Source organism: Salvelinus fontinalis, chromosome 27 (genome assembly GCF_029448725.1).
Source record: "Salvelinus fontinalis isolate EN_2023a chromosome 27, ASM2944872v1, whole genome shotgun sequence".
Lineage (NCBI taxonomy): Eukaryota > Metazoa > Chordata > Actinopteri > Salmoniformes > Salmonidae > Salvelinus > Salvelinus fontinalis.
Window position 1 is genome coordinate 18,384,120 of NC_074691.1, and position 129,536 is coordinate 18,513,655.

Sequence of the window (129,536 nt, forward strand, 5' to 3'; positions counted from 1 at the left end):
CTGTGTGCGAGAGAAGATGGAAGAGACTAGGAGAAACAGAAGAACGGAAAGAGAATGAGAGAGAATGGTGGAAGAAGAGGAAAACTGAAAAGCAGATAGTGGAGAAGTGATTGAGAGGAGAGGGGAGAAGAAGCAGATAGGAAGAGGAGGAGGGAGGGTTGGCAGGGTGGCCCTTAAGGTCTCATCCGTTACACAGATGTGCTGTTTGTTTAGAGGAAATGACACGTTCGCGTGCCGAGGAAATGTCTCCTTGGCCTGTGAGATCCTCCCTGGCATGGAGAAGGCTGCACTCAACCCTTTTCCTCCTTTCTCTTTTTTCTCTCCTTCCCTTCATCTGCCCCACGCTCTATCCATCGCTCGTCTGTCACGGCGGGGGTGCAGCCAATCTATCACAGGTCGGAGCCAGGCGAGGCGTCAGTGTGTGTGTGTGTGTGTGTGCATGTTTGTTTGTGTGTCTGAGAGTGTGTATATGGCACATTCAACCCCTCCCCACCAGTTAGTGTACACTGACTTTATGTATCTGTGTGTGTGTGTGTGTGTGTGTGTGTGTGTGTGTGTGTGTGTGTGTGTGTGTGTGTGTGTGTGTGTGTGTGTGTGTGTGTGTGTGTGTGTGTGTGTGTGTGTGTGTGTGTGTGTGTGTGTGTGTGTGTGTGTGTGTGTGTGTGTGTGTGTGTGTTTCCTCCTCACCTGTGTTTAGGCTTTAATAAACACTCCCCTCTATGTGGTGTGACATGCAGGAAGGAAATAGATGTGCTATAGATTGGCTCTGGGTGCTGTTTGCATTCTGATGGATCGCTGTGCCGTCCAGGCCTGGAATCAAATGATGAAATAATAGCACTGCGTTGTGTGTAAGAGAAAGAGAGATGCAAGGGGTTTTGTAGAAAACTGGGAGGCATTGGTTCCTTCTATTCCTCCACTATATACTGTCTTGGAATAATCCCCATACAAACTGCTCAACTAACCATCTGCTTATCCTAATCCTGATCCTAACCCTAACCCTAAACCTAGCCCTAACCTTAACCCTAACCCTAACCCTAACCCTAGCACAGTATTGCGTATAACAGAGTTGCAGTTGATCATTTGTTGATACAGTAACATTCTATACCATTTATATGGAACTTATACCCAAATATAATGCTGTCAAATGTGGTTATTATACAGTGTGTGTGTGTTATCTGACTAATATCCCATACGCCCCGATCTTTATCTGTGTGATAGACCTACCCCAGTCTGGGTGCTAAACGTATGCATGGCAATCCACTACTCATCCCTACTCAAACTATTCCTCTATTACACTGACACTGTCCTATTGAGCTATTAGCCCTTCGAGCCGAAGCCTGGGAAAGCCTGCACAACTGATGGGCTGCTGTTTAATTTACAGAATAATTCTCCTTTAGGGCGTTTATTTGTGTTGTAATAACCTTCTGGATTCATGAGCCTATTTTCACAGTTATTACTGGAGTGTGTGTGTGTGCGTGGGTGCGTGTGTGTGTGTGCATGCGTGTGTATGTGCGTGCGTGCATAAGTGCGTGCGTGCGTGCGTGCGTGCGTGTGTGTCCTCCCTGTGTGTTATACTGGCAGATGTATCACAGACACTCCCAGTATGCTGTCTGTCATTGAGGTTTTCTGTTGAAGATAAGAGGTGGTAATATACTTGTCACCATCTCACTCCATCATTAAACATGAAGTGGTATAACATTTTATAGGTGTTTTGGTACCTTTTCACTTCAACTATAATCAGAAGTCAGAGAAAAAGCTATCATTCCTCTATCTAACTCTATTCCAAAGACAAAAAACAGATCCACCTCAAGAATGTATGACAACAATTGAATTGACAACAATAGTTTCTGTGATTATTGTTGTGTGTTTGACAGTTATGCAGCAAACTCACACACAGCAGAAGCAGTTTCTCTCTCTCTCGCTCTCTCTCTCTCTCTCTCTCTCTCTCTCTCTCTCTCTCTCTCTCTCTCTCTCTCTCTCTCTCTCTGTTGTTTACAAACCAATAAAATGCTCCTGTGTAGTCAGTAGACTGTGTATGCGTGCGTGCGTGCGCGTGCGTGTGTGTGTGTGCGTGCGTGTGTGCATGCGTGCGTGCGTGCGTGCGTGCGTGCGTGCGTGTGTGTGTGTGTGTGTGTGTGTGTGTGTGTGTGTGTGTGTGATGTATTTACGGATAGCCAGCAGCACACTCCAACACTTAGACAATCATTTATAAACAGAGCATTTTGTGTTTAGTGAGTCTGCCAGATCAGAGGCAGTAGGATGACCATGTGTTCTCTTGACAAGTGCGTGAATTGGACCATTCTGTAACGAGTACTTTTGGGTGTCAGGGGAAATGTATAGAGTAAAAAGCACATTATTGTCTTCAGGAATGTAGTGAAGTAAAAGTAAAAGTTGTCAAAAATAGAAATATTAAAGTATGTTACAGATACCCAAAAAAACTACTTAAGTAGTACTTTAAAGTATTTTTACATAAGTACTTTTCACCACTGTGTGTGTGTGTGTGTGTGTGTGTGTGTGTGTGTGTGTGTGTGTGTGTGTGTGTGTGTGTGTGTGTGTGTGTGTGTGTGTGTGTGTGTGTGTGTGTGTGTGTGTGTGTGTGTGTGTGTGTGTTTATGAACCCAGCAGCAGGTGGTCAAACGAACCCTCCCTCCCTCCCTCTCATTCTCTCTCTCTCTCATTCTCTCTCTCCATCCCTCTCTCTCTTGTCACACCCCTCCCAGAGGAAATTGAATCAGAAGGATTTGTTGTGTTAACCCTACCTGACATGTGGCAAGCATCGTAGATTTTTATTGAAACACAAGCAATCGATGCAAAAATTTGATTTGGTTCATGGTCTGTGTGAATGTGTGTTTTCCTGCTCTTACTAAATGCAGCCTGTACCATTTATTCTTACTTTAATCTTTAAGTATTTCTCAAGTGTAATGTTTTAAATTGATACAGTAAGATTTGTTGTAGAATTTAGCTTGCTTGGACTTTTTTATTGAAAACTAACAGCTGGTCAATTCATGATGCCCTTTGTTTATCCAAGTGGTCATTAATAATAAATAAATGTTTTGTTATTATAATCATGAATAAACACATACAATGTTTATACATGATATAATTTGCATGTTATGGATAATAACATTTTGTTCATATTTTAGTCCATAGACAGAGGCAATATGGGCAATAACCCTTTAACGCTGACCATTGGCTGCAGCCATGACACTGATCACAGTGTGTCACTCCAGTTACTCCAACCTTGACCGTGACTATGACCACACACCGTTAGGCATTAATGAGCAGTGGACACACACACACACACACACACACACACACACACACACACACACACACACACACACACACACACACACACACACACACACACACACACACACACACACACACAGTCCATCGACTCGGGCCCTCACCATAAACACACACCACTGATGAGCTCAGCAGGGGGTGGTGGCGGTGCATACTGATGCCCCACTCAGAGCTCCCTGCTGGGCTACGGAGGACCCAGTCTAGACCCTGACTATCTCTGGAACTCTGGAGACCTGGTCTCTCGTTAACCCCACAGCCGTCTCATACTCTCACCTGGGCAGAGCTGTGTGTATGGGGGGTAGAGCTGTGTGTATTAGGGGTAGAGCTGTGTGTATGGGGGGTAGAGCTGTGTGTATGGGGGCTAGAGCTGTGTGTATGGGGGCTAGAGCTGTGTGTATATAGGGTAGAGCTGTGTGTATGGGGAGGTAAAACAGTGTGTATGGAAGGGGTAGAGCTGTGTGCATGGGGGTAGAGCTGTGTGTATGGGGTAGAGCTGTGTGTATGGGAGGGGTAGAGCTGTGTGCATGGGGGTAGAGCTGTGTGTATGGGATGGGTAGAGCTGTGTGCATGGGGGTAGAGCTGTGTGCATGGGAGGTAGAGCTGTGTGTATGGGGTAGAGCTGTGTGTATGGGGGGTAGAGCTGTGTGTATGGGGTAGAGCTGTGTGTATGGGGGGTAGAGCTGTGTGGGGAGGTAGAGCTGTGTGTAAGGGAGGGGTAGAGCTGTGTGCATGGGGGTAGAGCTGTGTGCATGGGAGGTAGAGCTGTGTGTATGGGGTAGAGCTGTGTGTATGGGGAGGTAGAGCTGTGTGTATGGGGTAGAGCTGTGTGTATGGGGGGTAGAGCTGTGTGGGGAGGTAGAGCTGTGTGTAAGGGAGGGGTAGAGCTGTGTGCATGGGGGTAGAGCTGTGTGCATGGGAGGTAGAGCTGTGTGTATGGGGTAGAGCTGTGTGTATGGGAGGGGTAGAGCTGTGTGTGTATCAAATCAAATCAAGTTTATTTTATATAGCCCTTCGTACATCAGCTAATATCTCGAAGTGCTGTACAGAAACCCAGCCTAAAACCCCAAACAGCAAGCAATGCAGGTGTAGAAGCACGGCGGCTAGGAAAAACTCCCTAGAAAGGCCAAAAACTAGGAAGAAACCTAGAGAGGAACCAGGCTATGAGGGGTGGCCAGTCCTCTTCTGGCTGTGCCGGGTGGAGATTATAACAGAACATGGCCAAGATGTTCAAAATGTTCATAAGTGACAAGCATGGTCAAATAATAATCAGGAATAAATGTCAGTTGGCTTTTCATAGCCGATCATTAAGAGTTGAAAACAGCAGGTCTGGGACAGGTAGGGGTTCCATATCCGCAGGCAGAACAGTTGAAACTGGAATAGCAGCAAGGCCAGGTGGACTGGGGACAGCAAGGAGTCATCATGCCCGGTAGTCCTGACGTATGGTCCTAGGGCTCAGGTCCTCCGAGAGAGAGAAAGAAAGAGAGAAGGAGAGAATTAGAGAGAGCATACTTAAATTCACACCGGACACTGGATAAGACAGGAGAAGTACTCCAGATATAACCAACTGATCCTAGCCCCCCGACACATAAACTACTGCAGCATAAATACTGGAGGCTGAGACAGGAGGGGTCAGGAGACACTGTGGCCCCATCCGATGATACCCCCGGACAGGGCCAAACAGGAAGGATATAACCCCACCCACTTTGCCAAAGCACAGACCCCGCACCACTAGAGGGATATCTTCAACCACAAACTTACAATCCTGAGACAAGGCCGAGTATAGCCCACAAAGATCTCCACCACAGCACAAACCAAGGGGGGGGGCGCCAACCCAGACAGGAAGATCACGTCAGTAACTCAACCCACTCAAGTGACGCACCCCTCCTAGGGGTGGGGGTAGAGCTGTGTGTATGGGGTAGAGCTGTGTGTATGGGGTAGAGCTGTGTGTATGGGGGGGTAGAGCTGTGTGGGGAGGTAGAGCTGTGTGTATGGGAGGGGTAGAGCTGTGTGCATGGGAGGTAGAGCTGTGTGTATGGGGTAGAGCTGTGTGTATGGGGGGTAGAGCTGTGTGGGGAGGTAGAGCTGTGTGTATGGGAGGGGTAGAGCTGTGTGCATGGGAGGTAGAGCTGTGTGTATGGGGTAGAGCTGTGTGTATGAGAGGGGTAGAGCTGTGTGCATGGGAGGTAGAGCTGTGTGAATGGGGTAGAGCTGTGTGTATGAGAGGGGTAGAGCTGTGTGCATGGGGGTAGAGTTGTGTGCATGGGAGGTAGAGCTGTGTGCATGGGAGGTAGAGCTGTGTGTATGGGGGGGTAGAGCTGTGTGTATGGGGGGGTAGAGCTGTGTCTATGGGGAGGTAGAGCTGTGTGTATGGGGGGTAGAGTTGTGTGAATGGGGGTGTAGAGCTGTGTGTATGGGTTTAAAGTTGTGTATATGGGGGGGTAGAGTTGTGTATAGGGGGGGTAGAGTTGTGTATAGGGGGGGGTAGACTTGTGTGTATGGGGTAGAGATGTGTGTATGGGGGTAGAGTTGTGTGTATAGGGGGTAGAGTTGTGTGTATAGGGGGTAGAGTTGTCTGTATAGGGGGTAGAGTTGTGTGTATAGGGGGTAGAGTTGTGTGTATAGGGGGTAGAGTTGTGTGTATGGGGTAGAGATGTGTGTATGGGGGTAGAGTTGTGTGTATGGGGTAGAGATGTGTGTATGGGGTAGAGTTGTGTGTATAGGGGGTAGAGTTGTCTGTATAGGGGGTAGAGTTGTGTGTATAGGGGGTAGAGTTGTGTGTATGGGGTAGAGATTTGTGTATGGGGTAGAGTTGTGTGTATGGGGGGTAGAGTTGTGTGTATGGGGAGGTAGAGCTGTGTGTATGGGGGGTAGAGCTGTTTATGGAGAGGTAGAGCTGTGTGTATGGGGGGAGAGCTGTGTGTATGAGGGTAGAGTTGTGTATAGGGGGGATTGAGCTGTGTGTATGGGGGTGCAGAATTGTGTGTATGGGGGGGTAGAGCTGTGTGTATGCGGAGGTAGAGCTGTGTGAATGGGGGGTAGAGCTGTGTGAATGGGGGTGTAGAGCTGTGTGTATGGGTTTAAAGTTGTGTGTATGGGGGGGTAGAGTTGTGTATAGGGGGGGTAGAGCTGTGTGTATGGGTGGTAGAGCTGTGTGTATAGGGAGTTAGAGCTGTGTGTGTGTGTGTGTGTGTGTGTGTGTGTGTGTGTGTGTGTGTGTGTGTGTGTGTGTGTGTGTGTGTGTGTGTGTGTGTGTGTGTGTGTGTGTGTGTGTGTGTGTGTGTGTGTGTGTGTGTGTGTGTGTGTGTGTGTGTGTGTGTGTGTGTGTGTACTTTCAGAATAATACAGACTATGCATACAGACCCATGCACAAATATTGTTTGGTTTGCTGGGTAGGACATGTTCCAGTTTTTTCTGAGAATACTGCCTCATCTGTGGGGGAACTCCAGCAGTGGAGGACGCTGTGCATTACAGCTCCCCCAGATAGGGTGAAATTAAATGAAAATAAAATTAAATGAGATGCTATTCTCTCTGATCCTGGTCTCAGCCCTGTCCTCTGCTAAATCTCATCCCTCCCTCCTCCTCTACCTCTTTCTCTCTCTCATCCCTCCCTCCCTTGCTTCCCAGCTCCCCTCCCCCACCCACCCCTGGGTAATCAGTGAGCTCTCTCAATCCGTGACACATGGAGACACATTGATTTGGCTCGCGTACACACACACAAACAAACACACATACACACACACATTGATCTGGCCCGCAGGTCAAGTTCAATACGAACCGCCAAGCAGCAGAGTTTTTTTTAGACTGGCTCTGCATTGCACCGCAAGGAGCTCACACACACACACTCTTACTCTTTCGCGCATACACAGAGCAATACACACATAGCCGTGCACACTCTCCCACACACTCAATAACAAAAGTGTGTCTCATAGGCTCCAGCCCTGACCTGGAAACACACTCCAAACACACGCTGTCCCTCTGAGATATACATGAAACATCTACCAAATCAGAACAAAATGTTTTTATTTCACTACACACCAACACACCATTTCTGAGTGTGTGTGTGTGTGTGTGTGTGTGTGTGTGTGTGTGTGTGTGTGTGTGTGTGTGTGTGTGTGTGTGTGTGCGTGCGTGCGTGTGTGCGTGCGTGCGTGCGTGCGTCCGTGCGTGCGTGCGTGCGTGCGTGTGCATTTGAGGGTGTGTGTGTATGTGTGTTTGTGCCACACTTGAGACACCAACACACATGCATACACACACACATACACACGTAATTAAATCTCAGGGTGAGGGTGTGAGTATGCGAAGAGACAGAACATTCTGTTCTGTCTCTTCCCTCTCTGTAATTTTTATTCTGTTATGATTCTCGAGTAATTTATCCCACTGAAAAAGAGGAAGAGAAAAAGGAGGAGGAGAAAGGGAAAAGGTGGAGAGAGAGAAAAAGAGAGAGGGAGAGGATGAGGAAAAAGAGAGAGAGCGGTATGGGTAGAGAAAGATAGAGAGAAATAAAGTAAGACATAAAAGATTGAGGCAGAGAGATTGAGTGTGTGAGAGAGGGGGGGAGTGAGTGAGAGAGAGAGAGAGAGAGGGGGTATGAGTGTGTGAGAGAGAGAGGTGAGTGAGGGAGAGAGAGAGAGAGAGAGAGAGAGAGGGGGGTGAGAGAGTAAGGCAGGATCCAGAATCCAGAATGCCACGCTTTGATTTAGCAAAGCAAATTAAATGTTGTTTGCTTCATGCAAAAAGCAATGTTGGCCTCGACCAGTTTGATTTCACTGGAGGCGGATTACCGCTAATGGGAACTAGTTCCCGCAACTGCGTGCTACAGCGCTACAGCTAACGGAATTAGCCTCATGCATATATTTAATACAGATGGGATATGCTACATGAATTAGCTTAGCGCTATGTAGCCAAGCACCTCTCCTCCAACCCTTTGAGATCACAGGCCCAAATTAATTGGCTAGGTTGCTGGAGTTGTTTTTTGTCTTTCTTTTTATTCTTACGGAATAATTTTTTACACCATCCTCCAAAAAGCTTACTTGATATGCATGGAAAGAACATGTTTGCTATTGTGTCTTAAAAAAAGTTATCTCCTCTTTTCTTTCTTTACTTATTTGTTTCTTTCTTTTTGTGGCTCAGCCATTCTCTTATGGAGTGAAAAAGGTTGGTAGGGTTGGGATATAAGAACATGATCCTGAACACACATTTCTACATCGTGGAACACACTACAACCTATACACTACAACCCTACTCCTACACACACACACATAGTCAGTCTGTCTGTCTACTGGCCCATTACAGCTCAGCATAGATTCCGCATGCTTAGTGACACTTTAATGAGCACATGACTATCTCTGTGTCCAGGGGTAACCAGGGCTAATCATAACCAGGAAGTATGGAGATGGTGAGCTGAAACTGGGTTAGAACCTAGGAAACTGTCAGAACAGAAGTAACTGTATTCAGGAGTAAAAGAGAAAAGCATGTCAACAGTCCCTGGGAGACATAACTCAGAAAAAAGACAACAATAAATAAAATAATTGCATGGTGTGTCACGTTCGTCATAAGGAATGGACCAAGGTGCAGCGTGGTAGGCGTACATTTTCCTTTAATAAATTAACACCGAACAAAAACAACAAACTACCAAACGAAACGTCAAGCTAACAATAGTGCTGACATGCAAATATCCATAGACAAGATCCCACAAAACACAAAGGGGAAATTGCTGCCTAAATATGATCCCCAATCAGAAACAACGACAAACAGCTGCCTCTGAATGGGAACCATAACAGGCCAACATAGACACACAAACACCTAGATGACCCACCCTAGTCGCACCCCGACCCAACCAACATAGAGAATAAAAAGCTCTCTATGGTCAGGGCGTGACATGGTGTTGTGTGCTGCATGTGTGTATGGGGTGTGTAGAGAGAGAAAGAGTGAGAGAGTGAGAGAGTGAGAGAGTAGAGTCCCCTTAGCCAGTAGGTCCTGAGGCTCAATTCACTAACCACTACCAACCCAACAAAGTCTCAGGACAACACTCAGAAAATCTGGCCCAACCAAATTATCACAAAGCAAAAATGTTAATATATCACCTATTGGAAAGACACCACAAGAAAATCTAACTAAACTTCAATGCTATTTCACTCTAAACAGACAGTACATGGTGGCAGATTATCTGACCACTGACTGATAGAAAATGGAGAGATAAAAACATAGAGACCTGTGGTCACAGGCAAACATGGCTGTCCAGAGAGGTCAGTGTAACGCTCCTCCTCTTCGTCTGATGATGAGGAATAGGAATCATCGGACCAACACGCAGCGTGGTAAGTGTTCATAGTAAATTTATTCAAATAAACTGAACACTGAATGACAAAAAACAACAAAGAGAGTGAACGACACGAAACAGTCCTGTAAGGTGAAAAAACACAAAACAGGAAACAACTGCCCACAAACACAGGTGGGAACAGGGTACCTAAGTATGGTTCTCAATCAGAGACAACGATAGACAGCTGCCTCTGATTGAGAACCACACACGGCCAAACACAAAGAAATAAACAACATAGAACACCAGACATAGAATGCCCACCCCAACTCACGCCCTGACCAAACCAAAATAGAGACATAAAAAAGGAACTAAGGTCAGGGCGTGACAGTCAGGCTGTGCTCATTCTGCCCCCAGGAAGAGATAGAGACAGAGCTGCATTTTATATCAATTTCTGACAGATATTCTGACATAAAAAAATACATTCTTCCCCCAAAATTATAAAACAATACGAAGAATTTGAAAACCTAAATGATAAAGACAAACTTAAATACATACAGAAAATGCTGTGTTTTGGCAGCCAAATTTGTGGCCTCCTGTCACAACCTGAGTGAAAAATAGTGTGGTTATTCATATTGGTCTATTCTTTATTATTATTTCCTGTAATTCCTGTTAATATGATTACCACTATCATTAGTATTGCTTAATTACAAACAGTCTAGTATATTCCTGTCTTTGACCATTTATGTTAAATGCTTACATTGACAATGGAAGGGTTTTACTTTCCATGTCAATAAAGTATATTGAATTGAGAGAGCAAGAGAGAGTGAGAGTGAGAGAGAGAGAGAGAGAGAGACAGAGAGAGTGAGAGAGAGAGAGAGAGAGACAGAGGGAGTGAGTGAGAGAGAGAGAGAAAGAGAGAGAGAGAGAGACAGAGAGAGAGAGACAGAGAGAGAGAGAGACAGAGAAAGAGAGGGAAGCCATGGATTTTATCGTCGTATTGAGAACAACCATTATTGCTCCCCGAGGTCTTGGCTCAATCCATTCCAGGTCTATCTGAGTTTCCATTTTGGCCCTGTTTCAGGATGGGATCTTTAAATGCAGTAGTAGTAGAGTCCTCCACCCTCCCTCCCGGCCCATTAGACATAACACTTACTGCGGTAGACATTAAGGTGCAGAGGGAGAGGGGCGAAGACACATGACAGGTAACCTAAACAAGACCAGGACGGATGGCCACCAGAGAAACTTGACCTTAGAAAAGGTTAAAGACAGCTTCAACACCACAGTAATAAATGACTGGAGTCACACTAAGATGGAAGAAAGGAAAGGAGGGACATGTTTATTAGGAGGAGCAAATAGGGGTAAAATGTTTTAAGAAGAAAATGAGTGTTCTTTTTGGATACGTTTAGGTAGTACTGTTTCTCCTCAGTTGAAAACTTTGACTTTTCTTCAATTTAATTGAATAAATGGACATTAACTGAAATACTAACCACTGCTGATCAAGGGAAGGGGTGAAGATGTGGAGGTGGGGCGGGAGGGGGGGGGGGGGGGGTTACACTATCCATGCAGTGTAAGAGGGGGACACACACACAAGTAAAAGGGCCTCTGGTCACCCCTCTATACCTCCCCCATCTCTAAAAGCCCCAGAAAGACAGATTGAGACAGGGAAAGAGGGAACAGTACAGAGAGTAATATAGTGTCAGCTAGCAGTCTCTTCAGCAGCACCATCATCTACTGCATGGTGATCAACAACCCGTAGTCTCTGGTAGCTACATGGTGTGTAGGCTTTTGTTCCAACCCAGCAATAATTGGTTAGTGAAATCAGGTATGTTACTGCTGGGCTGGAATTAAAACCTGCACTTCTCATAGCTCTCCAGGATGACCACTATATCACAGATGATCATGTAAAGGCAATTCCATGTTAACGAAATCACGCTGAGACTGAGATGTTTTCCTTTAAAATGTATACCAAACAAAAACCATTGATTTTAAAGTTTAACAAACTGTAGAACTTTACAAAAACACATTTAAAGGAAGAACTGAGAAGATACAAAGTTTGATAACAGAATAAAACTGAGGGAGGTTTTATTGCAATTATGTTACTAAACTTTGCATCTACACAGTTTTCCAGTAATTGTTTTGCTTGTTTACTGTGTAAATTGTTCAAAGACATTGTGCATAGAGTTGTGCAGTTTGTTTAACTTTGAAATCAATGGTTTTTGTTTGGCATACATTTTAAAGTGAAAAATGTGAGTCTCAGCATCATTTCGTTGCCATAGAAATGATGTAAGCTTCCCTGTTTTGAAATTCTGATCATCACTCATCATTGATTGATCAGTATTGGTCATTGACACTTGCACATGTGTTTGCTGGATCAATTTGGCCAGTCCTGCTGTCCAGCGTATGTCTCTTATGCCTAGTCTGAAAAAGGTCAATCATGAATCTTGCTTTTTCTCTCTTACTCTCCCGTACTGTCTGTTACAATATCAGAGACACACACACACACACCAACCACATCATATCTCACCCACTCCCATCCAATGCAGATTTACCTACGCCATGCCCATCTCCATTGACAAGTGAAGATTGTCTGTCTAACTTTTCAATTCTACGACGTACCTATCCAAGTTGATACATCTAGATTTACCACTGTTCCAGCCCATAGCGGGAGTCATCCATACTGAATACGTGTAGATGTTAACCTGTAGCGTCCATGGCTGTAGATTTATCTGCCTGGATGGATCTGCTGAGAATGACTCGTGTTTTAACCCCTGGGTTGGCCATCAGTATTGATTAGAGTGGACTTAACCTGGGTTTAATCCGTGCTTGGCCCGTCACTATCGATTGGGAGGAGCTTTCAAGTGGGTTTAACAACCCCTCCTCCCTCTCTTTCTACACGCTTTCATTATTGCTCTTCTTCCATTACTCATCCGAGTGGAGGAGAAGAGAAGTGGAGGAGAAGAGGAGCAGAGGAGAAGAGGAGTGGAGGAGAAGAGAGAAGAGGAGTGGAGGAGAGGAGAGGAGAGGGGCTAAAAGTACAGAAGCAGATGTGACACACAAACACACACACACACATCTCTCCAGGATATGACACCGTGTTACACTGCTCCTTCTGTAAAACTGTTAAATATGACTACACGTACAGCTCCTCTACCCTGGCTTTGTTCAGGACATTAGACAGCATTTCAGATGGTCATATGCTACATTCTATGGATCCATCCGTGTGTGTGTGTGTGTGTGTGTGTGTGTGTGTGTGTGTGTGTGTGTGTGTGTGTGTGTGTGTGTGTGTGTGTGTGTGTGTGTGTGTGTGTGTGTGTGTGTGTGTGTGTGTGTGTGTGTGTGTGTGTGTGGCTGGGTGTGAATTTGCACCATGCTGATGTTCCTGCTGTATCTGTGTGATTGGCAGAATATGGGTATAAGTGTGTGTGCGTGTGCTGCATATATGTGCGCTGCATGTGTGTGGTGTATGTGGAGTGTGTGTACCATACCACGTAGTGTAGGAGATGGAGAGTGTGCTTGGCGTTTCTCCTCCATTCGTCCTTCCAGAGGCAGATCAGGCGGAGGGGAAATAAATTGGAGAAAGAGAATAAATCAATGCTAAACTGAGCGCCAGCGAGACCTCCTAACCCTGACTCACACACAGGCACACACACACACACACACACACACACACACACTCACACACACACACATTCACACTGTGTCCAGAGAGAGGGAGGGAAGGCGAGAGGGAGAGAGAACAAGGGAGGAAGATGGAGAAAAGAGTGAGAGAGAGAGACAGAGAGAGAGAGGGAGAGAAAAAGAGAGAGAGAAAAAGAGAGGGAGAGAAAAAAGAGAGAGAGAGAAAGAGAGAGAGACCTCACAACACTGACTCAAGCACACTGCATTATAGGGGGAACAATATGACCAAGACTGGGTGTATTTGCACTTGGATAGAGAAGGCTCAAAAATGCACACACACAGCACATGCACATGCACATATCATATCCTCTCCAGAAAACAGAGTATAGAGTATTAAATAGCCCCCCAAAACAATCTTACAATCTCAAACATTATGCTATTACACATTTGTTTTCTCAATGGGAATATGATTACGAAGCATAAGCTTGTGTAAGTGTAAGCTGGAGCGTACACGTTTTCAAAGGAGAGCTATGGTGATATGAGTGGGGGGGTTGGGGTATAGAGATTGAGGTTGAGGTTGGGGCATAGGAGCAATGCTCTTCAGTCTTTTCCATTTTCCTGCAGTCCTCCAAACCCTCCTCTTCTCTCCTGAGTGAGAGCTGATCTAATGCCGAGTGCCACATGTGTTGGAGACAGGGAGCTTTGAAGAGAAACCCACTGGGGGAGCGGTGTGTGTGTGTGTGTGTGTGTGTGTGTGTGTGTGTGTGTGTGTGTGTGTGTGTGTGTGTGTGTGTGTGTGTGTGTGTGTGTGTGTGTGTGTGTGTGTGTGTGTGTGTGTGTGTGTGTGTGTTTCTCCTGCTCTATCTGAAGGGTTGTTTGGGGTATTCTGCACAGGTTGAGATGGGGGGAGGTGGGTTCTTGGGGTCTTGCATTCAGATGTAATTAGTTGACACAAAGGCCTGGTTAAAGCTGGAATCCTCAGAGCCAGTCTCTCTTTGATTGTGTGGGCCAGCTGTGGAGGAATGGCCATTATCTCTCTGAGTCCGGCAGCATAAAGGAACCCCCCAGCCTCACTCACCCCTGCTTTAGGGTTCCCACAGGGGGAGGGCCATGCTGTGGTCACCCCGGTATACACACACACACACAATTGCGTGCTGAGTGTGTTTCTGTATTATAAATATCATAAAGCAGAAGCTCACTGCACATGGGGACACTTAGCCCATTATAGTTGGAGAAATTGAATCTTTACAGCATGCAGGCCATATAATTACTGTTAATTTAACGCTCAGATTCTCTGTCATTAACTCTCAGTGTTTTGAATACAGAGTTGACTGAGGCTCCTGAAACAGAGAGACAGAGCCTATCTAACTGGCTTGTGTTGACAGTCGCTCCAGTCCTTTGACTGAATTAACACAGAGTCTGTCCTTCCTAAGAACAGGACTCACATCATTTATGCGTTATTAAGTCTTGTAATTGGGCGGCCAGTAGTTTGCATATTACACCATTAGGGTAATATGTTTTGCTCCTCTCTGCACACGACTGTTGGAGGCCCTGGTGGCACGTTCGGTAATTCTCGGAATTACAACCTAATCATCACAAATGTTCTTTCAATCCTGGTGATTCAGTATAGGATAGACTGATCCCTAGACCTGCTACTTTATTTGATTCTTTATCCATTGATTTATCTATTATACATATATGAAAAAGTGCATGACTTTTAACCAATTATTTATGCTATGGTAAATAAGTAACTTAATCTAAAAAGTATCCTAAAGTTGCATGTAAACTTTTCACATGCAAATAGCCCTGTCAATGATGTATCTGTAATAGGCATATAAACGAGGGAATCCAATTCCTTAAGAGTGTTTTTATAGTAGGCATATCCAGTTTCTTGCACCATCTTGCTGATTCTCCTCTGGTTCTTTTTCTTGGAGGTTGAAAACATTGAACAAAATATAGGCCTAATAATAATTAACATCCCTCCAAAGAATTGGTTTTGGGTGGAAAGTAACTTCTAAGCAATTTCATATTTTGAAGTCCCCCCCCCTCATAAACAATGGTAGGCTATATTTCAATATTTGCTGTTTTTTTTATATTTATTTAACCTTTATTTAACTAGGAAAGTCAGTTGAGAACAAATTCTCATTTACAATGACGGCCTACCGGGGAACAGTAGGTTAACTGCCTTGTTCAGAATGACAGATTTTTACCTTGTCAGCTCTGGGATTCGATCCAGCAACCTTTTAGTTACTGGCCCAACGCTCTAGGCTACCTGTCACCCCTGTTATTGATATAGATGGCACCTATAGCCAACAGATAGAGTTTATTGCAAGTGTCCCATGATATCGAACATTATTGTGCTTCTCTCTCATGTTATGAATACAAACTATATGTATTATTAGTCCTACTATCACAAAGCAAATCCATACTGTGTTCTAGACCAGTGGTTCTCAAACTGTGGGGTGGCACGAGGAGTCGGTACTCAGTCCGGCTTTAAACTTACTCTTGAAAGTTGTAATAGTAGAATACACAAGGTGTAATTTTGAAATTGGGTTGTGCATCATCAGTTCCTCTTGTCATGTCAGTCATTGTATGCTTATATATTTAGAGATATTTATAACTTGTCAGAAATGTCCAGATCAACTAGTCCATGTCACATAAGTTTATTTTTATTTATGTTTTTTAGCCCATATTGTTGTAGTTTTTTTGTCACTGAAATATCACATGAATACACATTAGACATGGCAAAATGTATAGAATTGAAAGAAAATAAGCTTTAAACCTGGGGGGGGGGGGGGCACGAGATGTTCCCCAATGCTGGAAGGGGAGGCCCGAGTGAAAAAGTTTGGGAACCCCTGTATAAACTACACTACCCCCTTGTGTTCATGAAAACTATGGAGCACAGGTGTTTGCCTTTCATTCTTTGTAATTATTCGTTTTCATCTTATTGAACTAATAGGCTACTGTGTTTGGGGTGTGCAGCCTATTGGCAGGCCTACTTTGAAATGTATTCCCACCACAAAACGCCCGCGTGCCAATGTGGGCGCATGAATTCCGAAGTTTACCAAACAGGCACGGAAGATAGGGACACCGTGGGCGAGCGAGTGGGTTAGAGAGGCTATTCATTCACCCCTCGCTCCTTGGCCCCGATGTGCCCTTTTCGCTTGCCTCCTTTTATTTGTCCCGTCGGCAGAGCGAGCCGCTCGAATGGGTCCTTTGGAATGGAACGAAAAGAAGAGGCGAATGCAGCTGTGACGTGGGCGTTGTTGTTCCATTCACTGCGCTCGCTATGGCAACGGGGCAGAGGCCAGGGAAAAATGCGCCCCTTCTCTTTGGACAGCGTCGCGAGGAGAGAGGCAGCTGGAGGGGCCGTGACAGTTAATATCCCACTGCTCTGAGCGCAAGCCACCATAAATATACACAAAACAATGGTTTTCTCAAAATGTAACGCTATAAAGACATTCTTTTTGGTATTAATTTCAAGGTGAAAAGATTATAGCCTGGTGAATATGAATATATTTGAACAAAAAAATAATAAACATTCGCACAAATGACATAGGCCTAGGCCATGGCTCTAATGCATGTATGCATAGTATGCATCGAGTTTGTGGATGTTTCTCATAAATAGATCAATACTATTCAGAATAAATGACCTCAATCGAATAAATGTTTATTGACTTGTTTTTTTCCACTGAAATAGGCCTAAGAGGCTATCCACTCTTTCTCAGTCAACACCAGCTTTTCACTCTGCTCTGTTAGTCTGCAGCGGGACTGCCAGTATTGCTGGGGAGAGTGATAGGGGCTTCTATAGAATCTCCCGTGACCAATGAGCGGGGTGCTGTCAGGGGTAACAACATCTGTCAACCGTTCTTGGCCAATAAAGAGCTGAGCGAGGCGGACCTCAGGTGTGCGCCTCTACGTCCCCTTGGCACCGCGCCCGGGAGATCGAGAGCAAAACCTAGCTAGCTGCCCGGTGGCGGAAAATAGTAACTGTCAAAGGCAGCTCCTTTAACGACAGAGCTATCACTCCGGCTCCGAGAGTTATGGCGACCGCAGCGTCCAACCACTACAGTGTCCTGACTACCGCCAGCAGCGCGCAGCGGCAGCACTCGGAGTCCGGGAGCATGCAGCAGGCAGCGGTGTACAGGGACGCGCACACCCTGCTCCAGAACGACTACACTCTACCGGGCAGCGGTCATCCGCTTAGCCACGCTCACCAGTGGATCACGGCTCTGTCGCACGGGGACGGGGCTCCGTGGCCGTCGAGTCTCCTCGGAGAGCAGGACGTGAAGCCCATTCTGCAAAGCGACCGAGAGGAGCTCCAGAATTCCGCCAGTCTGCAGCAACAGCAACAGCGACACCCTCACCTAGCGCACCAGGCACATCACGACGCCAGGGCATGGCGAACAAGCACGGCCTCCACGCACATTCCCGGTATGGCTACATCTGATGGCCAGAGCCTGGTGTACTCCCAGTCTGGGTTCGGCCTGGGAGGACCAGAGCAGATGCACCACCACTCTCTGCAGGAGGAAGACCACCACAGCCACAGCCCACATCTGAGCGAGCATGGAGGCGGGGTACAGTCGTCCCTCTCACACCACCAGCACGGGGGACACCCGGAAAACTCGGACGAGGACACGCCGACCTCGGACGACCTGGAGCAGTTTGCCAAGCAGTTCAAGCAGCGGCGCATCAAACTGGGCTTTACCCAAGCTGACGTGGGGCTGGCGCTGGGGACCCTTTATGGAAATGTATTTTCTCAAACCACTATCTGCAGATTCGAGGCGCTTCAGCTGAGCTTCAAAAACATGTGTAAACTCAAACCACTGCTTAACAAATGGCTGGAGGAGGCGGATTCCACCTCGGGGAGCCCCACCAGCCTGGATAAGATCGCGGCGCAGGGGAGGAAGAGGAAAAAGAGGACCTCCATCGAGGTGGGCATAAAGGGGGCTTTGGAGAGCCATTTTCTCAAAAGTCCCAAACCAGGCGGCGCAGAGATCACCTCCATAGCGGACAGCCTGCAGCTGGAGAAGGAGGTGGTGAGGGTTTGGTTTTGTAACAGGCGGCAGAAGGAGAAGAGGATGACGCCCATTGGAGGACAGTTACCGGGAACGGAGGACATGTATGGGGACACACCACCTCACCACGGCGCTCAAACCCCGGTACAATGACCTTAAACCCGTTATAACACATGGACCCCTAAAGGATATGAATGTCCCCCTGTGTTTCTCTGTGCCTGACCAGTTAGCATTGGACCGTAGCCAGCCCAGTGCTAATGTTGGACCTATTTGGAACACAGTGGGGATACCGAGTGTAAGAACTCGAGCACTACACCCCAGACACACAGAAATCGAGAGCTATGGGGAGTTTTCATGCAGTGGAGATGCGACACGCAATTTCTGGCTACATGGACCGTGGTTGGTGTGTGCTAACCAAAAAAGGTTCAATATCATTGACATCAAATCGATTTTATAGTCAAGGCGCCAATATGTCGTAATGTGTAAAAATAAAGACAGTATAGGCTGTGTGCACGAACCTACCCGCGGGAAACAGGCATAGAGATCGCAGCCGACAGTCGGTAAATAAACGCCATCTTTCCTTAATAACAAAAGCAACAGGGGTTTAACACGGTCGAAGCTCAATACACCTGCTGCACCATTAAATAAAAGCCAATACTATCACCAGCATATTATTATTAGGCCTATTGTTATTATCATGGTAGGTATTATTATAATAAACATTATTAGTCATGTTTCTATGACAAAGGCAAAGCATAGGCCTATAGGCTATAGGCTAATGTTTATTTACATAGAACAGGGTCATAACGTATGCCTGCATGGACACATGGGGACATGGGATATATTGACATGTATTTTGAGATATATTGAATCAAGTTCATTTCAATTCAACATGTCATGATTAGTTTCAGTTTTACTAACTATATTTGAATTGCAGTTTGTTAATTGCCATACAATAGTAAACACAGCATATCCTGTACTGTAGACAACATATTTACCAAGGCACAATGTGTCAGTTATAGTCTATAATGTGGTCAGATTGTATCCCAATAATAAATAAATAAATATCCCCAAAATTAAAGTATCCATAATTTTTAATATATCATAAAATAGGCCTACATAATAATAATAATAATAATAATACAGTAATAATAATTGTGTCTTGTGCATACCTTGCGAGGCACAGACCATGTATTAAGTCAAAATTAATTTAATTTTCTCTTGACACCTCATGTCGTGTCCATCATGTGTACATTTCTGCGCGCCTGTTTACAGTAGCCTATGTGTCGTGTTTGTATATTTATTTGTGTTTCCAAAATGCTGTGATCAGAAAGACCGAGAGACTGTAAGGACCATACCATATCACTGAAGCCTGCCTCTGCCTTCGTTTCGTAAGAAGATAATCACGGAATATATCTGTACCAGCTCTGTCTTCAGTGGCTCCAATTAATCTAGACAATGATTCATTCACCAAGAAGAATTGTTCGTGGGATGTAACTTACATTTGTTTTTGTATCGCTTTGTATGTTTGTTTGTTGAATTTTCTCTTGTCAGACCAGTGCCAAAGCACAAACACGTACGTGCACGTGCTCTTGTGCCGCTCAACTCGTGATATACATCTGACAGCTGCAGGGTTGGGGTCAACTTTGGCAATTCCTGGAGTCAAAATTGGTTCATTATTTCAAGAATTTCGATTAAAAATTGAATGGAATCAGGAGGAGGCTGATTCCGAATTTGAAATGGAATGGCAGGAAATATAATTCAATTAATGGGAAATTCTCAACACACTGACATAAATTAGATAACTTGTATAGCTAATACTTGTGAACCAAATTGGTTTGAATAGCATTACATATTCTCGTTATTTACCTCAAAGTATAGGCATAACATCAACTTATATTATGTAGACCAAGGCACTTCAGTGAGATAATAGCTATCAATATCACTTATACTCACCTGGCCTAGTGGCACTGATATACAAAACAACTATTTCACTCATCATTGCATGGAAAATGTAGCCTATAGGCTTAGCCTATTTATTGGCACCTGACTCATCTAACGCCTATGCGTATGAATTGTAAGCCTAATTGAAAAGGCTCCCTGGGAAAATTCAAATTGAGTAGGCCTGCACATTTAATACATTTAAGAATAGCTGAAATTAAATTTGTTTGAATTGTTTTTCCTGTCATTCAAATGTAAATTATTATTTTTCTTGACCATTCAAATTCAAACTCAAAATGCTGTATTGGATTTGAGTTTATCTAAGCATTCTGAATTGACCCCAACCCTGTGACTGATCAAATGAATGGGGAAAAGAAATCAATAATTGCACAATTTCTATATTATGTTTTTTTGTCATTAAAATGTATTTGTTTTTTTTATAATCCTTTTGTATTCTTCTCATGTTCTTTTAGCTTGACGAATGGATCACTACTGTCACGCACAACGCTGTACCAATAGTCTTGGCCGCGCGAGCCTGCATTACAATTATGGATTTTATAAATCTGTCTAGGTTGCACAAAATGTCCTTGAGCGGTTTCCGATAACTGTATATTATCGCTGATTTGCACACATTGTCTTGTGAAAATAAATCGTGTCATTACAGAAGTAGCCAGTCAATAACATGTAGGCCTATACTAAGAATAACAGTGTTTTTTAGCGTCATTTCTGTCTCCACAATTCCAGTCACCGTTTTTCTCATGTTGCACAGATGTAGGCCTACACATTAAACAATTGCGACAATTATAAAAACAATTCGCTTTTAGACGAAATATTGGTCTTTATGTAAAATAGATTATTAAAATATTTAAAGAAATATCCAAATAGCTTACCTGAAATGTTATTAGATTTCAGAAAAACAATACGCTATTACATAATGTAGACAAAGGAACCAAACTTTTGTGACCAGGGCTCAACAGACGGTCGGATAGCCTACACACGTTAGAACGTAGACCCCTATTATTCTCACATTCAGCCGATAAAAATGTCATACTCGACAACCAATACATTAATACGTTATTGAATATTGTGGTTGGTAAGGTATCACTTTCTGTAACTTTTACTTTCAAGAAGACTTGCCTAGTCAAATAAAGGTAAAATAAATACAGACTATTACATTTTGGGGGAAAAGTATAAATAAATTATAAGTGACTATACAAGTTTACTCTGACCGTCGGTGGGATTTCCCCAGTCACATTTTAATATTTGGGCTAATGCATTAAATATCATTCCACATTTTGAGAAGGCTATATGATCAGCTTATGCGCATATTATTATTTTGTGGTGTGATGTAGGCTAGTTATTAGTTGTAAAGGAGTTTTTCTCGTCGAAAACATTCCTGATTCCTTTACTGCTTCAGGGTGTCTTATCCTTTTACTCTCAATGGTCCTGCTGCCTCTGAGCAAAACACAGTGGGGTGCTGCTCTGTCAATCTCTGAAGCAGTCTCACAGTGCCATCTAGTGGACTGTACTGTGTGCTGCGCTAGGTTGGGGTTCTAGGTAGCTGATTTTTTTTTATCACTGAGCAAGTACATCTCTGTGAGAGATGATCTCACCTTCTGACTCGCCCCTCTTTTTATTTCCTTGTAAAAGTCTGGAGTTCTGCAGTTGAGAGAAAGAGAGAGAGAGCATGCCCTCATAGGATAAGAATATATATTAATATTTTTTTTTTACCTTAATTTAACTAGGCAAGTCAGTTAATAAGAACAAATTCTTATTTACAATGACGGCCTACACCGGCCAAACCCGGACGACGCTGGGCCAATTGTGCGCCTCCCTATGGGACTCCCAATCACGGCCGGATGTGATACAGCCTAGATTCGAACCAGGTACTATAGTGATGCCTCTTGCACTGAGATGCAGTGCCTTAGACCGCTGCGCCACTCAGGAACCCAATATCCTAGATATTGGCAATAGGAAATGTATGTCCACACATAGCACAATAAATTAACAAATATACAGTTTTTAAAATGTGAAGAATATGGCTCTAATGTTTGTATGCATGTGTTCACGAGAGAGAGAGTGAAAAGAGAAGAGAAGTGTGCTTGTGTTTGTGTGTGTTTAAAGGAGAGAGACACAGAGGGAAATAAAAACATAGAGAAAAGAGGATGGGAGTGTGAATGTGTTTGTGGGAGAGCAGGAAAATGAAAGAGAGAGAGTGTGTGTGTGTGTATAAACCCATCTCTCTGGAGGAGCCTGCTGCCTGGATTCTGCATATCAGCAGGCGACCATCTGCCCTGCTCCAGGCCCTCACGCTCCTACAGGCATCCTCTGCATTATTCATATCACACACACACACACACACACACACACACACACAGGATCGTTCCGCACCTCCGGCACACACACACACACACACACACACACACACACACACACACACACACACACACACACACACACACACACACACACACACACACACACACACACACACACACACACACACACACACACACACACACACACACACACACACACACACAGGCACGTTCCGCTCCTCCGGCACACACATACACAGAAGCACGTCCGTCCCCCCACACACACATATGTGTGCTCCTAGGCACGTGCCTCACACGCACACACTTGCACACATCACAAACACACTTACACACTCTGAGAGTCCTCTGCCGCTGGCTCCAGCACTGTAGTATGCCATCTGACTCACCAGGGCTTTAGAGTAATAGGGATTCTGCACCAATGCCATTGTATGAACTGGATTTCCCATTCCAAAAGTGAGGCGAGACATGAGAGGAGAGCTACCCACCATCTATGTGGAGAGACCCTCAATGGATTTCAACACAATATGGCTACAGACTGAAAATGAGCCCAAATCCTCCAAATCTTATTTTCCAGCGCTTATTCTTTGGCTTTCTTTTTTTGTTTGTCTGTCTCTCTGTCTATTTTCCATTATCCCCTGCTCTGTCTTTCCATTATCCCCTGCTCTGTCTTTCCATTATCCCCTGCTCTGTCTTTCCATTATCCACTGCTCTGTCTTTCCATTAACCCCTGCTCTGTCTTTCCATTAACCCCTGCTCTGTCTTTCCATTATCCCCTGCTCTGTCTTTCCATTATCCCCTGCTCTGTCTTTCCATTATCCCCTGTTCTGTCTTTCCATTATCCACTGCTATGTCTTTCCATTATCCCCTGCTCTGTCTTTCCATTATCCACTGCTCTGTCTTTCCATTATCCACTGCTCTGTCTTTCCATTATCCACTGCTCTGTCTTTCCATTATTCCCTGCTCTGTCTTTACATTATCCCCTGCTCTGTCTTTCCATTTTCCCCTGCTCTGTCTTCCATTATCCTATGCTCTGTCTTTCCATTATCCCCCGCTCTGTCTTTCCATTATCCCCTGCTCTCTCTTTCCATTATCCCCTGCTCTGTCTTTCCATTATCCCCTGCTCTGTCTTTACCCTCTCTCTTGCACCCTCCACCCCTCACACACACAAACAGACACAAACAAAAGAGCAAAAAAGGCTAATCCTCTCTTATTGTTTGTTTGGCTTAGTATTGTCTTAGCACATTGAGAGGGACAGAGACAGATGTGTGTGTGGGTGATAACACACATTGATAGATAAAACTGTAAGTGATGATAAGATATGTCTACGGGACCTATGGAGTTGTACGATGTTGATCCCTAGATGCTGATTGAGAGATACAGAAATACAGAGAGCGAGAGAGAGAGATTGACAGAGTGACAGAGAGACACAGAGAGACACAGAGAGAGTGAGATGCAGAGACAGAGAGCGAGAGAGAGATAGAGAACGACAGAGAGACATAATGACAGAGAGAGACAGAGATACAGAGACAGAAATTGACAGAGAGACAGAGACAGAGAGAGGGAGACAGCGATAAAGAGAGACAGAGATAGAAAGAGAGAGACAGAGAGAGATTGACAGAGAGACAGAGACAGAGAGACAGGGAGAGAGAGACTGACAGAGAGAGAGAGAGTCTGACAGAGAGAGACAGAGATACAGAGACAGAGAGACAGAGAGAGAGATAGACAGAGAGACAGAGACAGAGACAGAGAGAGAGATTGACAGAGACAGAGAGAGAGAGATTGACAGAGAGAGAGACAGAGATCCAGAGAGAGTGAGAGAGACAGAGATACAGAGACAGAGAGAAAGAGAGAGAGATAGAGAGACAGAGACAGAGAGAGAGATTGACAGAGACAGAGAGAGTGAGAGAGACAGAGACAGAGAGACAGATAGACAGAGAGACAGAGATACAGAGACAGAGAGATATAGAGAGAGAGCGAGATACAGAGAAATAGAGAGAGAGTGAGATACAGAGAAATATAGAGAGAGAGAGAGAGAGAGAGAGAGAGAGAGAGAGAGAGATACAGAGGGATTGACAGAGATACAGAGACAGAGAGAGAGATAGATTGACAGAGAGACAGAGATAACGAAAGTCAGACAGTACGGTACAGATAGACACTCAGGGAGAGTAAGCAATCCTATATATGATGCCACACAGACGTAAAACACAATAAAAACAAAAACAGGGTAAAATTTTCACAGCTGTTTTTTATGAAATATTATGAATAACAGATTTTCACACAGCCACCCACCTCTAGTTATCATACGTTCATAGGAAGTTATTATCTATTATGTTACAGAGTTTTTATTGTAGCTCATGTACATGTTTTGTTTTTATTTCTCGCTCACCTATTACATTACCCAGTATACAGTCTGGGTGCAAGTGTTTCAGCCAATGATCTATATATACACTAGAACACTAAAATACACAAGATGACTGTGTTGACACCACACTGCCTTCATCTTGGCACTCCCCTACCGTTGTAAAAATATTTTGGGAGCTAGAAATGCATTTCTTAATGTCATTTGTTTTTGCCACATCTATTCTATTAAAGACACCTTGATGCATACTTTTACATTATATTATGTGAGCTACACATAAAAATGTTAGATAAAAAAATACATAAAACATATTCATTAAATTATCATTTGTAGAGATTACTAATGTTACTCTCCCCACTACAACATCAAAATACTTAAATACATGCAATTTTGTCCTTCAAACATTTAATTGAAATATTGTAGAATTTAATTCGCTACTATGGAGGACTGCTTCTACTGGGGAGTACCAATATGGCCGACCAGTGTCTTTAAAGCCTCAAAATGGCCAATACATAGCATCTCCAATCCAGGGTATATATACATCATTGGTTTAAGCACACAACACAGACTGACTATGTAAGAGATGGCTGGGTTGTTAAGCAACAAAACCGATGAGGGTGCAACTCTGGGGCAAAACAACTGTCAACTCCAAAGGATTATTGACAACATGTAAACTATATTTAGTCTCCAAATGTTTATTGAAAACATACATTTGCACAATAAGCACTTGTTGTTTATCAAATATATTGTTACAGTTGTTGGTTAGCTACTTAGCAAAATTGAGCCATATTAGCTTAGATGTGACATAAGTCAAAACACCTCAAAACAAGACATGGTATCAAGAACAAGATACAACTATCTGAAACAATCTGCCTACGATTGCCCACATGGCAGCTTCTTGTCATTGTTGCTACAGTAGGTATCTGACCATTCAGAATCAGGCAACCTGTCTATATGGCTCTAGTGGTCTAATAGCACAGATCTCATCAAGGAAGTGACACAATAGAGCTGAACTCTGACCCCTTACCTTGACTATCTAGAATGGAGAAGGACAAAGTTGCCCATAGACACTGTCAAGGTTGTGTTCCCATCCATCATGGTTAAGGTTAGAATTGGAGAAGAGACAAGCTGATCCTAGATCTATGCCTATGGGCAACTTCTACCTTAAGAGTTATCTGTAGGGGCTTTCCGAGTGGCGCAGCAGTCTAAGGCACTGCAGTGTTGCGGTGTCACCAAAGCCTGGGGTTTGATCCCATGCTGTGCCGCAACCAGCCGTGACCGGGAGTCCCATACGGGGGCACACAATTGGCCCAGCGTGGTCCGGGATAGAGGAGGGTTTGGCTGGGGGAGCCTTACTTGGCTCATTTATTGACTCCTTGTGGTGTGCCGGGCACCTGCAGGGTGATTTGGTGTTTCCTTCGACTCATTGGGGAAGCTGGCTTCCGGGTTAAGCGAGCGGGTGTTAAGAAACGTGGCTTGGCAGGTCATGTTTCAGACCTTCGCCTGTCCTGAGCCCGTTGGGGAGTTGCAGCGATGAGACAAGTTTGGAATCATGAAATTGGGGAGAAAAAGGTGGTAAAAAATGTTCTTTTTTTAAAAAGGTTTATTAAAAAGCTAGCAGTTGAAAAATAAAAGTTTTTACTGCATTATTTGAGCTTAGAATGTACATTGAGGGGAATTTTGCAAGGGAAAATATTTGTTTAGGGAATTTTCAAAATACTTTCAATATTGTTAATTTCCATGAGGACTATGCCTGGAAATGCCCTTGTCCGGAGCAAATTCTTCAAATTTCAAACGTTCCAAAAAAGTGGTTAAAATAAAAAATGGCAATAATGGATAATAACTGAAAAATGATATTATGTAGTTTCTTTCAATAGCCCTCTGTGACTTTAAATAATATTTCTCTGTGATTCCTAAAACTGTGAACTGTGATTCCTAAAAGATGTGTACGGAGATTTGGTGTACTCAGTCAGATTTGTCTAAAATCCTAAATTAATCAGGAAAGAGCAGGGTCAGCTATACCCTTAAGGACCCCTTATTCATGTTCTCATTACATGTAGTGCAACAGGACCACTCATGGTCTGTAAAGTTCTCTACAAACAATATTGTTAACTCTGTCAAAGTGTTGAAATATCTTATAGAATAGTTGTGTTTTTATTGGGCATTTTCAAATAAATTATTTTCCATATTTTACAAATGTTTGTATTGAGCTTTTATATCTAAAGACAAAAATGTGTCTGTTTTGAGTATCTGTTCTCAACTCAGTCAGTGGTCTGTCAACTCCGTCATTGACGGAGTCAATATGATTATTTGATCAATATTCTGGAAGAATATTTGTATCATTGTTCTGCAACATATGCTTAAACAATTGATGTATCTGCTGTGCTGGACCTAAGGGATAATATTTGCTTTATAAATGTTGTTTTATGTTCTAAATCTAGAAAAACATGCCAAAATGCTAATGAAATTAGCCAAGCATTTAATAGTGCTATAAAACTAAACAGTTTGGAGGTTGGTATGACATATTTGAATAATCTAATGTTAGAATTAAACAATCAAGGCCATTAAACACTAAAAAGATAAGAGGATCAAGGCACTTTTCATATAATTCATTAAAATACCTTTATTTGTATGGCATGTTTAATGGAAACAAAGATTCAAAACTTCAAAGATACGATAATACAATGTCCTCTTTTGAACAGCATTTTCCAATCAACCCTGATTTGCAGAGGGAGTGCTAACACAATTCATTGGACAACACCCAGTAAGCAATACTATACACATTAAAAAGATCACCTAATGTACTATAAATTAGATGGCTCATATTCAAGGTTAGAACCACTTTTCTAGGGGTTCTGATGCTTCTAGCCTTGATTTGCATTTTGATTGGACTTTTTAATGGTTATAGTATTGCTTACTAGTTGTTGTCCAATGAATTATGTAATCACTCCCTCTTCAAAACAGGGTTGATTGGAAAATGCTGTTCAAAAAATGACATTGTATTATCATATCTTTGTACTCCCTGACAAACGGCTATGCAGCCGAAACGCGTCAGAGTTTTTAATCTTTGTTTCCATTGAACATGCCATACAAATGAAGGCATTTTAATTAATTATATGAAGAGTGCCTTGGTCCTCCTTTCTTTTTGATGACCAATTTACCCCTTTTACCAAAGAGCACCTTCTGTCTGCCAAAATGTACTATTGTGTACCTTAGCAGCGCTTCCCTTCCTTATTTTTTTCTAGAAATGAAACACTTGTTGGACAATAGTTGCAAAAATGAAATGCCTTTTATGGTGTCTGACAGAGTTGACATACACTGAGCATACAAACCATTAAGAACCCCTGCTCTTTCCATCATACAGACTGACCCGTGCATCAATCTAAGTCACATTATCAAAACATCCCCATCAAAATGTGTCAGTTTAAGATAGATATCAGGTTTCCTGCATGGGTTACGTCTCAATCCACCACATCTGCCTATGTCGGCCTTCCGCATCTGCAATGGAAGGTGGCCGAGGTACAGCCATCTTTATCAGATCATGAAACATCTTAAAAATCGGTCTTCTCACGAAAACCTCTGTAGCCTCCGAATGGTTACAAACTCTTATGACCAATCTATGGAAAGGGGAGACTCTCACGAACACGACAGTGTCTCAGTTTTGCTCTAGGACCATCACTCATCTGACTGTAACCCAAACAAATGCATGGAAGTATGAAGGTAGTTTTGTGCCTCAAAAAATAAGGGGTTAAATATGTGAAGAAAATAAAATATATATATATTTCCAGAGCGTTCTTATATCTCCTAGATGTAGGACAGACACCTCAAATCCTTATTATTTATATTTTTACTGACATTTTTTGCCATTTATAAAGGTGTTATTTAATGTGTTTCAATGGGCTATGGTAGAAAAGGCCAAATTCAACATTTTATAAAATAATATTTTTTATAATGATCCATGGTATGACCATCTTAAAACAATTCCATATGTTAGATTAGTACCCCCAAAAAGAATAATTTGCAGGGGGGGATTGGGGACCCACAAAGCTGCGGGTGTGTTTGCTACGCCAGTGTACTAGATAATGGACATAAGCATGCCCCAATGAAACTCACAGGTCATTTGGTAGTTGGGTTTAGACTCAAGCCTAAACCCAACTACCAAAGTTCAGCATTCATCAAACAGTTCAGCATTGTTAGTTCAGCATTCATCAAACATTACTTGAACATGTCACGATTCTGTCAACCATTAAGAGAGGTTTGCTTCAGGTCTAGATTTAGATTATAACACAGTTCTGACAAACCAATGGCAACCCAGTTCCAGTAGAATAAGAGGACTGCACACAACAGAGACGTACAATCACACTCCGCTCTTTACCGTGTTCAAATAGGAGAGAATCTGAACAAACACCTCATTGGCAGCAATAGAACAAAAGTACAAAAATATAAGAAAATAAATAGCTACATTACTAATAGTGTCAAATAATGCCTCATTATAACATCCCCTCCAAATGTAAACCAACAGAATCAATAAACATGAATACACAAAACAAATAGAAAACAAATCATTAGAAAACAAATAAATAGAAAATAAATCATGTACATGTAAATACATAAATAATATGCTTTCACTGGCTTAAAAGGTAAAAACCAAGGACTTACAGTAAATCCATAAGGCTGTGTCTCTCACATGGCTCTAATAAGTGAAGGCAAGAAACATGCAGACAGGGTATAGGGACACAGACAGTGACAGACTGATGCATCATCACACAAAGGCTTATGTATCACTGTGTAAATTCACACCGTTTTACCCCATATAGAGGACTCTGTTTTGTAGTAAGATGTGGTCTGAGCACTTTAGCCTTTCAGGAGAGTAAACTTCTTAATAAGGTTTGCAGAGGATCTTCATCATATCATCATAAACATCACCATCATAACCATTACAATCATCATCTTTTCCATACTAACGTCTACACCTGCCCTGAAGACAACCCAATACTTCACTACTCATTCATTACTATTCTCTGCTGCGACCGAACAGATGAGAGTCCTGTCTCTGTGTGTTCTACTGTGGCCATGTATCTCTATCTGTGTCTGTATCTTTATATGTGTCTGTGCCTGTGTCTGTGTCTGTGTCTATATCTGTATCTATATCTGTATCTGTATCTGTGTCTGTATCTATGTCTATATCTGTATCTGTGTCTGTGTCTATATCTGTGTCTGTGTCTGTGTCTGTGTCTATATCTGTGTCTGTATCTATATCTATATCTGTATCTGTGTCTGTGTCTATATCTGTGTCTGTATCTATATCTATATCTATATCTATATCTGTATCTGTGTCTGAATCTGTATCTGTGTCTGAATCTGTATCTGTGTCTGTATCTGTATGTGTGTCTGTATCTGTATCTGTATCTGCGTCTGTATCTGCGTCGGTATCTGCGTCGGTATCTGTATGTGTGTCTGTGTCTGTATCTGCGTCTGTATATGTGTCTGTATGTGTGTCTGTATATGTGTCGGTATCTGTATCTATCTGTATGTATATGTGTTTGTATGTATCTGTGTATGTATCTGTCTGTATCTGTATGTATATGTGTCTGTATCTGTATGTATCTGTGTATGTATATGTGTATGTATCTGTACGTGTCTGTATCTGCGTCTGTATCTGGGTATGTATCTGTATGTGTGTCTGTGTCTGTACCTGTGTCTGTATGTGTGTCTGTATTTGTGTCTGTATCTGTATCGGCATCTGTATCTGCGTCTGTATCTGTGTCTGTATCTGTGTCTGTATCTGTATGTACAGTATATCACAAAAGTGAGTACACCCCTCACATTTTTGTAAATATTTGGGTATATCTTTTCATGTGACAACACTGAAGAAATGACACTTTGCTACAATGTAAAGTAGTGAGTGTACAGCTTGTATAACAGTGTACATTTGCTGTCCCCTCAAAATAACTCAACACACAGCCATTAATGTCTAAACCGCTGGCAACAAAAGTGAGTACACCCCTAAGTGAAAATGTCCAAATTGGTCCCAAAGTGTCAATATTTTGTGTGGCCACCATCATTTTCCAGCACTGCCTTAACCTTCTTGGGCATGGAGTTCACCAGAGCTTCACAGGTTGACACTTGAGTCCTCTTCCACTCCTCCATGACGACATCACGGAGCTGGTGGATGTTAGAGAGCTTGCACTCCTCCACCTTCCGTTTGAGGATGCCCCACAGATGCTCAATAGGGTTTAGGTCTGGAGACATGCTTGGCCAGTCCATCACCTTTACCCTCAGCTTCTTTAGCAAGGCAGTGGTCGTCTTGGAGGTGTGTTTGGGGTCGTTATCATGTTGGAATACTGCCCTGCGGCCCAGTCTCCGAAGGGAGGGGATCATGATCTGCTTCAGTATGTCACAGTACATGTTGGTATTCACAGTTCCCTCAATGAACTGTAGCTCCCCAGTGCCGGCAGCACTCATGCAGCCCCAGACCATGACATTCCCACCACCATGCTTGACTGTAGGCAAGACACACTTGTCTTTGTACTCCTCACCTGGTTGCCGCCAGACACGCTTGACACCATCTGAACCAAATACGTTTATCTTGGTCTCATCAGACCACAGGACATGGTTCCAGTAATCCATGTCCTTAGTCTGCTTGTCTTCAGCAAACTGTTTGCGGGCTTTCTTGTGCATCATCTTTAGAAGAGGCTTCCACCTGGGACGACAGCCATGCAGACCAATTTGATGCAGTGTACGGCGTATGGTCTGAGCACTGACAGGCTGACCCCCCACCCCTTCAACCTCTGCAGCAATGCTGGCAGCACTCATACGTCTATTTCCCAAAGACAACCTCTGGATATGACGCCAAGCACGTGCACTCAACTTCTTTGGTCGACCATGGCGAGGCCTGTTCTGAGTGGAACCTGTCCAGTTAAACCTCTGTATGGTCTTGGCCACCGTGCTGCAGCTCAGTGTCAGGGTCTTGGCAATCTTCTTATAGCCCAGGCCATCTTTATGTAGATCAACAAATATTTTTTTCAGATCCTCAGAGAGTTCTTTGCCATGAGGTGCCATGTTGAACTTCCAGTGACCAGTCAGTATGAGGGAGTGTGAGAGCGATGACACCAAATTTAACACACCTGCTCCCCATTCACACCTGAGACCTTGTAACACTAAAGAGTCACATGACACCGGGGAGGGAAAATGGCTAATTGGGCCCAATTTGGACATTTTCACTTAGGGGTGTACTCACTTTTGTTGCCAGCGGTTTAGACATTAATGGCTGTGTGTTGAGTTATTTTGAGGGGACAGCAAATGTACACTGCTATACAAGCTGTACACTCACTACTTTACAATGTAGCAAAGTGTCATTTCTTCAGTGTTGTCACATGAAAAGATATACTCAAATATTTACAAAAATGTGAGGGGCGTACTCACTTTTGTGATATACTGTATATGTGTCTGTCTGTATCTGTGTATGTATCTGTCTGTATCTGTCTGTATATGTGTCTGTGTCTGTATGTATCTGTGTATGTATATGTGTATGTATCTGTGTATGTATCTGTGTCTGTATCGGTATGTATCTGTGTCTGTATCTGTATAGGGTCAGCTGTTAGCACCCAGCCTGAATAAATGGTGTACGCCTCAAAATCAACTCATGAGGTACGATGACTCATTGATGCACCATATGGACAGAATTCTACACCCTCTGTTACACGCACACACGCACACAGGACCCACAAGCGTCTGCTGAATGACAAACACTTGTAATGTCCACATCTCACCATCATACACCATACATCAGTGATGCACTAGAAATAGAAAGATTAGAGTAGACTGTTTCACTATTCCACATACTGTAGCCTACTATTAAATAAGACTGGCAATCAACACTGTGGATTATAGTAGTTGTTTCATGCATAGCACAGAGTGAATTGATGCTATAAGTAACAATGGCCATTCTATTCCTTCTATTTCTAGAATCAATTCATTCTAAAAGGGGAGTAGACACGCCATGTATTTGATGAGAACAGAGAGGCTGAGCAAAGGCCTAACAGTTATTTTCAATCTATTGCATCATTGTGCGCTTTCTCTGGCCTGAGGCACACACACACACACACTGCATCACAATAAACATTAAAACAGGCCAGCGTAGAAACGTAGATAACAGATAACCAGCAGGGTAGTGTGATTTTCATTGGCACCTATTAGCCATGCACCTCCAAGTATATCTAGTCTATTTAGTCTATTTCTACATGGGTGTTTCATCCGCTCTCAATGGCTGAATGTACATACACACAACTAAAGATCTCAAGTAGCCTCCTCTCCTCCTCTTCTTCATCTGAGGTGAAATAATTGGATAAGTGGAATAAAGTTCCAGTAAGCATCCACCATATTGCTTTCACCAATCCAATGTTTTCAGATCTGTGCAGATGAAGGAGAGGAGACGAGGAAAGGAAGCCACTTTAGATTATTGAGGTGTCCCCTCAATCCACAGTATCTGAAGCTCGCCCTCAACATCAATGACCATTCTACAAAGGACTGAGGAAATACTCAATGATGGGTTAAGACCTGACTGCAGATGCAAAGTGTCAGTCATCTGGGTAGAAATAGATGCATTAGAATTCCTAAAACCTAGACCAGCACAAGGGGTTAGTTGAAGGTCACCAGGAAGTTTGGTCATATCAAACAAGCACTGAGAGGTTGTACAGAAGAACCACACAGAGTATTTACATTATATGACATTGGGATAATATATATAATTTGCAGGCTATCTATACTATTTATACTCATATTGAACTGTACTCATTCACATCTTGCCTGAACAGTTCCCCACATATCATATATAATATCAATTTAATGACTCATATTTTGCAAGGATGCAAGTCAGGGGGTCAGTATGTCAAACACACATGGTTGGGGCAATGCAGCTCAATTGGGGAACACAGGTAACACACACACGGTTGCCATGGTAAGAGCAACTCGACAACAAGAAACTGGGCGACAGGTGTTGACGTCACCCAGGCGGAGGAGTTTCTCAGTGATTGCGTCATTAACTCCTGATCTCTCTTTCGCAACTCTTTTCTCCATCCCTCTCGCTTTCCCTTTTATCTCTTTCGGGTTGATCTTTTCCTCTCTATCCCTCTTGGGCTCTTTCTCTATTGCTATATTACCCTTATTTTCTCTATTTTGCTGTTCCTTTATCTCGATATTCAGTATTTTGTTCCTCTAGCACATTGTGTGTAGAAGCTCTGATACCATCCCTCATTAGCACAGGCAACAACAGCCACTGGCAACAGAAATGCCCCCCAGTAGTTATTCCCTCCTCAACAGGTAGAGGGCACTGTATGGGGGCGGCGTGTGTGTGTTGTGTGTGAGTCATATGGCGGTCAACACTTGAGCTGCTCCATCTCGGAGCACTCCGTGTCCATGTCCGAGTCGTAGAGTGAGTGGCCCGTGCGGTCACTGTCTGGGGAGATTGTGTGTGTGTGTGTGTGTGTGTGAGGAGGACTGGCCTCATCCTGGAAGGTGTCTGTGCGGGAGTACAGCCCCAGGTCCTGGAGTTTGGACAGGGAGTCATCGTCCTCTGTGGTGTCATCATAACAGAAGTCCTCCAGATCAACGAACCACTCGGGCCAGAAGCGCCGGCGGATCCTCTCACAGTACATGGCCAGGTTGATCAGCTCGCCTGGAGTGGACAGGGTGGTTCAAAGGTTAACACAGAGGCAAAGGTCAACAAGATCAGCTGAGAATGGGTAAAAAATATTTATTTTAATAATTAAAGGTGGAGTCTCTTCTAGAGTCTGATTTCTCTCAAGGTTTCTTCCTCATCGCTGTAACAAGATATAAAAAAAATTGCCTGGGATGTTCTTTCTGGGGAGTGATGCTAACCATGACAGGCAATGTGGTTGGTGGTTAGCTCACCTTTGATGAGCTGCTCTGGCCGTGTGCCCGGCAGGGTCCACATGGCAGGGGCTAGATGGCTGAACACAGTGGCGTCCACCATGGACAGCTTAGGACCCATCAGGTACTTCTTATCACCTACCCAGAGAAACACATCAAGAATCAGTGAGCGAAAAGAATGCTGTATGGAAACAAGAGCCATGGAGTAAAATGTGTACCGGAAATTAGTCCACATGGTGTAGTATCCATCTTTCACCAGAAGAGGACAGAGTTGTACAAGGCTGTTCCATCTAGCACTTGAAACTGGCCATAGTACTATATACCTGACAGAGGAGGCTGGTGGAAGGAGCTATAGGAAGACGGGCTCATTGTAATGGCTGGAATGGAATACATTGAACAGAGTCAAACCTGTGGTTTCCATATGTTTGATACCATTCCATCTTTACAATGAGCCTGTCCTCCTATAGCTCCTCTCACCAGCCTCCTCTGATACCCGAATAATCTATAAAACAACAAAGGAACCTACAGCTGGCTTTAGGCCTGGCCTAGATATGAAATGAAGCATGCTTCTAAGGCTGCAGATGGTACCTTGTGAAATGAGACGGGGATGATGATCTTTAGGACTAAGTGTGATCTTAATGATTATCTACAGTGTGCTCTACATACCGAGCAGGGTGGCCAGCGTCCGCATGTCTTTCTCCATCAGAGTGTAGACCTCCTCCTTGGTGAACCGTCCAATCCCGTGGCCGTACATCTCTCTCTTCACGATGCCGCCGGTCAGGTGACTCAGGATCCACTTGAGTAGGTCACTCAGCGGGCCGCTCACCGCCAGCATCTTCTGGGTCTCCTCCAGGTTGTCCACCCACTGACAGTACGCTATGGTCCTGTCATCACACACAGACCAGCAGAGATTTTCATTTGGCCTACAGCAGGGATCATCAACTAGATTCAGCCGCGGCCCGATTTGTTCTTGAGTGGATGGCTAGGGGGCCAGAACATAAATACTAATCATTTGTAGACTACAAATTGACAACAAGAAGCCCAAACAGATATAATATTTGAATAAAACATAATCGTTTCAAACCTTGCTTTCATTTGTATACGATCACATACAGTATATCTCTCTATCATGCTTGAGATTTTTGGAACAGATTTCCAAAATTAAAATCACTTGGAGCTGATTTGCTTGTGTTTTTTCAGTCTTTTATGTCCAACAATGATTCTTTTTTATATAAACTTTGTTTTGTTGGGCTCTGGAGACTTGGAGGGAGGGATAATAAAATTGCCAAATTCTCCACTGGGGGAGCCCTAGACCACAGTATCTCAAATCTATTTGCTGATATAATGTGTGCTCCCGACGGCACAGTTGGTTGGAGCATGCTGCTTGCAACACCAGGGTTTCAAGGTTTCATTCAAGGAACAGATTAGATATTATGGTTTGTGACACAATCACATTCACCAGTGTATCATATATCCTTCCCCAGTATCTAGTGGATGTCCTTCGGTAGTGTATGGAAGTGTCTCACCAGTAGAAGTGTTCCTCCACCATCTTAGTGACAGCCCGGGACACAGCATTCTCCTGCGAACTGAGGTTCTTGTTGAGGCTCACGCCCAGCTTCTCCTCCAGGAAGTCGATGATGAACTCTGTACCAGACACCTGCTCCTGGTTGTACTCTATCCATGGCATCTTCCCCTGGGGAGAAAGCTTCCCATCAAAGTAGTTCTGCAGTAGAGCGAGAGAGAGAGAGAGAAAGAGAGAGAGAGGGGAAAGAGGGAAAAGGAATTTCAATGGTCAATTCCTCTTCAATAGAAAATGACACAACCATTACATCAAAATCACTCATTCAAACACGCACCAACCCAAACATCTCTCTCTCTCTCACACACACACACACACACACACACACACACACACACACACACACACACACACACACACACACACACACACACACACACACACACACACACACACACACACACACACACACACACACACACACACACACACACAGACACACACACACCCACACACACACACACACACACACACACCTGGTAGGGCAGGTCTACCATCCGTAGGTAGGTTTCTATCTTGAGGCAGAAGGGGGAGAGGGAAGGGACACCACTCTTTGGCCTGGAGAACTGGTGAAGGATGATGGCATCTTTAGAGTTGAGCTCCTGTTCTTTCCTATGGACCAGCCAGGACAAGGCAGTGTGAGCTCCACATTCTAATTACTCCTGTTTAGACATTTTATTCAAAGCAACTTACAGTTAGGGCATAATTATATGCATGAATTGTGTGTGGGAAACAAACCATCAACTCTGATGTAGTAAGGCCATCCTCATGTAAGGCCATCCTCATATTGGATAAGTGGAAATTAAGTCCCAATTCAAATACACTGTAGACTATTTTACTATCTCTCGATATATGCATCCCCTGGTAGGCTGTAGTTCACACGTTCATGACACATTCACCTGCAGGCGATTATAGGCTAATGATCAAATTGTAAAAACAATTTTTTTAAAGTAAATATTCTTAGATCTGATACATAAATCCCATGTGCAATAGTATGTCACGTTTTACAGCTATCTAGCACAGGGAGCATTGCACAAGACCCAGGCTGAAGCTCACTTCGGGCAAGGGCGCCATTGCCAACGGGACACTACAATGTCAAAACAATTAGGACACAACCGGATGAAATATTGCAAGACATTAACATGGCCACTGTAGCAGATAATATTACACGTTTGTACTGACCAACGTGGTCACAAGTTAAGTCGATTTGTAAGGAAGTTGTTAACTTCATGAAGGTGCTTAAACGCGAGGTCAACGTCATTGCTGAAATTCCGAGGAGCTGTCCAGTTAGATGTGGTGCTGAAATGCCCACATGCCAACAACAAAAAAGCGTTTTGATCCCATTATCTATAGTGCAAATTGCTTCGGTATAATGACATACAGGAAGAGTAAATCGTTACAAAGTAACTACTTAGAGATCGATGTAGAATGGATCTTCATGACAGTTTTTTTTAAGTATGAAAGAGCACAGGCTGAACAAAAACAAACGCTACGTCATTGCTGAGTAGGCCTTGGGCTATTGTTGCTGCAGGTAACCCGATATGTTTTTGGAAGGACAGCAGCGACCGAAGTCAATACGTTATTTCAATAAAAATCTAGGGATTCTATAGCGAAGCTGCAGTTTCCCAGGTTATCAGATCGCCAATTTCTGTTAGCTCATGTCTATTTGGGCCTGGCTTCTCTCTTAATAATTATCTCACGAGCGAGGTTAGTAAAGGTCATTTTATCACAACCGCAGTGTTTTTCTACTGCAAGAGAGACAGAAAACGAGGAGACATCTTTGGCTTGGGTAAAGCCATATAACCAATATCACACATGTACTATCATCCCATGCCCTTGAGAAATTGTAAGGAAATGAAAGACAACCTTTGCAGCAATAAATATGATCTTCTTATTATTGTAATTACAATGAACAATCGCTAATAACATGCGTCTAATAGGTACATCACTAGAATACGAAGAGCCATAACGGCCGCATGACTCATTGGTTTATTTTTCCATAACGCGACTGAACATGGAATCTCATTCAAGAGGGCGGTTACATCACATTCACAATCCACCCACTCACGAATCTTTATTATCAACCTATTCCGCTCGTGCAGCGCTCAACTCGCCCAGATTAAGTAATATCATACATTGAAAATACAACAATAATATAGACATGTGATGTTCCTAAATAATGCCCAGGCACTACGGCAACCATTCATATTGATATCAATGCCACGAGTAATTGACTGTAGACAAGCGTGTTCTGCATCTACAGTGTTATTGACAGGGCTCTGTTTTTTTGGTAGGCCTACCTGATGGCGAGCAGCTCGTGCAATAGATAGGCAGCGGTGGCGAGCAGAGCGCCCCCGGCCAGATAAAGCGTTTTCCGCCACCACGAGTCAGACCCAAGGGCCGACATGATCCCGCCGTAGTCCTGCAGAGGGTAGGCGATGATGTACCCATAAAACGAGAGCTGCTCATCGGAGCCGCCCAGACCGAAAGAGAAGCTCTGGTTCCGGCCAAGATCAACCACACACGAGCGCGTCCAGGCGAACCCGACGCGCCAGTACATTCTCTCGCTCAGTGGCCTCTTTCCGCCTTGCTTTGGCCGGTTTTGGCTTCATCAACGGGGGCTTCATGGGTGCCGAGGGGTCGTCGCGGTGCGGGATGTGACGAGGAAGAAAGTAACGGCCATCTCGCCTGGCGGTTATCCCCGCAGCGGGGTAGGCATCCTCCGCAGCGGATCGCCGCCGCTCTCTCTCTCTGCCGCGGATGAGGAGTGACGTCACGAAGGCTGTACCTTTGTGTATCAGCTCCTAGAGGCGGAGGGCAAAAACATCAATAAATACACCATGTTACTCCAACAACAAACTCTGTTTTTGCAATAAGCTGGATAATACTACATTTCATACCAATGTCAATGCAGTTGTCTAGGCTACGTTTATTTTTTTTACAGTAGTCCCAGTATAATGGACAGGTCTGCTTTGCAAGAATATATGTAACTAATCTGCATTACCTCTGCTTACCACTAGATGTCGCACTACAGCCACATACCTATTTCCTCAGAATGGTGGTGTAGCCTGTGACTTTGGCAGACCGACATATTTTTATGCAAGATGTTCAGTGCAGTGTGATAGAAACTTCCAGACCATTACACATTTCAAACAAGTCCAAACTAAACTCTCAATCATCTCAAAACTGTCTTCCTCTCCTTCATCTGTAATGATTTGCAAACAGCCAGTAGGTGAAAGTAATAGAGAGGATGACCACCAAGTCTGACTTCATCTTGACTTTCTTTTCAAATCGGGGTATATGAAGCAAAATATAGGAGGAATTCACTATTGGGATGCCCCCAAAGAGAGGGGACTATTAGAATGAACACCCCCCAAAACATTACATTTCCATGCAATAGGACACAGTTGTGCTCCGAAGTCCCCTGACAAGCAGCTTTATTGTGTAAGGCATTCAAGCACCCGGTTCTGGACAGACATAACAAGAGAAACTCAACCCAAAACACTAATCACTCCCACTGTATTATTTACGGCACAGATAATATCAATATCCACAAGTAAATATGCACAAAGGTATTGTGACACTTAAATTTGATGTAATTCATGACGGGTGCACACAGAAAGTAACACTGGACCTGGCAAATGTAGGACTGATTCAATATGCAATAAAGAACACAAGGCTAAAATACAACCTTCCCTCCCCACCAAAAACAAATAAATGTGGTCCTCAGACAATGTTTTTTTTAATTTTTTTTATCATGATAGTAAACACATTTGAGCACTTTTACTTGAAGCAGACTTAGCTAATACAGTTCATGATTTCTACCCATGCAAATTTGCTCATCAAGCGAAACACAAAAGATTAAAATAAAGGAATAAAGACATGAGTAAGGCTCTTTGCAAAGGCTGGAGATGGGCTGGGCAGGAGATATAACAGTAAATGAAGACATCTGAATCTAGTGTGTACCCCTGGAAATGACATTCTCGCCCATGACTTCACCTGCTAAACTCTGCAACCAATCAATGTAGACCTCAGATAGCAGGACATCCAATCGGGTAACATTCAAAAAGCCTTACATCCTATCAGATCGCATCTAAAACAGTACAGGGTACAATCATCTTACAGATACCAGTATAAAGGACTACTATTATCCCTGAGGAATGAAGCAACTATCAAAATGGGCCACTCAATCACGCAGGCGCGCACACACTCACTAATGGTCAAGTTCTCTGGTCCCACGGAGCTCCATATTACATGACTGATCCCTGAGAGAGTTCAAGGATGTCAGGATAATCACAACTCAAAGTCCCCCCTCCCTGCCTACATCCTGTTTCTTGCAGTTTGGTTTAGGTCCATAAAGTTAACTGTTGAGAGACGGAGTAACGTGGCAACACATGACTGCTGGCACCGATTGACTGATGACAGCATTCCTGTGGCCATCTCTCTGATGAGTTATCGTATGAGCAAAGGCGGACTGAGCGTGTGCAGACTTGGTCTTCTGGTTGGGATAACCATATCAGAAAAGAGGGTTTGGGCTTTTTTGGTACCCTGTTTTCTCTGCTATTCTATCAGTTAAAATACATATGATACGTCTCTGATGTCACATCACGGTTTTGTGCGACATAAGTTTCCCCCAGCACCCTGTCCATGGATACCATCTTGTTGCCTATGACTGGCTGTAGGAGTTGTTCTGGTTCCCATTAGAGCTCTGGTCATTCTCACTGGTACACAAACAAACAGGAAACAGTTAGTTGAGGCAGGAAGTGGATGTGTCATGTAAACAGCCAATAACTGGGACATTGAGGTGAGATTAGGAAAGATCTCAGTACCTGTTGGGAGGAGGCTTGGGTTTAGGCATCTTGTTGATCACAGCAGCCATCTCCTTCCTTTCATCAAAGTTCTTCCACTGGTCATAAAGCTTTAGGATGACTCGGATAATCTCCAGAATCTGAGCAGGGAATAAACGTCACCGCACAGTACTCTATTATCCCTAAGGCAACTGGATCTATATACATACAATCAGCTTTCCCCTCTGATTGAGAAATATGCAATTTGTATGGTGTTGCCTTACCTTCTCCATGTCTACAGATAGCTCAGCGAACCATTGCCTGGCGTCCTTCTGCTGCACCACACAGGCAACATGCAGACAGGCTGTGGATGCAGGAGGAAGACATTTAGTGTAACACCTCAACTATATTTTATTGAGCTGAATATCTAGCAGTAGTAAAGGTGAGGGGTCCGATGGGGAGTCTTACCTAGCGCAATCATGAAGGGAGGGTAGAGTAGACAGAGGTCTGTCCTATACGTGTCATTCACTATTCTCCTTTAGAACGAAGAAAGGGGAAACCATGAGTGTTTCAACAGTTCATATCAAATCAATACATGCTCCCACAAAGAATAACTCATACCAGGCCAACGGCAGTAGCATGTCCTCCTGCCCCATGTCCTGCACATACTGCAGCAAGGGTCTGTAGGGGTGGTACACTATCAAACAGCAGTCCTGGAACACACAAGATCAGTTAACCCATCCATCCATCCAACAAATGGATGACATGATCCATCATGGAGTGTATTGTGAGAGACAAAGCATTCTATACTCACCATGAGCTCCAGTAGGTAGAACTCACATTCTAATATCTGTCATGAGGAAAGCAGATGAAGTTTAGTAAATATATCAGTTTCATAGTCACAATTTAGAAGCCTCCTTCTCTCTATTGGCCTCTATTGTTTTGAAAAACAGTATCTGGTACTAGCAGCATCCTGCTTACTGAATCTCTACCGTGTGAATCACCATCATCTCCTCGCTCACTCCACACCAAATCAATAATAGTCTACACAGCTTTTGAACAGGCAAGGTGTTAGGACAGCTCCAACGGGCTCCTGGTAACTCTGTGGAGACGTACATAAATTACCGGCGCCGCCACCGGTGTTGCCTTACCTTCTCCACTTAGCACCGCAGGGAGAAATGTGCCCCGGCGAGAACACACGCCACCAACCAGTCAAAAAAAACTCCCACGGTGATGGGAGTTTCACCATAGGCATGTGACTGCTAGTGGAATGTGGCATCAACATACTGATACCTAACTACAACACACACCGTAATGGACTCATAGTGGTGGATAAATATTCCACAATATAGTGAGTGTATGTTGCGTAAGAGATTGGTCCCACCACCCTGCAACATGATCGTAACATCTAGTTACAACAATGAATGATATCCTATCTAATAACTGTATAATAAATACTACATTATTACACCTAAGAACTGTTTATATAGCACATCCTAATTGAATAGTAAGGTTAGGTAAGACTTACATGGTTCATTCTATAAGGGAACTCCTTTGGGAAGGCATAGGAAAATCTGGTTTTTACTGCACAAAACAAAAAACACTTGTTAGATTTGGAATCACATGAACACAACCCATCAGAATGAATGTAGCCTTTCTACCACAGGACTAGTGTATTTGTCATTTTCAAAATAAGCTAATATCTAAATGGAAACACTTGAGCGTGTCTCCTGACTTACACACGGACGTAGCTGCAGAGATCAGACGAGTGTTTGAAACAACACCAAATTCCTGGAAGAGAGAGAGGCTTTGATGATGCTGTCATAGAGCAGTTAACCCCATCCTACTCTGTGGAAGTAGGGGTGGGGTTAACTGCTCTGTAACATAACCCCATCCCTACTCCCACACAGATTATGTTACAGAGCAGTTAACCCTACTTCCACACAGATTATGTTACAGAGCAGTTAACCCCACCCCTACTTCCACAGACTAGGAAATGTGGAACGGAAAGAACGGGAAATCAGGCCATATACCTCCACTTTAGAAGCCAAGAACACACATGTAGGAGCCATGAGCACTGGGTCTATACTCTTCAGGGAGTACCTGCATATTAGGAAGAGGCAATTAGCTTTTATAAAACAGTTAGAATTTTTTTATTTAACTTTTTTTAACTAGGTAAGTCGGTTAAGATCAAATTCTTATTTACAATGACGGCCTACACCGGCCCAACCCGGACGATGCTGGGCCAATTGTGTGCCACCCTATGGGACTCTCAATCACAGCCGGTTGTGATACAGCCTGGATTCGAACCAGGGTGTCTGTAGTGACACCTCTAGCACTGAGATGCAGTATTTTAGACCGCTGCGCCACTCAGGAGCCTGATGCTCCCCTAATGACATTTAGAATTCCATAAAGAATAGAACATAGTGTTCTTGCCATGAAAACGGCATAAGCACCTGGCATAGAAACGTTTGAAGTAGACGATTGCTGTAGCGATGACCTGCTGACGGAGCTTCAGGTGTTCACCCAGGGCCTGGATGACTAGAACAGAATAAGTCAAACTCAGCGCACATCTAAAGTCAAACATATCAAAAAGCAACCATAAAAGACAATAGATCATTTAGAATATAAAATATATGTAAACAAGATCATTATTGCTGGTTATTGAACAGAGACAAGACCTTAGGGTGATAAATGTGATATTGTACCAACGGTAGGCTAATTCTCACATCACAAAAAACCGTTCCCACCACACTGATGTATCATAATAGGTGGAATCAAAGAAATACAGAGTTAAATATAGCCTTCTTTAGATACCATTGGCAAAGAAGATCTGCAGTTTCCAGTACTCCTCCTCATTCATAAACTTCATATCCTTCTGACGCTCCTTCAGTAGGTCCTGTTTGTCCAGGACCCACTGCAAACTAATGACAGAAAGGAGACAATGAATTACACAACGAGCGATCACATACACACAGTATCATAACAACAAAACGCTGCAGATGGGAAATCTGATAGCGGTGCGTCAGAAAGAATCAACACAAAATGCCTTGACGACCAGTGGCTAGACTGTCACAGAGGCACAATAAATAATTAGCTGGCTCAATAAAGAAATCTTAACATTCATAACTAGCTTATTACCCCTTGGAATTGCATTGATAGCTACTGAACATGTTTATCCGCTACACTAATATTGACCTAACATGAGTGGGCGAACACAATAACGTTAGCTAGCTGTTAGCCAGCTAAAAGCGGGCTAAGCTAGCAAGCTTGCCAACTACTTAGTCCTCAAAACAAAGGAGTTTCTTTGCCATGCACAGTCCTTATACATCACGTTTGGCCAGAACACTTACTAATGCGAGCTCTGCCAGAAGTTCCCCGCCATGGCTTAATAGTTGAGGTAGAAAACGCAACTTTAAATTGTGTTCATTTGTCTTGAAAAATTTGTCAAACGAAGACCAAATGGGGGATGTCACTAGGTACCACACCCACAAAGTCAGAAGGCCCGCCTACTCGACCAATCAGATGACTGAGTGAGATGATGCGTATGCCAGTTTATGGTTAATGACCAATCAGACGAGGGAGTGTGATGACGCATGTGTGCCGACGGGCTTGCAGGAGAAAACGAGAGATGCATTTCTTTTATCTAGTGATCCATCAATGATTTGGCTATTTATTAGTCTAAAGCCAACCGTTCTAAATGCAAATGGTAATCAGATGTCTTCATCGAACTCAGCTTGCAAGTGTATCATGTTTGCCCTTACTCATAGTTACTTGTCAAAATCAAATCAAATTGTATTTGTCACATACACATGGTTAGCAGATGTTAATGCGAGTGTAGCGAAATGCTTGTGCGTCTCGTTTCGACCATGCAGTAATATCTAACAAGTAAACTAACAATTTCACAACTACCTTATACACACAAGTGTAAAGGAATGAATAAGAATATGTACATAAAAATATATATGGATGAGAGATGGCCGAACGGCATAGGCGAGATGCAGTAGATAGAGTACAGTATATATATATGAGATGAGTAATGTAGGGTATGATAACATTATATAAAGTGGCATAGTTTAAAGTGACTAGTGATACATTTATTATATCCAATAGGTTTACTTCAATATCTGCATTGTTTTTAAAATGGCATCTAAAAAACATTTTGCATTCCACATTGTGACAAAACAAAGAAATTAAAGGAAATGGGGAATGGGAAAAAATTTAATTGCACCACCAACTAACCCTGCACCTATACATCCCACAACTTGAGCCCTAAACGATCCAACACCACGTCGTCGGCCTGGGAGAATGGAACCCCTTCTCTCAAAACTTCCTGTAGATCTTCTGCACTAAAATCTCTCACACCCAAATATTTATCTGCTGCTGCAACTACCACATCTATCTTCTGTGATTTTTGCTCCATCAGTGCAATGCAGTTGATCACCATGGCTATAAATGCAAGAACTCTAACCTTACTGGCTCTCTCTTCAGGCCTACTCACTGGGTGGTTCCCAGTCGACTATCCTCTACTCTCTTCACTGCATCAGCATAGGACACTTTCTGCCCCACTTGAACTCTGGCAATCTCAGCCGGTCTTGCTCTATCCCAGTGCACTTCAGATCCCCAGTTGCATGGACACCCCCATTGTTGACACACAGTGCTTTCTCTATCCAAACTGTACACTCCCTCGGACTATGCCCTCCTGCACATTTCTCACATCATGGGATCTCCCTTCTAGTCTGCTGCAACATGTCCGAATCCTTGGGACCTAAAGCACCAAAGCAGGTTCAGAGCATAGGCCCTCACAGAAACGTAAATTTAACCTAACCTTATCAGGAATAAACTCGGTGTCAAAGCTCAATTGCCATTGCCACCGGGTCCACGTCTCACCAAACGGTGGGCGTCAGAAACACTAGAAATATTCCTTTTTATTTGATCTACCTCTACACTCAACGCTATCCCTCTGATCACCACTTTTAACGGCACCCTGCAAAGCACATCACAGGTTGAGCCCCGAGCCGCGTAATGAAGCACCCACAAAAAATATAAACAATTCCACTTCTCAAAACCTTCGCAGTTGTAACCATCCCAAATGTGTCCTTTACCCAGCCCGACGCAATGTATGGGTAGGCCAAAAAGCAGGAATCCACTCCGCAGGTAGGCCCACTTCATCCTGGACTGGCTCAAACCCAGAGCACTCACCACTGCAGTCTGACTCCATTTCAATATAATCAAGGTTCTCAACCGAGAATTAAGACCTGTAAATCACATTACTTGGTTTGTAATGAGCAGACGTAGGCATGTACACATTATTGCCCAAAAAGGTTTATACCATGTATTGTGCTGCTACCATGTTGTTGTCATGTTGTGTTGCCGCCAATGTTATGTTGTTGTTTTAGGTCTCTCTTGTCGTGATGTGTTTTGTCCTATTTTTTAAAATCCCAACCCCGTTCCCGCAGGTTGCCTTTTGGTAGGCTGTCATTGTAAATAAGAATTTGTTCTCAACTGACTTGTCTAGTTAAATCAAAAAATACATCTCAACGAAGGTGTATACTCAGGAAACTAATCTATGATTTTAAAAGCGCCATTCTTACGCTTCTTCGTCATTGCACCTCCTCTGTCGATCTCTCTATTTGGTCCTCAAATTTAAACTCAAGACATGCCATTTCGAAAATGAGTATTTTCTCGCAAACCAGAATACCGGTCTTCACACTTCCTCATTTGATTGGTCGGATAGGTGGGCCTTCTGAGCTGGCATACGCGTCATCACACTCCCTCGTCTGATTGGTCGATTAGGCGGGCCTTCTGACTTTGTGGCTGTGGTAACAACTACCAATAGAAAATTGACAGCCAATAGAAAATTGTCAGCTAATCAATTTGCAGTGGCATCACTCAATGCTGTTCTGACGGTGACTGGGCGTGCTATGCCTGTGTTCCGCGAAGAGGTTGCGGGGTAGTAAATAGTGGGGAAAGGCACATCTCCTGTCGTCTATGAAATTAGCTAGTAGAGATAATATTGTTACTGAACCGAAGTATCCTAACAATGGAAATATATTATATTTCTATGAGCCTAAGAGATAGTTAAAGGACGCAACATTGTGTTTGTCCCATATGGAAAACAACTTTCACAGCAGTGCACTTGGCACCTCAGAACCCGTATGACCTTAGAAGTGACGTCAAAAAATGTTGTCCCATTAGTGAAGAAGGTGAAGAGGGGGTGGGAAAGTGAGGCGGGCTAATTTCGCAGTTCATTCACCCCATCCACTAATGGTCCACTAATTTAGGAGAGTAGGCTAGTCTAGATTATTATTGTCTGACCCAGTGTAATAAAATACATTGTATAAATAATTAATACTCATTCAACCCTTTATTTTTATCTACTAACGAAGTCTGTGATTAGTTTCCAGCGGTGAGTTAAGGTGAAAACACTTAAAGGCAATCATCATGAGTCGCAGCCCAGAAAGGATGTATTCTTACTGCCGCCACTTCAAGGGCCCCCTCGCCGCCTCCTCTTCCTACCAGGTGCGGATCTCGAGCCCCTCGCCAACACGCAAGGATTTCTGTCACCGCTCTGCCAGCTACAGCCGCAGTGGGGGAAGCATAGGGAGGAGGAACATCTCCAGCTTCCGCAAATCCCGCATGACCAAGTAATACAACTGGACTTCTCCTGAAGTTTTATTCTCTGTGGATATGACCATTTTTGTAAAATTGTATTTAACCTTTTTTTTAACTATTAAGGCATTCTAGGCCACAGTTTTGCTTTTCATTTCATATCTGTTTTTTATTTCACTGGAATAGTGCCCCATTTATAATTGTAGGCATAGCATAATAATCACTGTTTACAAAATAACAATTTATTCAGATGGGACACTCATTTCTCTTGATAAGATATTTTTCACTTTGAGTATTAGACCTATTCCTATGCTTTCATTACATGAACAGATTAAAAGTGTTACAAAGTTAAATGTAGTGGATGGTTGATGGCTGGCCTTGTCCCCTCCTGTCCTGGCCATAGCAGTGTGAGTATGGGGGCCCTGTGCTTTGGCATGGGTCTGGGGCCCAGCCTGGATCTGGATGTAGCTGCAGCGGAGAACCAGAAATTCCTGAGCACACGCACCGGTGAGAGGCAGGAGATGGTGGCCCTCAACGACCGCCTGGCTATCTACATTGAGAAGGCAAGACCACACCTCATCTCACACACTAATGTTCTCCTCCTCTCTCTCAAACTGTCTGCGTCGAGCTTTCCTCTCTAACTTCTGTCTATCACACACCCTGTACCTCTTCACAGTCATGCCAGCCTGTCTTTCTCTGAGCTGTCTCTCACTCACAAATCCATGATCCATCCCAGATGCGTACTCTGGAGGGGCAGAACAAGCTGCTGGAGGCTGAGATTGATGTTCTGCAGAACCGCTATGTGAAGCCGTCTGGGCTGAGACAGCTCTACAAGGGCCAGCTGAGAGAGCTCCACAGGATCGCTGAGCAGATGAGAGTGTAGATTTATGACCACCAATATGGCCCACCTAGTATAGCCTATGCATGATATTTACTCTTACAACTGGGATGGGAGTCACATGTATTGGGTTTGACTGTGTTTCCCCCACTCTAAGGACCTGGCTAGCAGACAAGGGGGCCATGGCAGGACAGGTGGAGGTGCTCAAGGTCAAATATGAGGAGGCTCTGGAGGCCAGGAAGAAGCCCGAGTTGGAGATCGAAGCCTTCCGCCCCGTGAGTCAAACACCGATGCAGACATAACCATTAAACAATATCTACATGACAAACTCAAATTGTACACACACAGAATCACCTACTTCAATTACCAGGCTTTCATGAAATCATTTTCTATCTTCCCAGTTATTCTTGTGTACACACTCAAAAATAACTTGATCCCCTAACCTTGCTATCTGGCAGGATGTGGATAGAGCTACCTCGGCACGTATCGGCTTGGAGAAACAGCTGCAGAACCTAGATGTGGCCTTCCCTACCAGAGTTCACAAAGAGGTAACATTTCTGTGTCTATATCTATATTTATATCTGTTCATAATGAGGAAGGTAGGTGTGTCTATCTGTATTCACACTGTAAGTGTCTTTAACTGCCTTGAGTCACAAAGGGGCAACACCTCTGTCTATCTATTTTCACATTGAGTTAGTAACTGTCTGTCCACAAAGGTGGACTGTCCACATATACCTGTGTCTATTAGCAGCATCTGTTTAGAGGCAATTCCATAGTAACAGAATTATGCAGAGACTCAGATTTCTCCATTTAAAATGTATGCCAACCAAAAACCATTGATTTCAATGTTGAACAAATAATACAACTCTGAACAATTTACACAGTAAAAAAAAAAATACTGGAAAAATTGTGCAGATGCAAAGTTTGGTAACAATAACAGTAAAATCTCCCTCAGTTTAATTCTGCTGTCAAACTTTATCTGCACAGTTCTTCCTGTAAATGTGTTTTTGTACAAAATTCAGTGGGAATTGATAAAAGTAGTCCTTGTGCATAGAGTTTTATGGTTTCTTAAACTTTGAAATCAATGGTTTTTGTTTGGTATATATTTTAAAGGGAAAAATCTGAGTCTCTGCATAATTCTGTTACCATGGAACTGCCCTTAGTGTGGCTTCTGGTCATCACAGGCATGCATTTGGTTTACACGACTGCTGTAATGACCTGCTAATTACTTTTTATGACAGGTTATGATTTACAAGGGGAGTGTGGAGAGTGTGGATTGGCAGACTGATGGGCAACCATTTAGTGACTTACTGTGAAAACTGCATGGGAGGCTTACACAGAAAGGAATGAAAGCAAATTCATAGAAGGAACGAGTAGGCTCCATTTTGTTTGCCCCTCTCAGGAAATCGAGTAGCTGATGCAGCAGATGTACAAGACAGTTGCCAAGGTAGACATGACCTTTGCCCTCCCTGACCTCTCCTCCGCCCTCAAACAAATCCAGTCGCAGTATGACAGCATTGCCGTTAGAAACCTACAGGTACCAATTACACATTGTTAATTATATACTGTATAACATATGTAATTACACATTATTACATATATAATGTATTACATATGTAACTTTACATATTACATATATACTGTATCACATATGTAACTACATATATTATTACATAGAAAACGGAATCCATTTTGTTTCTGTTGTTCGTCAGGAGATTGACGCTTGGTACAAGTCAAAGTTTCAGGACATGAACAATGTGACGACCAAACGTGCTCCAAGAGTTCAAAGGGTGAGAGAGGAAGTCTGAGGTTACAAGAAAGATGTAAGTGCAAACTTATTTTCTTATCATCATTGATCCTGTTATTGACACCGCCGGTCAACAGATTAAAAACATGGGTGTGCTTCTGTGTGTGTGTAGATCCTAAACCTAGAGCGTGAGTTGGAGTCCATGAAGACGAGGAATGAGTCACTGGAGAATCATATTTGTGATGCTGTGGCGAGACGCATGAAAGAAGAGACACATCTGGTGAGTAGTGTTACTCCCACAACACATCTTTACTGTAGAAAGAAGCACGGCAGGTCAGGGCTCTTTTAAAAGTGGGCAACAAGTGAGTTCTTTAAAATGGACTCTAACAGCCGCTTAGAGTTGGATCCCTATGACCTATACGCTTGTGTGTGTTTCCCACAGTAGCGTATTGAGGGGCTGAAGGTGATGAAGGAGAAGATGGCTCTGCTGCTGAGGGAGTACCAGGAGCTGCTCAACGTCAAGATGGCCCTGGAGATTGAGATCACCACCTACAGGTGACATCACACCTTCCCCAATAGTCTAAACAGGCTTCTGCTCTTCTCGCGTCTTATCTCCTTCTTGAATAGACAGTGGACAGGTGAAAGCAAATTGACAGTAGGAATCTCCTGGGTTTGTCAGATCTGTGGAGGAGATTAAACAGAGAAGACAAGGAAAAGCAGCAACACAAGTCTTTTGATATGGTTATTCTTTTGATATGTTAGTAAGTGTATGTGTGTTTTGTCCTTGCTTCTCTGTGGTTGTATATTTGTCAGGGCGCTGATCAAGGGCAGGACAGTCTCAGTACCATGGTACGGAGCATGTCTCTGGGTGGAGGAAGAGGAGGCATGGCTATCAGTGCTAGCAGGAGTGCTTGCTCCGCCTCTGCCTCCGTTAGCGGGTATGGTGCTGGGCTGGGGCAGAGTCCCCAGTAATGGACATAACGGAAACACCAAAGAGGCCCCTGACAGGGTAGTGGAGGTGAAATCAACAGAGAGCTATGAGGAACAGTCAGTGGAGATGACTGAGCGTCAGACTCTTCTCATCAGGTAGAGCAAGCCTGTGGCAATAACTCAATCATAACCTATTTACATTTACATTTAAGACATTTAGCAGACGCTCTTATCCAGAGCGACTTACAAATTGGAAAGTTCATACATATTCATCCTGGGCCCCCCGTGGGGAATGAACCCACAACCCTGGCGTTGCAAGCGCCATGCTCTACCAACTGAGCCACACGGGACCACCTATGATCTATCGATAAAATATGAAATACCGATAATCTGTTTTGTCATCTGAAAATATGCTAATTGTGTACATTTGTGTCACCCAGTATCATTTTTAACACTCTTGTCCTGGCATTTTTATCTCAGAACAGTTAAGACAAGACACGTATGAGTGACAAACAGGAAAGCACCATCACCGGACCTGCTGACGACACAGACGAGGATTAGAATGTTAGACCAATACCCTTTGGACCTAAGCCCTTCCACCCACAAATGTATCCTACACCAACCCCCTAGCATAATGGTCTTCAGGATCAGGACGCCTATGGTCCTCTTCTGTGTGTCTCTGGCTGCACTAAACTCTGAGCCTCACACTTCCTTTCTGTTAGCCTTTAACTCCCTGTGTCTTAGAACCATCTCTCTCTATAAGCAACAAATAAAAAACACCAAAGCAATTACCATATTTTCTCTTGATGTGGTCATTTCAGAGAGTATACCTGCATTTGGGTTATTCTGTTACGTATTAAGTCTATGTACTAATGCATGCCATTTATTCCATGTAACTAGAGGGTTTTTGAGAGGATACGAACTAAAAAGAAATGCAGAACAAGTTTGATGTCAGTTTCACTTTCATATCTTTACTCTTGGTGTTGAACAATTACATAGCAGCAGTCTTTCCAGTTGATCTGTTCATAGTAGTGCAGATACTCAGATATGCTAAATTGATCTACAATAATAACTGGTAATGTAAACACTTATAATTACATGGGAAAAGTACAAAACAAATACATTGACAGGATTAAGGTTGGGTAAGAAGGGGGATTAAAATGTTTACCTTATTTAGCATATGCTCCCTTCACATTGACTGAAATCAATCACATTTTTCAGACTCATAGAAAAGTAGCAATAATACAGTATTAAATGCTGTATACCGTATAAATGATTTGGCACCTGATAAAAAGGCTACAAAATGGGACTGGGTTCAGGAAGTGTGGTCCATCTTCAGGAGATTCATGGATTTTTCAATAGACTTAAATTGCATAGTGTGTGTGTGTTTTATAACGATTTAGGCTCCTCTCCTACTCCTCCAGCGAGGCGGTATACTGCCAGGCTAACTTCATGTGCCAGGGCATCGGCACTCTCCTGAAACACACAAACACATTACCATCACCACCATCATCCCCATCAGACAGTGAGAGACAGAAAAAGAAAGTTAAAAGGCATAGTGAGTGAACATGGAAGGTGAATTGAGTGGCTCACTATCACTCCATGTCTCAGCCTCTCAGTCCCACCTGTGTGTCTGCCTCAGCGTACACTCGGACCACATCCTCTGTGCCAGAGGGACGGACAAAGGAGCGTGCCTGTCTGTACTTCTTCACCAGGCTGTCTATGGCCTCCTGCAGACCTGCTGGACTCACTGTTCTCCTCTCTGCATCTGTAGTGTCAATCACCCGCCGGTCTGCCACCTATTGGCCGTACAACAACTGCAACTGAGGCACTGGGATGAACTGTGTTAAAACGTATGTACTAGTTTCCTTTAATATACAGTAATTTATAGTAACATACGATGCAACTCCCTGAGTGCACATACGCAAACCTTGACTTTGAGCTGTCTGTTGGGCAGGTCTGTGTAGATTGCGTCCCATTGTTGTACTGTCATCCCTCTGATGGCTAACACAGCCTCAATCAGCAGCATGTCAGAAATAGCATCTCCTACAGTCTACAGAGAGAAACGTAAGTAATGCAAACAGGATTTGACCCTTCATTGCAATGACCCTTGTGTAGTCCCTGAATTGCTAAAATGGTTGACTGGGTGTTTCGCAATATGCATATTACCGTGCTGCACACTCATGTGCCGAGTGCATTCTCAGAGGACGTTCTCTTGAGTATGTTCTTGTGAGGACGAGTGTGGAGAATACATAAAACATTACATTTGAGAAGCACTCGCACTTCCCCTACCATATTACCTCACACCGCCCCTCTCCCCCATTCACTGAACCTTCTTCCAGCCAGGACAATGGCAACAATAGATGAAACAAGATATACACAAAGCAAACGTTTTACTTCATAACTATCAGCTAGCTATATGTCAACAGCAATAATCTAGCTAACTAGATAGTTTATTCGCGTGAAAAATGTCAGCAGTCAGACGTCTACAGCGGGTGGTCCCTAAAACACTGTGTGCTGAACGATCGGTAGACAAACGCTAGATCCACATTCGGTACGATGTGGGCAAGCCTTAAGAACTGAAATGTCAGCCTGTTTTGGTGGGATGGAGTTTTGGCCTGCCGGGTGACATCACCAGAAAATGTGAACAGACCAATAATAAAGGCAATTCCAAACCTCTCTGCCAATAGATGGGTTGGTTGTTTAGCAACAAAACCGATGAGTGCGCAAATATGGGGCAAAAAAGACAGGGTTGGCTTAGATTGTTGACAACATGTAAACTATATTTTGCCTCCAATGTTTATTGAATAAATTGCACATGAGCACTTGTTGTCTATGAAATACATTGTTACAGTTGTTGGTTAGCTAGCTAGCGACTTTTTAAAATATTAGCATAGAGGTGACGTCAATCAAAACAAGTCAAGGTATCAAGACAAGATAAAACACTTACGATCCCCACATGGCAGTTTCTTGTCATTGTTGCTAGCCATCTGCTCATCCAGAATCACAACACAAGGACTTCTGTCCCATTTAAAAAAAAATGTATTTAACCTTTATTTAACTAGGCAAGTCCGTGAAGAAATAATAACGCAACCGCTGGTGGACATTATTTGGGCTGATGCAAGAGAAAATAAACTGACTTCAGAATGAAATATTGCCTATTCACATCTCATATGTTGTCTGACTACAATATTTTATCTTGATATGTTAAAGTTCCAATGCAGCCGTTTTTATCTCAATATCAAATCATTTCTGGGTAACAATGAAGTACCTTACTGTGATTGTTTTCAATGAAAATGGTCAAAAAGAAACAAAAACAGTTTCTTAGCTAAGCTAAATTCTCAAGAACAAATTTTCCTATGACTGTTTGGGAGTGGTTTGATTGGGGAGGGGAAAACTGAAAACTAGCTGTTATAGACGGCTTAGCTGAGACCGTCACAGAAAATGATACGCATGCTTCAATGGGGCGGCAGGTAGCCTAGTGGTTAGAGCGTTGTGCCAGTAACTGAAAGGTTGCTTGATCGAATCCCCGAGCTGACAAGGTAAAAATCTGTCGGTCTGCCCCTGAACAAGGCAGTTAACCCACTGTTCCTAGGCCGTCATTGTAAATAAGAATTTGTTCTTGACTGACTTGCCGTGTTAAATAAAGGTTAAATGCTTAGAAATGTGTACAAGCGGATTACGCATCCAAAAAGTGCCTTCTGTGCTTTTATTTGGACTCCAACTAATGCATGCTCCAATTTCCGTGCTCGGACCACGGTACTGTAGTATGCATATTGAGAAACACCCTGTGTTGACCTGACAATGTGTGGCCATACCTGGTTGATGAGGTTAACCGTGTTCTGCAGTAGAAGTGCAGCTCTCCTCCTCTCAGCGTTGGTGTTGGAGTCCTGGGCTAGCTTCTGAATCTTCTCCTCTGCTGCTTTACTGAACAGAACCTGAGACAGGACCACAACATAACCATAGTCAGACGGGCGGCCATTGATTGCGTGCTTTCAGTGTGAGTGTGTATTTGTATGTTGTTTGCTCACAGTCCCATGGCCGTTAGCCTCAAAGTAAACACCAATGTCAAACTCCTGAGCTGCATGGTGAAGGTGTTTCACTCCTGTCTTGGTACACCTCACTATTACCTGGGAAGAGGGAGGAGAGGTCAGCACTGATCACATGTGTGTGTTGGAAAGACTGAGTGTGTGTGTCCACACCTTCATGGTATCTTCCAGGTATTGTGTAGAGCTGCCGTTAGCGTACGCTGTCTGCACCACGGCTATCTGCAGGTCAAGACCAGCCTGCACAAACCAAACACACACAGGGGGAACACAGGTTAGTGTGCTCACTTCTGAATGAGGATGGTACTGAGTCGGTGTGTGTTACGTAGGGGCGTGTTTAAGCATCATTCATCTTGGTTAACCCAGAACTAAAGTCTTGCGTAATTGGTCAGCTGCTTGATTAAGTTCTGAGTCCATACATGTTAAGAGAAGCAATGAAGAAATGCTAGAACGAGGAGCAGAACGAGTAGCTCCACCCTCTGTCTTCACAAGCTATGGGCCGAATGTCAGCTCCCCTTCCGAATTTCAAAAGATGCTATACACCTGCGAAATCGTGATTTGTGCAAATAACCAGTGATGAAAACCCCAAGCCCCGGAACTATTGCTACTCGTTAGCTAACAGTGCTTATAGTAGAGACAGATCGAAGGTACCACTTATGTTTACTGCAGTCTGCCCACCAGAGATTAAAGCATCCGAGGTAAGTATAGCGAGTGTGTGTGCATATACTTGTGTGAGCAGTTCTTTGAGGTAGGTGCTGATGAGAGTGGCAATCTTGTCTCCATCAAGCAGATGGAATCTCCCTGCAGAGCCGCTGTAGTAATAAACTATACGATCAGCATCGCCATCATAGGAACAGCAACGCTCCCCAGCAGTCATCTCCACCCCTAGAGAGAGAGGAAAAAAGAGAGAAGAAGAAGGGTCAGAGCCTTCCACTTCAGGAGTCTGGCTGTAGCCTACAGTATTTATTAAATGTAACTCATTGAGATGTCTTCCCTCTGGTTGCCAAACATGGAAACTATAATATAACAATCCTGACTGTCCTGTGTTTCATAATGAGATATAGCAGGTCTGTTTATCAGTCACCTGTAGTCTGAGAGACACACCCATGAGTCAAAGTTCGGTTTCGACCTTACTGTACATTAAGACACACCAAGAGGTGAGCCCTACATCAATAACAGTGGTCCCGTGTAGCTCAGTTGGTACAGCATGGAGCTTGCAATGCCAGGTTTGTGGGTTCAATTCCCACGGGGGACAGTATGGGGAAAAAGTATTAAATTGTATGCACTTGCTACTCTGGATAAGAGCGTCTGCTAAATGACTAACGTAAATAATCTTAAGTAGCTTCCTCTCCTTGTTTCTTTTTCTTTCCCTATACAGATCTGAAATGTAAAATGACAGTTGCAAGTGGATATTCTCCATATAGCTTCCACTTGACTTACCCCATCTCTTCACAGCAATACAGATGCAGTGCAAATAAAATACAGAAAACTGGGCGAGGATGCTATTTGTGGTCTATTGAGATGCACACATGGAAAGAAAAGAGACAAGGAGCGGTCTACTGAACTGCAGTCGCACCTTTGGGAGCTCTCTGCTGTACTTTGACGTAGTCGGCTCCACACAGGTGGTTGAGTTTTCCGCTGGAGCCGTCGTTGAAGAGGGACAACTGCAGCTCATTCTTCAGGTAGGTCTCCATCTCACACACCTTCAGAGCCCCGATACCATTAGCGCCGTCCACCAGCAGGGCCTTCTGATCATCTGTACGGTTAGGCACCTGGAGAGAGGGGGTAACATTATTTTTCATGAACAATCATTTTTAACTGCTTGAAAATGTGTATACATGATTTATAAAATAATATACATGCTTATAACTGCTTACAAATGTGTGTACATGATTATAAATGATTAAATAAAACATTTGTATTCTTAGTCATGCTTATTAAATGGAGGTTACTATAGTGTTACAGACAGACAGAGGTAATGTAGTCTTACATTCTTAGTGAGCTGGATGAAAGCCTGGGAGAGTTTCCGGTAGTAACCTTTGACAGTGGCTTCACCGTAGCGACCCTGGGTGTTCTGACAGCATACCATGTAGTGCAGCTGGGGTGTGGTCACCAAGCCATAGTCTGATAGACAGGGAAAGACACCAATCAGTGATTTACAAAAAATAAAAATAACCGAACACACAACACCAAGGAGTAGTCGAAAAAGAAAGACAGAAGGATTGACATAATAGACAGCTAAGGAAACCTAAGAGTTAACGCACCTTTACTGTGGCCTCCCAGGGCGTGGACTCCATCCAGTACTGCCTGTGATAGGCTGTCACTACTGGGCCTGAAGTAACACAAACAATCAGATTAAACGTCTAAGGAGATATCGGAGTTGCCTGACGACTCAAACTGAATTCCTCCTCTGCTGTATGTTCGCTACATAGTTCAGTCTGAGAATTCCATCTTTGAAGTTGTTTGTGGTGACGTCAAAATGTTGTACAAAGCAAAGTCATCAGTGACTGGATCATATCTAACCAATCAGAGTATCAAAGCCAATGACGCCGCTTTACCCACGTGTGTTCTGGCCCAATCCATTGGTTTCTGGGACCAATCAGAATGGTTGCATTAATTTGCATCACCAGGTGCCTCAGGTGGAAAGAGTTTACGTATTTAAGACCATTCCATTGGTCCTAAAGTTAAATCTCCACCCACCCAGGGCACTGGGTGATGCAAAAGGAACTCACCCCGTTATATTGTTATTCATGGTTATAGTTCAGTTTCTAGAGAATGCTAACAACCCAGTACCTGGTGTCTTTGCCCACGAACACGCTGGCCTCTTGGGCCATGCTGATGGCCTCTCTCTCTATGACGTCTTTCAGAGCAGTGAGGAGCTCCTCCTGCTCCGCGTTGGCCAGCTGGGTGGCATAGACCTCCCACGTAGGGGTCACCATCTCCCCCATGGGGTCCACCAGCTTCACCCCGTTATCCTCCTGGAGAGGGGGTGATATAGTGGATAGGAAGGGAGAGGTGGAGGGACGGAAAGAAGGGGTATGATGAGAGGAATAGGAAGGGGTCGTTGTAGTATATTGGATAGTAAAGGTGAGGTAAATGGAGGGGGAGAGAGAGAGATAAAGATGGATATTGTGTAAGTCAGAAAAGCAATAGTTTACCTGAAACCAAATCAATACTAGACAACCTTCCTCTAATAATATCTGAAAATCAGCCCTGAGAGCACACCAGAATAGAACACCAGAGACTATCAGTTAAAGAGAAACTGAAGCCACACAGACACAGTGAATGATTAATAGGCTACTGAATGCACTTCATGTTTAGTTCACCTCAGGGTTGTGTGACGCAGTGACCATGACTCCGATGGTGGCCTTAGTCTTCTTGGAGCGGAGTGTAGCCAGTAAACCCATTCGGAACATGACGTGGTCTAACTGCTTAGAGTTGGTGCGGAACCCAGCAGTACCATACTGTAGGACCAACCCTACAGGTTTAGGGTGGATAGCAGATTTCTGGGATACTTCCTCAAACTGGGCCATTCCTGAAACACATAACAGGGAAACAAAGGGGATGTCCTGATAGTCTGAAGTTGGTTCCTCTCTTCAACTCCTCTCCTTCATAACATGTAGTTTATAGTCTTCAAGGGGCTAAACATGTTAGGAACCCCAAATAATCATCATGATCTGATATTCATTCAGAACACCTTACAATAATAACGACGACAGCCATACACCTTTGTAAACACTATTAAAATATTTGATCTGTCAATTAAATTTTTTATTTAACCTTTATTTAACCAGGTAGGCAAGTTGAGAACAAGTTCTCATTTACAACTGCGACCTGGCCAAGATAAAGCAAAGCAGTTCGACACATAACAACACAGAGTTAACGTTACACATGGAGTAAAACAAGCATACTGTCAATAGTACAATGAGGTGACTGAGAAAACATGTTCATCATGCATTCGTTGTTAATCCTCCATAAACCTAGGCCCTACTAGGACATACTTTACGGGGCAAAGGTGTAACGTTATCTGTGCTGAACATTAATGTCAACCAGCTAGCTACTGCAGAAACATGATTGAGCTCCTCTGACAGACTGATATGGAACATACGTGCAGCGTATTTTACTTGTTAAACGATCAATAGAATACAGGCTATTCATTTCGAAATACTTACTTAACTGATTTTTTTTTTTTATCTTTCACTTACTTGCAGTTGTTGAAGAAGAAGCTACCAAGGAAGTGGAGTGAATGGAAAGCTTCCTGATTCTTCTGGCGACGTGGCTGCGGTTCAGGGTACGTCACGTGACCACGCCCTTCAAATGTGGTGCGCTGCTACTTGGCACGAACCCAATAATCTGAGCACATGAATTGGGCGGATTACACGTTCTGTTTTGATGCATTTATTCAGTGGCCACCGTTTTAGACGACGATTTCCAACAAGAACAATTAGTGGAACAATTAGTGGGTTTGTTTTTCCGATGTTTTTTTCCCACCCAAGACAAATAAATGCTGTATGTATAAAATGTACAGAACACACGTAATAAAATGCCTAGAATAAATGTGTCTTTAATAAAATGCAGTTATTGTCTATTATATGATATTGCTCTGTATAGCCTTTGCAACAAACGGCAGATAACGCTACGTTATTTATAAGGGGTCTAGGCAATACAATTATGGTAATTATATGGCTTTATAGGCTACAGTGTGCGGTAAAATGTCAACGACCAGGCAAGGCTACAGTAATGATTGAGAGAGTAGTTTAATTGAGAAAGGACCGTCATGAGGGCACCTGCCATTTGGAAAATATAGGCTAATCCCTTTGCGCAGTGTGTTCGAACCTGGCTTCTAATATTGTGCACCCTTGCAGCAGTGCACACTCGTAAATTAACCCTTTGTCATATTAGCAATATGAGTTCTATACTGTAGGCCTACAGGAATACTCCCCTTTAAGAACGCACGACCGTGAGCGTGGTAGACGTGGGCGTGTGTCGGTTTGTTAATAAAGCGTCACCTGACCCTGGCCTAACACTAACTGCATTGAGGGAAGAGAGGATAGAAAGGCAGACAGATAGACACTCTAAATAAATAAACGAACGAGTGAATTAAATACACAGTTATTTCCAACATCTCCATCTTCATATAGTAGCCTATTCCGCGTTCTTGGATTGGTGCGCCGGTCAGTGTTTGCTAATGCCACAGGGGAAGAGGCGCATCTGCTGTAGACAAAGAGAGAAGGGCAACGCGCCTATCAGACATTCCTGATCAGAAAAAAAGATCCGGTAGGAATATTTTAACCCACGAGCCGACAAGGACACTGTGCGTCAATACTACAAAAAGCTCTACATCCTACCCGTGCATTTACCTCTTTTTTTTTTACCGTTTTGCGTGCGTCGTGGGGAGTGGAAACACTTGACCGTCAATCCGATGTTCCTGCAAAAAGGATAAGGGAATATTCTGTGGATTTTTGATGAAGTTTGGACATTTGGCCAAATCCATTCATTCCGAGGACAAGAAGCGCTGCGCGGTTGCAACGTTTTCGATCTCCTGATTGTTTCTTTGTTAGGCCTATTGCTTTATTGCTGTGGTGCGAGGAAATATATTATATTGCCAGCGTAGTGTTACGTAAGAGTGGCGTTATCCAAGGTGCTGAACTGGACGTTATAACGGGACACAAGGCAAGGGAAGAGAGCAATCTTGCGTAAGTCTAACCATGTCAGAACACACATATAAACGTGACCTAATGATTTAATTTCAAATTGTGTCTTTATTTATTTACTTGAGCTAATTTTGAAAATGTGTTACCCATCCAGAAGGTCACAGGCCTATCCGTGAGGGATTTGGAGAGGACCGCACTGCACTGGCATCGTTGATACCCGTATTCCTGTAGGAAGACCGCCTTTTCATATTTTTTTTTCTCATTAGTGAAATAAGTTCTTGAGGTGGTCGACTACACGGGGAGAAAATGTCGGGGCAGACGCTCACGGATCGTATTGCCGCTGCGCAGTACCAGTTAACGGGATCAGAGGTATCTCGCGCCGTCTGCAAAGCCACCACTCATGAGGTGATGGCGCCCAAGAAAAAGCACCTGGAATGTAAGAGCACTCCCATCCCCACCCTTTTGCGCATATATTGATATTATGTTCTTTAGGCCTACTCTCCAACTTGATCGGGATAGACAATTGTTTATTCAGAACACACAGAAACACACACACACACATACACACACACACACACACACACACACACACACACACACACACACACACACACACACACACACACACACACACACACACACACACACACACACACACACACACACACACACACACACACACACACACACACACACACAGGCAATATCAAGTGTAGAACACATGTCACTGTAAACTGCATCATTTGTATTAGATATCTGTGGACAATTTGTTTGACATTCATTAGAATGTCACTTGAGATGTTAAGCAAGTCTTCAACCAATGCATTACATTTCTTTGTTCCTGCCCAGCATGTGGGCAGAGTGGTAACATTAATTGATGTTTCCATGGAGATGACCCCAATGGTGACCCCTAGTCATCTTACATGTGCAGCCCTAGTGATTGGAGAGAGAGGTGGTCATAATTCAAGACAGGCTGACACACACAGAGGCCGATAGTTATAATACACAATGCTCTTGTTCACTTGCCCTTGCACACTGCCCCTCCCAAACTTCCCTTAACAGATCCATATGGCAGGAGCGCATGTCTTCAAGTCTTCACGGGCTGCAGTGTCTGCTAGTTTTGTTATTGATTAGCTAAAGAGCTCCCTTACTTGGTTTCACAGGTATAGCCTACACACTATGCCGTACATCAACTGACAATGCACGGGCAACAACTAGAAAACAGATATATGTAGCCCGACTATAGGTAGATAGGCCTTTACATCCAAGTTGGCTTATTAACCAGTAGCCAATTTTTCCTGCATCACCACAGAATTGCAACTTCATACCAAACAGATCTGTTTCTAAAAAGACACAGGGTCTGCCTCATGACAAGACATTATCAATCACTGTCATTCGGCCTTGCAGCCTGAGTCAGACTAAACCAGTCATCCTCCGTTGCGTGGATGGGTGGTGTTCCACCTGTCTATGTGTGTGTGGTCAGGTAGCTGGCCTAGTCTTAGGCTAGGTCTAGCAGGACTCATGCCTTGTACTGTATGATCCCGCTCTCCACTGAATAATGCATTAATCAGCCAATGTCTGGCCTGCATTATTTACACAGCCTAAGGTGGCAATGCTAATGGTAGAGTAGGCAGGAGACTGCTAGGGATTAGTTTAGCATAGCAGACAGAGAGAGACAATTCACAGAACCCTTTTCAAGGGAAAGACCTGAGCTCTTTAGCCAACAAAATATATTTTAATGTTTACTGTACAGTTATAGGATCTTCATTTGATCACCCTGTTACAGGAGAACTTTCCTGCAATGTATTTCCTGATTTGTCCTTGTTTTGAAGATTGCTCATTAAGAAATGCTAGCTGCCATGACTGATGCCAAAAACGAGAGTTGTCTTGGGAAGTGTGGTTTGATGTGGGTGTGTTATGTTCACATATCGTACCTTGGCACTGTAGCAACTACATGGCCACTTCCTCAAAATAGTCACTTCCTTAAAATAGTCACAATTAATCTAAGATAAATTAAGAAATCTTTAATTAATTTAGACGTTTTTGCAGAGGAAGTCTTAGTCATGCAATTGTACATAGCTAAGCTGTTTGGTGCAGTATTTCTCAAGTAAAATTAGCATGAGGCCTCCCGAGTGGCACAGCAGTCAAAGGCACTGCATCGCAGTGCTAGAGGCATTACTACAGACCCGAGTTCGATCCCAGGCTGTGTTGCAGCCGGCCACGACTGTGAGACCCATGAGGCGGCACACAATTGGCCCAGCGTCGTCTGGGTTAGGGGAGGGTTTGGCTGGCCGGGATGTCCTTGTCCCATCGTGCTCTAGAGTCTCCTGTGGCGGGCCGGGCGTATGCACGCTGACTTCCGTCACCAGTTGTACAGTGTTTCCTCCGACAGATTGGTGCGGCTGGCTTCCGGGTTAAGCGGGCAGTGTGTCAAGAAGCAGTGCGACTTAGCAGGGTCGTCTTTTGGAGAACGCATGGCTCTCGACCTTCGTCTCTCTGAGTCTGTACGGGAGTTGCAGCGATGGGACAAAACTGTAACTAACAATTGGATATCATTAAAAAGGGGTAAAAAGTACAACAAAAAATAACAAAATAAAACGTGCATGAAAAACTAGTCAGTGCCCTGAAAACAGTCTATGGAGTTAGGAAAGTCTGGCTTCTCGCTCAGGACTGATTTCTGAGAACAATAACATGTCGACAACTTCATCATCTGCAAGCTGTCAAACTATCGTAAATAAAGCGCAAGCTACACACTGTTTATCAGTGTACAAAATAATTTGCTAGCTAGCTAAGTTCCAACTCTGTGTTTGTCAATTAAGCTATCAAGCAGTAGCTAGCAGGCACAATGAGCAGCCAGGCCACAATCAGCTTATTAAGTCACTGGCGAGTGGCGACTAGTGGCTTTGGTGCCGCTTAGTTTTTTTCACAACTTTATCACTATCTATTACCAGAGTGTGTGTCTGTCTGTGTTTCATAGGGCCTCATGTTACAAAACAGGTCGTGGGGACACATGACGCTTGCAAAAGGGTTTTGGAATATTGACAAGTTGCAGTTTGGATACAAGTGTTGTCTGATCGTCTCAATTGATTGACACAACGGGTCGCCAAACGAACTATGGGAATTGGTTCCCCTTCACGTGATGTGATTAAGATGCTTAATATCAAAGATGTTTACAGTCACGCCACACCCTTACTGTACCCATGTGACATGTCACTATAAAAGGCGATATGGTGTGACATACTGTCTTTTCTTCACGATCACGTTTGTGTTTTACAATGCAAGATTGCTATTAATCCCCTTTGGATTACTTTCTTACAATTCTTCTATGACTTGAGGTGCCCGAGTAGTTATTTTATCTAATCTACTCCTCCTCTCTCTCTCTCATTATTGTGCCTGCCCATACTAGCTAACTTTTATTACTTTTTGTAGGGCAAAAAACATCACCCAGATAGGCTAGTCTTGTGAGAGACTCGTCATCATGCAAGCGGCCAGACAAGTGAAAATTATTGTCAGTAGGGAAGATTTTAAGCTCGTCACTCAATTCATAAAAAATATGTCAATACTTTTCCCCTTGATAACCAGCGCGCTTCTGTATGTTGTAAAAGCGTTACATGGTCGCTGCCCATATCATTGCATAGTGCCGAAAATACACGAGAGTTCAGGGGCCTTACTAAACGTCTTTCAAGCTGTCAGGCATTCCCTTGGCAGCAAGAGCCTCTCGGTGGATGCTGCAGTGTACCCAAGTGGCGTCTGAAGTAATGAGCAGCTGCTTGCACGCGCATTACCACTCCACTATGTCTCCCTGTCATGGCTTTACCGCAATCATTACAGATACCAACACATCTTGACCACCAAAGTCCATTTGATGTCACAAAGCGGTACAGAGTCAATGTGCGGGGGCACTGGTTAGTTGAGGTAATATGTACATGTAGGTAGAGTTATTGAAGTGACTATGCATAGATGATAACAACAGAGAGTAGGAGGAATGTAAAGGGGGGGCGGGGGCAATGCAAATAGTCTGGGTAGCCATTTGATTAGATGTTCAGGAGTCTTATGGCTTGGGGGTAGAAGCTGTTTAGAAGCCTCTTGGACCTAGACTTGGCACCGCTTGCCGTGCAGTAGCAGAGAGATCAGTCTATGACTAGAGTGGCTGGAGTCTTTGTCAATTTTTAGGGCCTTCCTCTGACACCGCCTGCTATAGAGGTCCTGGATGGCAGGAAGATTGGCCACAGGGATGTACTGGACCATACGCACTACCCTCTGTAGTGCCTTGCATTTGGAGGCTGAGCAGTTGCCATACCAGGCGATGATGCAACCAGTCAGGATGCTCTTGATGGTGCAGCTGTAGAACCTTTTGAGGATGTGAGGACCCAAGACAAATCTTTTCAGTCTCCTGAGGGGGAATAGGTTTTGTCGTGCCCTCTTCACAACTGTCTTGGTGTGCTTGAACCATGTTAGTTTGTTGATGATGTGGACACCAAGGAATTTGAAGCTCTCAACCTGCTCCACTACACCCCCATCCTCTTTTTCCTGTAGTCCACAATCATCTCCTTTCTCTTGATCACGTTGAGGGAGAAGTAGTTATCCTGGCACCACACGGCCAGGTCTCGGATCTCCTCCCCATAGGCTGTGTCGTCGTTGTCAGTGATCAGGCCTACCACTGTTGTGTCATCGACAAACTTAATGATGGTGTTGGAGTCGTCCCTGACCGTGCAGTCATGAGTGAACAGGGAGTACAGGAGGGGACTGAGCACGCACCCCTGAGGGGCCCCTGTGTTGAGGATCAGCGTGGCAGATGTGTTGTTACCTACCTGGGGACAGCCCATCAGGAAGTCCAGGACACAGTTGCAGAGGGATGAGTTTAGTCCCAAGGTCGCTAGCTTATTGATGAGCTTTGAGTGCACTATGGCGTTGAACGCTGAGATGTACACAATCACCCAACCTTAACACACACATTGTGTTTGTGGTTACAGTAGGCTTCCATATGTCAATGGCTTTAGGAACAGCAGTAACATCAGGCAGGATTTAGGCTACCAACTGCCTAGCCAGTCGTAGCTCAATCTTGGGTGCAATGATCACGTTCCCGCACTGACTGACTGTGTGGAGGCTCATTGATTTAACATTACGTTAGCCAACATGGTACACTTGCAAAGTTATGAATGATATAGCTGTCGGCTATATATTAGAACTTACCGGTCTTTGTGCAGCTTCAAAAGTCGAACAAAGTTGGAAGTTGTTGCGCCTCCGTCTGTCATTTTCTTCCCACATGTTTTGCAAGTTGCATCCGTTTTTTGTTGATGCATCGTAGTCTTTATATCCGAAAATAATAATATTTGGTATCATCTTTCCAAGGGCTTCATCTGAATTCACCCGCTTACGTTCCTCTCCACTGCCATGCGCAACTTTTTGTCAGCTGGCACAATTTGATTGGATGCTGTCCGATTCAAACTGTAATCCGTTAAATTAAGAGTTGATGGGCTGCACACTTTTTTAAATAGCATCATTTTTTATATTTGGGCTTGGGGAGGGTATCAAGTCAGTTCGAGTCAAAAGGCTCAAGTCCAAGTTAAGTCACCAGTCATTGGTGTTAAAGTCGAGTTGCAAGTCATCATATTTGTGTGACTCGAGTCCACACCTCTGGGTGTTCCTTTTGTCCAGGTGGGAAAGGGCAGTGTGGAGTGCAATAGAGATTGCTTCATCTGTGGATCTGTTATGGCGGCATGCAAAGTGGAGTGGGTCTAGGGTTTCTGGGATAATAGTGTTGATGTGAGCCATGACCAGCTTTTCAAAGCACTTCATCCATCAATCAATCAATCACCCACTCACTCAATCAATCAATCAGCTGATGTCACAAAGTGCTGTACAGAAACTCAGCCTAAAACCCCAAATAGCAAGCAATGCAGGTATAGAAGCACGGTGGCTTGGAAAAACTCCCTAGAAAGGCCGGGAGAGAGAGAGGAGTGGTCTGGAGACACTGTGGCCCCGGCCGACGATACCCCCGGACATGGCCAAATAGGCAGGATATAACCCCACCCACTTTGCCAAAGCACAGCCCCCACACCACTAGAGGGATATCTTCAACCACCAATTTACCATCCTGAGACAAGGCGGAGTTTTGCCCACGAAGATCTCCCCCACGGCACAACCCAAGGGGGGGCGCCAACCCGGAAAGGAAGATCACGTCAGTGACTCAAGTGACGCACCCCTCCTAGGGACGGCATGAAAGAGCACAAGTAAGCTTGTGACTCAGCCCCTGTAATAGGGTTTGAGGCAGAGAATCCCAGTGGAGAGAGGGGAACAGGCCAGGCAGAGACAGCAAGGGCGGTTTGCTGTGCCAGTGCCTTTCTGTTCACCTTCACACTCCTGGGACAGACTACACTCAATCATAGGACCTACTGAAGAGATGAGTCTTCAATGAAGACTTAAAGGTCGAGACCGAGTCTACGTCTCTTACATGGATAGGCAGACCATTCCATAAAAATTGAGCTCTATAGGAGAAAGCCCTGCCTCCAGATGTTCGCTTAGAAATTGTAGGGACAGTACGGAGGCCTGCGTCTTGGGACCGTAGTGTACGTGTAGGTATTTATGGCAGGACCAAATCGGAAAGATCGGTAGGAGCAAGCTCATGTAATGCTTTGTAGGTTAGCAGTAAAACCTTGAAATCAGCCCTTGCCTTAACAGGAATCCAGTGTAGAGAGGCTAGCACTGGAGTAATATGATCAAATTTTTTGGTTATAGTCAAGATTCTAGCAGCCGTGTTTAGCACTAATTGAAGTTGTTTTAGTGCTTTATCCGGGTAGCCGGAAAGTAGAGCATTGCAGTAGTCTAACCTAGAAGTGACAAAAGCATGGATAAATTTTTCTGCCTCATTTTTGGACAGGATGTTTCTGATTTTTGCAATGTTATGTAGATGGAAAAAAGCTGTCCTTGAAACAGTCTTGATATGATCGTCAAAAGCGAGATCAGGGTCTAGAGTAACGCAGAGGTCCTTCACAGTTTTTTTGTGTGACAACTGTACAACTACCAAGATTAGTTGTCAGATTCAACAGACGATCACTTTGTTTCTTGGGACCTAGAGCTAGCGTCTCTGTTTTGTCCGAGTTTAAAAATAGAACATTTGCCGCAATCCACTTCCTTATGTCTGACACACAGGCTTCCAGGGAGGGCAATTTTTGTGCTTCACCATGTTTCATTGAAATGTACAGCTGTCTGTCATCCACATAGCAGTGAAAGTTAACATTATGTTTTCGAATGACATCCCCAAGAGGTAAAATATATATAGTGAAAACAATAGTAATCTTAAAACGGAGCCTTGAGGAACACCGAAATTTACAGTTGATTTGTCAGAGGACAAACCATCCACAGAGACAAACTGATATCTTTCCGACAGATAAGATCTAAACCAGACCAGAACTTGTCTGTGTCGACCAATTTCGGTTTCCAATCTCTCCAAAATAATGTGGTGATCAATGGTATCAAAAGCAGTACTAAGGTCTAGGAGCACAAGGACAGATGCAGAGCCTTGGTCTGACACCATTAAAAGGTCATTTACCACCTTCAGTCTCAGTGCTGTGATGGGGTCTAAAACCAGACTGAAGCATTTTGTTTGCATTGTTTGTCTTCAGGAAGGCAGTGAGTTGCTGCGCAACAGCTTTTTCAAAATGTTTTGAGTGGAATGGGAGATTCGATATAGGCCAATCGTTTTTTATATTTTCTGGGTCAAGGTTAGGCTTTTTCAAGAGAGGCTTTATTACTGCCACTTTTAGTGAGTTTGGTACACATCTGGTGGATAGTGAGACGTGTATTATGTTCAACATAGGAGGGCAAAGCACAGGAAGCAGCTCTTTCAGTAGTTTAGTTGGAATAGGGTCCAGTGTGCAGCTTGAAGATTTAGAGGCCATCATTATTTTCATCAATGTGCCAAGAGATATAGTATTAAAAAACGTGAGTGTCTCCCTTGATCCTAGGTCCTGGCAGAGTTGTGCAAACTCAGGACAACTGAGCTTTGGAGGAACACGCAGATTTAAAGAGGAGTCCGAAATTTGCTTTCTAATGATCTCTTTGTCAAAGAAGTTAATGCATTTATCACTGCTGAAGTGAAAGCCATCCTCTCTTGGGGAATGCTGCTTTTTAGTTAGCTTTGCGACAGTATCAAAAATACATTTTGGATTGTTCTTATTTTCCTCAATTAAGTTGGATAACTAGGATGATCAAGCAGCAGTGAGGGCTCTTCGATACTGCACGGTACTGTCTTTCCAAGCTAGTTGGAATACTTCCAGTTTGGTGTAGCGTCATTTCCGTTCCAATTTTCTGGAAGCTTGCTTTAGAGCTTGGGTATTTTTTGTATACCAGGGAGCTAGTTTCTTACGACAAATGTTTTTTGTTTTTAGGGTCCGACTGCATCTAGGGTATTGCGCAAGGTTAAATTGAGTTCCTCAGTTAGGTGGTTAACTGATGTTTGTATTCTGACGTCCTTGGGTAGTTGGAGGGAGTCTGGAAGGGCATCTAGGAATCTTTGGGTTGTCTGATAATTTATACCACGGCTTTTGATGATCCTTGGTTGGGGTCTGAGCAGATTATTTGTTGCGATTGCAAAACGTAATGAAATGGTGGTTCCGATAGTCCAGGATTATGAGGAAAAACATGAATATTCACAACATTTATTCCACGGGACAAAACTAGGTCCAGACTGTGGCAGTGAGTAGGTCCGGAGACATGTTGGACAAAACCCACTGAGTTGATGATGGCTCCGAAAGCCTTTTGGAGTGGGTCTGTGAACTTTTCACTGTGAATATTAAAGTCACCAAAAATGTGAATATTATCTGCCATGACTACAAGGTCCGATAGGAATTCAGGGAACTCAGTGAGGAATGCTGTATAAGGCCCAGGAGGCCTGTAAACAGTAGCTATAAAAAGTGATTGAGTAGGCTGCATAGATTTCATAACTAGAAGCTCAAAAGACAAAAACGCAGTCGTTTTTTTTGTAAATTGAAATTTGCTATTGTAAATGTTAGCAACACCTCCGCTTTTGAAGGATGCACGGGGGATATGGTCACTAGTGTAACCAGGAAGTGAGGTGTCATTTAACACAGTAAATTCATCAGGCTTAAGCCATCTTTCAGTCAGGCCACTCACATCAAGATTATGATCAGTGATTAGTTCATTGACTATAACTGCCTTGAACATGAGGGATCTAACATTAAGTAGCCCTATTTTGAGATGTGAGTTAATAATTACAGGAATGGAGGAGGTCTTTATTCCAGTGAGATTGCTAAGGCGAACACCACCATGTTTAGTTTTGCCGAACCTAGATCGAAGCACAGAGACGGTCTCAATGGGGATAGCTGAGCTGACTACACTGACTGTGCTAGTGGCAGACTCCACTAAGCTGGCAGGCTGGCTATCTCCTTGTGGATGTGAGTTCATGGCTACAGACATGAGTGCTATTGGTCGGTAGTCATTTATACAGGTTACCTTCGTAATCTTGGGCACAGGGACTATGGTGGTCTGCTTAAAACATGTTGGTATTACAGACTCGGACAGGGAGAGGTTGAAAATGTTAGTGAAGACACTTGCCAGTTGGTCAGCGCATGCTCGCAGTACATGTCCTGGTAATCCGTCTGTCCCTGCGCCTTTGTGAATGTTGACCTGTTTAAAGGTCTTACTCACATCGGCTGCGGAGAGCGTGATCGCACAGTCTTCCGGAACAGCTGGTGCGCTCATGCATGTTTCAGTGTTATTTGCCTCAAAGCGAGCATAGAAGTAGTTTCGCTCATCTGGTACGCTTGTGTCACTGGGCAGCTATCGGCTGTGCTTCCCTTTGTAGTCTGTAATGATTTGCATGCCCTGCCACATCTGTCGAGCGTCAGAGCCGGTGTAGTAGGATTCGATCTTTGTCCTGTATTGACACTTTGCCTGTTTGATGGTTCGTCGCAGGGCATAGCAGGATTTCTTATAAGCTTCCGGGTTATAAGAAATACGTTTTAGAGTCCAGCACCTTGAACGCGGCAGCTCTACCCTTTAGCTAAGTGCGAATGTTGCCTGTAATCCATGGCTTCTGGTTGGGGTATGTACGTACAGTCACTGTGGGGACGATGTCATCGATGCACTTATTTATGAAGCCAATGACTGAGGTGGTGTACTCCTCAATGCCGTCGGAGGAATCCCAGAACATATTCCAGTCTGTGCTATTATAACAGTCCTGTAGCTTAGCATCTGCTTCATCAGACCACTGTTTCTATTGATCGAGTCACTGGTGCTTCCTGCTTTAATTTTGCTTGTAAGCAGGAATCAGGAGAATAGAATTATGGGCAGATTTGCAAAATGGACGGTGAGGGAGAGCTTTGTATGCGTCTCTGTGTGTGGAGTGAAGGTGGTCCAGAGTATTTCTTTCCCTCTGGTAGCACATTTAGCATGCTGATAGAAATTTAGTAAGACGAGTTCAAGTTTTCCTGCATTATAGTCCACGGCTACAAGGAGTGCTGCCTCTGGGTGAGCGTTTTCCTACTTGCTTATGGCGGAATACAGCTCATTCAGTGTGGTCTTAGTGCCAGCATCAGTCTGTGGTGGTATGTAGACAGCTACAAAAAATACAGAGGAAAACTCTCTAGGTAGATACTGTGGTCTACAGCTTATCATGAGATACTCTACCTTAGGCGGGGCAAAACCTCAAGACTTCCTTAGATATCGTACACCAGCTGTTATTTACAAAAATGTGCTGTCCTTCTGATACAGCGTATAACCAGCCAGATGTTAGAGATATTAGATATTACAGTTTTGAATGTCCCATTGGTACTTTACGTTTGTTTTAGTGCTAGCTAAAAGACACTGATCAGGAGGGATGGCTAACATATTGCATCTGAAACAGTTCTCAAAGTTGGATTTTCTAACAAAATAGGGGGTGATAAGGGATGAAAGACCAACACTTGAGTTTAAACATTCGAATCCTGTTGCTGCAGGATTATTTCTCTTTAACAATATAGGTCAAATTAAGATCCTACACCTGTAGATGTCTTCCCTTTGTTGTGACATAGATAGCTTTGTCTCTTGACTTTTCCAGGGCCATTCAACAAACTAGATGAATATAGGGCACCATGTTCTCCCTATATTCTTTTCTTGCCAAGTAGCTTATGCCCTCAAGGCAAAATTCAAGGCTTCAAACACCAAACATTAAATTAGGTCAACATTTTTAGGCAAGGGCTCCGCCTAACCTACGTTTATTAAGGGAAACACTGGTAGGGCATATTATTTGTCTTCTCCTCAGGGATAATGATATGGAAGGGTATCTCTACATATGATATATATTACATATAGTTTGCCCTTTATGCGTTTGCATAACACAGATTCCACAAATAATGGCCTAGACATGGACATGGACATGGAATAAGATCATTGTATATCTCATTTTTTAAATTTATTTTATTTTATTTATTTCACCTTTATTTAACCAGGTAGGCTAGTTGAGAACAAGTTCTCATTTGCAACTGTGACCTGGCCAAGATAAAGCATAGCAGTGTGAACAGACAACAACACAGAGTTACACATGGAGTAAACAATAAACAAGTCAATAACATGGTAGAAAAAAAGAGAATCTATATACAATGTGTGCAAAAGGCATGAGGTAGGCAATAAATTGAGTAATTACAATTTAGCAGATTAACACTGGAGTGATAAATCATCAGATGATCATGTGCAAGAAGAGATACTGGTGTGTAAAAGAGCAGAAAAGTAAATAAATAAAAGCAGTATGGGGGGTGAGGTAGGTAAATTGGGTGGGTAGTTTACAGATGGACTATGTACAGCTGCAGCGATCGGTTAGCTGCTCGGATAGCAGATTTTTAAAGTTGTTGAGGGAGATAAAAGTCTCCAACTTCAGAGATTTTTGCAATTCGTTCCAGTCGCAGGCAGCAGAGAACTGGAAGGAAAGGCGTCCAAATGAGGTTTTGGCTTTAGGGATGATCAGTGAGATACACCTGCTGGAGCGCGTGCTACGGGTGGGTGTAGCCATCGTGACCAGTGAACTGAGATAAGGCGGCACTTTACCTAGCATAGCCTTGTAGATGACCTGGAGCCAGTGGGTCTGACGATGAACATGTAGCGAGGGCCAGCCGACTAGGGCATACAGGTCGCAGTGGTGGGTCGTATAAGGTGCTTTAGTAACAAAACGGATGGCACTGTGATAAACTGCATCCAGTTTGCTGAGTAGAGTATTGGAAGCTATTTTGTAGATGACATCGCCGAAGTCGAGGATCGGTAGGATAGTCAGTTTTACTAGGGTAAGTTTGGCGGCGTGAGTGAAGGAGGCTTTGTTGCGGAATAGAAAGCCGACTCTAGATTTGATTTTGGATTGGAGATGTTTGATATGAGTCTGGAAGGAGAGTTTGCAGTCTAGCCAGACACCTAGGTACTTATAGATGTCCACATATTCTAGGTCGGAACCGTCCAGGGTGGTGATGCTAGTCGGGCGTGCGGGTGCAGGCAGCGAACGGTTGAAAAGCATGCATTTGGTTTTACTAGCGTTTAAGAGCAGTTGGAGGCCACGGAATTGACTCTATACACTTTGCCGGTGACATCAATTTGCCACTGTGATGATACATCAAACCTCTAACCCCTCTAGTCTTTGTGTGAAGCCATTCTATTGGAGAATATAGATCTTGTTCTCCTTCGTCATTGTGTCATGATTGCTGACCCTTGAGGGGCAGTCCGGTTGCTGTGGAAAAAGATTGGAGAGAGGCTCAGAGACTCCGGGGGTGATACTAATGACAGAGGGGGGTTTTGGGTAGGCACAGTGGTTGACAAACGACTCCAGAGTGATATGACAGATAGTCATTTGAGGGAAAAGCATACATATCCTTGGAATGACATTTTCTAATCAAATCAAAGTTAATTGGTCGCTACAAGGATTTGCAGGTGTAATAGGAGGTGCAACGAAATGTTTGTTACTAGCAGTACAGTAGAATGTCTCGCAAATACAATACAGATACACACAACAACAAAATAATAGAACAAATACATCAAGAAATAAGCATCCAAATTAGATATATTAGAGTAGGCAGGTGTGAGAATCCATAATATAGATATATGATGTGTATAGACAGTATATAATTTGGAAAATAAAATGGTAAGCACAGTAGTTGGGTCATTCCACCAATTTGGTGCCTTTGGAGAAATGTAACCTTTTGATTTCAACAAATTTTAACATTCTGTCATAAAGAGCACATGTTCAACTTGCAAAAATATTTTTCCATCTCAAGAGGTTAAATAAAAAAATTGTACTACAGAAATTACTTTGTCAAAGCAACAAAAATATTTAGGGCTTTACAATTGTGGTGAAACTTGGACACATTTTGGGATTAAGTGGGTTGGAATCTTCCTAGAAGTGACACAAGGTTGACAGAGGGACATGTCAAAATGCGGCATTTTGGCACTTTTAGCAAGCCTTTATTCATATATAAAAATCTGATTGATTGAATTCTCCATGTGGTCTATATTAAAGGGCACTTCTTTTTAAAGAGGCTTTTAAAATGCAATATTGGTGCACAATTTTGCAGGTACAGTATATTTGGACGAGCCATGTTGAGAATACAGTATACATACACAGAGCATAAACAACAGTATACAGTATAAACAGAATATGAGCTGACAAGCGTTCAATGACTCTTTATGCAACGGGTGGGTCTAATCCTGAATGCTGATAGGTTAAAACCGTATTCCAGCTGGTTTCTATTCCATAAATTACTACCGGCTAAATCTATGACATTAAAATCCTATTTACTCTGTTCCATCTGACTGCGCAATCCACTGTCTCCTCATCCCAGCCAGGCAATTCATTAACTTGATCTCCACTATAAAAAAGCATCTAGACTTTATCTCATATTTCTTTTAGACTAACATTTTGTTTTCAACAGCAGAGATTTGTATAACCTTGCTGTCTGTCTCGCTGACATTTGGAACATTCTTTCAATATTCCAATTCGATCTCCAGCTGTCCAATAGTAATGGACGTGTCGTTCTCAGCCAGTTGAAATAATGAAACAGCTGGCATCATTTTTATAGATATATACAAAGACATGTCAATTGAAAAAAAGGTCAAATTAAACGAAGGTCAACTAGTTTGCAGTCTTTCCAGATTCAGTTTGAAGTGACTGTGTTAGCTGTGTTGTTGGCTAGCTCCTCTGAACAATAGTTTCCTGACGAGTGAGCACATTTTCTATACCAGGCGAAATCGCGCCTCATTAGCCCATTGTTATGGATGTGTCCAAATAAATGTCACTGGAGAGCAGCTTAAACAAATACAAATGCAGCTACATTGCTGTTATTCTGGCTGCACTTTTTGACACGACTGTAAATTAGCCATAGTTGGGTAGCTAGCAAGCAAGGGATAAGAACGTTGCCAGCCAGTATGGCAATGGAACATAGATACAGAACACAAAGACTGAAAGACTGGGTCATGTTTCTGGCAACCGAACCGATAGAATGAACGACCAGCCAGCTTGGGTAGCAACCCTAGATTAGTGTCTCGACTAAATCTTGTGGAAGGATGAAATAGTATGAATAAATTCATAAAAATAAAGTTTTTAATGAAAATATCTCAATCATTATTTGAATATTGTAACGACCCTGGGTTTATAAGCTCAGAAATCAACTTTGCCGCACGAGCATACTTTTGCGGCACAGTCGATAGCGCGGTGGACTTCGGGCTAGAAGGTCTTGGGTTCGAGACCTGATCCCTGCCGTTTCATTACAATATGTTGGTAACCCGTTGTATAAAAGGGATAATGCCCTCGAAGACGATGTTTGGAGGATATATTGGCACGGTTTACCTCGACTTTGTCTCAGGCCTAACAACACCAGTGCCAATATATCCTCCAAACACCAGCTTCGAGGGCATTACCAACACTAGACAGCCAACAATATGAAGCAAAATAAGGAGCTCATTGTGGACTACAGCAGACAGAAAAGGGAGAACACCTCCATCCACATCGACGGGCGGTGCAGTTGCTGTACCAGGCAGGGATTCAGCCCAACAGAATGCTCTTAATGGTATATAAGTTTGTGAGAATCTTAGGGGCCATTCCAAATTTCTTCAGCTGCACGATGTTGAAGAGTCGCTGTTGCGGCTTCCCACCACACACTGTGTCGGTGTGGTGGGACCATTTCCGGTCCTCGATGATGTGCACGCCAAGGAACTTGCGGCCCGTCGATGTGGATGGGGATGTTCTCCCTTTTCTGTCTGCTGTAGTCCACGATGAGCTCCTTATTTTGCTTCACATTGTTGGCTGTCTAGTGTTGGTAATTAGGCCTACAACTGTTGTGTCATTAGCAACAAGGTTATTATAGTAAACAAAAACTGAAAATAAAATAAAAACTAAAATTAGAAAAAATATTTAGGAAACTGAAATAAAAGCACTTGAAAAACAAAGTATTCTAAATATATTGTTGACAGCAAAACTAACAAAAATAAAAACCATCATGAATTATGTTTTTATATATTTTTTTATAATTAAATATTTTTTTATAATTTTTTTCTTTATTTTTATTTTACCAGGTAAGTTGACTGAGAACACGTTCTCATTTGCAGCAACGACCTGGGGAATAGTTACAGGGGAGAGGAGGGGGATGAATGAGCCAATTGTAAACTGGGGATTATTAGGTGACCATGATGGTTTGAGGGCCAGATTGGGAATTTAGCCAGGACACCGGGGTTAACACCCCTACTCTTACGATAAGTGCCATGGGATCTTTAATGACCTCAGAGAGTCAGGACACCCGCTTAACGTCCCTTCCGAAAGACGGCACCCTACACAGGGCAGTGTCCCCAATCACTGCTCTGGGGCATTGGGATATTTTTTAGACCAGAGGAAAGAGTGCCTCCTACTGGCCCTCCAACACCACTTCCAGCAGCATCTGGTCTCCCATCCAGGGACTGACCAGGACCAACCCTGCTTAGCTTCAGAAGCAAGCCAGCTGTGGTATGCAGGGTGGTATAATGGGCATTTTGAGCTTCTGAATCTGGTGGGTAAATGCTGCCAGGTGATCCCAATGTTTCATTTAGGCCTAGCTTGTGCATCACTGTCACTGTCTCACTAGCTAACAGGGAAGATATTCCGAAGGCGAGCATGGCTGGGCCAAGCTAAAACAGCTTGTGAAGTAGCTGGAGCTTTTCGCAATCCACACCGACCAACTTCAAACTGACAGCCAGTCGCTGTCTGATGTGGTGCTGTGGTTTCTGAACCTTGATGCACACTTGCAGTCAACTTGTAGTCAACGCTGAGCTATATGGGGTTAAAAAGACATTGAATATGTAGACCTATGTAGTCTGTGATGTGACAGGAATTAATGGTGTAGTGGTCAGTGTAGCCTCATGCATGTTTCTATGCATGGACACATAATATTTGTATGTGGATGTATTTATGTGTGTAGGCCTTTTCAAATATCTAGTCAGTCAATTAATTAGTCAGTCATTGTTGCTGGAGCTTGTCCAGAGCTGATACCTCTGGATATTGATTCTATTTGTCTGACTGTGACTGTTTATCTTCAGAAAGAAGTTGAATACAAAGTTGCAAAAGTATTTGAAATTGTTACAAACAAGTGAAGGATAAAATGATGCTTCAAATGAAAACCGAGATGACTGCATTGAAATACACTGAGTATACAAAACTTGAAGAACACCTGTTCTTTCCATGACATAGACTGACCAGGTGAAAGCAATGATCCCTTATTGATGTCACTTTTTAAATCCACTTCAATCAGTGTAGATGAAGGGGAGGAAACAGGTTACATAAGGATTTTTAAGCCTTGAGACATGGATTGTGTTGTGTGCCATTCAGAGGGTGAATGGGTAAGACAAAATATTTAAGTGCCTTTGAACGGGGTATGTACCAGGCGCGGCAGTTTGAGTCAAGAACTGCAACACTGCTGGGTTTTTCACACTCAACAGTTTCCTGTGTGTATCAAGGATGGTCCACCACCCAAAGGACATCCAGCCAACTTGACACAGCTGTAGGAAGCATTGGGCCAGCATCCCTGTGGAACGCTTTCGATACCTTGTAGAGTCCATGCCCCGACGAATTGAGGCTGTTCTGAGGGCAAAAGAGGAGGCTGCAACTCAATATTAGGAAGGTGTTCCTAATGATCGGAATACTTATTGTATAAATAGGCTACATGGGCCTATATAGGCTATTTCAATCATATTGAAATATATTTCATGTTCAATCAATTGAGTTATATTTTGCAACTAAGCTACTGTCTGTCATTTTTGCCTCAATGTGTTTCATGATGTGTGACAACAAGAGCGCAATGATGTTAGCAATCTGTGCTTTAATGCATTATTATTGGTTAAGCATAATAAGCCACCTCCATAACTCTCTAGGAGCTGATCTGTCATCAGTATTGTGGAATCATTCTAATGTTAAGGTAAGATTTGAATGGATAAAGCTGATCAGAGAGCAGCACTGCTTTTCTTTCCATCCTATCAGTATCGACACATGGTCTAACGACGCACTTAGCAAACGTTCTCTCTATGTGCTTGGGAACCACTCTTAAAAAAGTTTGTTTGTACATAACGATGCATCCGGTACGATGATCGTAATTCTTAAGTTACATCGTAACTGCGGAACGAGGCCCTGGTGTTTGAGTACAAAGAGACACACAAACATACACGCACACAGACAGGCACGCACACACTCACACACACCCGCATGCATGCATGAACACACACACAGTCCTGTTTTTATTGCTATAGACCCCCTAAGGGTCTACCGGTTCATTCTTAGAGCTCTCCTTTCTGTTGTGGATTACTGAAATAGTCTTTATTTTGATCAGTCAATCCTCCTTAGACTTACACACACACACTGCTCTGTGGTGCATGTGTGGATGTGATGGGCCACAAATATTCTTGTTTCTCCCCATTAACATTAAACAATACACACATAAACAACACACAACAGGGTTGTCGGTTGAGATGGAGTATATGGTTGAGTTGTGGTGTAAACACAGCAGGGACAGGGACTATCCAAACAGGATGTGATGTAAATCGTGTCAGGTCCATAGAGGAATAATGACATCAGTTGTCAGTCCTGTCACTGTACTTTGATGTTATTGAGATCATTCTAGGAAGTGATAAAGAGATGATCTGCTAAATATCCCAGATGTGACTCTATGTACAGTCTGTACATCTTTCAACATTAGACAAACACTGGACACAAAAGCTGTTAAATGGCGACGATATTAGCACATCATGGTTTGTGTGGGGGAGGGGTCACAACACCAGTCCCCTCACCAATGATATTATTCTATGGACAAAGCCCCTGCCCCTCTATCTTTAATCCTGAAATGACCTACAAGCCTTCCTCTTCATGCATTCGCTCTTTCTTTTCAGTCTAGTCAGTATTGGACAATAATGTATTATATTGCAGCCTTCCTGCTTTTGACAGAACAGAAACATTGTTTGGCTATGCTATGTAGCTGTCACGATCGTCATAATAAGTGGGTGAGAGAGAGGACCAAGGCGCAGCGGGAAATGAAGACATCTTCTTTTACAAAACGAAACCTATACATAAACAGAAACAAAACAACAAACGACCGTGAAGCTACAAACGTTAGTGCACACACAAGCTACAAACGTTCAACATAGACAATTACCCACAAAACAGCTAAAGCCCATGGCTGCCTTAAATATGGCTCCCAATCAGAGACAACAATAACCAGCTGTCTCTGATTGAGAACCAATTCAGGCAACCATAGACTTTCCTAGACATCTATACTAAACACTAACCCATCTGCTCTACTTAACCCCCTAAACCATACAATACCCTAGACAATATAAAAACACACAAACTTCCCCATGTCACACCCTGACCTACCTAAAAATAATAAAGAAAACAAAGATAACTAAGGCCAGGGTGTGACATAACCCCCCCCCCCCCCCCCTTAAGGTGCGAACTCCGGGCGCACCAGCATAAAGTCTAGGGGAGGGTCTGGGTGGGTGTCTGTCCACGGTGGCGGCTCTGGCACTGGTCGTGGTCCCCACCCCACCATAGTCACTACCCGCTTTCGTAGCCTCCTCCAAATGGCCACCCTCCACATTGACCCCACCGGACTAAGGGGCAGCACCGGACTAAGGGGCAGCACCGGACTAAGGGGCAGCACCGGACTAAGGGGCAGCACCGGACTAAGGGGCAGCACCAGGATAAGGGGCAGCACCAGGATAAGGGGCAGCACCAGGATAAGGGGCAGCACCAGGATAAGGGGCAGCACCAGGATAAGGGGCAGCACCAGGATAAGGGGCAGCACCAGCATAAGGGGCAGCTCCGGACTGAGGGACGGATCCTGGCTGGATGGCGGATCCTGGCTGGCTGGCTCTGGTGGATCCTGGCTGGCCGGCGGATCCTGGCTGACTGGCTCTGGCGGATCCTGGCTGGATGACGGCTCTGGCGGATCCTGGCTGGATGACGGCTCTGGCGGATCCTGGCTGGATGACGGCTCTGGCGGATCCTGGCTGGACGGCTCATGGCCGGCTGACGGATCTGGCTGCTCATGGCCGGCTGACGGATCTGGCTGCTCATGGCCGGCTGACGGATCTGGCTGCTCATGGCCGGCTGACGGATCTGGCTGCTCATGGCCGGCTGACGGATCTGGCTGCTCATGGCCGGCTGACGGATCTGGCTGCTCATGGCCGGCTGACGGATCTGGCTGCTCATGGCCGGCTGACGGATCTGGCTGCTCATGGCCGGCTGACGGATCTGGCTGCTCATGGCCGGCTGACGGATCTGGCTGCTCATGGCCGGTTGGCGGATCTGGCTGCTCATGGCCGGTTGGCGGCTCTGGCTGCTCATGGCCGGTTGGCGGCTCTGGCAGATCCTGTCTGGTTGGCGGCTCTGGCAGATCCTGTCTGGTTGGCGGCTCTGGCAGATCCTGTCTGGTTGGCGGCTCTGGCAGATCCTGTCTGGTTGGCGGCTCTGGCAGATCCTGTCTGGTTGGCTGCTCTGGCAGATCCTGTCTGACGAATGGCTCTGGCAGATCCTGACTGACGAACGGCTCTGACGGCTCGGGACAGACGGGCGGCTCTAATGGCTCGGGACAGACGGCTGCTCAGATGGCGCTGGGTAGACGGATGGCTCAGATGGCACTGGGCAGACAGATGGCTCAGATGGCACTGGGCAGACAGATGGCTCAGATGGAGCTGGGTAGACAGATGGCTCGGATGGCGCTGGGTAGACGGATGGCTCAGATGGCGCTGGGTAGACTGATGGCTCAGATGGCGCTTGGCAGACGGGTGGCTCAGATGGCGCTGTGCAGACGGCAGACTCTGGCCGGCTGAGACGCACTGTAGGCCTGGTGCGTGGTACCGGAACTGGAGGTACCGGGCTAAAGACACGCACCTTCAGGCTAGTGCGGGGAGGAGGAACAGGGCATACTGGACCCTGGAGACGCACATTAGGCCTAGTGCGTGGTGCCGGAACTGGTGGTACCGGGCTGGGGACACGCATCTCAGGGCCAGTGCGGGGAGGAGGAACAGGGCATACTGGACCCTGGAGACGCACATTAGGCCTAGTGCGTGATGCCGGAACTGGTGGTACCGGGCTGGGGACACGCATCTCAAGGCTAGTGCGGGGAGGAGAAACAGGACGTACTGGACTCTGGAGACGCACAAAAGGCTTGGTGCCGGAACTGGAGGACTGGTACGAGGGGCTGCCACAGGAGAGTTAGTACGTGGGGCTGCTACAGGAGGTGCAGGACTAGGGAGGCGTACAGGAGGCCTGGTTCGTGGGACTGTCATTCCCAGACGGTTAGCACGCACCTCAGGATGAGCAAGGAGAGCTGAATCAGGTAACATCACTTCCCGCACACGCTCTGTCGGGTGGATTTTGTGCCTCACGCACCAACACAGCAGCTCCCTCATTTCACTCTCCCCCAACCTCCCCAATAAATCCTTAACAGTCTCTGTATCATTCCCATTGCTCACCTCCAATATCAGCCCGACTGGCTCAGGTTCCTTCTTAGGGTCCTCACGGGTAGCACGGGAAGTTGACGCAGATCTCCTATCTGGACAGGCCACACTCCCCATGAGCCCTCCCCAAGAAATTTTTGGCATTTCCTCGAGGGCTTCCTACCGTTTCGCCGTGCTGCCTCCATTCGCCGGTATCCCTCCTCGCACTGCGCCAGAGAATCACAGGCGGGCTCCGGCACTCTCTTAGGGTCGATCGCCCATCTGTCGATCTCTTCCCACGTAGTGTAGCCCAGATCCTTCTCCTGTTTCCGTGCTGCCTCCTCATACCGCCGCCTCTCTGCTTTAGCTGCCTCCAGCTCTTCACGAGTGCGGCGATATTCTCCATGTTGAGCCCATGGCCCTTTACCGTCCCGTATTTCCTCCCATGGCCAGAAATCCTGTGTAGGTGGGTCCTGTTGTTTTCTCCCGTTACACCGCTGCTTGATCCTTTGTTGGTGGGTAATTCTGTCACGATCGTCATAATAAGTGGGTGAGAGAGAGGACCAAGGCGCAGCGGGAAATTAAGACATCTTCTTTTATTGGAGATGAAGACAAAACGAAACGAACACTATACATAAACAGAAACAAAACAACAAACGACCGTGAAGCTACAAACGTTAGTGCACACACAAGCTACAAACGTTCAACATAGACAATTACCCACAAAACAGCTAAAGCCCATGGCTGCCTTAAATATGGCTCCCAATCAGAGACAACAATAACCAGCTGTCTCTGATTGAGAACCAATTCAGGCAACCATAGACTTTCCTAGGCATCTATACTAAACACTAACCCATCTACTCTACTTAAAACACACAAACTTCCCCATGTCACACCCTGACCTACCTAAAAATAATAAAGAAAACAAAGATAACTAAGGCCAGGGTGTGACAGTAGCAACCTTCCCTATCCTAGAAGAGATGGTTGGTGGACCCAGTGGCATCATGCCCATAGGGGGCACAAAGGCACGTGGCCCCACAAAAATGTCAGATGTTAAATTAATTACTAAACTTCATATTTAAACCCACATATTATAATTATTTGTAAAAATATGTCAGCGGTATTTTGCGGGGGGCACACTGACTGGACCAGGCAAATAGTACCCCCCTATTCTCCCTAGTAAGTGGTTCTTTCCAAGGTGCACGGAGAACAGAGATGCCTAGGCAGGACGCTAGATACTCTAGTTCGTGCGGTATCACCAGTGGAGAAGGAGAGAATGTAGAGTGAAACACAGCATTTGATTCGAGCTGCCGGTGATGTTCAAGAGGTATGTTTGTTTATGAATGTGATCAAGCTGTGTAGCCTATTGGTTCCATCTTCATAAATAAATAAAACTAAAATGTTTTTGTTATTTCTCTGTAATACTAATAAGGAATACTCTGTAATAAGACAATAGCATTTTCTCCAAATTTCTCCAGGCCCCCCTCCATCCTCTCGTACTTTGTGCCCCCTCTAACATAATAGGTGCATGATGCCCCTGGGTTGACATGTGTGATAAAAGATAACAATAAAGGCCAGATGATATCTCCAATCCGCCTCTCTCTCTCTTCCGAGCAGCTAGTCTGTCACATACTATCTCCCAGAGTGCTGAGTTGACATATGTTTCAGAGGGAATTGCGCTCTTAGTCAGACCTGTCTGTCTGTCTGTCTGAGTGGCAGTCTCTCCTATGGGGGAGATCATGATGACAAGGCACTATTTCTCATTGTGCATTGGATCCTCTCTACCACTGCTTGTGTGTGTTTTTTTAGGCTTTGAATGTGTGTCCTGACTCTTAAATATATGTTTACAATGCTTCGCTCCATGAGGTACATAGTGAAGTGAAGAACTCCAAGGGTATTTTAGTGCTTTTACACATTCCAGTAGCAGAACCAACATCCATACCCACGCGTGCGCACACACACACACACACACACGGACACACACACACACACACACACACAGAGACACACAGATGCATTCACACACAGACACAGGTAATGACACACGCCCACATAATACACAGCCCGCACTCATACTCCAAATCCACAAAGCATATGAATGAAGCAAACTCATTTGACCCGATGTGAGGCTGGCTTCACTATCAGCTACGGCAGCACATTACATATTTCTTGGATGTCAGCATGTCTTAACACTTTTAAATTGTACTTACTCATCATGATTTTACAACTCTGGATCAAAATGAATCCTGCTATATTCCATTCTCTCAAAATGGCTGACTGTTTCACTGATCGTGAATCAATAACAGAACAGTTTCACTGATTCTGAACCTAACAGCCACCCCCCAATACAAACTAACCTATTTATGTGTTTCAGATCTGATCTCGGCCACCAATGCGACCAACGTGAACATCCCTCAGATGGCTGACACTCTGTTTGAGAGGGCCACCAACGCCAGCTGGATTGTCGTCTTCAAGGCCCTCGTCACCACACACCATATGTGTGTCCATGGCAATGAGGTCAGAGGACAGTAATTTAGTACACCACCACAACAAAATACAATTAGACTGTTTCAGCACCACGGACAGCTGCCCATGGTGCTGAAAACAGTGCTATCTGGAATGCTGCTCATTCTGAAACATGGTTATCAAAAACAAGTGTGCATGTCTAGAGCTATTTTTACACGTTTTTCCACAATATATACTGTGCAATATATACTCTCGATTTTGGACTAATGTACTAGTGTAACGGATGTGAAATGGCTAGCTAGTTAGCGGGTACGCGCTACTAGCGTTTCAATCAGTTACGTCACTTGCTCTGAAACCTAGAAGTAGTGTTGCACCTTGCTCTGCAAGGGCCGCGGCTTTTGTGGAGCGATGGGTAACGACGCTTATTGGGTGACTGTTGTTGATGTGTGCAGAGGGTCCCTGGTTCGCGCCCGTGTCGGGGCGAGGGGACGACGTAAAGTTATACTGTTACACTAGTATTCAATTTGTAGTTGATTATTTCAGTGAATATGCCTTTATTTTCTTGCTGTTGTTTTTAATAATGGTTTTGCCATGTCAGCCTATTTCCTTCTGTTTCCTCAGAGGTTCATCCAGTACTTGGCCTCCAGGACCGCTCTGTTCAACCTGAGCAACTTTATAGACAAAACAGGATCCAACGGTAAATGCACTTCCTTTCCAAAAAAATTGTTTGTGTGTGTGTACAGTGCTTTTGGAAAGTATTCAGACCCCTTGACTTTTTCCACATTTTGTTACATTACGGCCTTATTCTAAAATTGATTACATGGTTTTTCCCCTCATCAATCTACACACAATACCCCATAATGACAAAGCAAAAACAGGTTTTTGCTAATTTATTACAAATAAAAAACGGAAATATCACATTTACATAAGTATTCAGACCCTTTACTCAGTACTTTGTTGAATCACCTTTGGTAGTGATTACAGCCTTGAGTCTTCTTTGGTACGACGCTACAAGCTTGGCACACCTGTATTTGGGCAGTTTATCCTATTCTTCTATGTAGATCCTCTCAAGCTCTGTCAGGATGTATGGGGAGTGTCACTGCACAGTTATTTTCAGGTCTCTCCAGAGATGTTCGATCCAGTTCGTCCGGGCTCTGGCTGAGCCACTCAAGGACATTCAGAGACTTGTCACGAAGCCACTCCTGCGTTTTCTTGGCTGTGTGCTTAGGGTCGTTGTCCTGTTGGAAGGTGAACCTTTGCCCCAGTCTGAGGTCCTGAGCGCTCTGGAGCTTTGCTCTGTACTTTGCTCTGTTCTTTCCCTCAATCCTGACTAGTCTCCCAGTCCCTGCTGCTGAAAAACATCCCAATAGCATGATGCTGCCACCACCATGCTTCACTGTAGGGATGGTGCCATGTTTCCTCCAGACGTGGAACATTCTCCCATCTCCACAGAGGAACTCTTGAGCTCTGTCAGAGTGACCATCGGGTTCTTGGTCGCCTCCCTGACCAAGGCCCTTCTCCCCCGATTGCTCAGTGTGGCCAGGCGGCCAGCTCTGGGAAGAGTCTTGGTGGTTCCAATCTTCTTACATTTAAGAATTATGGAGGCCACTGTGTTCTTGGGAACCTTCAATGCTGCAGAAATGTTTTGGTACCCTTCCCCAGATCTGTGCCTCGACACAATCCTGTCTCGAAGCGCTACGGACAATTCCCTCGACCTTATGGCTTGGTTTTTCCTCTGACATGCACTGTCAAGGTGTGTGCTTTTCCAAATCCTGTCCAATTAATTGCATTTATCACAGGTGGACTCCAATCAAGTTGTGGAAACATCTCTAGGATAGTCAATGGAAACAGGATGGACTGAGCTCAATTTTTTCTCATAGCAAGAGGGTCTGAATACTTATGTAAATAAGGTATTTCTGTTTTTTTGCTTCGTTTTTATGGGGTATTGTGTGTAGATTGATAAAGATGTTTTTATTTATTTAATCCATTTTAGATTAAGGCTGTAACATAACACAATGTGGAAAAAGTCAAGGGGTCTGAATACTTTCCGAATGCACTGTATGGGCGTGTGTGTGTGTTGGGGGTGGGGTGAAACGGGTGGATTCCCTTCCAGTTGAGAGCATAAACAGATACAGTAGATCTGATGTGAGAGGAGCATAAGGAGAGGAGGATAGGAAGAGACAGGAGCCGTCTGGGAAGAGGAAAGGACATCACTGCTAATAACATGAGGAATAGGAGCAAGCATGCAATGTGCCCCCGCTAAACATACAGTACTGTCAGTACATGCACAAACACTCACACTAGCACACGCAGATAATAGGGTTGCACAGTATCTACATTTTCATATTATCATACCGTCCTCTTACTCTCATCCTGGGATTTACGGTATTACCGTTTTAGCACACAAGGGGGAACTAAATACACAAAAAAGCCCATTAGGCGTGTATTACCAGAATGGTAACAAAATTAGCACAAACTTATAGTGAATATCAATAGAGGCTGCTAGCTAAACATGCTAATGAGCGCAAGCAAAAATAAACTAGTTGCAAGGACAGGCAATTGAGCTCATAAAGTTATACAAGTATAGGTAGTAGCTTCCCTAATGTCATTTTTGGTGAGTTTGGACATCATTTGGACAGAAAATGTAAAGAGAGGCATCAAGCAAATTAACTAAGTTTTGGCTCATGCTTGTGTGAAGGAAGAACAGTACTGGTTCTGGAGCAGTGTGTACACGCTGTATCTATGTGGAGTTGCTCGGGCAACAGGTCCGCCTGCGCTGTTCGGAAGAAGAATAGGGGGGAGGAGCAGACGGGCCGAGAATGGAAAGAAGAAAAAAGAAACGCAAGGATATCAAGATAACTCATCCAAAGAGCTTTGACTTCTCAAACATGGCAGAAAGCTAACCCTATATGATGCCCTGTCTCCTTATTAATTCACCCACTTACTGAGATAACTAGCAAGTTAAACCAAATACAGAGATGGACTCTCCCGTTGTGCTATTTACAAACAAACTATTCTGGGGAACTATGGTAAGCTTTCATAATGTTAAATAATGTGACCGGTGAAATGAAGAACACAATCTGCTTTATCTCCTAATGTAGTGCACAAGTTGACTGCAGGTATTAACTTAAAAAGCAGTTAAAAAAATTTAAACTTCAAAGAAATAGTATTGAAAAACCATCCTGTGGCTATTTCCAATTACCCCAGTATACTGTATATACGGTATACCCCCCAAGCCTAACACACACACACACACACACACACACACACACACACACACACACACACACACACACACACACACACACACTAAACTGCTTCATGTCCCTAGGATTCCGATGTCCTGCACTTGTCTCCAGTGTCTTGCCCTGGTGTCATTATAGATCCCTCCCCTTCAATCCCTTCAAAACCCTCAAATCAGATACATAACTTAGAAAACTGAAGAGCCTGAAGTTAACTGATCGACAAGATCAATCATAAGATAAAATACTGTCTTTAATGTGTTACAGCATTAAATCAACTTCCTCCTTAATGAAACCGTGAATGTTCAATGAAACAATGTATGAGCTTAGCACATGCATTTAGTCATTAGCCATTGGATTTATCAGGAGCTATATGTTTGGTGTGATGTGAATGTGATGCTCAATATGTTCCTCAGGCTATGACATGTCTACGTTCATCAGACGTTATGGCCGCTACCTCAATGAGAGGGCCTTCGCCTACCGCCAGATGGCTTTCGACTTCACCAAAGTCAAAAAGGGGTGCGTCACTCACTTCCCTGTCTCTCAAAATCCTTTTACGTCCGCATTGTTGAGGTCCTCATCAGTGAGGCCCACCTCATACTGTCATTCACCTCATCCCTGAGGCCCTCATGCTGTCATTCTCCTCATCCCTCAGGCCCACCTCATACTGTCATTTACCTCATCACTGAGGCTCACCTCATCCCTCAGGCCCACCTCATACTGTCATTCACCTCATCCCTGAGTCCCACCTCATACTGTCATTCACCTCATCACAGAGGCCCACCTCATACTGTCATTCACCTCATCACAGAGGCCCACCTCATACTGTCATTCACCTCATCCATGAGGCCCTCCTTATGGTCTTCCCTGTGTGTTTCCACCTCAGTGCTGAGGGGGTGATGAGGACAATGACTCCAGAAAAGCTGTTGAAAGGCATGCCTGTCCTGCAGACCCAGATCGACACACTGCTGGAGTTTGATGTGAGTTGGATATGCTGGTCACCATTGATTTGGTTACGTTTGTCTCTGTTTGTCTGGCTCTCTGGGACTTGTGTTTGGATGACTGATGGCCATTAGCTGAAAACTGTAATGTATGTCAGGCCACAAAGAATACTGTTTATTTTCCTGTTTAACATTCTCTTTTACTCTTTCTCTTCTCTTCTCTTAATACCTTCTCTTCCCTCTTTCTCTCTCTCTCAATAGCAATGATGCTATTCGTTCTATTGACCTTGATCTTTCTGTATGGGTGTACAATTGGTGATGTTTCGGTATAGCAGAATATTGCTGGAGTTTAATAAATTAGTTAATTGCTTGAGTTAATTGATGCTCTTCTTTTATACTACATGACTGGTTAAATAAAAAGGTCTCTCTCCCAGGTCCATCCCAAGGAGCTGAATAACCCTATCATCAACGCAGGGTTCCTGCTGCTCTTCAAGGATCTGGTCAAGCTGTTTGCCTCCTACAACGATGGGGTCATCAATCTATTAGGTGAGCTAGACATTTCATTGGATGCATACCAAACGCCACCATTTTTCCTATATAGCGCACTACTTGTTACCAGAGCCATATGAGCCCCATGGGCCCTGGTCAAAAGTAGAAGGGAATAGGGGGCCATTTGAGACAGACTCTTTGTCAACAATTAATACACTGCTCAAAAAAATAAAGGGAACACTTAAACAACACAATGTAACTCCAAGTCAATCACACTTCTGTGAAATCAAACTGTCCACTTAGGAGGCAACACTGATTGACAATAAATTTCACATGCTGTTGTGCAAATGGAATAGACAAAAGGTGGAAATTATAGGCAATTAGCAAGACACCCCCAAAAAAGGAGTGATTCTGCAGGTGGTGATCACAGACCACTTCTCAGTTCCTATGCTTCCTGGCTGATGTTTTGGTTACTTTGAATGCTGGCGGTGCTCTCACTCTAGTGGTAGCATGAGACGGAGTCTACAACCCACACAAGTGGCTCAGGTAGTGCAGTTCATCCAGGATGGCACATCAATGCGAGCTGTGGCAAAAAGGTTTGCTGTGTCTGTCAGCGTAGTGTCCAGAGCATGGAGGCGCTACCAGGAGACAGGCCAGTACATCAGGAGACGTGGAGGAGGCCGTAGGAGGGCAGCAACCCAGCAGCAGGACCGCTACCTCCGTCTTTGTGCAAGGAGGTGCACTGCCAGCGCCCTGCAAAATGACCTCCAGCAGGCCACAAATGTGCATGTGTCTGCTCAAACGGTCAGAAACAGACTCCATGAGGGTGGTATGAGGGCCCGACGTCCACAGGTGGGGGTTGTGCTTACAGCCCAACACCGTGCAGGACGTTTGGCATTTGCCAGAGAACACCAAGATTGGCAAATTCGCCACTGGCGCCCTGTGCTCTTCACAGATGAAAGCAGGTTCACACTGAGCACATGAGCACATGTGACAGACGTGACAGAGTCTGGAGACACCGTGGAGAACGTTCTGCTGCCTGCAACATCCTCCAGCATGACCGGTTTGGCGATGGGTCAGTCATGGTGTGGGGTGGCATTTCTTTGTGGGGCCGCACAGCCCTCCATGTGCTCGCCAGAGGTAGCCTGACTGCCAATAGGTACCGAGATGAGATCCTCAGACCCCTTGTGAGACCATATGCTGACACATGCAGATTTGTGGCCTGCTGGAGGTCATTTTGCAGGGCTCTGGCAGTGCACCTCCTTGCACAAAGGCGGAGGTAGCAGTCCTGCTGCTGGGTTGTTGCCCTCCTATGGCCTCCTCCACCTCTCCTGATGTACTGGCCTGTCTCCTGGTAGCGCCTCCATGCTCTGGACACTACGCTGACAGACACAGCAAACCTTTTTGCCACAGCTCGCATTGATGTGCCATCCTGGATGAACTGCACTATCTGAGCCACTTGTGTGGGTTTTAGACTCCGTCTCATGCTACCACTAGAGTGAGAGCACCGCCAGCATTCAAAAGTGACTAAAACATCAGCCAGGAAGCATAGGAACTGAGAAGTGGTCTGTGGTCACCACCTGCAGAATCACTCCTTTTTTGGGGGTGTCTTGCTAATTGCCTATAATTTCCACCTTTTGTCTATTCCATTTGCACAACAGCATGTGAAATTTATTGTCAATCAGTGTTGCTTCCTAAGTGGACAGTTTGATTTCACAGAAGTGTGATTGACTTGGAGTTACATTGTGTTGTTTAAGTGTTCCCTTAATTTTTTTGAGCAGTGTAGATAAATGACTTCTTTTCACCATGTAGCCATTTAGCAGATGCTCTTTTTCACAACAACTGTTAAATGTCTGTAGAGAAATACTTTAAGATGAAGAAGAGCGACTGCAAGGAGGCCTTAGAGATCTATAAGAGGTTCCTGACCAGGGTCACCAAGATCGGAGAGTTCATGAAGCTTGCTGAGGTAAAGGAAACTTCCTAACGGATTAGGGTGTATTCTAACTAACTCCAAATGAAACTAACACAGTGCTTCCTCATATACAGTGTCCGTCTGTACTTCAAATAGAATGATGCCCTGATATGGTTGTGAAATTGTCTCTTGTCTGTGTTTTGTTCTACAGACTGTCGGAGTGGACAAAAATGATATTCCTGACATCAACTATGTAAGTCACTTGTTTTTGTGCTTACTCTCTGGAAGGATGATGAAATAGTTGTAACAAACACACACACACAGAGATGTCTCATCCATCATAATCCCCCCCCCCCCCCCCGATCTGATCCCAGTGTCTGCACCCTGGGGTGGTGACGGACCTAGTAGACTCGGATGATGAGGACTGTCCCTTTAAGCCTATTGAGGACCCGGTAACCATAGAGACACAGGGTGGCTTGGCAGAGTGCCTGTTTGGAGGATGGGGTGTTGGCATGGGATCATTCTACAGACTGACACTTCTGACTGCAGTTTGTGTGTGTGTTTGCATATGTGTGTGTGCTTCCGTTTGCACAAAAGATGGTAGAGTTTAAGTAAAATGTTCCTGAACACTTCATTCTACAGGACATTGAGTTTATACAAAGGTGGGATAGTGTGGTGAGTTAAAAACCAAGGGTTTGGAGTGGTGCTGCCATAGAAATAGAATTCGGTGTTGCTTTACTTGAAGTGTTGGCATGCGGCGGAATGAGGAAGTTCGTGCCATAAACCTACAGTTACTGTGTTTTTGATTGGTTCTCTCTTCTCTCCTCAGGCTCCCAGCAGCATCCTGGAGTCTCTGGAGACACACATGAACAGTTTGGAGGGGAAGAAGGGGTAAGAGGACCCTGTCTCTAACCAACTCATTTCTGAAAGAGCTAAAATGTGGAAATGTCTCCATAGGTGTCTTTACACAGAGAAAATAGTACATGAGAAATGACAGGGTGAGAAAAACTAGAGGGAAACTCATAACTTGGGCTCTGTACTGTCCCAGCACTATAGTGTTCTGAATACGGTTTTCTGTTATTATCTTTTACTTGAATAGTTATTCTCTCTTTGTTCCTTTCTGTTCATCATTGGGGATCACAGTGAAGGGTGAGCATAAACACTTTCTTTGGGGTCTGACAGATGAGTTTATTGTAAAGTCATGAAAATAAGTAATTTCAATGTATATGTTTTCAGCTCTGAAAGGTGATATCTAGCTGTGATGAAGTTGTCATATTAACAATTCCTTTTATCTTTCAGGTCTCCAACAAAGGTGAGTGGATGATTAAACATTATTTTCACCGCCTTTCTGTTTCTGCTCATATAACAACACATGGATACAAATGGGCATTTCTCTCTCTGTATTCCAGGGGTCCCCTACCAATAACGTGTCTCCGACCTCAACCCCCGCCAAATCTGCAGCCGCCGTGCCCACCCTAGCGCCACCACCTGAAGAAGCCACCGAGTGAGTGTCCACTTCGTCTGCCTACCACAGCATTTACCTCATCTCCTCAGCGATTTCCTCAGTTCTGGCATTTTAGGATTCTATCTGTTTCTATTTTATTTCATAAAATGGTGAATAAGGGACACTGTATTTTCCCTTTCATCCTCTCTCTCTGCCACCATTTCTACATCTGTCTCCACCCTTCTATCTCGCTCTAGTTCTCTCTTAGATCTGGACCCTCTCTCCTCCTCTGGTCCGTCAGTAGGAGCCTCAGCAGCCCCTACATCCTGGGGAGGTAATGTCCCACATCAAAACTTGATACATAGCTTGATTATTAATTAAAACGTAGTTACATTATCTAATTAACAGTCATGTAATTGCATTTTCCCCCCCATCACCTTCTCCCATGCTCTTCTGGGGATGCTGCCACAGACCTCCTTGGATCAGGTGAGTGCTATCCCACAGTGCCTCTGGTATTAACCTCTCTAGTGTGTTAACAGTATGTGTCAGTTCCTATAGATCTCCCACTGTGTTTCATAGTGTTGCTCTAGTCTAAGGAAGCAGTCTCTTTCTCTCCCTTTCTTTCTCTCTTCTTTCTTTCCCTCCCCCGCATTTCCTTTCCTTTTTTTTTTACATTTGGTTGATTTGGTACCTTCGTTTCTCTCTAATGGGATTTTTTTGGTTGCTTTGGATCCTGTGGGGTATTTTGGGTTGATTTATGGGGTTGTTTTGGTATCTTGTTTTGGGGTTGGTTGGTACACCTTTTGGGTACCTGCAGAAATGGGCGAGTCCATGCTTCCTGACCCCACCCTAGCTGTAGAACCCGTCCCCTCTCCCGCTGGTGTAACGTCCACTCCTGCAGCTGCGGAGCCAGGAGTCTCTCTGGCTCCTCCCCCTAGTGCGGCCGTGGCCGCCGCCCCCACCCCCGGCGCGACGAATATGGATCTGCTGGGAGGTTAGTGGGCTTCTGGAGGATTCTCTACAACAGAATCTCTGCTGGACAGCTCAACCCAAAGCAACCCGCCACATCACACAGAACATACAGTGTTCTGTACATGCATATACACACAGTGACATAGATACCCCAAAACAAACACACCATGTTTGCAAAACATGTCAGAACATGTCAGTCAACACGCATATACACTTACTGGTATGCATTCTGTACATATACACATACTGGTATGCATTCTGTACATATACACACAGAGACAAGCATGCACACACTTACAGACACACTCATACATGCTACTCATACATTTTTCACATGCTTCTTTTTGTTTGATAGTCCAAAAGCTTTTCCTCAACTTCAGAGAAAAGCCAGTCTATCAATCAGTCACGTTCTTTATTACCGCTTAAGACCGGGTTCCCCAAACTCAGACCTGGGTTCCCCCCTGGGTACATGTTTTATTTTTTTCCCTAGAACTACACAGCTGATTCAAATAATCTAAACTTGATGATGAGTTGGTTATTTGAATCGGCTGTATAGTGCTAGGGCAAAAACCTAAACGTGCAGCCGGCGGGAGGGGCACCTTTACATTGGGGGGGCAGGACAGAGTTTGGGGAACCCTGGCCTAAGAGAAATCTTGCTTTGCTTCTGGGTTCACTCTGTGCCACGCTTGTCCAGTTACGTAGTGCAAAAGACCTAGTTACCGCTTTATAGTTTAGTTGTAGCTAAAGCCTACCTTCCGTACACTCTGCTGTGCCTTCTGTCTGTATTCTCATTCCCCCCTTTACCTGTCAATCACTCATGCCACAAAGTAAATGTTTTGTAACTAATCTAAACTCAATTTGTTAATAATTTATTAATCAAATATATTAAATATTGCATACCTGACATGATATAAGTATTTAATCTACAGTATAGTACCATACCGTATATTAAGTACATGAAATACCTTAATGAAGTAAAAATAGTATTTCTGAACTCTACAGACACAGTATCTTTTAAGTGGCTTCTTGACCTTCCTTTTCTGAAGTTCCTTGACTGACTTATTATCTCTGGCTTGTGTTTCTTTTCCCTGTTCTCTCTACTTCTCTCTCTGTCATCTGTGTGTGTGTTGGCTATCAGATGCGTTTTCGACCCCTGTTCCCACCTCTGATGCCTCTGCTGAGGGCGGAGCTCCGGCCTCCACGCCAACCCCAGCCGCCGACGCTGCTGCCGGTGGGTTACAGGACATGTGTATATATGTGACTGTGTGGGGTCTGTCTGTGTAAATGGATGTATATTTGTATGGATGTTCGTATGTGTGTGTTTGGCTGTGTTCCACTGCTCGGTGCATCCATTTGTATATTTGCTTTTGTGTATGGAGAGTGTTGATTCCATTGTTGTGGGCGGGTGTAGCTAGTTTCCCTAGAGATGTGATGCTGCTGGTTGTTTCTAGGCATGGCTGATGTTGTTACCATGGAGATTGGTGCTGAAGTTGCTATGAGAACAGTGGATGACCACTACATGCTAGATTTCGCCTGAGGCTTCCTTTCCTTAGGTGAACTCTATCCCAAAATGCATCTGCAAGCTCCTTGGTTACACTCAAATCTGGTGTGTTATTGGCAGTGGTGGAAAAAGTACTCAATTGTCAAATCAAATTGTATTTGTCACATGCACCGAATATAACAGGTGTAGACCTACCGTGAAATACTTACTTACAAGCCCTTAACCAACAATGCAGTTCAAGAAATAGAGTTAAGAAAATATTTACTAAACAAACTTAAGTTTAACCTTTCTGAACCACCCATCCCAGATCCGGGATAATTGGCATCAGCAACGCTGAATAGCATAGCGCCACAGTCAAATAATATTACTAGAAAATATTCATATTCATGAAATCACAAGTGCAATATTGCAAAACACAGCTTACCCTTTTGTTAATCCACCTGTCTTCTCAGATTTTGAAATTATGCTTTACAGCGAAAGCAATACAAGTGTTTGTGTAAGTTTATCGATCGCTCGACAAAACATTAAGTACACTTAGCATCAGGTAACTTGGTCACGAAAATAAGAAAAGCAATCAAATTAATCGTTTACCTTTGATGATCTTCGGATGTTTTCACTCACGAGACTCCCAGTTAGACAACAAATGTTCCTTTTGTTCCATAAAGATATTTTTATATCCAAATACCAAATACCGTTATGCTGAGAAATCCACAGGAAAAAGCGTTCACGACAACGCAGACAAAAATGTCCACAGAAACACGTTTTTTATAATCAATCCTCAGGTTGTTTTTCAAATATCTATTCGATAATATATCAACCGGGAGTGTTGGTTTTTCACTAGGACCGGGGGTAACAATGGCCGCCTTTCTCTGTTGCGCACAACTCACTCTGAGAGCCCCCACCTATCCACTTACGCAATTTGATCGTTCTCACTCATTTTTCAAAATAAAAGCCTGAAACTATGTTTAAAGGCTGTTGACACCTTAGGGAAGCCATAGAAACGGGAATCTGGTTGATATCCATTTAAATGGGTAATAGGGATGCATAAGAACAGAGAGGTTTCAAAAACAGAGGCACTTCCTGATTGGATTTTCCTCAGGTTTTAGCCTGCAATATCAGTTCTGTTAAACTCACAGACAAAATGTTGACCGTTTTGGAAACTTTAGAGTGTTTTCTATCCTAATCTGACAATTATATGCATATTCTAGTTTCGGGGGCTGAGAAATAGGCAGGTTCAAATGGGTACGTTTTTTAGCCAAAAACGAAAATACTGCCCCCTACACTTAAAAGTAACACAAGAAAATTACATAACAATAACAAGGCTATATACAGGGGGTAGCGGTACCGGGTCAATGTGCGGGGGGTACAGGTTTGTCGTGAAAATTTGTAAAGTGACTATGCATACATAATAAACAGCCAGTAGCAGCAGTGTAAAAACAAAGGGGCAGGGGGGTTGTCAATGTAAATAATCCGGGTGGCCATTTTATTAAGTTGATCAACAGTCTTATGGCTTGGGGGTAGAAGTAGTTTTAAGGATCCTTTTGGTCCTAGACTTGGTGATCCGGTATCGCTTGCCGTGCGGTTGCAGTGAAAGCAGTCGATGACTTGGGTGACTGGAGTCTCTGACCATTTTTGGAGACTCTGACAAGTCTCTAACACCGCCTAGTATATAGGTCTTGGATGTCAGGAAGCTTGGACCCAGTGACGTATTGGGCCGTACGCACTACCCTCTGTAGCGCCTAACGGTCAGATGCCGAGCAGTTGCCATACCAGGCGGTGATGCAAATGGTCAGGATGCTCTCGATGGTGCAGCTGTAGAACGTTTTGAGGATCTGGGGACCCATGCCAAATCTTTTCAGTCTCCTGAGAAAAGGTGTTGTTGTGCCCTCTTCACAATGGTCTTGATGTGTTTGGACCATGATAGTTTGTTGGTGGTGTGGACACCAAGGAACTTGAAACTCTCGACCCACTCCACTACAGCCCCATAGATGTTAACCTGTCTAGGATGAGGGTGCCGCTAGCGGCACTCCCCCCCCACCCCCACTGAAAAGGCAGAGCCGCGAAATTCAAAAAAAATATATTTTTTAAATATTTAACTTTCACACATTAAAGTCCAATACAGCTAATGAAAGACACAGATCTTGTGAATCCAGCCAACATGTCCGATTTTTAAAATGTTTTACAGGGAAGACACAATATGTAAAGATGTAAATCTATTACCTAAAAACACATTAGCATAATCCACCATCTTTTATTTGTCCACCAACACCAGTAGCTATCACCAATTCGGCTAAACTAAGATATTTATAGCCCCTAACCAAGAAAAAAACTCATCAGATGACAGTCTGATAACATATTTATGGTATGGGATAGGTTTTGTTAGAAAAATGTGTAACGGGTGACGCTCTCCTCATCCTCGGAAGAGGTGAGGAGAGAAGGATCTTCAGACCAAAACGCAGGCTCAGGGAAATAAGCCATCTTTATTATAAATTACGATGGCACACGAAACGAAACAAAACACTTTCCAAACTACAAAATAACAAAACGACGTTGACGAGACCTGAACATAAACTTACATAACTAAACATAAACTTACGTACAGGTAACAGACGACATCGAAACGAAAACGAAACAAACAAACGCTACAGTCCTATGTGGTACGAACATAACATACGGACACAGGAGACAATCACCCACAAACAAACAGTGAGAATGCCCTACCTAAATATGACTCTTAATTAGAGGCAAACGCAAACCACCTGCCTCTAATCAAGAGCCATACCAGGCAAACCGAAACCAACATAGAAACAGATAACATAGAATGCCCACCCAACCTCACGTCCTGACCAACTAACACACAAAAACTAACATAAATAGGTCAGGAACGTGACAAAATGTGCATATTTCAGGTAGATGGCATAGGTTACAATTGCACCCACCGTCACAAATGGACTAGAATAACTACATAGAGCAACGTGTTTACCTACTTACTAAGCATCAAACATTTCGTAAAAATACACAGCATACACTAATCGAAAGACACAGATCCTGTGTATACAGACAATATTTCAGATTTTCTAAGTGTCTTACAGCGAAAACACAATAAATCGTTATATTAGCATAGCACATGTGCAAACATTACCCCAGCATTAATTCTAGCCAAAGTGAGCGATAACGTAAACATCGCCAAAATATATTATTTTTTTCACTAACCTTCTCAGAATTCTTCAGATGACACCCCTGTAACATCACATTACAACATGCATATACAGTTTGTTCGAAAATGTGCATATTTAGCCACCAAAATCATGGTTAGACAATGGGGAAAGTAGCCCAGCTGGTGAGAAAATGTCCGTGCGCCACATTAGACAGTGATCTACTCGTATACATAAATACTCATAAACGTGACTAAAAAATATAGGGTGGACAGCGATTGATAGACAATTTAATTCTTAATACAATCGCGGAATTACATTTTTTAAATTATCCTTACTTTTCAATACAGTTTGCGCCAAGCGAAGCTACGTCAAAAAACATGGCGTCCTAAGCCACTAACATTTTTCGACAGAAACACGATTTATCATAATAAAAATTTCCTACTTTGAGCTGTTCTTCCATCAGTATCTTGGGCAAAGGATCCTTTCTTAGGTCTAATCGTCTTTTGGTGGAAAGCTGTCCTCTTGCCATGTGGAAATGCCAACTGCGTTCAGCATGAACTGGAAGCGTGCCCAGCGATTCACAGCGTTTCAGAAATAAATGTCCCAAAATCGCACTAAACGGATATAAATTGCTATAAAACGCTTTAAATTAACTACCTTATGATGTTTTTAACTCCTATAACGAGTCTTAACATGACCGGAGAAAGATTACTCCCAACACTAATGCTTGGAACAGGTGCGGGTCGGTGTCCTCCACGCGCATGACGCAGCTCCAAAAGACTTACTAGCTACAGGGTTTTTTAATTTATAGTGCCTGTGAACGCGCAATCGACCCCATTCAAATCGTCATCACGTAAAGGCATCCAGGGGAAGACGTAAGCAGTGTCCGTATACTCATAGCAATAACAGTGGCCTTTTAACTGACTCCAGATCAGGGGCCAACATTTCTGAAATCTGACTCCATGTCAGGGAAATTGCTGTAGAATGGGTTCTGTTCCACTTAGAGACAAAATTTCAACTCCTATAGAAACTATAGACTGTTTTCTATCCAATAATAATAATAATATGCATATTGTACGATCAAGAATTTTGTAGGAAGCCGTTTCAAAAATTACACGATTACCATAAATAGTGACAACAGCGCCCCCAGCCTCAACAGGTTAATGGGGGCCTGTTTGGCCCTCCTTTTCCGATAGTCCACAGTCAGCTCCTTTGTCTTGCTCACATTGAGGGAGAGGTTGTTGTTCTGGCACCACACTGCCAGGTCTCTGACCTCCTCCCTATAGGCTGTCACATTGTTGTCAGTGATCAGGCCTACCACTGTTGTGTCGCCAGCAAACTTAATGATGGTGTTGGATATGCGAATTGGAGTGGGTCTTGGGTTTCCGGCATGATGGTGTTGATGTGAGCCATGACCAGCAAAAGCTGGTCATGGCTCACAAAGCACTTCATGGCTACAGACATGAGTGCTACAGGGTGGTAATCATTTAAGCAGGTTACCTTCACTTCTTGGGAACAGGGACTATGGTGGTCTGTTTGAAACATGTAGGCATTACAGACTCGGTCAGGGAGAGGTTGAAAACGTCAGTGAAGATATTTGCTAGTTGGTCTGCGCATGCTTTGAGTACACGTCCTGGTGATCCGCCTGGCCCCGCAGCTTTGTGAATGTTGTTCTGTTTAAAGGTCTTGCTCACATCAGCTATGGAGAGTGTGATCACTGTCATCCGGAACAGCTGGTGCTCTTATGCATGCTTCAGTGTTGCTTGCCTTGATGCAAGCATAAAAGGCATTTAGCTCATCTGGTAGGTTTGTGTCACTGGGCGGCTCATGGCTGGGTTTTCCTTTGTAGTCCATAATATTTTTCAAGCCCTGCCACATCCGATGAGCATCAGAGCTGGTGTAGTAGGATTCAATCTTAGTCCTGTATTGATGCTTTGCCTGTTTGATGGTTCATCTGAGGGCATAGCGGGATTTCTTATGTACGTCTGGATTAGTGCCCCACTCCTTGAAAGCGGCAGCTCTAGCCTTTAGCTCGGTGCGGATGTTGCCTGTAATCCATGGCTTCTGGTTGCGGAATGTACGTACGGTCACTGTTGGGTCGCCGTCGTCAATGCACTTATTGATGAAGCTGGTGACTGAGGTGGTATACTCCTCTATGTCATTGGATGAATCCCGGAACATATTCCAGTCTGTGCCAGCAAAACAGTCCTGTAGCGTAGCGTCATCTGACCACTTCCGTGTTGAGCGAGTTACTGGACATTCCTGCTTTAGTTTTTGCTTGTACGCAGGAATCAGGAGGATAGAATTATGGTCAGATTTGCCAAATGGAGGGTGAGGGAGAGCTTTGTACGCATCTCTGTGTGTGAAGTAAAGGTGGTCAAGAGTCCCCCCCCCCCCCTCTGGTTGCGGATTTAAATTTGCCTGATTAATGTTCCTGGCCACTAGGAGTGCCACTTCTGGATGAGCATTTTCTTGTTTGCTTATGGCCTTATACATTTCGTTGAGCGTTGTCTTAGTGCCAGCATCGGTTTGTGGTCGTAAATAAACGGCTACGAATAATATAGATGAAAACTCTCTAGGTAGATGGTTTGGTCTACAGCTTATCAATACCTTGAGACTTATTGAATATTAAACATGGGCCACCAGCTGTTATTGACAAATAAACGCACACCCCTTCCTCTCGTCTTACCAGATGTAGCTGCTCTGTCCTGCCGATGCACAAAGAAGCCAGCCAGCTATTTATTATCTTTGTCGTCGTTCAGCCACATCTCGGGGAAACATAAGATATTACAGATTTTAATGTCCCGTTGGTAGGATAGTCTTACTCGTAGATTGTCCAGTTTGTTTTCCAATGATTGCACGTTGGTCAATAATACGGAGGGTAGTGGTGGTTTACCTACTCATCTGCAAATTCTTACAAGGCACCCTGCAAAGCAGTATATCCTTCGCGTTAGACTCATTAAAGAAAAAATCTTTGTCCAGAGCGAGGTGAGTAATCGGAGATCTGATGTCCAGAAGCTCTTTTCGGTCATAAGAAACGGTAGTAGCAACACTATGTACAAATGAGTTACAATTGGAAAACACTAACAAAGTAGCACAGTAGGTTCGGAACCCATAAAACGGCAGCCATCCCCTCCGGCGCCATTATACTTTTACTTGAGTAAAGGTAAATGTACCTTAATTAATAGAAAATGACTCAAGTAAAAGTGAAAGTCACCCGGTAAAATAGTACTTGAGTAAAAGTTGAAAAGTATTTGGTTTCAAATATACTTACAGTTGAAGTCGGAAGTTTACATACACTTAGGTTGGAGTCATTAAAACTCGTTTTTCAACCACTCCACAAATTTCTTGTAAACAAACTATAGTTTTGGCATGTCGGTTCGGACATCTACTTTGTGCTTGACACAAGTAATTTTTCCAACAATTGTTTACAGGCAGATTATTTCACTTATAATTCACTGGATCACAATTCTAGTGTGTCAGAAGTTTACATACACTAAGTTGACTGTGCCTTTAAACAGCTTGGAAAATTCCAGAAAAGGATGTCATGGGTTTAGAAGCTTCTGATAGGCTAATTGACATCATTTGAGTCAATTTGAGGTGTACCTGTGGATATATTTCAAGGCCTACCTTCAAACTCAGTGCCTCTTTGCTTGACATCATGGGAAAATCGAAAGAAATCAGCCAAGACAAATTGTAGACCTCCACAAGTCTGGTTCATCCTTGGGAGCAATTTCCAAATGCCTGAAGGTAACGCGTTCATCTGTACAAACAATAGTACGCAAGTATAAACACCATGGGACCATGCAGCCATCATACCGCTCAGGAAGGAGACGCGTTCTGTCTCCTAGACATGAACGTACTTTGGTGCGAAAAGTGCAAATCAATCCCAGAACAACAGCAAAGGACCTTGTGAAGATTCTGGAGGAAACAGGTACAAACGTATCTATATCCACAGTAAAACAAGTCCTATATTGACATAACCTGAAAGGCCGCTCAGCAAGGAAGAAGCCACTGCTCCAAAACCGCCATAAAAAAGCCAGACTACGGTTTGCAACTGCACATGGGGACGAAGATCATACTTTTTGGATAAATGTCCTCTGGTCTGATGAAACAAAAATAGAACTGTTTGGCCATAATGACCATCGTTATGTTTGGAGGTAAAAGGGGGACGCTTGCAAGCCGAAGAACACCATCCCAACCGTGAAGCACGGGGGTGGCAGCATCATGTTGTTGGGGTGCTTTGCTGCAGGAGGGACTGGTGCACTTCACAAAATAGATGCCATCGTGAGGAAGGACAATTATGTGGATATATTGAAGCAACATCTCAAGACATCAGTCAGGAAGTTAAAGCTTGGTCGCAAATGGGTCTTCCAAATGAACAATGACCCCAAGCATACTTCCAAAGTTGTGGCAAAATGGCATCAGGACAACAAAGTCAAGGTATTGGAGTGGCCATCACAAAGCCCTGACCTCAATCCTATAGAACATTTGTGGGCAGAACTGAAAAAGCCTGTGCGAGCAAGAGGCCTACAAACCTGACTCAGTTACTCCAGCTCTGTCAGGAGGAATGGGCCAAAATTCACACAACTTATTGTGGGTAGCTTGTGGAAGGCTACCCGAAACGTTTGACCCAAGTTAAACAATTTAAAGGCAATGCTACCAAATACTGATTGAGTGTATGTAAACTTCTGACCCACTGAGAATGTGATGAAAGAAATAAAAGCTGAAATAAATCATTCTCTCTACTATTATTCTGACATTTCACATTCTTAAAATAAAGTGCTGATCCTAACTGACCTAAGACATGGAATTCTTACTAGTATTAAATGTCAGGAATTGTGAAAAACTGAGTTTAAATATATTTGTCTAAGGTTGATGTAAACTTCCAACTTCAACTGTAAGTATTACAAGTACATGGAATTGCTAAAATGTACTTAAGTATCAAAAGTGTTCAATAGGTGTGTAATATAAACCCTTTCAAATTCCTTATTTTAAGCAACCCAGACGGCACAATGTTATTTTTTTAAAATTATTGACGGATCACCAGGCACACTCCAACGCTCGAAGATAATTTACAAATCAAGCATTTCTGTTTAGTGAGCACCAGATCAGAGGCAGTACGGATGACAAGGGATGTTCTCTTGATAAGTGTGTGAATCAGACCATTTTCCTGTCAAAATGTAACAAGTACTTTTGAGTGTCAGGGAAAACGTATGGAGTAAAATGTATATTCTTTTCTTCAGCAATGTAGTGAAGTAAAAGTAGAAGTTGATAAAAATATAAACATTAAAGTACCGATACCCCAAAAAACTACTTAAGTATTATTTTTACTTAAGTACTTTACACCACTGGTTATTGGTATACCAGAGAGTATATTGAGAGAGCATGAATACTACTAATATTGTTTTTTCAAAGATGTTTCCTGCTACACCTCTTCACAAATCATGTTCTTTTTCTATAATTTTTCATCAGATATGCATATTTTCCAGATTATCTCTTGATCATATACAGTACTTCATTGTTTTTTACATTTACTGTTTGTTTCTAAAGAATATGGAGCTGTGAATTCCTAACTGAGCTTCTATCTTCTCCCTCAGAATCTCAGACAAATGCAGCTTCTCCTCTTCCCTATTGAACAGAATATAGCTCTTCGTTTTACACTGTGTTGTGGTCATTGCGTAACATCCTCATCTTCTGTTGTCATCCCTTCCCCCTGTTCTCTCCTCCCAAAGACCCCTTTGCCCTCTCTGGTGGTAGCTCAGATGCAGTAGGTCCAGGGCTGGACCTGTTTGCCATGATGCCTATGGAGAACAACTGCTTTAACTCAGTGGCGCCCCCTTCTGCCCCCTCATCCACCATCACAGCACCTATCCCCCCCACCACCCCATCGATAGACCTCTTGAGTGGTAAATGTTTACGCATGTGTGTGTGGTACTTCTTAACCTTTTCTTTTGTCCCCTTTCGTCTCTGTCCTCTACTCTGCATCCATGTCCTCTCCTCTCCTGCATTTTTTCAGTCGACTGCATTTTTCCTGGGTGTCCTTTTCTCTTTGTGAGGCTAACTTGCACATGTTTCTGTTCCTCTGTTTCCTTTCAGCTTGGATGCATTCTGCTGCCTCTCTGCTCCTGCATTGACTTTCAATCACAATTGTTCATCTAATTAATCAGTGTTTGTATTCTGCTGTTCTCATCTCTGTGTGTGTGGGTGGGTGGGTGTTTTCTTGCCCTGTAGCTATGTTTGATTCCATGCCAGATCCAAGCTTCACCAAAGCAGACCTTGCCCCCAGTGTTGACATGTTTGGAGCAGGTACCCAGACTAGCGCCATCTCACTGCTCTCCTCCTTGCTACTCTCCTCCCCTCTCCCTCTTTCCCTTTGCCCTCTTTTCCCCTCTCCTCCATTCTCCATTTCATTTCTCTCCATCGGTTGTCTTGTTGTCCTTGATCAGTGAAGAAAAGAAATTGTGAATGATTTCCTCTGGGTCTGCTACAGGCTATTGAGCAGGGCCTCAGCTGCTCTTCATTTCTCTCTCTCAAACCTTGCCATCTTTCTCAGCATGTGTTTGGAGTGCTATTTCTGTATGTACATTCGTGCATGTGAATTATTGTATTTCAGGGATACTGATTGTGTACCAATCTAACCCTCCTCTACCCTCCCCTTACAACAGATGCCTTCTCCTCCCCTGCCCCCCTCTCCTCTGCCCCCCCAATGGACAAGGGGGTGATCATGGACCTGTTTGGGGGTGGGTAACTGTACACCCTCCCCCACCCCTCACTATGCCCCTTGCTGCTGGTCGACGGTCTTCACATGAGTGGCCTTTGTGAAAGAATATCTCTCTTGAGCAAAAATCCATAATTTGGATTTATTATTTGATTGTTTAATTGATTATTTTCATCATGTCATTCACCATCAACATTTCTCATTTCTGGTGACCCATAATCTTGTTAGTGTAGTTAAGTTGTTAACTGTGGTATTCAGGGAGGACACAGTGACTTTTCTATGTCCTCTCTAGAGCATATTGAGTTTGTGTTGCTAAGTAAACTCAGAGAAGAAACGTCCTCTCACTGTCAACGGCGTTTATTTTCAGCAAACTTAACATGTGTAAATATTTGTATGAACATAACAAGATTCAACAACGGAGACATAAACTGAACAAGTTCCACAGACATGTGACTAACAGAAATGGAATAATGTGTCCCTGAACAAAGGGGGGGTCAAAATCAAAAGTAACAGTCGGTATCTGGTGTGGCCACCAGCTGCATTAAGTACTGCAGTGCATCTCCTCTTCATGGACTGCACCAGCTTTGCCAGTTCTTGCTGTGAGATGTTACCCACTCTTCCACCAAAGCACCTGCAAGTTCCCTGACATTTCTGAGGGGAATGGCCCTAGCCCTCACCCTCCGATCCAACAGGTCCCAGACGTGCTCAGTGGGATTGAGATCCGGGCTCTTCACTGGCCATGGCAGAACACTGACATTCCTGTCTTGCAGGAAATCACGCACAGAACGAGCAGTATGGCTGGTGGCATTGTCATACTGGAGGGTCATGTCAGGATGAGCCTGCAGGAAGAGTACCACATGAGGGAGGAGGATGTCTTCCCTGTAACGCAAAGTGTTGTGATTGGTTGCAAAGTCAACAAGCTCAGTCCGATGATGCTGTGACACACTGCCCCAGACCATGACGGACCCTCCACCTCCAAATAGAACCCGCTCCAGAGTACAGGCCTCGGTGTAACGCTCATTCCTTCGACAATAAACGCGAATCCGACTATCACCCCTGGTGAGGCAAAACCGCGACTCGTCAGTGAATAGCACTTTTTACCAGTCCTGTCTGGTCCAGCCACGGTGGGTTTGTGCCCATAGGCGACATTGGAGCCGGTTATGTCTGGTGAGGACCAGCCTTACAAAAGGCCTACAATCGCTCAGTCCAGCCTCTCTCAGCCTATTGCGGACAGTCTGAGCACTGATAGAGGGATTGTGCGTTCCTGGTGTAACTCAAGCAGTTGTAGCCATCCTGTACTGTCCTGCAGGTTTGATGTTCGGATGTACCGATCCTGTGCAGGTGTTGTTACACGTGGTCTGCCACTGTGAGGACGATCAGCTGTCCGTCCTGTCTCCCTGTAGCGCTGTCTTAGGCATCTCACAGTACGGACATTGCAACTTATTGCCCTTGCCACATCTGCAGTCCTCATGCCTCAAGCACATTCACACAGATGAGCAGGGACACTGGGCATCTTTCTTTTAGTGTTTTTCAGAGTCAGTAGAAAGGCCTCTTTAGTGTCCTAAGTTTTCATAACTGTGACCTTAATTGCCTACCGTCTGTAAGCTGTTAGTCTCTTAACAACCGTTTCACAGGTGCATGTTCATGGAACAAGCATGGGAAACAGTGTTTAAACTAATTAATTTTACCTTTATTTAACTAGGCAAGTCAGTTAAGAACAAATTCTTATTTTCAATGACGGCCTAGGAACAGTCGGTTAACTGCCTTGTTCAGGGGCAGAACAATATATTTTTACCTTGTCAGCTCAGGGATTCGATCTTGCAACCTTTCGTTTACAAGTCCAACGCTCTAACCACCAGGTTACCTGTCGCCGCCTCTGTGAAGTTATTTGAAATTTTACGAATTATCTTTGAAAGACAAGGTCCTGCAAAAGGGACGTTTCTTTTTTTCTTTTTTTGTTTAGATGTAGATGTGCCGCAGCGTATTGAGATCAAAGGAGTTTCTATTGGTGTGTACTGTATGTGTGTATACCTGTGTATGTGTACTGACCTATCTGACAGTGATAACGCTGCTCTATCTGTTTGGCGTTCCTAGTGTGGAGCGGATGGCTGACTTCTTAACCCTTCTCTGCCCACATGCTGCACTGCTAATGGCTTGGCTCACCTTGGCCTGGTATGGTTTGGTTTGGCTTGGTTTGGTTTTACCCATCAGACTCCACTGGTGGAGAGACCAAGCCTGCTGCCCCTGCAGCTGCCTGTGGTGCTGAGCTGATGGCAGGTAATGTACCTACCGATGCACGACACACCCACCATGCACGACACACGCACCAGGCATAACCCATTCACATTGTATGTAAGACACATAACAGTAATTATAAACTGGATGGTTCAAAACCTGAATGCTGATTTGCTGAAAGCCGTGTTATATCAGACCCTATGACAAAACATTTATTTTTACTCTTCTAATTCCATTAGTAACCAGTTTATAATAGCAAAAAGGCACCTCAGGGGTTTGTGGTATATGGCCAATATACCACGTCTAAAGACTGTATCCAGGCACTCCACGTTGAGTCATGCGTAAAGAACAGGCCTTAGCCATGGTATATTGGTCATATACCACATACCCTCGGGCATTATTGCTTAAATATACAGTTGAAGGTGGAAGTTTACATCCACCTTAGCCAAATACATTTAAACTCAGTTTTTCACAATTCCTGACATTTAATCCTAGTAAAAATTCCCTCTCTTAGGTCAGTTAGGATCACCACTTTATTTTAAGAATGTGAAATGTCAGAATAATAGTAGAGAGAATTATTTATTTCAGCTTTTATTTCTTTCATCACATTCCCAGTGGGTCAGAAGTTTACATACACTCAATTAGTATTTGGTAGCATTGCCTTTAAATTGTTTAACTTGGATCAAACGTTTCGGGTAGCCTTCCACAAGCTTCCCACAATAAGTTGGGTGAATTTTGGCCCATTCCTCCTGACAAAGCTGGTGTAATTGAATCAGGTTTGTAGGCCTCCTTGCTCGCACATCCTTTTTCAGTTCTGCCTACAAATATTCTGTAGGATTGAGGTCAGGGCTTTGTGCTAGCCACTCCAATACCTTGACTTTGTTGTCCTTAAGCCATTTTGCCTCAGGTTCGGACGTAGGCTTGGTGTCATTGTCCATTTGGAAGACCCATTTGCGACCAAGCTTTAACTTCCTGACTGATGTCTTGACTGATGCCACATATTTTTCCTCCTCATGATGCCATCTATTTTGTGACGTGCATCAGTCCCCTTGGCTTATTTTTTTAGATTTTTCCATGATGGCAAGCAAAGAGGCACTGAGTTTGAAGGTAGGCCTTGAAATACATCCACAGGTACACCTCCAATTGACTCAAATGATGTCAATTAGCCTATCAGCAGCTTCTAAAGCCATGACATAATTTTCTGGAATTTTCCAAGCTGTTTAAAGGCACAGTCAACTTAGTGTATGTAAACTTCTGACCCACTGGAATTGTGATACAGTAAGTGAAATCATCTGTCTGTAAACAAGTGTTGGAAAAATTACTTGTGTCATGCACAAAGTAGATGACCTAACCGACTTGCCAAAACTATAGTTTGTTAACAAGACATTTGTGGAGTGGTTGAAAAACGAGTTTTAATGTCTCCAACCTAAGTGTATGTAAACTTCCGACTTCAACTGTACCACATAATATTTTCCATTGTACTGTAATATGTAACCACATCGCCAAATATATCTGACATAAAGTTATAGTGGATATATTAAAAGCTTATTGTGTGTGTATTTTTGACAATCTAGATATATTATTTCACATCCATATTTTGTATACAGTGATCATTCCATGATTTGACTTTTTTAATAACCCTTGTATTAGTAACAACAGACAGCACACATGTATATGAACATGTGTCTGTCTGACTGAATACATCCTGATTGTATGTAACTTGGTTTTATGGCCGTTCCGCATGCATACTGCTGTTTTGTATGGTCATTATTGTTCTAGCTTCTGTCCTTAGTTGTCTCTCTCACTCCGTTGATGAGAGAGACAACTGAGTGTTTTTCACTCAGCCACTTGGTAACCCTGGTAACTGTGTTACCGTGGCAATGTTCCCTGTTTCATGGTCATGGCTGTCACTAGCCTGCATGCTATGTTACTGACGATCTGCAAATACTACTGCTTATGGCTTAACTCTTTCTCCTCCATCTCTCTTTCTCTCGCAACATTTGTCATCTAACTCACTCCATTATTTTTCCCTTCACTACTCTTTCCCTTTCTTCTTACCTTTCCATCCTCTCCCTCCCCCTTTTTCTCCTTCTGCGCTTTGTCTCTCGCTCTCAATCACTCGCTCTCACACTCTCTCTATCCTCTCGTTCTCTCTTCTCTCTCACCACCGTCTCTCCATCTGGCTCTGGGGCTGGCTCATTGCTTGCTTCCTGCACTCTGATTGGGTGAGTGTTCTGGCCCATTGATGTGCTGGTTTCCCACAGTGCATTGCTGCACTGCAGTAGGAGAGCCACTGCTGCTGTTCTGTTCCCTCTGCTCTGACAGATGCTTAATATATACAATGTGTGACATGCTCACATCACAATGCCCATTTAGCTTTGTACTGGCTAGGCTGCAGTGCTTTCTCACTATAGAGTAGAGGCTGCATCCTAACTGTCACCTAGATACAGAGGGCGATACCCTATCTCAAACAATCTCGCTAATAAGATACTACACTCTTAGAAAAAAGGGTTCCAAATGGCTTATTCGGCTGTCCCCTTAGTATAACCATTTTTGGTTCCAGGTAGAACCCTTTTTGGTTCCATGTAGAACCCTCTGTGGAAAGGATTCTACATGGAAACCAAAAGGATTCAAACTGGAACCAAAAATGGTTTTTCAAAGGGTTATCCTATGGGGACAGCCGAAGAAACCTTTTAGGTTCCAGATAACACCACAAGAGTGTAACACTATTGAGTAGTGTTAAGTATACAAAATATGAATGCTCTTTATTGATATTACATGTACATGGAGAGCATTACTTAAACTGTATATTGCATATTTGTGTGTGTGTGTGAAGGCACAGTACATGTCCTCACAGTCATAGTGAGTATCAGTACGAGGGCTTGCTATACTCGTCTCTGATCACTTTTGACATGGAGACCGTATCAATATGTTATCATGGTAATCCCACTCGTAAGAAGGACCCCTCCTGTTATGATCTGAAAGGATTATTGTGACTGTTTGATCTAAACCTGTCTCTCACCCCCTCTCTATTTCTCTCGCTCTCACTTTCTCTCTCTCTCTCTCTCTCTCTCTCTCTCTCTCTCTCTCTCTCTCTCCCCCCTTTCCCTCTCTCTCTCTCACCCCCTCTCTCTCTCTCTCTCTCTCTCACCCTCTCTCTCTCTCTCACCCCCCCCTCTCTCTCTCTCTCTCTCTCTCTCTCTCTCTCTCTTTTTCCCCCTCTCCATCCTCTTCTCCCCCCTCCCCATTGCTATCTCTCTCTCCCCCTTCCTCGTGTCTCCTGTAGCGTTTGATGGTCTAGGGGATGTGTTGATGCCTTCTATGACACCCCAGGCCGGGGCAGCCTCGTCTCCAGTCAAATCTATGGGAGGAGACCTGGACGCCACCATGGCTAGCATGGCTAGCAGTAAGTCTCTGAGCAGACGCATGACAGTGATCCTCTATTTGGCCTGAAGCATTTCAGCATCATGGTGCTGCCCAGCTATGCATAGACATGAATTTACATGGTAGTTACATACCGCTGCTAGGTACATTGTCATTACAGTGGCGGTACGTCATGTTACACAGCACTTATAAATGTGATAAGATACTGAATGGACATTATTCTGTGACTGGGAAATTTTAATTGTCCAATGTCTTATTTTCTCTCTCTCAGATCTGGGAATGGGGAGCCAAAAACCGTAAGTTTTCCTGTTTTGAGTCTGTCTTTTTGTGTATCGAAATGTCACTTAATGCCATGGATTACAATCACATAGCATTTTCCATGTGCTCAATGAGCTTTATATTTTAAAAGGTTGGGAGGCTATAGCTGTCTTTTCTTTTTCTATTGGCTTACTGACTGATTGCCATTCTTCTGCAGGGGGGAGAACACGATGGGAGGCTGGTCAACTCCTCAGGTAGCTCCGCCCAGTTGGGGCGCTCCCATGGTAAATGTTGTCTGGTTCATATAGCATGGAGTGCAGCGACATGGCAGTGACGGGCATGGAATGGAACAAATTACACACGCCGTTCCTCTCTGACTCTCCAGGGTGGTCCAATCAAATTTGGAGTTGGGTTTAAAAGGGGTGAACATTTTGTGGGAAAACTATGGGTTGGATTGGGAATAACCCCTGGAGAGCTCTGAGAGGGCTGATGTTTGTCCCAAACTAAGGAGCTGCTTGGAAAACCACTTCCCGTTTCTTCTCCTATGGTTCTGACCTCGAGCAAGCCACATGACCCTTCGCTGACCCCGAAATGCCCTGCTCATCTGCATGTATCTTTAATTCTATCCCCGTATCCCCAAGCTTTCGCTATAGGGTCTATAGTTGCTGTATTGCTCCATGGCTTCAGCTGTTAATTTAACCAAAGCCTCACTACTGATATAAAAATCTGATGTTTAGTTACTGATTATTAAACTGGTCTGCCTGATCATGTGTTCCTATATATGACCCTGTGCTCTTCAAATGTTTCTGCTTGAGCAAATCACCTGAACCTGATTTTAGAGGCTAGGTTTTCTATGTGATCTCTCTCTCTCTCTCTCTCTCTCTCTCTCTCTCTCTCTCTCTCTCTCTCTCTCTCTCTCTCTCTCTCTCTCTCTCTCTCTCTCTCTCTCTCTCTCTCTCTCTCTCTCTCTCTCTCTCTCTCTCTCTCTCTCTCTCTCTGTCTCTCTCTGTCTCTCTCTGTCTCTGTCTCTGTCTCTGTGTGTGTTGAATCTGTTTTAATGATGTCTTTGTCTGTGTTGTGTGTGTCAATGATATGTCTGTGTGTTTGCTGTTGCAGTGTTGTCTTTGTTGTGCCTGTGTTGTATGTAGTGTAGTAACATCCCACCTCCTCTTCCCCCCTCCACACCCCTAGAACGTTCCAATGGGGTCCCCTTCTTTTATGGGGTCTAACCAAGGATTCAGCATGGTAAGACCACCCCACTCTCGGTCTAGGACCATTAGGAGCACCTAAGATGGCCAATGACCCCAATAGGTGGCCCACTTAGTTTGGTGCCACTGTGAGAGATAGTAGCTGCCATAGCGTCTGACTGTCTCCTCTCTCTATCTCAGAGCGGAGCGGTCGGGGCTGGAGCTCCCATGATGCCCATGGTTAGACCAGGCTTTGGAGCCCCTGCAACCCCAGGAGCACCGGTAAGACACACACACACACACACACACACACACACACACACACACACACACACACACACACACACACACACACACACACACACACACACACACACACACACACACACACACACACACACACACACACACACCTATTCCATGACACAGTGTTTCCTGTGACAGATGGGATCTCCAGGGATGGCCGGGAGTCCGAGGAGGCCTCCTCCCCCCAAGAATGCCTTGGATGACCTCAACATCAAGGACTTCATGTAAACCCCTCTAACCCTCCTAGGTAGGGCTCTCTCTCTCACAGCGGCACCAAACTATATACACACAATGCAATGAAAAGAGAGAGTTACAGAATAACATTGTGGTAATCAACTCTCTCGCTCTCTCTCCAGAGGTTGTCGTTGTGTCTGGAGCTCTATCGATGTGGATGTGTGCACTCCCCGCCTTCCTGTCACGCCCAAGTCCCTTCAGCCAATCAGCCATCAGCATTACGACCCCTGCCCTCTGACTTCCCCGTAACCCCGCCCTCCCTCTCTGTCTGATGTTTTAGCACAAACCGTGGATGTGAATCATAAATACAGAAAACAAAAATGTGTATGTGTGTGTGAGTGTACTTCAATGTTATCCTTTACTTAAATTAAGACAAAAAATGTAACATAAAAACTTCTATTGTATTTTGAATCATTCTGGTACTCCCTGAAAGAGCTGAGTTGGAATGTGTTGTTAACCGTGAACTGTGTTCGGTGTGTGTAAACCTCACTGGCCAATCCCTGCCCTATCCCCTCCCTTGCTGTCCAATCAAATTCTGTACTGAGCTGTGTTGCTGACGTTATTCAACACTTAGTTGTACTTCTCTCCATTCATTGATCCATCCAGCCTCTTATACAGTTCTATGGGTGTATATTGATGAATATTGAAATATGTATCATCACAAATCTGGGTTTACGAGATGACCAATCATATGACAACTTCCATTTTCCATTCAATTCATTTTTGTTTTTATTTTGTCTGTTTTTTTTATTGTGTGTTACATGCAACAGTTGTTGACTATGTTCAAATTGACATATGCGTTTTTGAATATTTTAAATGATAGATTATACATATATTTCTTTAGTCTTTATTTTGAGAGAAAATGTATCATATATTTTAATTATGTCTATGAATTGTAAGATTGAAAAAAATGCAAGAAGATTAAAAAAAGATCCTTTCCCTTGTACATTATCTCCCTATCTGTATTTGAAGGCAGTATTGAATGCAAACTCAGTCCCAGTGTTTACTGTTGCACTCCCTGTTGGTGTGAAGTGGTACTGCATTTAAGCATGTCAAGTGAAGTTGATCTGGGTTGCATCCAAATACTTAAAAAAATCTAAATATACTTGTCTCCTTTCCTTAACGGCCAACTATCTGAATTGAATCGATAGGTGAAGGGCAGTTGGTGGAAATAATGCAGTCCTTACACCTATCAGTGGTCATGGAGTGAATGAGACAAGGAAATGTTTGTAAACATTACTGGGACACTTCCACCAGGTCATGGTGATGCAGTGATCAGTACGCTTGTATCGTCCCCTGAAGCAACACTCCAGGGGTGTTTACGAACTAATTGGCGGTAAAGTATTCAGATATACACTGGATGTTCCATGTGTCGTTTCTCTTCCAAAGTGACTATATTAATGTGTTGAGAAAGAAAAAGATACATAAAACGTATCATATACAATAATGTGGATAACAATGTTTGCTATATATTTGGTTGAAGGCAGTGTTTGGTTCTTGGATGGCATCACTCCTCTCCTCTCCCCCACTTGCATGTGAGTCCCATTGAGATCGAATAAAATTCAAATACACTGATGTCTTCACTGTTGTCATTCATGTTTGATGTTCAGTCCATCACACATTTTTTGGTATTCAATGGTAGGCTTTAATATAAAGAAATACAAATTATTTTTAACAAGCTAAATTTATATTTAGGAAATACTCAACAAAAGACACATTTACATTTAAGCCAGATAGCAAAACTATGAATCATGCAGAGATGATAAAAATAACCACCAATGGAATTAATCTTAGCCCCGGTATTACGTGCACAATGGGCATTTCTTGGAAGCAACACATAAAGGCATATAAGACTGGAAAACCTGTTAGTGTTTGGAGAGCACCATAGAATTTTGAGACCTCAAAATAATTTTTGGGCATTCTGGATAGGAATCTGATTGATTGACCGGAGCATGAAAATCCTCCCATATTCCGAAATCCTATTCCATCTGATCTGTCTGTGCTGGCCATTTGATAGTTCGTTGACCACGATTGCAGCACTTTGAGGTCTCAGTGAAAAGTGCTAGATGAACATTTGTTTCTTCCTCTGATCAGTCTGACAGATCCAGCAGATAGATCCCTGACTTCTCAGGCCTTCGTACACATGCTGGGATCCCCGTGGATCCAGTGGCAGATCTGAGCGTATTTAGGCGGAGTGATCCTCACCGCCACATTATAATCCCTCTTTTCACCCCGGTCCCCTTCCACCCAGCGGTGCCCTGAGAACACTCCAATCACCTTCCGCTGCCACTTCCTCTTATTGGATCCCTCCACTTCCTGTCTGAGCCGGATGTATACGCCAGCACCTGACGCCCCCTGCTGGGCATCACAGTGCTGATACAACAGGTCGTCTGACTCCTCTGTCACTGAACAGAAGCGATAGACCACCTTTTCTTTCTCTCCCTCCGTTTGTCCTCCCTCTGGCTCATTGTCAAACCCTGAGAAGTGGATGCGACCTAAGGGCAGGGGCTTTGCAGCGGGCGCCACCCCCAGCTCCATGTGCTTCTGTTTGATTGGCCGTTTCAACTCTAGGAGAGCGTAGTCATAGTCAGGGGTAACGGCGTTAGTGTCATCGTCCCCTGTGTGTATCCAACCCTTGGGGATGTGGATTTGTTTCACGCGTGTCCAGCGGAAGGAGGGCTGCTTTTTAGTTTCTGTGCTGCGTTGTACACGGCTACTTCTGCTACCTCTCGTTCTCTGCCTACCCCCTCCCTCTCTTCTCTCCTTCTCTGTGTTCCCTTCTTCACCTCCCTCTGCTCCGGTCTCCCCATCAACCGCGTTCTGTATCTCCCCCTTTCCCTTCATTCCTCTCTGCCTCCCTCCTCTCCGTCTCTGCTCCTGTCTCGGTCCTTCTTCATCTATCCCATTCCCATCCTCCTCCTCTTCTCCAACCTCTTCCTCTCCTTCCACCTTTCCCATCCTTTCCACATCTCCTCCTCTCCTCCCACCTCTCCTCCTCCCCCCCCTCCTCCCCCCCCTCCTCCCCCCCCCCCTACCTCGTTTAGATTTGACCTGTAGGACCCCGACTTTCAGCCTGCGGACCCCCTGTAGGTAGTCCTTCCCGTCGTGGACACAGTGGGCTGCCGTCAAGATGTGTTTGTCAGACACCAGGACCCCGGAGCAGCCTGTGGACAGGCGGACCGCCGTGGAGAACGGGTAGTTGGTGGTAAAGTGGCTGTCTGAGATGACAAAGCGCCCGTCCAAGCCGTACACCTGACGTTTCCTGCGAGTGTGTGAGGGTGTGCGTGAAGTCGTCTCATTCAGGCCCTGCAGTGTGACATCGGTGTGTGTGCGCGTGCCGTTTTCATACACCGTCTCGTATCCCAGCATGCTCTCCACCGTGGCCTGGTCGGGAGGGGGGAGAGCGCTCTGACACTCTATCCCACACATCCCCTCCCCCTTCCCATCTGACCCCTCATCCTTCCCCCCAAATGTGGGAGTCCGCAGATGCACTGTGTGCCTGTCCAGAATCAACGGGACACTCTGCACGGACCAGCCATACTCTTTATCATCATCATCGTCACCGTGGCCCCCCCAGACAGGAACACACAGGGGCAGGGCACAGAGCAGCAGACACAGGGGAATGGGGCACATCACACTGCTTCACCAGGGCCTACGAAACAGAGGAGAGAGGAGGGAAGAGTGAGCTAAAAGAAAGACATAGGTGACTGGTGTATAAAATGAGGGCTCAGGCCAGCAGAGGGTGCTTTATCCCAAACAGTCACAACAAACTGCTTTAGTGTTATTGAAGGCTTATCTTTGCAATAGCGGTCTCACCGGCAGATGCCGCTGGTAGTGAAGTCCGTTATACGTTTGGAACAGTTATGTGGCATAGGCAACTGGCTTATTCAGATAAGTAGTAGCCTAACTAACGTTGGGCTCCAACAATAGCCTACTTTCACCTGATGATACCATGATTGAAAAATGGCCATTTGATGTTTGTTTTTCAACTATAAATATTGTCATAGACTTGCCTACATTCAACAAAACCTTTATTATAATGCAGCAAGACTACAAAAGAAACAGCTTGATAAAAGAACAACATAGGTATGAACTATGATAATATGATTTTATAATATGTAATATGGAAACGATGATGATTTAGTGGAAATACTGTACATAGGCCTATTGGCTATAGTGTGATGCGTAATGGTGATAAAACGATCACATTTTCTCATAATGGTCATAGTAGTCAAATCACTCATAGAACATCACAATGCAAAGTAAATAATGCAACTGTAGTCGAAATTGAAGTTGATGATCATTGATTAGTAATGCCTGGCCTGTGTCTATACATTCCTGCCTAACACGTGAACTGATTGAAATGGAGAGTAAACAAAACAATCATACCTGCAAGCATTTGACAAGAAATGCAGAAGTTAGCAAAATGCCTCTTTTAATACATAAATCGGTATTTCATCCAGTCGGGTATGATTCAGTGGGTGAAAGACCGCGTCCCATCATCGCCAGCGCATCAAACAAACGGAACGCAATGGAACGCCGTTCGCGAGATCTTCACCGAGATTTGTCCATGATGAAGAAAAAAAGGGAATAACAAAGTGCGGCTCGTTCATGTTACAAGGCAACACCGGGGGAGGTACTGCCTGGTGTTGCGGAGAGCAAGGAGGACTGACTGAAGTTGAATGAAGTTCTTCAGTATGTGAACTGTGGAATTTTATGTCCAAAAGCAGGCAAATTATATAAAACGTGTTATTGTATTTTATACTTTTTTTTTGCCCCCATATACTTATTTGCATTGCCCACCTCACACATCTACTGGTGTTGCTTTGTATTGTTTTAGGACAAAATAACTTATTGAATGACAGGCTGGCAGTCGTTGAGTTTGTGTGTGGGATATGTTTTTTGTTTTCAGTGTCTGTGGGCAAAACTGTAAATTCAGATTTATGTCAGCCAGGTAACATTAGACGGCTCTTGTCTTCACACACTGCCTGTGCTGTCTCTCAGTGAGAGGCAGATGGTTTGGGGTTGGACACACACACACACACACACACACACACACACACACACACACACACACACACACACACACACACACACACACACACACACACACACACACACACACACACACACACACACACACACACAGACACACACACACACACACACACACACACACACACACTGATTCAACTCTAGACCTTCATAGATCTTAAAGCTGCAATATATATGTATGTTTTTGGGCGACCCCACCAAATGCACATAGAAATGTGAGTTTATCTGTCATTCTCATTGAAATCAAGTCTGAGAAGCGGGTATATCTGTTCTATGTGCACTATTTCTATGCATCCCATTCTTAAGTTTCGTTTTTGTCTTATACTTTCGTTTTTGTACACCAGCATAAAATAGCTGAAAATGCAATATTTTTGGTTATGGAAAATATATTTCACAGCGGTTTAGATGGAACAATGATTCTTTACACAATATTTGCTTGTTTTGTCACAAACTGAAATTAGGTGAACCGTTAGAATTTTAGCAACCAGGAAATGCCGGAGAGATTTTTGCATAGTGCACCTTTAAGGAACAACCTGCGTTTCAACTCCAGCAGGTTTATTTTGACAACGGGTTGGCCTCCTGGCTGCACAGGCACTCAACTCATTCACCAAATGAACTCTTTCTCTTCCTCCCTCTCTCCCCTCTCCCTCCTTCCTCCCCACTTCCCTTCCGTATCCTTTCCTCTTTAATACACAGTATAGAAATAGCAGTACTCACAGTCAAAGATCTAAACATTTCAGTCTTTAACAGAGAGCTTTGGCTGGTTCATGTTACCATATATACGTCTGCCTTAACATGTAACTTCCTGTGGATGTGTGACTGTTCCTATGCTGTTTGTTTCTATATGGGTCCCATAGATGCAACAATGCATGCCATTATAAGGCTTTTAAGGATATAAGAACTGTTTGCTTTTTCCCCTTCTGTGTAAATGGGCACCCTGGTAGAACTCTTCCATTTGTTGATGAGAACAGGAGGTTGCTGACACATTAATAGGGGAAGATGTGCTCGTAGTAATGGCTGGAGTGGAATGAGTGTATTGGTATCAAATACATAAAACACATGGCTTCCATGTGTTTGATGCGATTCTATTGGTTCCGTTCCAGTCGTTATTATGAGCTGTCCTCCCCTCAGCAGCCTCATGGAACAAAGGTCAATGAAAGAGCCAAAGACGGTCATTGGTTTGTTTAAGATAGCCATAATAACAACAACTTTTCATATTGATATACCAACAGCTGAATGGTGAGTGCAAAAGTGAGGTAAAGCAGAGGAGTAGAGAGAACACACTGTGTGTGTGTGTTCATTCTATGTCTCTTCTCTCTATGTAATATGGAACTTCTTTCTCTTCTTCTCTCCCTCCCTAGTGAGATGTGCCAGATTATCTCTGAGATTAGAGAGAGATGATAATCACTCCAGTGTTGGTTTCAAACAACAATGTGCAAATATGAATGTTAAACACTATTATAACAGTCTCCTCGACTGAACTTCACACCTCATTCTAGAGGTTTAGCCCTTTGTGGAGCAGCAAGTTTGTGGGCTCCACATACAATAGATGCGGTAAAAGAGCCAATGTGACGCAAAAACGGTCATACCAATCGGCATAGCGGACAAGAAAGTAAGAAAGACAGTGACTACAAAAGCTAGCCAGCACGACGGTATGTGATGCTATGGTGATTTCAGTAAACAAACAGTGCAAATCAACATCCGGTAGAAAACCACGCTATGGCAGACAGAAGAAATGTACATATTTGAGCCCCGGCTGCAAGTCCCGTCTACAGCCAACCTGTTTGGGCTGCAGGGGCAGTATTGAGTAGCCAGATAAAATGTGCCCATTTCAAACGGCCTTGTACTCAATTCTTGCTCATACAATATGCATATTATTATTACTATTGGATAGAAAACACTCTCTAGTTTCTAAAACCGTTTGAATTATATCTGTGAGTCAAACAGAACTCATTTGGCACAAACTTCCTGACCAGGAAGTGGAAAGTCTGAAATCGAGGCTCTGCTTTTCTTCCTGCCTATACATGGGCATGAAACGTAAGAGTCTACGTGCACTTCATAGACCTTCCCCTGGGTGTCAAGAGGCTGTGAGAGAAGTAATTTCGTGTTTATCTTGGTCTGACGTCGAATACAGGCTCTTTGTATGACGTGTCCCTCATTTCCGGTACTCTGAGGAGCGCGCGGTGGACGGTGGGATTGCCTTCTGTTTAGCTGCCGTTATGGACGACTACTATCTCCGGCTTTGATTTTATCTGATACATGTGACCATATCATCGTAAAGTATGTTTTTTCAATATAGTTTAATCAGATTATTGAAATTTTTTCGGGAGTTTTGCCGTGTTCCGTTCTCTGACTTTGTTGACGATGGAGCGATTCGTGCCACCCGGCTAGCGCGCGTGCTAAATGAAGAGGGAAAGTGTCCGTTCTAATTCCAAACAACGACTGTTCTGGACAAAGGACACCTTGTCCAACATTCTGATGAAAGATCAGCAAAAGTAAGAAACATTTTATGATGCTATTTCATATATCTGTCGAACATGTTGTACTAGTCGCCGGCGGCCAACGTTTGGGTACTCTAGCTATACCGAAGCTGCATATCGTAATGAAGTTATTTTTTAGAATTCTAACACTGCGATTTCATTAAGAACTAATGGATCTATCATTTCCTATACAACATGTATTTTTTAGTTATGTTTATGAATAGCTATTTGGTCAGAATATGTGTGTCAGAAAAAGTGTCAGGAAAAATCCGGACGTAGTGGGGAAAAGTAGCTAAGTTAGCACACGGTGTAACCATTGATTTCAGCTCTAAATATGCACATTTTCGAACAAAACATAAGTGTATGTATAACCTGATGTTATAGGACTGTCATCTGAGGAAGAAAATCAAGGTTAGTCAAAAATTATATATCTTTTGCTTGTTTGTTACGATCGCTTACTTTTGCTACTGGGAAATTGCTTGTGTTTTTGGCTATTGTGGTGAGCTAATATAACGCTATATTGTGTTTTCGCTGTAAAACACTTGATAAATCGGAAATATTGTCTGGAATCACAAGATGCCTGTCTTTCAATTGCTGTACACTATGTATTTTTCAGAAATGTTTTATGATGAGTAATTCGGTATTTGACGTTGGTGTCTGTAATTATTCTGTCTGCTTTCGGTGCAACTTCTGATTGTAGCTGCAATGTAAACTATGATTTATACCTGAAATATGCACATTTTTCGAACAAAACATAGATTTATTGAATAACATGTTATAAGACTGTCATCTGATGAAGTTGTTTGTTGGTTAGTTTGGTTGGTTCTTGGTTAGTTAGATTGGCTTTGTGCATGCTACCTGTGCTGTGAAAAATGTCTGTCCTCTTTTGTATTTGGTGGTGAGCTAACATAAATATACGTGGTGTTTTCGCTGTAAAACATTTAAAAAATCGGTGTAACGGTCCTGACCAGTTTTATGTTGTTTTTGTATGTGTAATTGGTCAGGGCGTTAGTTTTGGGTGGGCAGTCTATGTTATCTGTTTCTATGTTGGTTTTGGTTGCCTGGTATGGCTCTTAATTAGAGGCAGGTGTTTTGTGTTCTCCTCTAATTAAGAGTCATATTTAGGTAGGGTGTTCTCACTGTTTGTTTGTGGGTGATTGTCTCCTGTGTCTGTATGTTATTTCGTACCACACGGGACTGTTTCGGTTTATGTAGTCTGTTTCCTATTCGTGCGTTCTTCGTGTCTATGTAAGTTCTCATGTTTAGGTCAGTCTACGTCGTTTGTTATTTTGTATCATTTCAAGTGTAGTTCGTGTTCGTTTTTCGTCTTGTTTAAATAAATATGTATTCAAACTTCGCTGCGCCTTGGTTCCCTCAATACTCCTCCTTTTCCGAAGATGGAGAGGAGGAGGATCGCCGTTACAATCGGACATGTTGGCTGGATTCACAAGATGTGTACCTTTCATATGCTGTATTGGACTTGTTAATGTGTGAAAGTTAAATATTTAAAAAATATATATTTTGAATTTCGCTCCCTGCACTTGAGCTGGCTGTTGTCATAAGTGTACCAGCGTCGGGCTGCAGCCATATTAACAGCATTTACAGCCGTTCTCTCATTGAAAACAATGACATCCGATTTGCCATCTACCGTTTTCCTCGTGCAACCTAAATTCAGTGTAAGTCATTCCTGCTGTAAATGTAACGGATGTGAAATGGCTAGCTAGTTAGCGGTAGTGCGCGCTAATAGCCTTACAATCGGTTACGTCACTTGCTCTGATACCTTGAAGTAGTGGTTCCCCTTTCTCTGCAAGAGGGCCGCGGCCTTTGTGGAGCGATGGTTAACGATGCTTCGTGGGCGACCGTTGTTGATGTGTGCAGAGGGTCCCTCGGGGCGAGGGAACGGACTAAAGTTATACTGTTACATAAAGATGTTGATGTTGATTCCATCCTGGCCCGTGGATGTGAGTAAATGTTATTGGATAGTTTGCTTGAGGGAAATAAAGCATTCTAATTGTGTATAGGTTTGAAGGAAAAAGGGAACAGACGTCTTAATAAAGTTCAAGAGTTCGACACACACAACAACACAGCGTTACACATGGAATAAACAAACATACAGTCAATAATACAGTAGAAAAAGTCTATATACAGTATGTGCAAATGAGGTAGGATAAGGTAAGGCAATAAATTGGTAAGTAAGGCAATAAATTGGCCATGGTGGCGAGTAATTACAATATTGCAATTAAACACTGGAATGGTAGGTGTGCTGAAGATTAATGCGCAAGTAGAGATACTGGGGTGCAAAGGAGCAAGATAAAAAAATTAAAAAAATACAGTATGGGATGGGGTAGTTGGATGGGTTATTTACAGATGGGCTATGTGCAGGTGCAGTGATCTGTGAGCTGCTCTGACAGCTGGTTCTTAAAGCTAGTGAGGGAGATATGAGTCTCCAGCCTCAGTGTTTTTTGCAGTTTCTTCCAGTCATTGGCAGCAGAGAACTAGAAGGAAAGGCAGCCAAAGGAGGAATTGGCTTTGGTGGTGACCGGTGAGATATACCTGCTGGAGCACGTGCTACGTGTGGGTGCTGCTATGGTGAACAGTGAGCTGAGATAAGGCGGGGCTTTACCTAGCAGAGACTTGTAGATGACCTGGAGCCAGTGGGTTTGGCGACGAGTATGAAGCGACGGCCAGCCAACGAGAGTGTACAGGTCGCAGTGGTGGGTAGTATAGAGAGCTTTGGTGACAAAACGGATGGCACTGTGATAGGCTGCATCCAATTTGTTGAGTAGAGTGTTGGAGGCTATTTTGTAAATGACATCGCCGAAGTCGAGGATCGGTAGGATGGTCAGTTTTACGAGGGTATATTTGGCAGCATGAGTGAAGGATGCTTTGTTGCGAAGTAAGAAGCCGATTCTAGAATTCATTTTGGATTGGAGATGCTTAATGTGAGTCTGGAGGAGAGTTTACAGTCTAACCAGACACCTAGGTATTTGTAGTTGTCCACATATTCTAAGTCAGATCCGTCCAGAGTAGTGATGCTGGACGGGCGGGCAGGTGCGGGCAGCGATCGGTTGAAGAGCATGCATTTAGTTTTACTTGCTTTTAAGAGCAGTTAGAGGCCACGGAAGGAGAGTTGTATGGCATTGAAGCTCGTCTGGAGGTTAGTTAACACAGTGTGCAAAGAAGGGCCAGAGGGATACAGAATGGTGTCGTCTGCGTAGAGGTGGATCAGAGAATCACCAGCAGCAAGAGCGACATCATTGATGTATACAGAGAAGAGAGTCAGCCCGAGAATTGAACCCTGTGGCACCCCCATAGAGACTGCCAGAGACCTGGAAAACAGGCCCTCTGATTTGACACACTAATCTCTATCAGAGAAGTAGTTGGTGAACCAGGCGAGGCAATCATTTGAGAAACCAAGGCTGTTGAGTCTGCTGATAAGAATGTGGTGATTGACAGAGTTAAAAGCCTTGGCCAGGTCGATGAATATGGCTGCACAGTAATGTCTCTTATCGATGGCGGTTATGATATCGTTTAGGACCCTGAGCGTGGCTGGGGTGCACCCATGTCCAACTCTGAAACCAGATTGCATAGCGGAGAAGGTATGTACATGTAGATATGGTTAAAGTGACTAAGCAGCGTATGGGAAACAGTGACGTGGGACACAATGCAGAAAGCCCGGTTAGCCAATGTGTGGGAGCACTGGTTGGTCGGGCCAATTGAGGTAGTATGTACATGAATGTATAGTTGAAGTGACTATGCATATATGATAAACAGAGAGTAGCAGCAGCGTAAAAGAGGGGTTGGGGGGGCACACAATGCAAATAGTCCGGGTAGGCATTTGATTACCTGTTCAGGAGTCTTATGGCTTGGGGGTAAAGCTGTTGAGAATCCTTTTAGTCCTACACTTGGCACTCCGGTGCCGCTTGCCATGCGGTAGTAGAGAGAACAGTTTATGACTGGGGTGGCTGGGGTCTTTGACAATTTTTAGGGCCTTCCTCTGACACAGCCTGGTGTAAAGGTCCTGGATGGCAGGCAGCTTAGCCCCAGTGATGTACTGGGCCGTATGCACTACCCTCTGTAATGCCTTGAGGTCGGAGGCTGAGCAATTGCCGTACCAGGCAGTGATGCAAACAGTCAGGATGCTCTCGATGTTGCAGTTGTAGAACCTTTTGAGGATCCCAGGACCCATGCCAAATCTTTTTAGTTTCCTGAGGGGAAAATGCTTTGTCGTGCCCTCTTCACGACTGTCTTGGTGTGTTTGGACCATTCTAGTTTGTTGGTGATGTGGACACCAAGGAACTTGAAGCTCTCAACTTGCTCCACTACAGCCATGTCGATGAGAATGGGGGCGTGCTCGGTCCTCCTTTTCCTTTAGTCCACAATGATCTCCTTCATCTTGGTTATGTTGAGGGATAGGTTGTTATTCTGGCACCACCCGGCCAGGTCTCTGACCTCCTCCCTATAGGCTGTCTCATCATTGTCGGTGATCAGGCCTACCACTGTTGTGTCATCTGCAAACTTAATGATGGTGTTGAAGTCGTGCTGGCCATGCAGTCATGGGTGAACAGGGAGTACAGGAATGGACTGAGCACGCACCCCTGGGGGGCTCCAGTGTTGAGGATCAGCGTGGCAGGTGTGTTGCTACCTACCCTCACCATCTGGGGGCAGCCAGTCAGGAAGTCCAGGATCCAGTTGCAGAGGGAGGTGTTTAGTCCCAGGATCCTTAGCTTATTGATAAGATTTGAGGGTACTATGGTGTTGAACGCTGAAGTGTAGTCAATGAATAGCATTCTTGTCCGGAACAGCTGATGCTCTCATGCATGCCTCAGTGTTGCTTACCTCGAAGCGAGCATAGAAGTGATTTAGCTCGTCTGGTAGGCTTGTGTCACTGGGCAGCTCGCGGCTGTGCTTCCCTTTGTAGTCTGTAATAGTTTGCAAGCCCTGCCACATAAGACAAGCTTCGGAGCCAGTGTAGTATGATTCAGTCTTAGCCCTGTATTGATGCTTTGCCTGTTTGATGGTTCGTTGCAAGGCATAGCAGGATTTCTTATAAGTTTCCGGGTAATAAGAAATAAGTTATAAGAGTTCAGCACCTTGAACGTGGCAGCTCTACCCTTTAGCTCAGTGCGAATTTTGCCTGTAATCCATGGCTTCTGGTTGGGGTATGTACGTACAGTCACCGTGGAGACGACGTCCTCAATGCACTTATTGATAAAGCCAGTGACTGATGTGGTGTACTCCTCAATGCCATCGGAAGAATCCCGGAACATGTTCCAGTCTGTGATAGCAAAACAGTCCTGTAGTTTAGCATCTGCTTCATCTGACCACTTTTTTATAGACCGAGTCCCTGTTGCTTCCTGATTTCATTTTTGCTTGTATGCAGGACTCAGGAGGATAGAGTTGTGGTCGGATTTACCAAATAGATGGCGAGGGAGAGCTTTGTACACGTCTCTGTGTGTGGAGTACAGGTGATCTAGAATTTGTTTTCCCTCTGGTTGCACATTTAACATGTTGATAGATTTCGTGCACCAGCTGTTGTTTACAAATATGCACAGACCACCCCCCCTCGTCTTACTTACGGAGTGTGCTGTTTTATCTTGCCGGTGCAAGATAGAACAGTGATGTGTATACCGAGGAACTTTAATTTTTGAGCCTCTCAATGGTGGCCCATCGATGTGGATGGGGGTGTGCTCTCCCTGCTGTCTTCTGTAGTCAATGATCAGCTCCTTCGTTTTGTTGATGTTGAGGTTATATTCCTGGCACCACTCCGCCAGGGCTCTCACCTCTTCCCTGTAGGCTGTCTCGTTGCTGTTGGTAATCAGGCCTACCACTGTTGTGTCATCAGCAAACGATTGAGTTCGAGACATGCGTAGCCCGCAGTCATGGGTGAACAGGGAGTACAGGAGGGGGCTGAGCATGCACCCCTGTTGTTGCCTACCTTCACCATCTGGGGTCGGCCCCTCAGGAAGTCCAGGACCCAGTAACATAGGGAGGGGTTCAGACCCAGGGCCCTGAGCTTAGTGACGAGCTTAGAGGGCACTTTGGTGTTGAAGACTGAGCTGTAGTTGATTAACAGGATTCTCACATAGGTATTCCTCTTGCCCAGGTGTGACAGGGCAGTGTGCAGTTCAATAGCAATTGGGCGGTATGCAAATTGTAGTGGGTTTAGGGTGTCGTGTAAAGTGGAGGTGATATGGTCCTTAACTAGCCTCTCAAAGCACTTCATGATGACAGAAGTGAGTGCTACGGGGCGATAGTCATTTAGTTCAGTTACCTTCACTTTCTTGGGTACAGGAACAGACTGGGATGGGGAGAGATTGAATATGTCCGTAAACACACCAGCCAGCTAGCCTGCACATGCTCTAAGGACGCTGTTTGGGATCCCGTCTGGGTCGGCAGCTTTGCGAGGGTTAACACGATTGAATGTGTTACTCACGTCGGCCACGGATATCAGGACCTCAATTAGCCAGACTAACAGGTGCCTGTATAGCCTCGCTACTGATATTTTTCACTGTCTTTTTACCGTTGTTTTAATTGTTTTTTACTTATCTATTGTTCACCTAATACCTATTTTTTTCTTAAATATTGCACTGTTGGTAAGTAAGCATTTCACTGTAAGATCTACACCTGTTGTATTCGGCGCATGTGACAAATAAACTTTGATTTGATTTGGGGGCCCACGTCAGTGTTGTTTTCCTCGAAGTGGCCGAAGAACGTGTTTAGCTTGTCCGGGAGTGAGGCGTCGGTGTCCACGATGTGGCTGGCTTTCCCGTTATAAACCATGATTGTCTGGAGTCCCTGCCACATGCGTCTCGTGTCTGAGCTGTTGAATTGTGACTCCACTTTACCTCATAGGTGGTTTGTTTGTACACGTCCATGTTCCCAGTCACCTTGCTGTGGTTAAATGCAATAGTTTGCGCTTTTAGTTTCACGCGAATGCTGCTGTCTATCCACAGTTTTTGGTTTAGATGAGTTCTAATCATCACAGTAGGAACAACATCCTCTATGCCCTTCTTGATGAACCAAGTCACAGAGTCCGTGTATACAGTGCATTCGCTAAGTATTCAGATCCCTTGACCTTTTCCACATTTTACAGCCTTATTCTAAAATGTATTCATTTTTCTCATCAATCTACACACAATACCCCATAATGACAAAGCGAAAACAGGTTTTTAGATTTTTTTTATTACAAATAAGAAACAGAAATACGTTATTTACATAAGTAAATTGAGATGTTTGAGATGCTCGTCCTTGAGATGTTTCTACAACTTGATTGTAGTCCACCTGTGGTAAATGAAATTGATTGGACATGATTTAGAAAGGCACACACCTGTCTATATAAGGTCCCATGGTTGACAGTGCATGTCAGAGCAAAAACCAAGCCATAAGGTTGAAGGAATTTTCTGTAGCACTCCGAGACGAGACTGTGTCGAGGCACAAATCTGGAGAAGGGTACCAAAAAATGTCTGCCGCATTGAAGGTCACCAAGAACCCAGTGACCTTCATCATTCTTAAATGGAATAAGTTTGGAACCACTAAGACTCTTCCTAGAGCTGGCCGCCCAGCCAAACTGAGCAATCAGGAGAGAAGGGCTTTGGCCAGGGAGGTGACCAAGAACCTGATGATCACTCTGACAGAGCTCCGGAGTTCCTCTGTGGAGATGGGAGAACCTTCCAGAACGACAACCATCTCTGCAGCACTCCACCAATTAGGCTTTTATGGTTGAGTGACCAGACGGAAGCCACTCCTCAGTAAAAGGCACATGACAGCCCACTTGGAGTTTGTTAAAATGCACCTAAAGGACTCTCAGACCATGAGAAACAAAATTCTCTGGTCTGATGAAACCAAGATTGAACTCTTTGGCCTGAATGCCAAACGTCACGTCTGTAAGAAACCTGGCACCATCCCTACGGTGAAGCAAGGTGGCAGCATCATACTGTTGGGATGTTTTTCAACGGCAAGGACTGGGAGACTAGTCACGATCGAGGGAAAGATAAATGGAGCAAAGTACAGAGAGATCCTTGATGAAAACCTGCTCCAGAGTGCTCAGGACCTCAGACTGGGGGCGAAGGTTCACATTCCAACAGGACAATGACCCTAAGCACACAGCCAAGACAACTCAGAAGTGGCTTCGGGACAAGTCTCTGAATGTCCTTAAGTGGCCCAGCCAGAGCCCGGACTTGAACCCGATCAAACATCTCTGGATATACCTGAAAATAACTGTGCAGCGACGCTCCACATCCAACCTGACAGAGCTTGAGAAGATCTGCAGAGAAGAATGAGAGAAACTCCCCAAGTACAGGTGTGCCAAGCTTGTAACGTCATACCCAAGAAGACTCGAGGCTAATTGCTGCCAAAGGTGCTTCAATAATGTTCTGACTATGGGGTCTGAATACTTATGTAAATGTGATATTTCAGTTTTTTATTTTGAATAAATTAGCTAAAATTTCCAAAACCTGTTTTTGCTTTGTCATTATGGGGTATTGTATGTAGATTGATGAGGGGGGAAATCTATTTAATCCATTTTAGAATAAGACCGTAATGTAACAAAATGTGGAAAAAATCAAGGTGTCTGAATACTTTCCGTATGCACTGAACGTCGTGACTATCCCCGGAGGTGACCCGGAACATTTCACAGCTACGTTATCAAAACAATCCTAAAGCATAGACTCCAATTGGTCAGACCAACATTGAAGAGTCCCTCTTCTGGCTTCCGAGTGACACAGCGGTCTAAGGCACTGCGTCTCAGTGCAAGAGGCATCACTACAGTACCTGGTTCAAATCCAGGCTGCATCACATCTGGCCGTGATTGGGAGTCCCATAGGGAGGTGCACAATTGGCCCTACATTGTCTGGGTTTGGATGGGGTAGGCCATCATTGTAAAAAAAAAATTGTGCCTATTTTAAAGGTTAAATTTTAAAAATACACAGGTGCCTATAGTTTAAGTTTCTGCATGTAGGCGGGGAGGGGCAGGATGGAGGCGTGATCTGATTTACCCATCCCGGAAGGGAGAATAATAATGCTCAAGCGTGTTCTCTCTGTGTGTAGCGCAGGAGATGTGTTGGTAGAATTTCGGAAACGTTTTCCTCAGATTGCCTTTATTAAAGTCCACAGCTAAAATAAATGCAGCCTCAGGATATGCAGTTTCCAGTTTGCACAGTCCAGTGTAGTTCCTTGACAGCCTTTGCGATGTCGGCTTGGGGGGGAATATACACGGCGGTGACAATAACCACAGGTAATGCGGTCGGCATTTGATGGTGAGCTATCCAGATTGGGAGAACAAAAGGACTTGAGTACCTGTACATTACTACAATCACACCGTAAGTTGCTCAACATGAGACATTCCACTCCACCTTTGTTTTTCCCGGAGAGTTCTTTCTTCCTGTCCGTGCAAAATATGGATAACCCTGCTGGCTGTATACCCAGAGAGAGTCATGATAGTATTTTACAGTCACTTATGTCTCTCTGAAAGGAGATCCTCGCACTGAGCTCGTGTACTTGTCCAGGGGCTGTTGTCCAGGGACTATACGTTAGCGGGTAATATACTCTGAAGTGGTGAATGGTTTGCTTGCCACCTAAGCCTGGATAGAACCCCACCTCTCCTCTGGCGTCGACGTTTTGGTGAATGGGGCTGCCTCGGGACGTCTAAACAAAGGAGTCCAAAAGTTATTTTTGGTTGTAGGAAATAATACTAGAAAC

General features: G+C 44.0%; 7 protein-coding genes across 10 annotated transcripts; 3 read left to right on the forward strand and 4 right to left on the reverse strand.

The window, feature by feature from the left end:
* Nucleotides 1–16,974: 16,974 nt before the first annotated feature.
* Nucleotides 16,975–20,585, forward strand: pou3f2a (POU class 3 homeobox 2a). The gene has a single exon (XM_055885117.1). It carries the CDS (start codon nt 17,227–17,229, stop codon nt 18,352–18,354), a length of 1,128 nt encoding a protein of 375 aa, XP_055741092.1. The 5' UTR covers nt 16,975–17,226; the 3' UTR covers nt 18,355–20,585.
* A 4,121-nt stretch (nt 20,586–24,706) lies between these two features.
* faxca (failed axon connections homolog, metaxin like GST domain containing a) lies at nt 24,707–39,085 on the reverse strand. Its single transcript, XM_055885116.1, has 6 exons — nt 38,611–39,085; nt 36,787–36,922; nt 36,258–36,454; nt 35,398–35,615; nt 34,753–34,869; nt 24,707–34,516 (listed from the first exon to the last, which is right to left on the reverse strand). Exons 1-6 carry the CDS (start codon nt 38,868–38,870, stop codon nt 34,218–34,220), a joined length of 1,227 nt encoding a protein of 408 aa, XP_055741091.1. The 5' UTR covers nt 38,871–39,085; the 3' UTR covers nt 24,707–34,217.
* Nucleotides 39,086–40,039: 954 nt separating this feature from the next.
* Nucleotides 40,040–46,780, reverse strand: ccnc (cyclin C). 2 transcript variants are annotated; one of them, XM_055885119.1, is made up of 12 exons: nt 46,430–46,780; nt 43,915–44,021; nt 43,554–43,638; nt 43,131–43,200; nt 42,837–42,888; nt 42,626–42,681; nt 41,912–41,947; nt 41,719–41,810; nt 41,566–41,633; nt 41,382–41,461; nt 41,140–41,258; nt 40,040–41,031 (listed from the first exon to the last, which is right to left on the reverse strand). In XM_055885119.1, exons 2-12 carry the CDS (start codon nt 43,967–43,969, stop codon nt 40,977–40,979), a joined length of 768 nt encoding a protein of 255 aa, XP_055741094.1. In that variant the 5' UTR covers nt 43,970–44,021; nt 46,430–46,780; the 3' UTR covers nt 40,040–40,976. The 2 variants fall into 2 exon arrangements, with proteins under 2 accessions (XP_055741094.1, XP_055741093.1); XM_055885118.1 differs by lacking the exon at nt 46,430–46,780 and adding an exon at nt 44,451–44,592.
* A 761-nt stretch (nt 46,781–47,541) lies between these two features.
* Nucleotides 47,542–50,853, forward strand: ngs (notochord granular surface). The gene is given in 10 exon segments (XM_055885124.1): nt 47,542–47,744; nt 48,113–48,272; nt 48,446–48,588; nt 48,705–48,822; nt 49,006–49,095; nt 49,950–50,084; nt 50,260–50,370; nt 50,467–50,581; nt 50,617–50,645; nt 50,758–50,853. Coding segments are annotated over 10 exon segments (1,200 nt in total).
* A 1,322-nt stretch (nt 50,854–52,175) lies between these two features.
* pgm3 (phosphoglucomutase 3) lies at nt 52,176–59,643 on the reverse strand. Of its 2 annotated transcripts, none has more exons than XM_055885121.1 (13): nt 59,443–59,643; nt 58,597–58,805; nt 58,064–58,248; nt 57,535–57,602; nt 57,261–57,394; nt 56,847–57,042; nt 55,998–56,155; nt 55,427–55,510; nt 55,256–55,354; nt 55,043–55,162; nt 53,155–53,277; nt 52,850–53,023; nt 52,176–52,700 (listed from the first exon to the last, which is right to left on the reverse strand). In XM_055885121.1, exons 2-13 carry the CDS (start codon nt 58,801–58,803, stop codon nt 52,614–52,616), a joined length of 1,635 nt encoding a protein of 544 aa, XP_055741096.1. In that variant the 5' UTR covers nt 58,804–58,805; nt 59,443–59,643; the 3' UTR covers nt 52,176–52,613. The 2 variants fall into 2 exon arrangements, with proteins under 2 accessions (XP_055741096.1, XP_055741095.1); XM_055885120.1 differs by having other exon boundaries at nt 59,476–59,641.
* A 604-nt stretch (nt 59,644–60,247) lies between these two features.
* Nucleotides 60,248–113,877, forward strand: LOC129825215 (clathrin coat assembly protein AP180-like). 2 transcript variants are annotated; one of them, XM_055885126.1, is made up of 28 exons: nt 60,248–60,966; nt 61,079–61,360; nt 84,227–84,369; nt 84,940–85,015; nt 87,977–88,079; nt 88,447–88,540; nt 88,936–89,047; nt 90,850–90,956; nt 91,114–91,155; nt 91,732–91,793; nt 92,046–92,051; nt 92,202–92,214; nt 92,312–92,406; nt 92,604–92,680; nt 92,818–92,832; nt 93,164–93,340; nt 94,457–94,549; nt 103,713–103,886; nt 104,212–104,286; nt 104,646–104,720; nt 106,910–106,975; nt 110,220–110,339; nt 110,589–110,613; nt 110,793–110,859; nt 111,767–111,820; nt 111,964–112,044; nt 112,207–112,315; nt 112,425–113,877. In XM_055885126.1, the coding sequence occupies exons 2-27, from the start codon at nt 61,231–61,233 to the stop codon at nt 112,294–112,296; spliced, it is 2,172 nt and encodes a 723-aa protein (XP_055741101.1). In that variant the 5' UTR covers nt 60,248–60,966; nt 61,079–61,230; the 3' UTR covers nt 112,297–112,315; nt 112,425–113,877. The 2 variants fall into 2 exon arrangements, with proteins under 2 accessions (XP_055741101.1, XP_055741100.1); XM_055885125.1 differs by lacking the exons at nt 92,046–92,051; nt 92,202–92,214; nt 92,312–92,406; ... (13 more) ...; nt 112,207–112,315; nt 112,425–113,877 and having other exon boundaries at nt 60,260–60,966; nt 61,191–61,360; nt 91,732–91,839.
* A 46-nt stretch (nt 113,878–113,923) lies between these two features.
* Nucleotides 113,924–116,923, reverse strand: LOC129825213 (serine protease 23-like). Its single transcript, XM_055885123.1, has 2 exons — nt 116,692–116,923; nt 113,924–115,954 (listed from the first exon to the last, which is right to left on the reverse strand). Exon 2 carries the CDS (start codon nt 115,933–115,935, stop codon nt 114,430–114,432), a length of 1,506 nt encoding a protein of 501 aa, XP_055741098.1. The 5' UTR covers nt 115,936–115,954; nt 116,692–116,923; the 3' UTR covers nt 113,924–114,429.
* Between the last annotated feature and the right edge of the window lie 12,613 nt (nt 116,924–129,536).

Bases quoted from the DNA above. Each gene is read 5' to 3' on its own strand.
- pou3f2a (XM_055885117.1), top strand. From the start codon at position 17,227: ATGGCGACCGCAGCGTCCAACCACTACAGTGTCCTGACTACCGCCAGC.
- faxca (XM_055885116.1), bottom strand. From the start codon at position 38,870: ATGTACTGGCGCGTCGGGTTCGCCTGGACGCGCTCGTGTGTGGTTGAT. The intron at 34,870-35,397 runs GTATGTAGAGCA...TTCTCTGGGTAG, and splicing joins GACGCTGGCCACCCTGCTCG to GTGATAAGAAGTACCTGATG. The intron at 34,517-34,752 runs GTGAGCTAACCA...TGTCCACTCCAG, and splicing joins GCCAGAGCAGCTCATCAAAG to GCGAGCTGATCAACCTGGCC.
- ccnc (XM_055885118.1), bottom strand. From the start codon at position 44,482: ATGGCGGGGAACTTCTGGCAGAGCTCGCATTA. The intron at 42,682-42,836 runs GTAAGTCAGGAG...TGTTTTGTGCAG, and splicing joins CTCTGCAGCTACGTCCGTGT to TAAAAACCAGATTTTCCTAT. The intron at 41,462-41,565 runs GTAAGACTCCCC...CTGCATCCACAG, and splicing joins TCCCTTCATGATTGCGCTAG to CCTGTCTGCATGTTGCCTGT.
- pgm3 (XM_055885121.1), bottom strand. From the start codon at position 58,803: ATGGCCCAGTTTGAGGAAGTATCCCAGAAATCTGCTATCCACCCTAAA. The intron at 57,043-57,260 runs GTAAGACTACAT...CCCTCTCTCCAG, and splicing joins TCATCCAGCTCACTAAGAAT to GTGCCTAACCGTACAGATGA. The intron at 55,511-55,997 runs GTATATGCACAC...TGGTTTGTGCAG, and splicing joins TCAAAGAACTGCTCACACAA to GCTGGTCTTGACCTGCAGAT.
- LOC129825215 (XM_055885126.1), top strand. From the start codon at position 61,231: ATGTCGGGGCAGACGCTCACGGATCGTATTGCCGCTGCGCAGTACCAG. The intron at 90,957-91,113 runs GTAAAGGAAACT...TTTGTTCTACAG, and splicing joins AGTTCATGAAGCTTGCTGAG to ACTGTCGGAGTGGACAAAAA. The intron at 94,550-103,712 runs GTGGGTTACAGG...CTCCTCCCAAAG, and splicing joins AGCCGCCGACGCTGCTGCCG to ACCCCTTTGCCCTCTCTGGT.
- LOC129825213 (XM_055885123.1), bottom strand. From the start codon at position 115,935: ATGTGCCCCATTCCCCTGTGTCTGCTGCTCTGTGCCCTGCCCCTGTGT.